At 36.5% G+C, this 144179-nt stretch overlaps 1 protein-coding gene across 2 annotated transcripts; it reads left to right on the top strand.

Moving 5' to 3' along the window:
- The first annotated feature begins 10141 nt into the window (after window positions 1-10141).
- GABRG2 (gamma-aminobutyric acid type A receptor subunit gamma2) lies at window positions 10142-72823 on the top strand. Of its 2 annotated transcripts, XM_051631458.1 has the most exons (10): window positions 10142-10985; window positions 34380-34528; window positions 35796-35863; window positions 36843-37063; window positions 39384-39466; window positions 40171-40308; window positions 65143-65295; window positions 67238-67443; window positions 69338-69361; window positions 70809-72823. In XM_051631458.1, the coding sequence occupies exons 1-10, from the start codon at window positions 10879-10881 to the stop codon at window positions 71082-71084; spliced, it is 1425 nt and encodes a 474-aa protein (XP_051487418.1). In that variant the 5' UTR covers window positions 10142-10878; the 3' UTR covers window positions 71085-72823. The 2 variants fall into 2 exon arrangements, with proteins under 2 accessions (XP_051487418.1, XP_051487419.1); XM_051631459.1 differs by lacking the exon at window positions 69338-69361 and having other exon boundaries at window positions 10865-10985.
- Window positions 72824-144179: the final 71356 nt, after the last annotated feature.

Consider the following 144179-nt stretch of genomic DNA (forward strand, 5'->3'; position numbering starts at 1 on the left):
TTTAGTCCTATTAAATGAACTAATGAACTTCACTTCATCTAGATAAACCTCTTTGTCTGTGCTTTATCTGAATTGTGGTGTCATCAGTGTTTGCCTATGCTTTTAAACAAATATTGCTGGCCTAAATGGAAGCAAATCCAGAAGAAATGCTTTTTATTTTTTCCTGGTATAGACAAAGCTTCATTTTGCAGAATAAAATAAGTTCTGCCTGAATTCAACTGGAAGTTTCTTGGCAATTTTACAAAATTTTGGGTAGTAATAAAGCTCCTAAATAGATACTAAAGAAATCAAGCATGCAGTGTGGTAGACAGCTTCAAGCCTAGAGACACTCCTCTTTCATTTGCAGGCACATTGTGGTGGAGTGTCTCTGATGGATAGTACTGTGCACGTCACCTGCAGATGAGTCGTACAGATCTGATAATGTAAAATAATAAGCATTTTCTTTCAAATAAATACAGGTCTTAAAAATGCCACAAAGATCAGATACTCATAATTATTGTAGGTATCCTTAAAATTCCAATTTAACTAATTAACCAGTTTCATGCTGAAATGGTGATTTTCAGTTTTCATATCCATACAAGGCAGAGAGAATAACTACCATTTATTAAGGCTGTTATTTACTTCATTGCTGTAGATTAGCTTGGATAAGAGATTATCAACAGAACATTTCTACTATTAAAATGGTTGCTATTTACCTTTTTAGTTTCCCTCCTACCACTTTATGTAATGTAATACCTAAAAATGCTAGCTTAGGCCATCTGTTCTTATTCCTATTTCCAGCACACTTTTTTTTTTTTTTTTTTTTGCTGTTTTGTTCCCTTAGTTTAACCCATTTTAGCAGTACTGGAGCTCATCCTGTGACATTTTTGCTACAGGGAAAATCCATGTTTATTTCTATACAATTGAATAGACCAAATCAAAAAACAAATATGCAAATTCTGGAAATAGCAAGACATGAAAAAAAGACCTGTAAAAAACACAACCTGTCTACTTCTAAATACAGAATCTAAATGTGATAGAGCAGCTGTAGTGAATGTTAAAAGGCAGAACAAGCATTATAATTAGCCTCTAGACACTACAAAAGACTATAAAACACACTACCCAGATCAACAAATAGAATAAAGAAAATAGTATTTAATTACACTAAAAAAATGAATGGGGACAGAACTAGAACTTTATGAAGTTTTACAGGTGAATAGTTTATTCACTGCCAAGAGAACAGAACCAGCGAGAAATATTTGCATGTGTCGATGGCATTTCAAGCAAAAAAATGAAGACTTTTCTATTTTGCTTGAAGTGGTATAAAACCTGGCCTAAGCTTGGCTGGCATTATCTCTGGGGACCTGGCGCCAAGAATTTCCCAGCTGCTTAAGCAAATTTCTCTCCATACTTTGAAGCAGTGTAAAAGAACCAGAGTTGGGAACATGTTCTGACAGAACACATCTGAAAATTCAGTTAAACCATCCATAAACAACATGGAAGGAACTAAGCAAATGCTGCAATGTATAAATAACTCTGGGTCCTTGTGCAGTCATCTGTCTGTTTAAAAGAGCCTAATTTATTTTTTTCCCCAGGATTTCCTTTCACAGATGCTGTGAAGATGTTTTTTTTCCCCCACTTTCTTTCTGCAGGATTGTGACTGCAATTTCCATTAGGGAGGATTATTTTGAGAAATAGTCTCCCCATCTGTTGTCTCTTTTAAACAGTGTTAAGTAGTAATTTTCCTCCGTAGAAAAACTGCCCACATATTCCATTACCACTGTGTAGCAGCAGCCTGGAATGAACACCTAGGAAATGAGACTAGGTGTTCATGAGAGGAGACTAGTCTCAGTCCATGATGTTGGTTTAACTCAAAGTAAGAATGGTCTTACATTCAGATGGAAAATTACACACATCAAAGCAAAGAGTGCATGTATTAATGCACTGTAACCTGTGGCTTCAATCCCTTAATGTCTCAACAACGCACTCAGCCTGCAAGAAATGCCACTTTTTTTTCTTCTCTCTAGTGAAGCCTTAATGGAGAAGAGTGGGAGCTGGCAGCACAGGGGCACAGCTGTGCTCTCTCCTACCCTTCAGGGAGAAACTGTCCAAGAAGTGCCAGGGCAGCTGTGTGTGTCCCTGCTTGGGTATTTCCAAGCCCAACTCTCAACAGTAGGGTGAGTTCATCTATTTCAAGAGCAGAGGGAGAAATTTCACACGTAAAGAACTATTTCAGGGCCAGTAGGACAATCAGCTTTAAAACAAGTCAAAATTTCTGATTTTCATTTCCCATATCTCCACAGAGCTCTGTGAAATTCCATTTTAAATCTAAACTTGAGAGTTTTGCCACATCTCTCTGTTTTTCCTTGAATCTGTTTCACAGACCCTGATCAATAATACATAAATAGGTAACTCTTTTTTTTGGTGGTGATGCAAACATACTTCCTCAGAGGCATAAAAAGTTGCTTCTTCAGTATTGCTCTGGAATGATAAAAAATTTAGTTAAGCATCATCTCTGAAAAAAGCAACTATTTTGTTTCCTTTTGAATTCTAGTTTAAATAATGATGCAAATACCTTCTGCTAATCATCCAGATATAAAAGCAGCAGGTTTGCCTTTATTCCTGGATTCACTCTGACATCACTGTTGTTGACATCATGATGAAAGTGTACAGCCCATTAGTTTCTTGGCTTGTTCTTTGGAAGAACTATGAAAAATTAAATCAATATTTGCTGAATGAAAAAGAGAAAAAGCTCCAGGAAAACAAATCTTGGTTTACAGCTTCTGATACACTATTTGAAAGAAGGAGGAGTATAACATTTAATCAATAGTTTGGAAGTACTGGAAAGTCTCCTTCTAATGGTTTCTTGCAGCATTCATTCACTAGTGGATTCACTACTGTGTCAGAGGACAGTATACTTAATTTTCAAGTGGATAAATTTTTATTGTCCGATTTTAATTTCTACCTGGCTCTATGAATCTGACAGTAACAGCAGATAAGTGATATTAAAAATCAAGCTTTCTCATAGTAGCTGGTTTAATTATTTTTTGTGTGTTTTGCTTTATTTTTTATCAATATATACATTAATATTCATTTTAGTTGAACCACCTTGTAATAATAGCATATCTCAAGAGCTTCAGATTTCAAACTAAGCAATGTTGCCTAATTATTATTATCACATGATCAATTTGTAATAACAGCACAATTGTTTAATAACTACTGTTGCTAACAAAAATAATCGGTATCCTAACCTGACTAGACATTATAGTGTTTTGTATGCTTAAATTTATTTGAACTTACATTTTTTTCAGTTATTTCTGCTTTAAAATGCAGTTTCATTTACTAAAGTTCTAACGGGATTGTACTGAAACATGAACTCATTAGTTGTTACAGCCCCTCTGACAATAAAGCCTTTACTCTAAGAGAACAAGGAAACTAAACTAGCTTCATTTGAAAAGAAATTTACACATCTAATTTTTTTTTTTTTACCATGAGAAGGTGCACAAAACACCTAGAATACACAGCAGGCAGAAATAAATAAATAAACAAATAGACCACTGGCAAGCTGTCAGTGATTGTATTGTACAAGTAATATTATTTTCTTAATTTAATCTTTTAAATGTAAAATAAATATTAACTATAGTTATTCTCAGTCTGGTTTAGCAAGTATTTTTATGTTTTACATTTTGCTGTTCATAAAATTCTGTATGAGAGGAGACTAGACACAGCACCACCAGGTTTGTGGGTGTCACAGAACTGAGGCTGCTGATGTGCTTGAGGGCAGGATGGCCATCCAGAGAGGCTTCAAGAGGCTGCAGGGACTGGAATGCCAAGCAGTGGCATGCCAACAGGAATACCAAGCAGTTCAGCAAAAACAGAGACAAAGTACTGCATTTGGGATGGACTAATCTCCCACCAAGCTAAGGGCTGGGGACCAACTGGAAGAGAACCACAGTGATTAAAATTGCGAAAACTGACATTCTGAGGTTGGGCTGTTTTCTGTCAAGTAGTGGCATTTTCTTGCACCACTAAAAAGAAAAGGCTGCACCTCCATGAGCAAAGTAAGACCTGGGCTTAGATAAACATTATATTATAGACAGCAGTTAAACATGTTCTTAATTCTTATCAAAGTTTGTGAGGCTTGTGCTTGGGCTTTATTCTAAACATGCCTTTCAAGCAGCTTCCTGTGGCCTCTTGTCAGGAATTTGCAGATTTTACTCTTCTGAAAAATAGATATTTGTGGAAAAACTGATAAAATACTTCTTTCATAAAGACGTAATCATTCTTAAGATAGGCAAGGTCTTTTTCTCATGCATTTGATGTTGATGTTTTTGTTGGATTATAGATGAGAGTACAGTAATAAATAAATGAACCATGTTTTCCTGGTCTATAAGAATATTAATTTTTCATCTGGGAAGAAAAAGAATATTGTAGATGTGCACAGTTTAAATGAACAGATTTAGCAACCTCAGGAGTGCTACTTTTTAATTTTTTTTTTTGTAAGAATAAGTAAGAAAATTTCTTAGATTTGAATTTCCCAAAACCATCAAAAAATCATGTTCTGTAAAGAAATGTAAAAGCTTGGACAACTAAAGAAAAATGCCAGGGTCTATTACTCACTTTATCACTCACCTAGACCTTAACATAAAATGCAGTGGTAGCAAATGCTTTTCATATAAAGGCAAACTGGCCATAAGCAGCATGAAATCACTGAGTGTTGGTAGCTCTCTGTTACATGTACAGTGCTTCAAAACATTGGCAGATCAATTACAGAACATAGTAATTGTGCTCATTGGGAGTATAAACAGATGAAAATATATTTGCAAGCATACTGGTCAACCAAATGTGCTGTTTCTTAGATGATTTAGGAATACCTGCTTGACGCTATTCCAATGCACATATATCCAAGTACCAGAACATAGTTATTGAAAAGTAGCCTTACAAAATTCTCATCAAATTTCTAATGTGTCTTTCCCTGCGGTGTTTAGTGCTGCTTCTTCCTCTCTCATTACTACGTAGAGAATCTGTGCAGTTACAAGTTTACTTATGCCATGCAGGAACTGAAAGATAACTTCTAAAACAAGTATGCAAATAGGTAGAACAACCTACTACATACCTGAAACAATTGAACTAAACCCATCCCGCTGAAGGTACATATTATGTGAATAGAGTTCCCTCATTCCTCCATGTAAAGATTCTGGTATCATCTCAGAAGTGACAAAAGCACTGCCTGCCTCTTTTCCCTCACTTTTTATGCTCAAGAGTGAGAGGAGGACAACTCCAGCATTCTACTTTCCCCTTCAGTTTGGTTCTTGACTACATGAAGCAGAGACTGCCTTCCTGGGTGGTTTCAAAAGCCATTGGTCTTGAACATAAAGATTTAGGACAAGGTGTGGGGAAAAGCTATAATCAGAACACAGGGGTTTGACCTAACCTCTTCATACAGTATAAACACAGCCCAATTACTGTGTGCACAAACTGCTAAAAATATTTATGTCAACTTATACATCAATATATGGCTCCTAAAACCATGCTCTTTTGAAACTCCAGAGGAGCAGAGACTTCTCTAAGGCATTAGTAAAATTGCTCTGAAAACAACCGTTATTGTGTTTCTCAGAAAGTTGCTTAGAATGGTAATTTCTTCACATAAGAATTTAGTGTAATGCTACTGGGACCTCTAGGTTATGTCACAGGATAAGAAAGCTTTCTCAGGTCAGTGGCAGGGAGATGGGGAATGCAGTGTCCTGAAAGAATTTTATGGTAAGGGAATCTTAGAAGTTTACAACACAAAATAGCATTTGTTAAGTCTGTTGCTGGCAGGAGATTGTAAATCTAAGCACAAAAACTTGTTTTGGCAATCTTAGCCAAAAACTTGTTTTCTTTACTGTTTTAGCACAAGATCAAAGCATATAAACAAACACAGTATTTTGAATCTGTGTTTGGTTGCATTTAGGCTACCAGCATTTGTTCTTGTAAGTCAGATACTCAGAAAGTAATTGCTTGGAATAGAAACCTGAAGAAACAGTTTAAATAAAAATATTTCTGAAGAAATGCTCACTTTGCATGAAAACCTGAAATGAAATATTTTAGGAAAGAACTCCCATTGTTATTGCTAAGCTCTGAAATAAGTCTTTAAAAAATTATTTCCCAGGTAGAACAAGATTTTGTTTTTTTAAAAAATGCAGTAAGTTGAATCCTCTAAGAAGCTGGCTTCAGTGCAATGGCCTTCTTGAGAGAATTTTTGACTTTTTAGTGTGGTTTTTTTTCTTTTATTCTGACAGCTCGAGTGAATCATCTTAATTCTAACAAATAGCGCTGAAACAATGTTTAAATTATACTTTTTCAGTTAATTAATAAAATCCATCTGGATTCCTACTCTGCCAATCTAGAATACCCATATTCTACACAATGATATGCAATGTATGACTCCTCCATCCAATACCAAGGTTCAATACCAAGAAATGACTAATGTTTTAGTTATATGACAATAAACAATTAAATTTAAATTGTTTGCCAAAACAGACATATTTGTATTTGGATACATGATACACTGTATTTTTTAGTTAATCTACTTAGTACTGAAGGGAATTCATAAATGTTTTTTTAGACTGGATTAAAATAACTCAACTCTTTAAAAGGCCAAGATTTCCTGTCCGTTAAGAAGTCAGTAATAATCTCTAAACTATGATTTTAGCCTAGCACTAAAGAGTGTGCTTTCTATTCAGTCCACTTCCATGCCACGCCTTCAGAAAGCATCTGTATCTTGTAGCACACAAATTAAAAGAGAACTACATGTCTAGGTCTTCTAAATGAAATGTCCACACTGTTCCTTGACTTGGCAGTTAGTAGTCAGCCCAGGCAGCTCCTGATCTCGTGGAGAATTTTCTTTATCAGTGAGATAATAAATCAAGAAGCTAATAGGAAAACATACATGCTTTTCCATACACAACCAAAAACCCATATGTACATTAACAAATGTACAAAAGCATGAGCTACCTTTCTTCTAGGAGTTTTGCATGATATATTTTTAGTTGTTTTCATGTTTAATATACCTGTTTAACATACATGTTTAATACATCCCTATTGATGAGCAGAAAATGAATGAGAAAATAAACCACGGGAAAAGTATCATATCCTAGAATTCTATCTAAGTAATGTTCTATGTTGGATGTTATTCTCCTCAGGAATTCAATGTTAATGTATTCCCCAGGGTTGGAATATGTGATGAAAATCTTGGAGAAAAACAAAACATTATCAATATTATTACTACTAGTATAAAATATAAATTTATATATAGCTTAAAACAAGGTATTTGTTTTTAAATATGTGGATTCATGAAGTTAAACAAGATTTTTTTTAATGGCTAGGATATTTCATTTCTGGATAAATATAATTTGAAACATTTAATGTATTTTTCTAATCATTAAAAAATTACTTGCTATGCAATTAGCAGTCTCCTAAATAATCACTAGACAATTAAGCTAACAAGATGATTCCTTCTTTTGTCTTTAAGAAACCATCCTTAACATGAATCATAAAACCAGTTACCTCTTATCCAAATCTTACGCAATTTGAGAGACATTGAAATTAGCATTTTCTTTTTGTGTTTTTTTAATTGTCTTTTTGTCTAAGCTACGTGAGGAATTACAAGCTGAAACAGAAAGAACTTGCAGATAGAAACACGATAAAAGAAAAAAAAGTAATCTTTCTTGTGAATAACTTGGCGATATATTGACATGGACAGTGTCCTTCTTTTTACTGTATCTTTTATGATACATTTATTTTTCCATTTGTGTTTTTAAATATATAATTTGTCTTCTTTTGTTAATGTATGATGAAATATTTGATATACAGGAAAAATACTTTTAGATTAAGGAATAGCCATGTTTCCTTTGTGCTTAAAGACAGACACCTAGGAAATCAATGGGACCTCCTAGTAAATGGACAAGCTGTCTGCCAAAGTACAGTAAGATACTCTGAAACAGAGTTCACATTTTTGGAACAATCATTTCTGTGTTTAATTATTTGTAAGACATTTTTCCTTTAAAAATGAAGTCATTTCTTGTCAAGATACCACTTTTGTACTCAGGGACAAATTACTCTTTGGGATTGATTAATCAAACAAAAGGTGTCAGGAAAACATTTCACACTAGGCAGTGTCCTCATGTTAATTTGGTCCTTTGTGATAATTTATTATCGTGGAATTCTAAAACATCACTGTCTGATCTGAGCTTGTGGGCAGAAAAAGCAGAACGCTGCACTTCAAAGACAACATGTATTCAAACAGAAAACAGACTATTAGAATTTTGGTTTCTGTAGCAGTTTTATCTGCTTCAGATAAACAAAGCTTTTCCCAACAAAGGTTATAATAATAAACAGAGATTGTAATGTTCAAATGCATTAAGCATAAAACCTATTTTTTCTTTCTCTTCCTTTAGGCCAAGGTTGCAAAGAAGTGCAAGGACAATTTTGCATTTGAACTGACTTACAGACAAAACTGCTACTGACTGCTTGATTATTGGTGGATAAGTTTTGTGTATTACAGTCACGTATTTTGATATCTAAATTATGTTAGCTCTGATATCTACTGTCAAGGAGCAATGACAAACCTGACTTGGCCTTTGTGTGGTCCACTGACAGTATCAGAGGCAGCAGACCCTCATAATTCCCACTAAATTGGTGCCTAAAAGTCAACTGCACGCATCTGAAAATAAAACTAGAGTAGGTGCATCTCAGATGAAAAATTGATCATAAAACGAAGATAAAAGTTTTAATTGGAAGAGCAATCTGCACAGTCTTCAGTGTATGCTTGTCCATCAAAACCCATTGATACCAGTTAACAATATGAAGTCAAGAAGTAAGTGAAACATTTTGCTATGGAGCAAATTTCAAAAAATAAAGTGCAGTGTAAAGCTGATATTCCCTGTTAGGATAGATATGGTTGCGGTAGCTAAGACAGTAACTATTTGCACAGTTCAAATTCTTAGTTATCAACAATTTTGATCCGCTTATCAAAATATACTCTTAACCTTCAAATGAAAGTTTTGATAACTGAGGAGAGAGATTACAGCAATAAAATGACAAAAGTATCATGTTCAGGTAAGGAAGTGGACCAGAAGCAAATGTTGGTACTTAAATATGCATATAAACATACACACACTCTGAGAGAATGAGATACAGGGAGAGCATTTGGAATACTTTATATATTTTTATTTCTGAAGTGGCTCTATTTCACAAGTTGGTGAAGTTAATTCGTTAAGAATAAGACTGTAAATACTAAGAACTAAGTTTATAACGTTACTTTGTTTGAAAATACTGATTATAAAATCCAGTGACAGTGTTAGACATGGGCTCAAATTATCACAGAACTATCCAGGGGCCAAGGCATATTTCATTCAACTAATAACATTGACTTATTGCTTATTGTTGTAGTTAAATATATTGTGATAGGACAAAAAAAAAAAAAAGAAAAAAAAAAAAAAGCAGGATCCAAGTGTCTAATTTGCTTCAGATTAGACAGTACAGAGGGAAATTTTGATACTTTTATTCTACTATAAGCATTTAGCTTTTTCCCCATTTAAGTATTCTTTAGAATAATTATTTATTTCTCCCATGGGTTTTAGAAAGATGGGCTTTGAACTGAGAAAGTGCCAAGTGTCATTTCCCAGTCCTGGTGATTTACACTTAAATCTCCCAGTTTATACAAAGCACTGGGGTGGCTTGATGCTGTCTGTATTTGCTTTAGTTTCAGGCAGAAATACTGGGGGGAGATGAAAAATTTGATATTGTATGTCATAGTCCAAGTACCTTTTTTAGACTGAGGTGCTCTTTGGGAAATCATGAGATTCCTTGCATAGTAGCTGCTAAATTGCATTTTTGGACAACACAACTTGGGATACCAGCTCTAAAATTTGGCAAGGTCCAGCTTTTATAGCTCACTAGTGTTTCCCCTCTGGCCAGGAAGCATTTCCTGTTTCTGTGTAGCCTGATTTTATTAGGGGGAGGGGAGATTAAAACCTTACATATTCCCCCTAATCCTATCACACATTAAATCACCTCATTCATACTGACTCCACCAATGCTGTTTTCCCCATTTCCTGAGTTACTTAGCAACAACCATCCCTCCCTTTTACACTCCCCCATCCGTCCTTTCATTTTCTTCCCCTTAGCAATCACAATTTCCAGGCTGTTTAGAAAAATGGGGATGCTCAGCAGCACAGGGCAAGCTTTTCCTTCCACCCTCCCTTTTTATGCCTGCCAAATCCTTCTCGCCTCCAAAATGAAAATCCAGGCTGTCTGCATCTGTGTAATCAAAGGTTAAAAAGCACCCTGGCTGACACCACGCATGTGTTAATCTGTGCTGCAGCAGAGTGCATCATTTCCACTTTGACCTCAGAGTTAATCTGCATTCAGGCAGAAGCTCCATTGCTTTATTCTTCCTTTTATTTTTTTTTTCTTTTTTCTTCTCTCATTTACTCTTTCTATTGTTTTATTGGATTTTGTTGCATGTGTGACAGTGGTTCTGTCAATGTGTACATACGTACACGTTTCTTCTTTCCTTGATTGTTTTTTCATTCCGAGTGTGTCTGTGGCTGGTTGGTGTTTTTTTTTTTCCGTTTTCTCCCAATTACATTATTCCCCCAGATTTGGAAGCTGCTGCCTGCTGCCTGAGCTGACGTTTTCTGATTATATCTGCAAAGGGCTTGTGCAGATCTAATTTCTGTCCCCCTGCATATTAATTCCGGCAGCTGGGCGCAATGTATCATCCCACTGACGGGACCTGGTAGGGAGGGGGGGAGAACCACTACCAAAAAAAATTAAAGAAGGGGACGGATCCATCTGCAACCAAGAGGAAAGGGGAAAAAAGAAAAAGGGGGGGGGGGGGGGGAAGAAAAAGAGATGATTCCTGCAAATCCAACAAGCCTGGGGAGCACTGCATTCGTGAATCCTGCATTTTCTCTCAAAATGATGGTGTGGGCACTTCTGTTCCTCTCTCTCATCCAGTGGTAAGATGTGCTTTCTGATTCTGTTGGGGGGGGGGGGGGGGGGGGAAGAGGGAAGGAAGGGGGTGAAGAATCCGTTTGCAAATTTGCAGAGCTGTGGTGAGAATGCCGGAGGTTTGGGTAGTGGCATTACATTCACCTATCTCCTAGTAGCTGAGATCTTACAGTGTTTTATTTCCCTTAGAATTGTGGCTGTGAAACGGACAGGGAGGGCGAGCGGCGGGTGTGGATGGTGGTGGTACATGCCGGGTGTCTCACAGAATTTGGTGCCATATTAACAAAGCCCTTTACCTCTGAATTATTGTTTCCTACAGTGCATGGAGTTACAATACAGCTGTGTTTTGTGGGCAGAATGTCAGTGCATTCATGCTTGTTTTCACCTAAGCAGCCACATCATGGCTGTGCCTGGGCTCTGGGCTCCCGAGCACCGTGTGCTTGTTCCATCCCTAAGGAGCCAGGGCAAGGATTTCGGACCAAGGACAGGGATGCAGGTCCCTGCAAAGCCCTCCCCAGGCAGGCAGTGCTGCGCTGCCGGCACTGACCACTTCCTGAACTGCTTTTAATGCCGGTGGAACAAGCAATAGGATGTAACAGTGTTTGCTGAAGATACGGGATGAATGTTTACGATAGCATTTACCCCACACACTGACACAAGGAGGTAACCTGTGTGTGCTGCATCTGTGCATCATAGACATACACGTAAAGAGGGGAAAGCCTTAACAGCAGAGGAAGAAGGAGTTTGTGGATGAGTAGAAAGTGGCGGGGGGCAGAGAGTGCTGCTGCAGTGCTAAGCATTACACTGAACCAGACACTCTTGCAAAAATTTGTGGACTGTGCATTTAACAGATTAGCCGAGGAAGTAGCACCGCATTGCAAAGTGCCTGCCCCTTCAAGTGGTAACAGCCTTCTGCTTTCAGCTGCATGAGCCTTCTTCTCATTGGTACTTTAGAAAAATTAGTGCCCACTTTCCTCTCTACTATTAATGCAGGCTTCTCATCCAAATTTACCGTCTTTCCTATCTCCTCCTTTTTTCCTTGACTCTCCCATACTAAAAAATGTTTATTATTCTAACAACTTTGGTTTTGTTTGTTTGCTTGCTTAAGAAAAAAATCAGACTTTGTAGCTGCACTGGTAGGATTTTAGTGGTAAGCCAAATAAATAAATGGCAAAAAATTATTGGCCAGAGAAATTAATAGTTGTTGAGATTTAGAGTAACTGTCCTCATGCAAAAAGGACAATGTTAGGAATTCCTGTGAAAAGAAATTTGAAATGGTTGAAAATGGAGTAGAAAGTGAAATAAAACTTAGTGATCCCACCATGAGGGATACTTTACTATTGGGAGTAAGACAAGTGTAAAGTATCTCTGATTCTTATGGAATTGTTTCTGATTACTATGTGCCTGCAGCAACAGAAAAAGAGCTCTTACAGGATTTAATGAACACAGGGTCTCAGATTATTCTGACATAAAACTTCCACTAAAATAATCTCAGATATTTATTCTAACATACTTTCTTAACTACACTCATCTTTCAGAATAACATAACCTGAGAGGAATTTTGCCAAAAAATATTTCATAAGCTTTGAAGCAAACTCTTTATAATGTAAATTTTATCTCAGCAAAAGGTTCTGTTATCTGTTCATAGCCACCTGACAGCCAGGATGGTTTCCTCTGACAGTTTCCTAACCTCATAATTTTGAGAAGTAAATAATTGAGAGAAACAATATTTAAAAGCTAAAAGTAAAGGGAAAGATTATCCTTCGTGTTTCCAAAAAATATTTTAAATGCAAATACAATTTGAATTATAATAGTCAGGACACTTTTCTCCCTCTGTTGTGGAAGAACTATTAGTTTTGCAAACTCATGGGCCAAGACAGAGTTTCAAACATTGAACTTTTATACAGTTTGTTTATAGCCAGGATGAGTTTTTCTTTGTCAAAAGCTCATCAAACACTTGAGAAGGAAGGGAATATAATTGTATTATGTGTCACTTGTCCTGGGCACTGAAATTCTTAAAAGCCAACGCAACTGAACACTAATATATGTGCTCCAGGTTATGCATGTGAAGAAATATCTTGATATAAATCAGAAAATATGCAAAAGTTTAAGTATTTGCAGGACCTGATCAAAGTAATTGAACATATAAAAACTAACTCCTGAAGTTAATGAATTGTGCCAAAGTTTTTCTCCCATCAATACAAAAATATACTTTATAAATAAATTAATTGTTGCACAACTTAGAAGATTAGAGAAAGAAGAACAAAGTTAAGGCATCATTCAGAAATTAATGGAAGCAGCTAAAATTCTGGCACTGGCTTCAGTAAATCATAATTTGAATGAATTCAGAAGAAACGTATTTTACCATTACAATAATCTTACATATTAGTTTTATTACACGAACAGAGAACATCCTTACAATTGAGCACACTAAAGTTTTAGGAAATGTTTTTTTCCAATTTGTTTCTTGATGCTCATAACTGTACTGCAAAGTTCTTGCATGAAGCTCCCCCATCATCTTATCCCTCGGACTAGTGCAACAGCATTGTGCTGTCCATCACATTGGCCAAAGCTGCCTTTCAGTGAAAATTAGTCAAACCAAACTCCAAATTTCTGAGAATCGCACATCTTGGGGTTTACAAATACTTTAAAAATGCAAGCAAAATAGTTCAAAGTATGCACACCTCAATATGGAGTTTAATTGGAACTTACTCGTTCATTACACTTATTGAATATGTAACAGGTTACTAACATGTTCCTTCTCACTCACCATCAAAGTTTCCACTGCTTACATACAGATTTTATTAGTTGTTTTTGCATAGTCCTTAGCATTAACACATTTTCAGCAAAAATCACATGAACACAGGACAAAGTAATGTCCAGATATGAAATACTGGACACTACTTACTCTTATATTTTCACTTGTTACTGCCCAAGTAGTGTCATGGCAATGCTTCTATACTGCAGCTAGATACATAAAATTAAAAACTGTCAAGACTGATCACATAAAAGCATAAATAAAGCAGTATTTTTAGCACCAAAATAGTACAAGTACTTTTATTAGTAAATTACTGAACATGGGAGTTAATAAAATTGTTTTGCTCTTGCAAAGCACTGGCAGTGTCAGTTTGGTTCTTGCACTGTGTGGTAAGTGATATAATAACAATGATTAAAAGGGGCGTGTAACCCTGAGATGAACAGTCATTTAGAATTACTGTAAAGGTTGCTAACATCAGTTTAGTATGAATCCTGCAGCTGTAGTTACTCATACACCAGCTCCAAATACTTTTGCACAGTGCATAGCACTAATATTATGTCAGAGATCCCACTGAAGTCACTTGGAGCATTATTGGAATAAGGTGTCTTTTAACAAGAGATGGTTTCTCAACCAGTAAGGAACGGTCTCTTTTAAAGAAGTGTCGTGACAGAAGATGTGAATCTAGGTGCGGTTAAATTATTAGTTTATCCTTGTCTATGATACGATAAAACTGAATCTTTAGTGCTGATTGGCCTAGGCACTACAGTGTTTGTGTGAGCAGAGCTGAGGCTGCATGGACACAAGACCTGCACTCTACTCGGACGTTTCAGGGGTAGCAAGGAGATGAGACTGCCTTTGAGTTTTTCATCACCACGCAGCATTCCTGGGTGCTACCAGCTATCATACTGGCATACAAACTTAGAATAATTATTATTGTAATAAAAAGATTACAAAAGACACTGATCTAAAGTAGATTTGAACAGTTAAGAAAAAATTCCACTATCTTATTATTAATAACTTGATGGGGTGAAAAATATTATGGATACTGTTCCCCTACTTGCAAGTAACTAATGATTTGAGATGTGGATTAACTTTTGCTTTAGTGACAATACTACCTAATCATAACCTGCATACCTGAATTCATGTGTTCCAAAAAACCTCCAATGCACACACGAAACGATGTTAAAAGTCTTTCAGAAAGTTTGAATCCTTGAAGATCCGAGAAGTGAAACTTGTTCATAAAAAGCTATAGAAACTAACTACAGTAAAAACAGTTTAGGAAATGGATCAACCTTTTAATGTACTACTACTTTTTCTATAATTCATATTATATGTCTTATTTGTGGCCATACAAAATGTGCTTTTGGGTCTTAAGCTTAAACTGTTCCTAATTGGAGCTGATCTGGAAAAAAATCTTGCTGATTTGGATTGGGGTCACATTGTTATGCTCTTTATTTACTCTGTTAGCATATGTTGAGAAATCCTGTAATGGGTGCACAAAAACTTGAAAGGGAAGAAGACTCTGATAGGAATGAACAGGTTAAGACAAATGTCTGATCAAAGGAAACTCATTCCAAGTCTCAGTCCCAGTACAGTTAAATTTTTATATACCTAAGTGATGACCATCCCTTTCTCCAACAAGGAACTGAATTGTGAATTGAAAGCATGAATTATTAAGGGATTAGAAAAAGCATCAGACACAGGTGAGCAATAACAGATGCAGATGCTTATAAGAACGCTGATTTTAATATTTTGCCTCTTATGCCTGCTTAGACATATCTGTACTGATCAGTACAGCATCTTGTAGAGATACAATCAAGTAAGTTACAAGGCAGAGGCAGCTTTCAGGTCAGTACTTCTGACTGGCACTATCCTGCCATGTGGAGATGCACTTGTTCAGTTGATTAGCTCAGTACCCTGTAGTCTTTCTCTTGTTACATTCAGCCACTCCAGCTATAAAAGTTCTGTATATTCCTAGATACAGAAAATCTATTAGGGTGATCACTTTTTTTTTTTTTTTTTTTTAATTTTTGATGTTCAACAGAATACCCAGAGTGCACTGTGCTTCTCTGCTTCATTAGTAAAATCTGAGACATTGCTTTTGCAAGCTATTGCATCTGCAGCCAAACAGTCTTGTACAGAGAAAGAGGTAGATTCTGTTAGGATGGCAATGAAGATCACAGTGCCAGGTGGGAGCCTGCTTAACATGAATTTGGGGTTAGAAAATATAAGCATTAAAAAATTACTGACATACAGATGTTAAAATTGAAGAGGTTTTGCTTTAAATTTTCATCCTTCATAACCTGTCTAGTGTTGGACTTTTAAAATGGACATTTATTGCCAAATAAACTCCCTCTAAGACAGATGGTAAGGTTTGATTGTCCGTTTTCCCAGTTTTGTCTACAAGGAAATCAATAGCCCATCCTATACCTAATGCTGAAAATCTCAGCAGTTGTAGGAGTCTCCTCACATGATGGGCCAAGTTTTATTCTCTGAAGCAATCCCTGACCCACTTGAAGTCAGCCTGCTGCAGAGGGAAAAGCCAGGACCTCTACAGTATAAACTCCTGCAGGTAGTTTTGTGTTCATAAGTAAGAACTGGGAACTAACCCAACGTTAAATTACAGCTCAGTAAGAATCTTCAATAAGTGTTTCTTACACTGCATAATGCTTTTACTTTTTGCAAAAGACTCTCAACCTACATTCCAGCTAACTGATTTACAATACCTCTAAACAGGTTTTTGTTTCTTAATTTCTTCTTTTTTATTCTGGATAGAAGATCAGCTTAAACTTCACACTCCATTTCAGCCCACAGATTATAACATAAACTGATATTACGTGGCACATAGGCCTTATCCTGGCCCTCTGGAAATAAGGGAATTTCTCCATTCAAGAACAGAGCTTGTTTTCTGTGAATGGAAGTTCTGAACAAGAACCAGGGTTCTTTGTGGCAGTAAAAGAGAAGAGACATGACAACTGATGATAGAAATAGACATCCAGACAACTTCATTGGAAGTAGAGGTATGCTTCTGGGCTCAAAAGTGGAGGATGTTTACTTTGTAGAAGATACTTCATTATATGATGAATAAAAAGAATGCGGAAAGTAACAGGAAAGAACTATAAATAACAGAAAAAAGAGTCCATTACCATATTCAGGTAACTATAATTAATATTAGCTAAGAAAAGGCCTATTTCATAGAAAGAGACTAAAACCAAACTTGAGCACTAATGAAATTATGGATTACAATCACCCCCAGCGCATGTATTCAAAGCCACAAAAATGGGTGAAGAGCTACTTAGTTGAAGGAGAGATGAGAAAGGAACAGCATAGAGTGTTCATTCTAAATTCACTGATTTTTTTTTTTTTTAGACTTTAAACTCAAAATACACTCATTACATGGGTTTGTTGGTTTTTTTTTATACAGGGTCATGGCCCAAATTGTCATGATGCTAATAAAAAGCACACCATGGGAGTCTGAATTCACCTAGTGTGTACATATATAGAAGCTTAATGTCTTTATTGGCATTTTATTTAGGTGAGCTCCTGGCTAAGAAAGGATCCAGTGCACTAAGTAGGAGCTTTGCTATTTGAAATGGGTCCAGTTTTCTCTTTGTGACGTCCAGAAGTAACCTGTTTGTTTTATTCTTCCAGTTAAGAACAAATTCAGCCTTGCTCTAAGCCAGAAAGTGGAGAAAATGGCATTTAATTTTATCTTTGGAAACAAGAAAATTACATTTCTTGCTTTTAAACTTGTCATATGAAGTGGTTAGAAATTCATTTCTATCAGAATGTGTAACCACCTCCTTCAATGTGAGAAATTTACAAAAAACTCTTTTTTTTTTTTCTTTTTTTTTTTTTTTCCAGCCATATAAAGAAAGAGTGGGAAGAGGGAGATAGTGGGTACATATTTTTACAAGTCCCAGCACCTGCCAACTGGCTGAGACAAATTGAGGTAAAAGAGGGGCGAAGGTGGTAGGTTGAAGGAAGCTATTGAGAGAACAGTGAGGACTGTATCTAATGGGATTCTATGGTACTTGTACATTTGTGACAGGAAATTAACATGCAAGTCATGTCGGACTGAATATTGTGTATTCAGTCTGACACACAGTGATATCTTCTTATTTATATAACTGAGTAATATTTTTAACACAACTCCTGTCAAAAAAAAGGAGGCTTTGGTGCCTCTGAAAACCACCAGTGACTGCATAAGCAGGAGAGAAATACAGCAAACACCTTCCTATGCAAGTGACTACCTCAGCTGCATAATGCTTTTTCATGTGATGTCCTAAACACCATGGAAAAAGTTGATTACTTGTTTTCTCTTACATAAAGGGCATAGAGCACCCAATGACATGATCACTGGCTGCCTGAAAACTTATGGTTTTCTGTCTAATCACTGAGGTAAAGCAGAGCCCAAGGATTTATAAAGATTCAAAAAGAACATACTGCAAAGTCCATAAAACTCAGTGGTAACATTTTGCTACAGGAAATCTCTAGCTGCATGCTTCTGGAAGCAGAGAGGTTTCACCCAGGAAGCATAGTTAAATCCTTGCCCTGATCTTTTGACCTTAGCTTTGGTTATTGGCATCTGCCAGATGCAAACCATATGGCACAACACACAGCTGATGTGACCCAGAGTAATCATTATGATTACTGCAAAGTGCTAACAGGCAACAGAACTTCAGTAATTTACACAAGAATCCCAGTTCAACAAATTATTATCATTAAGGAAGAAAATCACTACTGTGTAAGTCAGATTTTTGTATCTACAGGATCAGTTCTATTTTTTCAGGTTTAGTGGAAAGACATTTTCACACATACTCAGTTATGTACAACACAATGTGTGGGCCTAGCTGTGAAATCTGGCCATTGTATATGACATTAAATATTACTCTAACAAGATAAGAACTTTCTGTTCACACACAGATAGCAAGACATTAAAGTAGCAGCATTTAGATTAAACCTAAGCAAACATATACATTATGACCAGAAACAAAACATTAATATACAGGAAAAAAAAGTAAAAGAAACTAAAGATAATAATGAGGATTTGGAAGGAATGGAACAAGAAGATATCTGCTTTTTAAATGTTTGCATTAGATCTTTCCAAATCATGCAGCTAATCATGTCTGAAATTTTAGTTTTTACTGACTGTCATCTTGGTATTTCATGTGAACACTTGAGATGAAAGGCTAGCTTTTTTCTGAGCTATTTAGCATCTTAAGCTTTTTTAATGCTCCATTCTCTTTCAGAATGGATCTTCACATTGATGATAAACTTATCTTAAAGATGATCTCATGCATACCCAAAATAATCTTCTGACAGAATTCCCTGGAAAACAGTGGGTGATATGAGATATGTTTTCCTTCAATAATGATTCAATGTTAAATTGTGTAACACAAATAGCTTGTTCTGGTCATATGAAGCCTAGGTTAATCTGCTGCAAGGTATCTGCCAGCTGTGACAGACTGAAGATTATCTACTGAATTCCACTTTCAACTAATTCCCTTAGATTATTTTCCAAAAGAGAGAAAATAAGATAGAAGGGGAAAGAATGAGAAAGAGAACAATTAAGAACAATATTAATGAGATAATGCTAGAAAGCCTTACTAAAATAATCAATGTATTATTCGATATATTATTAATTGATAATGTACTTTAGAGATCTACTGATCCATACATATGTCTGATGAAGCTGGAGAATGTGTCAGCAAACCAGAACAAGTTATACTCATAATGGTCAAATAAAGAGATTAGGCATCTCTTGGCTATTTCATGTGCATCCTATGAAAGGGTAGTATAGGATGTATTCTGCTTTTCCTCTCTTAGTCCTGATGAAGACACAAAAGACTTCACACTGCAGATTAATTCTTAAAAGGCTTCAATCAGGTGTACAACAGATACTGATGCAGGTAAGGAAGAACAGTTCATCAAAGAGTATGCAACCTGCTTTCCCCTTTTGCTAGCCTGAACAATGTCTCTGGTTCCTAATTTTATAGACCTAAGAGACACTTCCAAAATTTAGGCATTCAAACTGCCACTGTGTGCAGAAAAGTAATCACCTGACCCCAAAAATCAACAATATAATTCTATATTCAGAAAACTAGCTCATGCTTATTTGTGGTAATGGCAAATATTTTCAAAACAATTGTGAAACAACTGCCCAAAAAGATACCACACCAAAGGCAAAGAAGCAGACAAATGTCAGTGAATGATGAATCCCACCAAATACGTTATATATAATTAAAATTACGGCCAACTTGACCTTCTACAGATGAATCACTGACAGCTCTTAAGAGTTATTTAACACAGAGAACTTCACCTATGAGCCCAGAAAGGCTGTACAGTTCCTGCGAATGGAAGGCAGAACTGAAGGTTATATAGAAGTGAATTATGAAACTTTTTTAACATAGCAACAAGAAGCTGGATATATTATTTCAAACAGAAAACCAATGCAAGGATTCAGAAAAATGAATTATTATGATTACATATGACAAAGATGGCAAACACAGGGCAGCCTTTTTCATGAAGTGAAGATAGCCTGTGTGCATGTTTTAGAAGTTAGAGGCTGGAGAAATGTCACTCTCAAATAAGAACACAAGTAAAAAAGCTGGTAGTAGCTCTCAGTTGTGCAGTAGAAGAAGAGAGATACAGAGAAAGTAACTCTTTTACTACAGTAAGTAACTTTGGCTTGAGAAGTGGTCACTCTGCTTGGAAAAGAAGGTGAGGCTTGTGAGCCATGTAATAATACCTACACTGCCAAGAACTGCCGTAGTGGCCGAACTTGAAGACTGAAAAGACAACTTTTGGCTTCTGTATACATAACTGAAATGATGTATATTGCTTCTACAGTCTGCAAGGGCTGTGAACCCAAATATGTTTGAGTATTACAATTTTGTTTTGTAAACTAGTAAAGGAATCACTATTTTCTTGGAAGGTAAGGGTTTGGAAGAGGGGAAGGCTACTAGTGGTAAAATACTTGGTGGATCTTAGAATGTAATCACAAATATTGATGTTTTTATTGGACCAAAATAATTAACTAGTACCAAAAACTGCACTGTATTGACTAAATATACCAGGTATTTATAAGCACTTTGGGGCAAGGACAAGCAACTTTACATTAATAATTACTTTTTTATTTTATTGCCCTGGTTTCTAAAGGAAATGCTAAGAAACCTAACTGATCTGGTTTAAAGACTTAAAGAATGCTTTTAAAATTACTTAAAACCTTTATAAAGTTCTAATGCAGCACATGAGATTAAAGTCACCACAAATCTTTAGGGCCAAGTTCTTAACTTCCAAGTCTAGCACAGCTAATGAGGCTATGAGCACCTTATTTAAGAGGCAGTGGTAAGTAACATGAAAATATTCTTCTCTGATGCTGGTTATTGTGCTACAGATCCACATTCCTGCCTCCTTGATGTCAAAAGGTTATAAAACTAAGATCCCTCTATTTTGCCCAGATGAGGACACGTTTCTTTTCTCACACAACCTGCCACCACTGCCTCCAAATGATTCCAAATTATTTGCCATTACTATCCAACCACTTTCAACCCCATTTATACCCTTTTAATACTCTTTAACCACATAATATAAAATTATTTTTACCCTGGGCATACTTCTTAGTAAGGTTTGTTTCTATAATGAGTTCCAGAATTTACCATTCAATCATCTAGGGATTATATGTGTGAAAATAAACTCTATATAGACTTGATTTTAAAAGGGAATAAGAATAATTTTAGCCTTAGAGATTTGAAAGAGGGGATTTTATTTTAAGCTTTGAAATAAATTAATCTTTGGCCAGAAACCAGGAAATTTTAGCTCACATGGTAACTTTGAAAAAGTTCTGAGTATGTGAAGACTTTTGGAGAGTATTAAAAGAGAAAATTGTTTGCAGCTTTAATTCTACAATTTGTTAAGCAAGGGAAAAAAAAAAAAAAAAGAGGAAACACTGTCTGTGAAACCAATTCTTCTCTTATGGTCCCTAAAGTGCTATATCTTATAATATCTCTATAGTAAATAAGTAGCAGAGGTGATAAATGCAATGCAATATATATTCAGATTAAAAAACGGGAAGCATTTGTTATGTGCAGTGTTCTGGGCACCTCAATAAAATAGTAAAGAAAGGATTTAATGAAAAAAACAGAAGTTCGATGGTGGGATTGTGTCCAGTCATAAGTAGTATGCATTTTAAATAGGTCTTCTCTGTTTAACTTTAAGAATTCCGAAGTCCTGTGAAGAATGTATCTCTCTGTCAGAGATGCCATATCTGTATTAACACTGGGAAACTGCCTGAGGCAGCTGAACTGGGGTTCAGTTCTGCAAGGCTTTAAGTATTCAAGCCTTCATCCAGGAAAGCACTTTCACTTATGTTTAAATGTTTACTAACATGGTTTTCTGTATCAGGATCCGAATACTGAGCAGTTGGCAGAATGAAAAACATAATCCTGGAAAATCTGACAGATACAAGCTAAATATGCCAACATAGCCAGCAAGTGTATTCCAGTTTTGTTCTCTCTTCTAAATTATTTCACTGGTAGTGTTTGCTGGAGTACTGTGGGGCTGGGAATAGCACCTGTTCTTTATTTAACAAATTATTTTAAGGTCTGTTTGCCAAATTCTCCAGGGATTTGGGAGGATAAATTACATAATAAGTTTTGCTTCCGTGGCTTCCAGTGGAATTTCTTCTCTGCCAGTTTTTTTGCATAAATCTGTAGCTCATAAAAAGCAACTGGAGTTGTAGCAAGGGAAACAGAAGATGAATTTATCCATGTGGGAGATATGCTGTGGTAAATAAAACCTCAGTATTCTCCCTTAGCTTCTGCTTATGTTCCATTAATTTCAGGGGTTTGCCAACTTCCCAAGTTTTCAGGTCTACATCCTCGCCTAATGGCCCCATCTGGTATCTGCTCCAGTCATGAGAAGACCCTTCTTCTTATAAAGGTTCCTGATGTTGCAGTTTGGATATGATATACAAGTGACCTGAAGCATCATAGTGTCTTCTCTGTATCTATCAAAAATGAAGTCTGAAACCATCTGCATTTTGCCAATTAGCTTATTCTTCATTGTCATGATGCTTTGTGTGGCTACCCTGAATATCTTCATGGATCTTGCCTGAGTACTCACAAGCACAGTCTCCATAATGACACCACATGGAGCTGGTACTCATGTCTCGTAAATGGAGCCCTCACAGTTGGGAATGGACTAGTTCAAGACAACCTAGCAATGTCAGATGGTAGCAGCTGTCTATTACTGCTTGGTCTTGTATCAATTCACCTTTAAAGCTTATTGTTGTCATGCCATAGTGGATGCTCCACAGAGCTCTGAGAAAGGGCCAAGGAAACCTGCTGGGGATCTGGACATTGTGGTCTGATTGTATGAACATTTTTGTTTTCTTTTGAAACAGTTTCTGCAGTACATTCAGTGGATCCTTTGATTTAGCCATAGTACAGAGTTGCAGTAAGACAAGAAGGAAAAAAAAATAGCTTTTTATATAATCTTTTGAACGGAAGGAAACATTTTCAGCTCTGTATGTCTTTCTGTACTTCCTATCATTGTCTGTAGTGTCCTTGGCACTCAGTCTTATTCCACTGCAAAACATATCTTGAAACCCTAGTTACATGAGTCTGCATCTCCTAGACCTTAATGTGGTTTCTCCCCTCCAGGAGTTTCAGAAATAAATCAGTAATAGTTGTACCTTACAAATTGGTTCCCAATGCAGTTTTTCAAAATAATGTTTTTGGAATATATTTACAGCTACATGGACTGTTGTTTCTGACCCTTGTAGCCAGGTCCACACATTAATGAAACCCACTATTAGCTTCTGCTTCTACTTAGCTATTGTTCTGCAGTCTTTCTGAGTCATGAGGCATCCATCTTTCTTTATCCTTGAATACTATCTACTTACAAAATATGTTTATAGTTGCTACATATTGAAAAGTTTCTTTCCTTCTGGAAAGATAAACTTAGCTTTATATAATCAGAACAATGACAATTTATAAAATAAAATTCTATTATAGTTATAAGATATAGTAAAAAAGAAAACATATGGCAAAATATTTCTGGAGGAAAAAGAAGTCTGGGAGATAAATGTTTGTATGTGTGTGAAGCAGAAATTCCTCCTATTTCATTAGTGTTTTGACTAGCCTTAATAGTTACATTTAATTATAAGGGTTGGGAAGATAGGCTTTACAGTGTTCATTATGTCTAGCCCACTCAAATGTCAAAAATTTCAGAGCTAGGGAGGATTTACATGTTATGTGCCTTACATTTGCCTTATTGGAGACTGATAGAAAGGTCAAAAAGAGAGAAATAAAACAGAGTGAACCCATACACAGTTTCTTGTCATTAAAATAAAGTGGCAGAGTCACTATATTATTAGTCAGCACCATTATAACAATTTACTGTTTTTCAGAAAAAATATTTTTAACTTCTTGCATAAAAAGCTGAATACACTTAATAGTGATATTTTCTTTCTATGAATAGATACTCAAAATATGTGTTTTACAACTTTTTCTGTACCCTGGTATTTCTTTTTGAAATTTGTGTTCCCAAATATTTCTCGTAGTAAGGTATAAGTAGAAAAGGAAGATATGGCAGTTTTATATCAATATTTACCTTGGAAGGACCACTAACAAATTGTAGCAGGTAGCCCTGCAATACAACATTGCCATTGCTAACAACAGGCCATAATCTGTGCATCGAGCTTGCAAGGACTCAGGACAGAGGTTGGTCAGGCCTGCTGGGTCAGAACCTTTCCTGACCTGCCCACAGGTTTGTTTTACTTGGTTCAGCTGCCACAGCAATTTCTCTAAATGACCAGGCATCTATGGCTAATTTGTTTACTTTTTGGATGGTACAAGCATAGTTTCATATAGACAATAGTAGCAAGCAGTGACTCCATGAAGAATTAGTTATTTAGCTAGTTATGTAATGCAGAGAAACACAAGCCTAGTATAACAGTACAGAAGTCAAGAGTGAACACAGGATGCAGCATGGAGGGATACAGACATGGGTGACACCGCTATTGAATAACCCTGCCTGGGTGCATATTACAGCAGAGGTACTTACAATCCTTATCCAGAAGCTAGCATGTTCATAAGCCCCACAGAACTAAGGAGACACTGACATGAAGCCATCCTGTTAGTACTAACCACCCCAGTAAGTCCATCAGACTACCACAACAAACCATAGGCTATTTAATTAAAGTAGATTAATTCCACTGGGGAAACTCAGGCACATTTGTTGACAATTTTCCTTCTCAGCTGACATAGAGACATTAGCTTGCCACTTACATTCTTAATGTATCACACATCTACCTTGTTATCAGAACTAAATTTCACATCCACCTCTGCACAGTCTGTTTTATGAGCATGAGTGCAAACAGTGTCTTGCATGATGTAACTTGGTTTATGTGGGAACACACAGGTTACTACTGGTTACCATGCATTAAAAATAAAGTTAAACCAGAATCGTTGTTTAGAAAAAAACAACACAAAAAACACAAAAAAGAAAAACCAACCCCCCCAAAAAAAACCCAAAGAAACAAACAACAAAAACAACAAAAACCTGTTTAACTTTCAACATTTGCTTACACTCATTTTGTGAATGAGTTAGCTTCATGATGATGTGTATCAAGCAACTATTTTCTGTTCCTTCAGCTCTTTCTTCAAGACTATTTTCTGTTCATTCAGCTCTTTCTTCAAGACACATTTCTATCTAATAAACATTCCAGTAATGATCACTCCATTATCTGAAAGAAGCAAGAATTTTCTAAGAATATAGCCATACTGGTTTTAAAATGATTTTTGACTGGCTCTCTGATCATTTAGGATTTATCTGCCTCACTTGGTTTATCAAAGATACGGGCTAGAACATTGCTGATAAGTGTGAGGGAAGTGTGATTCCCCGCAATGCAATGTCATTTCCTAAGGCATGGTTAATGTTTGTTTCTTCCTCCATGCTGGGAGAGTTTCCCATCATACCTAGGGCTTCAGCAAACACAAATAATAAGGCACAGTGCCTATTTATTTTGTAAAAACAGTTTATACTTATGTGAGGAGATGATATAACTTAGTTTATCATAGCAAGTAGAAGGACATTAATCCTTTAAGAGGGAAGTATTCATCGCTCCTGACTCCTGGCTCAACACTGGGAACACCGCATTTCAGTGTTCTGCTTGTGTATTGAGACACAGAAGATGAGAATGAAAACATTCCCTCACAGATTTAATTCTAGTGAGGATTTATATTCCATTTAACTTGAATTTTAAAGTTCACATCTGCAGAAAAAAAGAGGTATTCTAAATCTAAAAAAAAAAAAAAAAGCTCAGGAGGGTTCCTTTAAAAGCAAAATTGCTGACATTTCTAGCACCTCACATTTGGTTTTAAATATTGACAGTTTGCGATGTGAGGATAACTCCATCATGAATGATTGATTTGAGAAGTCACGTCCTTCTGAGTGAAATTACCATGCTGACAAAGTATGGAAAAAAGTTGTGCAAGTATTCTGAAAAGCCATGAATATGAGTAGCTTATAGGGTATTACAGATCAAGAATCTTTATTCTTTCATTTTTCAAATCTAATTGAGCAATGTGATTGGGGTTTGAGCTAATGCTGCTTAAATAGATGGCTGGAGGGCACTGATGTTTTCCTAATCTTACTCACTGGGAAGAGAACTAAGCTTTTTGTTCCTCTTGTTCATTTATAGTGAGATTTTAGAGCAAAGTTTTCCAAAAGCCATGTATGTTATTGGGGAAAAGAAATTACGTCTAACAGTAACAGATGACAATTACATACAATAAAACACAGCCAGAAAACATGAACTGAGCTCCACACTCAAAAAGAATAGCCAGATCACATTTCATAGTGGCCATTAACTTCACTCTTCCCTTTGAGCTCTCCCAGCTATAGCAGAAATCTGCAGGAGCTGAGTAATAGCAACAGGCAAAAATCATGCTCCAAGTACCTTAGATTTCACATACAAAGATGCATAGTTTTTAAAGAAATCAAGGAAGAGGAGAGAAGGGGATGCAAGGGGAGAGAAGTGGAGAGGAAGGTAAACCAAAAAATAAACATTCTGAAGTTCACGTAATTTCACGGTTACACCTTTTAAAATTGGATATAGTGAGATAATACCAAACAAAGTAGATCAACTCAAGCTAAACTTATGATGCAGAAGAATACCTGACCCTAATTCTCAATTTTCTGTTTGTTTCTGTCTAACGCTTTCCTTCACTTGCCTTTAAAATGAGTAGCCGTAGCCATAACCACACTAAAAATAGATACATGAGTAGATTATATTACCTCCAGCAAGCAAAATGTAAGAAAACATTAATACAAAATTCTAGCTCAAAAAAACCCTGAAATAATCATCTTAAGTTATAGAGGCTTATCTGAATCATCTGATCACATCTTAGACTCCTCCAGAGTTCTCATAAGTATAAATGCTGCACTTCAAGCTCAGGCTATTAAAAAAGAATGATGTGTGCTTGTGTCTATAATTATCTCTCTTGTTCCTTACTGGCTATTCAAGTTTGTCTCATCCCTCTCCATTTTGCTATCCTCTCTGGGGGTAGCATACTTCCTCTCCCTGCCCACAGTTTTTATATTGTGGTATAACTTAGTTTTGTTCAATTACACTGGTCTGTTCTGATAGATCTGAAGATAGAAATCTTTTATCCATTTATTTAACCAATACGCAGACTCAGCCTTCTGCTGGAGAAACTGATTCTAGACTGGGTGCTATGTTTCAGCTTTTGGTTCTTTGCCAGGATTGCTAACACTGGCCCTCTTTCTGGTCATTTTAGTGATAACTGGCCATGAGGGCATTTTGTTGGTGCTAGACATATCTTGAAAGGGACAATAATCCTCCTGCTCCCTTAAGACTTGAATCCAACCTGTTGTGCAATGCAAAAATTGCACTACAATTTTTCAGTGCAGCGAACTAGAAAACACAGAAAACCCAGAAGTTTTATTAGTAGCAACTCTCAATCAATGCACTCCAAAGATCTTTTTTAAGACAGATTTTCAAATTTACAGAAAGGAAACGAAACTTAAGCAAAATTAAGTTTTTCATTTTCAACGTTTCTGTGTAAGCATCTGCTGTAGCCATGTTTGGCTGAATGTGCTAATATGGAAAACAGATGCCTGAACTGTATCTACAAAAGGCTAACGTGTGATACAATAAGGTGAAGTAGCTAATGTGAGTGCACATCTCAGGGAAGATGTAGAATGTCTGTAAGATGAACCAGTCTGCTATGACCGAGCATTTTATACTGGCTAATACAAAAAGATCACAGCCATATTTTACACGTCTGTGAAGAGGGTGAAGAATTCAACTGCATTACTGAAAATGGCTGACAAGTACCAGTGAGGATACTGTGAGCTGCTGAATGACTGGAATAAGGCCTGTGAAAGACACAGCATGATACTTAAGTTGTGCATTGCCAGGTACCATCTCATTCAGAGGAAAACAGTATAAATGTTCACAGGAGTCTTGCTGACCTTTAAATCTCAATGTGGGTATAGTTCCCAGAAATGACTGTTGATTGCTGGCACTCTAAGACTTTTAAGAACTGTGGAGAAGACTGAAAAGTCATCTGCTGGGAGTACTCATCTGTGCTATTCTAGTGACTTCTGGGTCCTGAATACCCATTTTGAGACTTTTGTGCTCAGTACCTACTTAACTGCAGTGTTTCAGCTGTACCAATTTGCTTATGAGAATCGTGGTATTATTTTAATTATTTTTTTTTATCGTACACCTGAGTACCTCTGTGACTTAGGAATGACAGAGAAACTCAGCTTTGCCTATATTGCAAGCAGCGATCATTTCATGAAAAGTTTTTAAATAATCAATGGAATGATAGCTGTAACAGTAGCCTAGGAAATGAACTATCTTCTATAGGTGACCTGCCTAAAATACCAACAAACTCAAACCATTAAGTAGAGGGAGAAACTATTTTCTTCCTCCCTGTGAATGTCCTCAGTCTCCCTTTGCTACATGACTAAGCCAAGTGGCCAAAATACAGCTAGTAATTCTAGTAGGTATGACTGAAACAAATTTCTCTGGAAACACTGTGAATCTACTATTTCAGAATCTTCTGGAACAAAGAAGTGGACTTGGTAGTGATAGATTAACTGCTGGACTTGATCTTAAACATCTTTTCCAACCAAAATGATTCTATGATCCTAAAAGAAAACAAGACACTTTCTCTGTGATTTCTTAGCCCAAATCTCTCAAAACAGTCTTGATTTCCTTTCATGGAACTTCTGATAATTGACCGGATCTCCTTGTTCCCTCTTTAAGCAAAGTATTCTTTGATTCTGTGATTATTCTGGGTTTCTGTCCCCGATGAGACTAATCTTCACATTACATGATTTGCAAGCCTGAGAAAAGTGAAGGTTGGGTATTAAGATGAACACTTAGTAATAAAATAAAATACGTATCATTTTATGGTAAAGAAAGGAGCATGGTCCTGGGCACAGCCTTAAGATTTCAATACAAATGGAGAGAATAGAAACAGAAGCAGGGAGAGAGAATTCAGCATACAGTTTTGTAAAAACATTTTCAACTTCAATTCAGATAGCTTTACTTAAAATATGATTGGCAGTTAACAAGAGAGAAAACAGATATGGTTAGATTTCCACAGGCACTGTTATCTCCTGCAAATACTGTTCTCTACATACTCATATGTCACATCTGCATATGGCATCTCTGTATCCACACTGGGAACCTGGAATATGTCCTTCCCTCACTGTGACTGTATTATCATAATGAATAATGTATGACCTCTAGATTAGGGTAATTTTTTAGGTACATCAAAAGCTGAATTTATCTTGACTATTCATTAAATTAAAGAGCGCTGTTAGGTAAAATAGCAAGTCTTGTTTCAGTCCTTCACTGAGAAGTAGAAAACATTGGAGCTTTAAGTGGAAGGCTCATTGTAGATGTCAGTACTTTATTAAACCTTTGCTGTAGGCTTTGGGTCTTCTATAGTCTACTTGGTATAAAAGATTAAATTGGTCAGATTTTTTTGACAAAGAAATGTAAGTTTTTAGAGTTAAAATAACTATTTGTTGACCATTCCGTGTTGCTACAGTTCTTTTTCCTTGGGCACTTTGTGGCTACTCTGATGCTGCTCATATATAGCAACACAATGGCAGGCAGATTTAAGCAGCAATAACTGACTCCTGTGTGAAGTTTCTTAGTAGATTAATTGAAAATAGTTAACATTAATGTTCTATATTTAGAAAAGTTAAATGACTGAGCCACAGGATTTAAAACTTTGGCATATCTTATTTCTCTTCTACTACTCATAACAACTTGTGAAAATCATGTTCTTGTGGATTAGGAAATATTTACCTTCTTTCAAAGGGAAAACCTTTTTGAGTTACTGCTCACTAATGAAATAAGACAATCTATGCCAAATCTGTCCCTCAGTTTAGACTGAAAAATTATTGCTGCTGTCTGTGATTTAAGATACTGCATAGTGTACCTTTCCCAACATATGGCAGTGTGTTTGCAAGAAATGCTACGTATGATTCTTCTGGAATTTACATTAGAGTGTCTCTGATGTAGGGATATCATGGAACAGAAGAGATAATCTAAAGTTATAATGCTGGCTTTATATTAGCAATTAAATAAGCCACAGTAGTTTTGAAATTAATAATCCCACCCTTATTTCAAAATTTTAAGTAAAGAATTTAAGGCAAAGGGCTTGACAAAATAATAATGTAAGACAGCTAGATAACAATATAATTATTTGTTAAATTTTACTAAAGTGATGAGTATTTTTACATAGGGATCAATCATTACTTCCATGGAAATGAAAGCAGAAAAACAATCATACTGAACCTATAAAAAACAGGAATGGATTTCCATCTGTAATGTAGACTTCCATGTTTTTAGACTGCTAAGAATAGTTTATCAGCACATGAATGAAACCTTTGACTAACGGGTTTAAGCTGTATCTTCTGGACAAGATCCAGAAAAGAAGATGGAAAAAAAACTATCGTAGCAGTGATTTCTCAGTAGATATATCCTCTGGGACTGATTGAACTAATCTAATATTTCAACATATTTGCAGTACAAAAATAATGCCTTTAATGCTAGGGGGTCTGTAAAAGAGATTATGCCAATGAAACAGAACATCTTTTCATTAGTTCTCTATCTCGGGTTGGTGAACCCAGTTCTACCTGCAGTAGGTACCTCTGCCCAGAGATACGCTTATTCCATGAAGGATTAAATGTTGCCCAGATGGTACCGCAAAAAACTTACGGATTATGTGCATTAGCAAAGATCTGGAGAATCCAGTCCTGAACATTTAGTTTGTGTAATCTCAATTCGTGCTAAAGTTGCACCTCACCAAAGCGCACTCGAAAGAGTTACATAAATGTAATAAATCAAGTAACAACTTATTTAATGCCTAATTAGGATTACTATGTGTATTTTATAGTGAGGAAGAAAAGAAACATGAGTTAAAGCTCTTTTTAGCCCCTACCATAGTAAAAATTTCATTGGCAGAATGAGGTTTGTAGTTGTAGAGCAAGAGATCAGTTCACAGATCTTACCACATTTTATTAAAAAAATAATATATTTATTCAGCTTTGTGCTGTCATCTCTCACACAAATATTACTGTAGCCTAAAAGCACTTTCTGATCTAAATTAATAAATACTAATTAGTGAATTCTGCCTTGTATCTGCTTTGTGAAGGTATATTTTAAGTAATTTGACACATACAAAGAGTCTGGAAAAGTCTCTGAATGTGTCCACACTCGTGATTTTATATATATATGTGTGTGTATATATATATGTGTGTGTGTGTGTAAGTAATTCCAGTCATAGCTACCTCATGCAGACTTAGCTGGCAAACCAAGCAGGGAGTGGACCAGATGACCTCCAAAAGCACCTTCTAACTAAAATTGCTCTACACCTTGAAGCTTTAAGTTTGGGTTCTGACCCTCCTAAGCCATCTCTTTGCCAAAGAAGGAAACTGGATTTCTGTAGCAGTATTGCACACATCTTGAAATGGTATTAATATCAGAAGTGGGAATATCTCAAATGGTGAGATTTTATATCAGTGCCTGAAACATTAGCTTTCAAAACACTATACTGTAGTCTGCAAACTATTGCATACTACATGACCAAATCTGAAAACATCTAGCATTTATAAAAAATAAAACCAGATTTCAATACAGGTTTAATCTCAGCTTTACCGAATTTGTTCAGGACACTAAAGGCACTTGCAAAATTTAGGCTATATGATCAGAAGGGCTGATCTGAAAGTCTTAAGGAGATGAAAAGGGCTTTGTCATTGTAACTCTCATTAGTATTAATGGCATTGCACAGCTAAAGCACTGCTCATCTGGACAGAGATGCATCTCTGACTGTTCTGGCCATCATGCAGATTTACACAGACAGACGTTTAGATAATTGGGTACCCATGCTAACTTATGATCCACTTGGGATTCAAGATAAAAGCTGGAATTCAGTGGCCTTTATTTCCCAAGTTATCTTTGCTGAACTCCCTCTTTTCACACAAAAAACATTTGCTGTTTTTTGAGATTTGGAGTACCAAAAGGGCTTGAAATAAGCAAACAAATAGCCATTTCTTTCCTACAAGTAATTATTAAGAGAAAAATTGAAGTTTTAGAGACTGTGGACAGCTGCTGTTCTAGAGGTTGTTCTAGATTTGAGACAAGTCCTAGACAAACATACTTTTTAATCTTGCAGTACACCAGACTCTACTAACTAGCTGTTTGACTTTTGAAGCTTTCTCATCTTGCTTCAGTTGCTTTGAATTACAATTAGATCTTTGAACTCCAGACAGCTGAATAAACAAATTTCCCCCATCAATTTAATTATCCTGGCCTGTTTGTCAGTACCAGCAGAATACTCTGTAGCACATTGCCAATTAAAATTCTGCTTTTGATTGCCAGTAAAACACTACAGATTCAGCCCTGTGTAGCCAGAGGGAGGAGGTCGAGTTGCCTATTTTTTATCCGGGAAGCTGAAGCTTGCAGAAGCATATTGCTGGTGCAGGGTGGGTTCTGTAGTCCCTTGGAGGCTGCAGTCAGTGCTACTCAGCACATTTAATGAAGGCACAGATCAACTAACCTTGCTTCACTAGCAGCTTCCAAGCTCAATCCAATGCAGTGCAAGCCTGGCTCTCTCATGCATACTATGCTTCTCCAGTTGCTGCAGCCCTACCTGAAGTCTCAGGCTGTTTCAAATGTCACTGCTCCTTCAGCACCTCCTGGGAAGCAGTCTAATACAGAGAGGCATAAATAGCTCCTTCCTGTTAGGTTGTGCCCACGGGGAAGAAAGCACCTAAAGCCTCTTTTGTAGTTAAGATGTATTTGTGGTTTACAGCTCCCAAATGCTCAACACAGGAAAGCCTTCAGGTCATCCACTCTGGCCTCTGGGTAGACAGCAGCAGGATGCACAGGATAGCACTGGTGGACAAGACTTCAGTTGAGAGAAGACCTGTGTTAACAGAATGGCTCCCTGAGACTCTGAAAGCAGACACAGCTGACCATGGTCATGGTGCACTAATGAAGGGATGACTAGTTGCAATCTTCTGTGCCAAGAATGACTTCCAGCTCCATGAGAATCTACGTCTTTGTGCTGTTTCCCACTTATCTACAGATTCTGGCTCAAAGAGGAAAAGAATTGAATTTACTGCTTTTGACCCATTTGTATCCAAACTCCACCCACTGGATTCAGCCATTTGTAACATCATTAAGATTTTTCACATCCAGCAGTGTTCAAACTTTATCACAGAAGCAGGTCAGGAAAGAAGGCCACTGGCATATTATGCAAAAAAACTTACAGTTGCCTAGCACCATTCAGCTGATTACCACTAATATTCTGAAACAAAAACACCCACTGATGCCATATTCTAAAGTAGCTTCTGTGTTCTCTTCTAGAATTGGAGGCACAGATGTTAAGAAAACAAAACATCCATTAAGGCTAGTGTACACATTTCTGATTCCTAACTTGCCCTTTTTACTGTGCTAAGCAGGTTGGATTATACTTAATCTGCTACCATACAGCTCAGTAGCAGAAAAAATTGGTAGACAGACTTTTTCTTCTCTCTGGGTTCTCGTTAGCAAAAGTGAAAATGAAAACCATTGGAAAAAATTTGTGCTGAAGTTTCCAAATGTACAATAACCTCACATTCATCAGAGTGGAGAAAAGCTGTGCGACAGTTTGTTTGAATTAATCGAATTATTTGCCTTATCAGTAATGTGCTGCATCAAATCCTTCTCTCAAAGAGAAGTAATGAAACAGCACTGTGTACACCCTAGGTGATATTTTGGTGGAGAGCTGTGTAAGATAAGTGACAACTAGACTCATTTCATAACAGGTCCTACCTGAGTCAGTGAGAGAAAAAGTAGGCATGCCAAAGGTGATAAGCACTGATGTTCCTTCAAACAGACAGAATATGATCTCAACCCTACTAAAACCTCAACTGTTATGTGACATCTTTACTCTGAGTCTCCTTGTGCAAAACAGGCAATATTTCAATGTTTCATACAGAGCTGTTAAAATCTGAATTGTGTATTTTCTCCAAAGATGTTGCCTACAAATTAATATTTTTTCAAGGCTTTCCATGTCTTCATTTTTTATTTCTCTAACAGTTCCACCCAAAAGGGAGATGATGATTATGAAGATTACACTTCAAATAAGACTTGGGTTTTGACTCCCAAAGTCCACGAGAGTGATGTCACTCTTATTTTAAATGGCTTGCTGGAAGGATACGACAACAAGTTGAGACCTGACATAGGAGGTATGTTGGCTTTCTTATTAAACCACTTTTGATTAAGTGGTGAAGAGAACAAATTTCCAGACCATATTATGCTACACAGGAAGTAGAATCCTCTGCATTGACTGATGGCATGGGCCCTCGCTTGTGCAGCAGGACAAGAAGTGACTGGGGAGTGGGGCACAGAGGAATCAGTTCACAAAAGACCCCTGCAGTCAAGCAAGGCTGACCCCTCTAGATTTCCCCGACAGACAATATAAGTAGATAGACCCAAGCCTGGACTCACTGTAGAAGTCTTTTTTGACTGAATCACCTTTTGTGTGAATCTTCTTCTCCACTGATTACTGCGGGAGCTTGAAGAGATAAATCTCCCCGAGTTGCTGCAAATCAGTTGGCACAGAACAGGCAGATGACACCTCTGTAGAAGAGGATACAGCAGTAATAAGATTATAGAAAAATGCAAAGAAAATTCGTGGATGAGGCAGGCAGAGGAAAGCAGAGAGCAGCAAGGTTAATGAAGGAAGCTGTTTCTAAGAAGTTTATAGAGGCTTATAAACAGAAATTTTTCACAGTGAGGGATAACATGAGTATTTAAACTTAAATGTATGTATATAGTGTAAATTAGAAGAGGAATGTGTTTTATTCTCCCAGTCCAAGACTTTAGAAAACAGAAAGGAATTAAGCATTCATAAAAGCCTCTGGGGGAAAAAAAAAAAAAGTGTTAGATGTGTATAAGAATAACAAAGCTACAATATATATATAAAAATAACCTAACAACTGTTTTCCATTCCTGTTTTAGAGCCCTGAGTATTATTTTTGCCTTAGGTTCATGCAAGTGTTACTTGCCTACAGCCATCTCTATAGGCAACAGCAGTGGTGTTGCATTTGGCATGATATTGTCAGATGAGTGATGCAAGTCATCATAAGAAATAGCAGTTTGCTTTTGTCGATAGTGTTTTGTCGTGTTACTGTGACCTAACACAAAATATACACTCCCTCAGATATGACTCATTCTAAGGTAATAGCACTGGTTTCAGTATTTGTTCTCTTAGCTTAAGTGAATTTCTTCTGGTAGAAAAAATGTATTAATATTTGTCTCAAAGTTTATCCAACTAACTTCAAACTGGAGACATAGCTACATTTTTCTACTTATTGTATATGCACAGTTCAATTTGAGGCAACCATAGACATACAGGAGAGGTACTATAACAATCTTTTTCTTCTGTTTGACTTACATGTAGTTGATTTTGACCTTCACTCATGTTACTGCTCCTTATTGTTTCTCTTTCAGTTAAACCAACAGTAATTCACACTGATATGTACGTAAATAGCATTGGGCCTGTGAATGCTATCAATATGGTAAGTAAATTATTGCCAGTTTTCCTATAATGTTCACATTGTTACAAAGCCTCCATCATTTTTGACATTCCACAGCTTCCCTTAATTTCAATGTTGTGCTATGCCTTTATTATTTTTTAAATCTCATTATTATAATGAATGTGAGGACTATATGAGCTATGAATCTCTCCAAGACAGGGAAACTGAGTTATATATTGAAAAAAAAAGTAAGAATAACATTTTTAACATATCCCCACACTTTTACTTGCACTACTTTCAAGTCCTGTGTGACAGTTTAAATCCTCTAAAACTGAGCTTCCATATTGCTACAAAATAAGGAAAACTATTCACCAGTGATATTGCCACTCTTGCCACCCAGAGATAGAAAGAAAAAAAAAACAAACAAACTAGATCCCCTCTCCTCTCCTTTTTCCAAAGTTCCTACAGAAAAATTTAATTAAATCTTTATAGAAGTGAGGGAAAGTGGTCTAGCCTGAGTACAATGTCTACTGCATTCTTGTAGTTTTTACATGTAGAAAGAAAAATCAGATTGCTTATTCCCATTCTAGAATTCCCTTTGCAGCTTTTGGCTGCCCAATGGTGACAGCAAAAGTGAGACTTCACCACTTCTCATATTAACTGCAGGTGCAGGCAATTAAGGCAGCTAAGTCGGCTCACATTTTTCCTGTCCTAAATTTAATGGGATAAGTAATTGTCCTCTGACCTGATCAGGCATCAGTTGAGGTGTGGAGACACAGGATTAAGAAGGTGCATAGGCCACTCAACTGCATCTTAGTTTCACCAGTCAGAGGGAAAATAACACAATTAATTGGTTTTAAACAACAATCATTAGTAAAACAAAAAACTGATAAAAAATTGCTTTTATCAGTTCTAGTATCACCTTCCGTAGTTCACTTTTTTTTTCATAAGAAATTAAGGAAAGCATATCAGGAAATTCTGAGTGCTGTGTTTTCATCAGTATTTCTGGTTAACACAACAGGAATATACAATTGATATATTTTTCGCCCAAACGTGGTATGACAGACGTCTGAAGTTCAACAGCACTATAAAAGTGCTCAGATTAAACAGCAACATGGTTGGGAAGATCTGGATACCAGATACATTCTTCCGAAATTCCAAGAAAGCTGATGCTCACTGGATAACAACTCCTAATAGGATGCTCAGGATCTGGAATGATGGAAGAGTGTTGTACACATTAAGGTATTTATACCTGACTATTTCCAGTTTCTCTAGGAAAAGCCAAAGTGAAAGGTCCTGTGAATTCAGGTCATATGACATTACCCTGAATTACCCTATTTATTTATGCATGCAACCCTAAGGAAGGGAAATCTTTAGATTATTTTAGTTGCATGTGATTTATTTTGTGTTGGCACAGTAAAGAGTTTTATTTCTTCCGACAGGTTGCACTGTCTCTCTCCACAATAAGCATCTTCCTATAGGAAAATGAATATAAGGATTGTTACAGTAATTAATCTTCATTTTTGGGTGTGTTTTATTGTTTCCCATTGGTTTGGTCTATATTGCCTTTTATTTTTTTATGTTAAACTAGTGAATTTGAATGAAGTAGATGGTATAAAATACTACATACATCAAAGGCCTCTTATTCTGAATTAATTACAATTTAGCTAGATGAAGATCCACCCTGCAAAATAATTTCATTCCTCTAGTATCTTATGAAAGCAAGGATTATCACTTCAGCATTGGTGATTTACGGTTTAATACAAAGAGTACAGATATTCTCTGTTCATGAATCTGAACCTGATATGCTTATCTCCAGATTTCTCAGTCACATGTATAGCTTTTCTTTTGAGACAGATTACCTTTAAAAACTCTTTTCAATAGATAAGTTATGAGTATGCCTACATTTAAGTGTAGCACATGCCCTGTGTAGCAATTCAAACATCATATTCCCAAAGACCATGAGATACTTCCTAAATGTGAAAATCCTAAGTGTGGTTTTTTCACATGTGATATATTTGGTTCTATGAAAGATGTACAGATAGCATTTGTTCCAGAGAATTTATAAATTATAATTAAGGTACAGAATCAAAGATGTTAGACCATATGAGCATTAGACTGCATTTTTTCCATGTTTTTGTCTACTTTTGTTAGTGGGTGTGAAAATTAAGTTATTTAAAAATGTACATTCATTATAATTTTACTGAACAGAACTCAAGCTTTGGTGAAGACAAGCTTTTAATGTTGCAACTGTCTGAATTACAAACAGGAGTTTTATTTCATAATTATTTTACATTCATTGCACATTACATCGCCAGAAGACAGAAGAGAATGATCAGAATTGAAATCCAGTGCAAATCAAAGTCAGTCTGATAACAAAGATCCTAGGTCCACTTTTGAAATGTTAAATTTACACTTAGCTACACTACTGCCTCTTTGGATTTGATCACCTTTCTCTTCAAATTACATTTGTTTCTAAATACGTAATGTAGAAAAGTTTTCTCTTATATCATACTCAGTGGCCAGTAGTCACAGCATCCCTTTGCATCCCACAGCATGAGACTATTTGCACACAAAACCTACATGCAGGAGCACGGAGACAAGTCCAGCTCACAGGGTTGCTCATCTGGATACTCAGGAACCAGCAAAGACCAAAAATCTATGGTTTTTATAGAGACTTAGGGAACAAATAAACATCACTCTGCTCTTTCATTTTCTCCTCCTTTTCCCCTCTCTCACACCACCTACCTCCTCCGTTCCAAAGTCCAAGTATGATGCAGCTCATGGCAGGGCTGGGGCCGTGTACAGGCTAGCAAAAATGTTAGTTTTTAGCAAGTGCCACAGACGATACATCTCAGCTAATTTTGGATTTCTAATAGTACCTGTCTCTACCTGATCTATAGCACCTACACCACCTGAGATGTCGTGGAGACTCTCCTGTTATTCTGAGGACATAAACACCTTTTGGTACATTCCTCTAATTTAGTTTAAGTGTTTTATTTTGGAATGAAGTTAAGTATATCCTCAGAGCACCTTTCCACTAGCTATGAAAGTAGTCTAGATGGCTATCGGATGGAGATGACTAAATTTGGACTGCCATCCATCATTTCTGAAATACAGTTTTTGTCACTTAAAATACATTCCCCTAGAGCATTATGACATGTTGTGACACAGAGATTTGTCACTGCTCATGAGATGACCTGTATCTCTACTTATGGATTTGCCAGTCATGAATAATGCTGTCATTGCAGACGCACAGGAACAGAACTTTCATACAGATTCTATTCCACAGGCCAGGAAGTAGCTGATCAGGGCCTTTGTAACAAAAAAAGAAATACTGCCTACCAGTAACCACATGCTTTCCTACTCTTGGAAAATCCAAATTAGTACACACATATCAAGAGTTTGCTTTTGCTTTACCTCTATATATACACTAAAATATATTTGCATAGCTCATTGTCAGGTTCCATATAAGTAAGAATTCAATTTTGTTTGCCACTATGGAGTTTTCAGGACAAACTTCTCAAGTATGTTTTGTATATCCTGATCTCTTCCTCCTCAGGCTGACAATTGATGCTGAGTGTCAGCTACAGTTACACAACTTCCCAATGGATGTTCATTCCTGTCCCCTGGAATTTTCGAGCTGTAAGTAACATGCTTAGAAATATCCCTTTCCTGACCCACACTTATTATAAATTTACATTTACATACCTAGAGTCAGCAAGAGTTATGGTCTTTACTAGACATAGTTCAATGGTCTTCAGCTTTATTTTGACCTTGTTTTCAAGTACAGGAATCACATATGTTCCCAAATGTAATTAGGGAATGCTACAGAAAAAATTATATAGTTTCTGGCACCCATGTGATTAATTTGTGCTTATATCTTAGCCTAACAGCAGAAATCTTTAACAATGAAAGATCTCTAATGATGAAAGTCCTCATGGACAGATACTTTCTGTGTGTGCATGGGTGTTTTACTATCACAATAGTTGGAGTAAAGAGTTTGATATTTTGCAGTCAGGTCACGGTGCAAATTTGTGGACCAACTGCAGAATTTTGGCTATAACTGAAGGATGGGCAAAATTGCATCTTATTAGGTCCACAAAAAAGTCATTAAAAAGAAATAAATCTCCAGTGTTATTTTTATTCATAGTAAATAAATAAAATACGGAATTAAGTAAAAGGCACTACTAAGTAACTTGAGAAAAACATATCTATAATTTACTTGCAATATGCTTCTACAGTTTTTTTTCCAGAACTAAAAAAGTAGCATTTTTACTCCCCAAAGTACACTAAAACTCTAGCAATGACTATGAAACAAAGCATTCTGTATTTTCCATTGCAATAAGATGGCTACCCAAGAGAAGAGATCATTTACCAATGGAAGCGCAGCTCAGTGGAGGTGGGGGACACCAGGTCCTGGAGGCTTTACCAGTTCTCCTTTACAGGACTGAGAAATACAACTGAGGTGGTGAAGACTACTTCAGGTAAGACATCTGATCTGTTTACCTTCAGATTCATTTAAGACTTTATTAACAGAAAGAAAAAAATAAAAAAACCTCTGTTTGAGACTTAGCATTGGTACTTCACTGAACACTTACAGACTTTTAAATACCTACAGACCTATCTATGCTTTAGTATTTCTGAAGAAGAAATCAGAGGAAGACAATTTTTTTTTTTGTCTACTGGCTATTCTTGTCTTCCAAGAAATAACTAGAATTGTAAGGAGAAAGCTACTACCACAAGGGGTGGGTGGGCAAGGGAACTTCCTATCCTGCTGCAGTGTTAAAAAAAGCACAGCTGAGCCACAACATGATAATCTGATACTGATTTGAATATTTTACAATCCTCTTCCAACTTCCACAAGCAGAAAGTAGGCCCGCACAGAAATGAAATTCGAAGTCCCAACCTCTTTTACTACAGTAGCTCCAAGTTTTTTAATCCTTAAAATAGGGCACATTCAAGTCTCATTAAAGAAAGCAGCCTTACAAATCAGTCTAGATGATTTTCCTGCATATTTCTATCTCCTTGGAAACAAGTAATGGAACTCAAAATGATAAATGAGGAACTACTCAGAATTCAATAAAAATTGCAATTTTAACCCTACTAACTAAGCAGGAAAATAACATTATTCTAGATGTAGATATTGGTTTATTTCTCAGTGGAAAGAAAATCAGTGAATATGACAAAGGATATAAAGAGTAATAGCATATTAATATTCTTATATGTCCATGAAATCCCTTGTCTTTGATTTCTTACTTTGAAAAAGAACAGTTACATGAAAGCAGTTTTTCCTTTTGGGTTGCTTTTGATTTTTACCTTATTTTATTGTTCTGATGAATATATTGATTTAAATTCAGACCTCTGTGATAATTCAGAAACATCCCCAACCATTTTATTTCTAAAAGGTCAGCATTGCTGTTGCGTTCAAAAGGAGAGTGAGATATGCTGGAGCAGAGAGGAGCCTGCTGTGCATTACATTGGATTGCAAACAAAAAGGCTGAGAATTAATTCCACTTCCAACTGCTGAATCACTGGACATTAAGCACCAATGACATGTTTAGTCTTATGAGCAGGGCAAAAATGGAATGAAGCCTTCCAGCTGTAGCTACATTTGCCTTATGGCATCTTCTACCATTTTAGCTAAGGAAGATATTTAGTCAGCTATTCAAGAAAGCATTTGACCTTTTCCATTTTCCCAGGAAAATAAAAATAAAGGTACAAAAGAGGACAAGGGAGCAACATGTGTGTGAGCCATAGCTGCTAATAACCACTATTACACATGACATAGCACAATTGCTCTCAAAGCAAAAATATAAACAGCAATACATCTCATGTCAGACTGCCTCTGCAACAGCAGGCACAAAATACAGCAGAGTACCCAAGTGTGATCCAAGGTCTCATCCTACCCAGGTTGAAATCTAACTTTATTTCAGCCTTAATTTGCATTTCTTTTATTTGTTCCTTTCCTTTCCTTTCCTCATTATGTAGTAAACTTTCATTTGGCCAGACATAGAAAGTAATAAAATCTTAACTTGCTATCAGCTTCAGATCCACTGATCCAGCACATCTTGCACTAGTAAATCAAAAGCACTCTCTAATGTTCTGCTAAAGTGAAGAAAGTGCACACTGGGAAACAAACAGTAAAATGTAGAAAGCACAAAGATACTTTTCCAAGCAAAGAAAGCCTTTTCTTTTTTCAGGGGACAGCCATTCAAGCTTGTACTGCTCACCTGAAGTACTATCATAATGTTGCATCAGTAGTTTTTAACATCATGACACACATCAGAACATTTCATTTCCTTTAAAAAAAAAAAAGTAATTAGCAGCTAGAATGCAGTTCAAAGCAGTAGAGAGGCACTCTAGTGATCACTAAATGCCTAGGAAGAAATACTCATGAAAGCTACTCAGGCTGCAAAATAAAAAGTCAGAAAAACATTCTGTGTATACATTTTTTCTGCTGCAGCTACGGTATGTGGTTTTTTTTCTTGCTTCTATTGTTTTTTATGGGCACAGATGTGAGAAAATTAGATTTTATTTTGATCTAGATTTATTATCTAAATAATTAGAAAGTGGGAAAAATCCCAACAACTAAATACAGATTGTCACTAATTTAGTCTCCTACAAATATTTTACTAAAGCTGGCTGAGCCTAAAGAGTGTTCATTGCTTACCTAAGTGCCTTATTAGCATGCTGGGAATTCCATTAAGTTCAATATTCCTCAGCCAGACCCCATAAACTACCTATAATTACTCTCTTACATGCACAAATTTTCAATAGAGTTTCCCCAAAAGAAAAGTATTCCAAGATTATTAGCAATCTCTGTGCAGCCTGAGTACACCAGTCAAATGTCTGAATGTCCATATAGCCAGAATAAGTCTTGAGGATTTATGCAACTATTGCACTACTGTGTATCATAGAATTTAGGTACAAACAAATTACAGTACCACTGTCAATGATGTGGTGGGGATACTAGCTGAGGTAAGTGGAGGAGTCAATAGAAGAATTAATGAGATGGTGGAAAGAGGACTACAGTGTACTTCAAAGAACTCTTCCTCAAAATTTAATTTAGATGAAAACAGAAACCAGAGAAACCTGAACACAAGAAAGGGGAATCAGAGAATATGAGGTTGAAGAGTTACAGAACAGAAGGAGTCTGGGACTAGCACTAAGGCATTCAAACCTGGAGTAAACTGTCCATATTTTTACCCCACTTCAAAACAAACTCCTGTTTCCAGCTTCATGCCTCACAGTGGCTAACACATTCTAGTCCTTGAGGGCTATAATTGCTTGGGGTAGGGCTTTTTACACAGGCGTAGAGTGAGGGGATAAGGGGCAGTGGTTTGAAGCATGAAGAGGGGAGATTCAGGTTGGACATTAGGAAAAAGTTCTTTCCTGTGAGGGTGGCGAGATGCTGGGACAGGTTGTGGATGCCCCATCCCTGGAGGTCTTCAAGAACAGGTTGGATGGGGCCTTGAGCAACCTGATCTAGCAGGAGGTGTCCCTGCCCATGCAGGGGGTTTGGAACTAGATGACCTTTAAGGTCCCTTCCAACCCAAACCGTTCTATGATTCTATGAAATAAGCAAATGCACAAAGGTAAAAAGATCAGTAGGTTTGTAAAAAACTCTGGGGCCTGTAGTAGTCCACAAACACACAAGGATAGAGAATGTGATACCACTGCAAAAAACACCTTTTCTGGAATGCATTACTCAGAGTGTGGTGTGTAAACTTGGGAGAAATATTCACTGTTCTCCTCTGAAAATCTGATGCCAAATGGTTGCTGCATTCTGCACCATTGAAGTGCAAGTTCACTTTTAGGTGCAACATCTTAAGACAGAGGGTTGCAAGAGAGTGTAATAAGTGAAGGGTTTGGGAAATATGACCTATGGAAATATTTGAAATTATGGAACTAGTCTGGAAAAAAAATGGTGGTGAAGTAAAACAAACAAACAAAAAGTTTGGGAGATTATAGAACCCTTGAAATGAGACGTTTGAGGAAATCATAACTCAAATGAAGAGGAAAGGGCTAGTTTATATCTTTAAATTCTTTGCATCTGTAATTTTCTGTGAATTTTATAAACAAACTGCATTTTTACTTACTATTTCAGTGCTTTTGACTGTACAAAATACTGTACTGTGCAAACTAGTTTGTAAACATGTAGTTATTCAGGACAGATGAAGCTTTGGGTATTCCCAATTAATTTCTGTGACTGGGTAGTTCCTTTTTCACCTCAGATATTGTCTATTGCTTATTCACAGAGCCTGTTTTGAATTTTTAATTGGATACAAAGCTGCTGTAAGACTAATCAATAAACAGCAAATCAACAAGCTGCACAGGATCCACGAGACTCGGAGCTCAATATTTTCAAGTTCCTTTTCATTTTCTTCCCGTTCTGTGTTTTACAGAGCTAATCAGATTTGTGCAGCAGAGACAGTGTTTTGCTTGTAATTGATACACAGTGTAAAATGGGTAATTAAATATTTCTCTTGCAATATATCTCTTAAGCCACAAAAATAGATCTGGATCTGTTTCTGTTTTATCAGGAAAATGTGGTCTGGGCTTTTATTTTGCAACAGAGTATCTGCAGACATTTATACTTTATTTTAATGCTGCATCATAATGAATTGAACTGTTGGCAGCCATGCAGTCCCCAGAGGTTTCATAAAAAAACCCCAGGAGTCTTCTCCCGATGCATCTTTATTAAGTCAAAATATGATATGACAGGTGTTGGGAAATAGGCCTGACATTAAAAAATGGCCACAGGTGGATTGCCACTGTGCCTAGAAATCCCTGGCAGCCCCATAAACAGCTCTAGGCTCTAGTATGGATTGATTAATAATCCACTTTGCAGAGGACCAAATGATGGTATCAGCTTCAAGTCAGAAAACCTACCCTACTACCAAATAGTTTTGTGTATCTTTATGGTTTAGGAGGGTATTTGTCTCAATATCCTTGTTTTTTAAAAAGCTATAATAAATTATTACCTAAAGAATAGTGTCTTGGTAGGACAGTGAAACATTTGAAGCAGTAGGCAGGCACAATGGACTGAAAGGCTTGATGTTATGTTTCCTGCTTCCAAGGAAATCCTCAGCTCTAATATCCTTAAGATAACCCTAAAATATCTTAATAGCTATACCTTAAGATTTCACTGCTAATATAAAGCTCGTTGTTCAGAAAGAGAGCACCAGGCAGTATTTCTCCTTATAAATTTTTCTTTTTTTTCTTTTTCATTTAAACTCTCCCTTATTTTAACTCACACAAAGCATTGTTTAACATTACTGTACCCAAAATATCATTATTTGAAAGAAAATAGAGGAGGAGTTGAGTTATTGAACTTTTATATATCACCATTCTGAAAGGTTACATTCAATTCTGTGAGTCTGTAGAGGATTTTTGTCATGGTGGGAATTTAGAAGTCTGGTATTGCTGTCAGGTGATAAACCCAGTCTAAGGTAACTACTCCTGCTTTTTTTTTTTTTTTTGCCTTTTTTTTTTTTTTTTTTATAATAATGAATACCAACGTTTTCTCAAATAATCTAGATACTCTTCTCTGTTCAGTCATCCATCAAACCATAGTAATTAATGAACATTTGCTGAAGTTATAACTGTTGAAATGTTTGTTCATTGAAAATAATTAGTCTACATTTCAGGATCATGTTTCCAAAAAGAAAGATGTAGCATAATTCTCTCCCTCCCATACCAGTTGTATCCTCCACTTTTTCTCCTTCAGGTTCCTTAATTGTGTGGCAAGAGTCTGGCCCCATCCTCTTGACACCCACCGTTTAGGTATTTATAAGCATAGGATCCCCATTCAAGCTCACCTGATTCTAACTGATCATAAAAAGAGTTCCAAGGCTCTTTCATGATTATCTTTTACCCTTTGAGAGGGATTAAAAGACATTATTAAAATCACAGTGACAGAAGTTCAGCCCTTTTTTACCCCAGCAAAGTGAAATCATGACTGTCCTTGAAGAAAAGTTATTGGGGCCTGCAACCTCCTTCAGTCCACCCCAGTATGACCTCCCAATTGAACAAAGACTCTTAAAGGTCAAGTTTGTTTTTCTGAGTTTCTCTCTCTGAAAATTTGCCATATTTGAAAGCACAGCTTGCTACAATTTAAACTGAGCTTTGAAAGGTCAATTAAGGATAAAAAAGATTAATATACAAGTAACCAGAGAATAAGGGATAATGTGGAATCTTAAAGCATTTCCACTGAACCTAATGTAGTGTAATTGCAAAAGCACAGATGTTTTTTTAATAAATATAGTTTTGTGAATATAATCAGACAGTGGCTTAAAGAAACAGCATTTGTTCACTTAATACAATAACTAGATCTTTTTGGCTATTTAAAATATTTAAAAATAAAATCAATTTTTAATATTTTTACTTTTTATTATAAGATCAGCAAATTAACAGAGTGAGTAGGTACCTTCAAGTCTTTCCTGTAAATAACTGAGGAAAAATGTTGTGATGACTCTAATGCCCCTGTGAATATATTTTTATAAGTATATTTTATAAATATATTTTTATAATTACTGGCGACTCTCTGAGATGCAGACCTCCCAACTCCCTTTTTAAATTCCTGCTTGATAATGAAATCATCACACCTCATCCACTGCTCGACTTTCACAGAAACTGTTGCAATATCACAAGAGAAAATAACTGTAATTCCACTGTTTGCAACTGCAGCTAGACCTAATTATAATGAATTGTGATGAGAAAACTTTGTCTCAAAAGGATTAGACACACAGCTCAGTAGTTAAAGAACAATGTATATTCACAACTATTTTAGCATTAAAATAACTCTGAATATCAAGTATTTTTAGGAGATTTTTCTTCTTAGTGAATAAATATATTTGAATTATTTATTTAAATAATTTATTGGATTGTGCTGTTTAAATAAACTGCAAGCAATCCTGTGATAAATTGGAGGGTTCCTGAGCGTTATAGCCTTTCAGCTGCGCAGTCACAAGTTAATCACTGTAACCTGTAAACTGATCAGCATAACACTGATGGTCTGTTTCCTCACTGACGTTTCACTTCTAGACTCCTCGTGTGTTAAAAAAATGTTTGTAGTGCAATCATCATTTTTCTCCCTTTGTCTTACCTTACTCTTTATCTTCCTGCTCTTCTCAGTGGAGAAAAACACGTTTTGAGGATATTTGAAGGTGATGACAGCTTTATGTTGATGATGTTCATGCTATAGAGATAATTCACTTGAAATAGGTTTGGATTGGCCTGGGTTACATATATGTCCTAAATAATAAACAAATACACCTCTGTGGCTGCTCTTACACAGTTAAATCCCTTCAGTTCGCAAGTGCAATTTCTAGCTTCTCAAGCTTATGTTATTACACAGTATCTTTAGTAACCTACTTATCTGAGATGCTGTTTTGTTGGGGGATATTGTCACTGCATTTGAGTAGACACAATTGAAAAGCTGAGTGGAAGAAAGACATACAAGTCTGCATAACAACAGTGTCTGAGTCAGGTGGTGTTGAGGGGAGCTAAGAATACTCAAATCCAGCCAAATATCCCATGTACAAAGCAAATGAAAATAATCTAACACTAAGTTTGAAGAGACCTTCCCAGTGAGCTTTTTTTTTCAATTTTTTGTACCAAATATAGAAAAAAAAAAAAAAATGGAGTAGGGTGTTAAATGAAAATATGTACAGTATGTACAGATTTCTAAAACTCTGCAGTACCTTGTGATTACAAAATATCCTACTTATATTTTTAGATACATGTTATCTACAGTTTCATAAAATCATCCTGTAATGTTGACAGCACATTATCACAGAGGCATGTAGTAGCATAATGCTAAGCATGGTAGTAACATTCAAATATTTGTCATAATATTTTTACATTTCAGAAACTTTAACTTCCTCATTCTTATTGTTAAAACAAAATTTTAATTGTAAACAGGCTGTCTTAACGTTGTCTTCTTAAACAAGGCATAATTGTCCTCATTTTGACGTACATTATAGAAGCTATAAATATTCCACTTATCTCAAAAAGTGATACAGTCTATTAAGCGAGTTCTTTGCTACTCTCAAGAAGCCTGCATAATTAAGGCTAAAGAGCTGCAGGATAAAATTTATGTAATAATACTTTCTTGTATCATGCCCTACATAAGAGAATTTAAAAATATTTTTTCAAGATTTAATGCATCAAGTACCAAAACACCCTTTGTATGTCTTAGTGCTGGTGGCTAGAAATAATTATGAAACTACTCAGCAGATTTGTTATTTGTTCTTTCTCATATATAGTTCTAAAAACAGAGAACACCATCCAAAAATTTACTATTACAAACATCATATTCTTGTCGATTTCAGCTCAGTTTCTTCTATTTTTATCTCGCAAATACGAGTTAGAAGAGTCATATTGTTTAGGCAAGAATCAGCCACACATGGTTGCTTCTGTTCAGTGTATGTATAGGTTAAAAAACAAACAAACAAACAAACAAAAACCTCTCCTGACTTCTTCCCCTACAGAAAACCTAAAATGAGTTCACACCTTGTCCATTCAAACTACAGACAGCAATAACTGTTTGGCCTTTCTTAACATCTCTTCTTAATCATGAAAAATACAAAAACATACAATCAAGAAAGAACTGGTAGTGATTTCTGTTATCCAGCAATGCTTCTTTAAAAAGAAAACAAGTCTGAATACTTCCAGCCACCCTTGTTTTTCACCAAAATTTCATTTCTTATATCACTGTAGCACACTAGTGGTCTGGAACAGCTATTTGATTGCTCCAGTTGCAAAATCATAAAGCGAAAGAGCAACGTCTGGAAACTGCATACCTTAACTTTGGTTGTACAAGCGCAATAGCAGTAACCAGGGCAATTCAGGACAGCAGCCTCTGACTCTGGCTATACTTGCTGTAGTGGTAATGATTTGAGCTATGAAATAGGAGTTCTCTAATAACTTTCTTGTCATCCTGAAGAAAAGCAAGACTACCATCGAACGTGAAGAAAATACACTCAGATCTAGAAATACTGCAGAAGAAAATAAGTACACCGCCAAGTATAAGTATAGCAAACCATTACACCCTTCAGTTCTGAGAGACACACTGTACAACAAAAGCAAAGAATTTATTATTATTAGCAAAACTGCAAATATTAAAAACCCATTGCAGCTCTGGATGTCAAAGCAGAACAAAATTTAAGAAGATCAACCCCCTGAACACAGAAACACCACAATTTTCTCAATTCATGAACTGGCTCATTTTATGTGCCAAGAGCAAACCCCACCATTACCCTGGAGAGGAAAGGTACCACAGAATCCTCCCACAGAGGGTATGGCAATTTGGGTTAGAACAGAGTCCCAGCAGTCATAGTAACCTTATTTCAGGGTTTGGAATGACTAAGAATGTTGATGTTGAGCCAGCTGATCTAGGATAACCCAGCTGACCCATCATAAGATGCACTAGTGCCTGTTCTGTGCAGGAGGATGAATCACATTATACTTGCAATGGTTACCACAGGTCAGGTTACATTCTCAAACAAGTCCATTTAAAAGCAGATGTCCCCCTGCTGCATTTGCCAGCTTTGGTGCCCACCTCTTCCTCATTAGGAAGCTTTACAATTAACCATACCCCCTAAACATAATGCTGACATAATGCTGTGCTCATGAGGCTGTCCTGCCCCCCCATTTCCTAGTGCCACATCATTAAAAGTTAAAAATGGGGTTTTGTTTCCTGGTGTGATAAGAGGTTTTCTCTACGGAGAATTACGTAAGAAAAATAAAATAGTTCTGTGAACAGAAGGTCTGATTTCTTTCAGATCTGCACCTCATGGCAGAATTCCCTGCTGTCTACTGAATATGTAAACGCCAATTTAAGCTTTTTCAGCAGCTGATGCATTCCTCACAGGTGTTCTCTAAGTCAGTTCTCTAGAGTCTAACAAGAACCAAATTCATGCCTTAACCTCTCTTGGGAGAAGGAGTGTATGGAGTGACCAATGTTGTGGAAAGCAGTAGTGTAGCATTATATGACAATCCCTCCAGCTGTCTTTCTGACACTTTGCAACTTCTGTTGTAATAGTTAGAACTGATAAATATTTTCAGAATTATAACCAAGAAGGCCTAAGATAATACAACCTTGATTTCTCTTGGAGGAACAGGATAAAAAGTGATAATCTTCTCTACGTTTTAACAAAGCTTAAACTGTGCCAGTTTTTAAGGATTATTAAAAAAAGGGGTTTTCATTCTTTGTTTCATTTTTAATTACCTTTCACAAGCTACTGTAATTCTAGCCTTCAGATGGGACTCAAGCTCTATGAGCCAAAATACACCCCAATGAGAATATTGGGAATTCAACTGAAATTGGGAATCAACTGAATTGATCTGACAAGTGTTCAGTCTAGTATTTGTAGGTTGAAGAATGGCAATTATTTTATTCACATCAGATAAAGTTTGGATTTGGTGTGTGGAATTAGAGAGTAATTTTCTAATATATACTAGACTTCTGAAGATTCTCTAACAGTCCTGAGACCAACAATACCACATAGAAATGTTCTTAAAGCAGTCTTTTACTCTAGCACCACTGAAAATTAAGAAATTCAGCCCAAGTTAAAGTTCTTCATATACAGAACCTCTGCTTCAGACTAGGCTAGTTAAATGAGGGAGCTTTATTGCAGCTGTCCTAGCTAAGATCAAAGATAAATGTATGGTAATTGTTAATATGTTTATCTGAATGCAATGCCACAGGAAGTACTCACACACAAATCCTAAAATGCAATAGACAAATAAATTATAATTAATAAAAGACAATGAGGAAGATTATTTTTTTATATGGCTTATGTGGGGAAGAAAAGAAGAGTTTCCCACAATGGCAAAGCTGTAATTCTAAAATTTACTTATTGGGGAATGCAAACTTGGGGGATACAAACTCTTTTTCCTTCTAGATATAACTTCTGAGATAAGGGAATTTTAATCTAAGTTTAGGGTTGCTAGCTCATGGTAATACAACTAAATAAAAAATAAGTTGGTTTATGTTGAGAGGTGCTTGGAGAACTGTGTTTACACCTGAGTTCATGTTTTCAAGCATTCACTTTGTTTAAAAAGGTGTTCACATAGAGTTGTTCAGATCAAGAAAGAGGGAGGAAACTACATCAGTAAAACATGTATTTTTCAACAACTACCATCAGTCATCTTCTTTTGAACTTATTCTATTTCTAGAAATAATGAAATGTTTAAAATTCATCTGGCTGGGAACTGTTGGGATGTAATTTGACAACACTGCTGTCATTTCTAGGGAAAAATTGAAAGTCATGACAAAAGCCAAACCTCCAACTTCTCTTTTTCACTCTACTGAAGTATTTTAAATGCTCTCTTGGCCCTGGCTACTCTTTCTCTCCCACCGACCATATGTGCATATGAAAGCAAAGTGTCTGCTAGGGAATGGAACCAGCAGAGTTTTTTCCAGAAGTGAGGCTTGCTGCTGGGCACTGCACCATGGAGGAAGAGTGATGCATTTGCCTGGTGGGAAGTTGTTTTCTTAAAGTAAACTGGATGGCACTTCCATGTCCACATCCCTTCCAAGAAACTCCTGAACCCATGCAAAGCAAACACTGTTTTGTTGGGTGTAAGAAGTTACTGCTTCCATTTCATTGCTTTGCCTCTTAGGTTCTTAGCATCCTTCTCTTTTATGGCACCTCAGGTAACATCATAACTGATTTTGCCTCACAGAGAATGTACAAGGTGTAACAAGCTACGCCTGCAAGATATGAATGACCATTGCATCATTTCTGCATCCAACCTATCATCTCAACGCTTCAGTCTTTTATGGTAGCAACCTCCACAGAAAGATAAATGCAAAAAACATAGGATGACCCTTTTTTGAGCTTATTAACATTTTCTGGGGCCTAGCACTAGTTGCAGCCTTATCTCTATGTGGAGATACAAACACAGCAGGTGAACCTCTAAAAGACAATGTGGGAGACCTGACAGAGATTTAGCTTCCAGTGACTTGGTATTACATCATCCACGGGTAGAGCACACCAGCCTATGTGGTAAAGCTCAGTCCACAGTACCCTCACCACAGTCCCATGGGACTCCAAATGCATCCCTCTCTGTATGCCACACAATGTTTCAGACCCAAAATTGACATTTCACTTTTAATAGCTTTCCAGGACATAACATTTTTGAATGTTAAGAGAGGAAAAAATTAAAAAGACCCATGGGATTCACAGTGTTATAACCTCACTTATAGGAAAAGATTAAGAAGTTGCATTTCCTGGCCTGAAAACATACAGTGTGATGATGTTGACACTGTGTCATGGAATGGAGACTCCCCTGGGAAGCTTTTTGTAGTAGCTGTTAATGTTATCATGAATATGTCTATTTGAGAAATAAATAGTTCTTCAAAGGTCTCCTCTTGCAAAGGGCAAGCCATTGTAGGATTTGCACTACGGTGATTACATACACATAGAAACTCTACCTTTATTCCTGTGAAGCTGGTAACTGAAACTTCAAGATGGTATCTGTAGAATTTTTCTACATCCTAAGTTTGATCTGTTTGATTTCAAATAGCAATACTGGTTATAAATTATTTATGACTCATAGCTGTCTCTTCTGAGACATGATCTTTAAACTAAGCATCCTCTTCATCTCTATTCTTCCCCTCAGGCCTGTTGCATGCAGATCTGTGGCCTGTCTGACTCTTGGTCTTGGTATTAAGTATAATTTTAGAACATAATCTCATTGTTTACCGTTTTTTACAGTTTCTCTCTTTCACTATTTCTGACAACTACTTTTTAAGTCCACATTTATTTACTGTTTTACCCATCACTTAGTTTCTTCTGCTTCACTACCTTTATTTCTTCTTATCTGATTAAAAAAATAATTTTCTCTCCTTCTAATAGCTAAAGAGATTGTGGGATTGACAGCTTGTTTTTCTTTCCTCCAACAATTTAACTTTCCACCTGATATCAAGAATACCCTCCTAGAAAGCTCAAGAGGTTAAAGATATGCCCAAACACATTTGCCATCTCCCTTCTTAGCATACAAATAAGTGTCCTATTAGAGCTAGGGATTTTTTTCCATTTCACTTCCTCACCAATCACACCTTAGACTATTTTGCAACACCTACTTTTGCCAGCAGATATTTCTGCTGTTACATGCTAGCTGTGACTGTGAACAAGATTAATTTGCGCATTGCTGAAGGTTTGCACCTGCCTTCTGCAGGACAAAATGTTTAAGAAACCAGAAACAATTTGGATTCTGCACACAGAGCAGGTACTGTCCTCAGGCAAACCAACTGCAGAATGAGGATACTGTTCAACTCCCAAACATGAGCTGAAATGGCCTTTTCTAGAGGAATGTCTCAAATTGGAAAATAAATCCATCTGTGATATTTTATTTAAAATTGTTCTAAGTAGTTATAAAAACCCACAAGTATGATTCAGTATATCTTGCTTTTAATAGTAAAAGATGTGAACACTCTGGAGTACTTTGGCAATCTAACACCAGTATAATGAATGGATTTATCTACTTAAGAATCTGGAACAAAATGTCTCAGAAATTCTTCCACACTTTTCATTGGAAAAAAAAAAATTAGACGTAAATGGCTTACCTAGATGTTATACATTTAAAGTATGGTCCTAGGAAAATGTAAATGTTTACGAAATGCTGACAATAAAAAAGTTAGTCTCAAGCAAGTGAACTTAAATGCACACCCAGATTCTTTGCATTAAAATATTACCATGCTTTTGTGTGCAAGATTTATAATATTTTAAAATATATATAAAGCTTTTTGAAAGTTATGTATGTATATTACTTACATAACATACATAAGTCCATGCATTTTTCTTATTCTTCTCCAAAATTCTGTTTTCTGAATTTTCTTATCATCTATAGGTGTCATCTTGCTTCCAGGTTGCCTACATTTTTTTTTCAAAGCATACAGCCTGCTGCTTTTTTTTTTTTCTGAAAACCTATAAGCAAGTCAAGGTATGAATAAAACAAAACTGAATTAAGTTTGGCTTTTTTACTTTGTATTTTAAGGAAAAAAAGTGTTTGAAAAAAATGCAGAAAGTTTCTGCCCAATCCTTATGGCACTGATGAAGGGCTCTGATTTTAAACAGAAGTATTTGTGTTTATTTTATTTTGCTTCTTTGCATTTCCCTGCCTACATTGGTACTATTTAGTGTCACCAAGAACAGAAGAATAATGATAGAACATGTTTGAGTTTTCTTTTGTGTAGAGGCCAACGGAAAATTATTATATAAAGATAAATAATAAATATTACGTAATTACATTAAGCATTCTTTTTCTTTTGCAACCACTCTCATTAAATAGACCACATTAAACCACATAAGTTTAGAGCAGAATCTGCCAAATATTATTAAAGCACATAGCATACACATGTTCCAAAGAACCTCCATGGGCAGAAAGACCGTTTCATAGAAGAGAAATAGGTGTCCTACAGCTCTTACAGCTGTACAGTGAGAGAGCTGGGACTAGACCCAAGATATCTTGTCTGATGCTTCACTGTCCTAATCGATAAGCTGCACTGCTTCTTTGAGATATTTTTGGGCTATGTTGTTTTCCAAAATGCCAGTTTACTTTTTACTATGTATCTTCATTGGGTTCTTGTGCTCCAAGTCAACATCTTTTATCACTGGGCTGCCCTAGCTCTCTGATGCCCATGACATTTTGTAGCTGCTCACAGTGAGCTCTGAAGAAAGTTGGATTTGATCTGTACTACTTCTCCTTGATGTTTTGCCTTCCAGGATCTCCTACCCAGGCAAGTTTTAGTCTTTTCTCAGTTACTTCGATGGGATTCCTGGGGGTTTAAAACTGAATATTTGCTGCTGAAATCATCTAAAATATTTAAAAGAAGCCAAGTCCATTTAAAAAAAAAAAAAAGTGCTGGAAGTTGAGTAATAAAGCATGTTATATTCCTCCCAGCATCCCTCAGGCTCTTTGTTTATGTTACTGTCTTTCCAGTAATCTCCCTGTGCATTCACTGGAAGTGAGATGCTAGTGTTTGAGTGGTACTTTCTTGTATAAATATTTCTTCTGCTGGGGGGTTCAGACAATGAATCTGTGAAATCTGCAGCTCCCCTGCAGAACATTGCCTCCATGCAGTTGTGCCTTCTGCCCTCTGGAGAGGAAGTAGAAGAAAACATCAAGTTTTATTGTAGCCTCAGTATATAATACTGGCTCCTGACTCTGAAAGTAACTGGAAACATCAAGATCAGGGATTAAATGTACTGTATCCTCAGATTCCTCTTCTCTCAGATGAAAGGTTTTCAGAGGAACTCCAAAATGACCTTTGCCATGCAGGACAATTCAGAAAGGTGAAAAAGCAAATCTGAGAAGTGGTGTTTTATGAACTACATTAGTTCTGTGTAGTCATTTCAGGAACATGCACAAAGCTCATTAAGTAGTATTAATTTCAAGAGAGTTTTCTAACATCTCTAGGTCTGTTGTTATTTAGATCAAAAATATTAAATACTTTCTTTTCTTCTAGTGTGGTGTTCACCAAATAGGCTGATATCTACTTTATAATTACTTCTGAAATTTTAGAAAGCCTACAGTAGAGTACGTAGATGGCATGTGAATCTCATTCAGCCAGTATGAAAGCAGTTCTGTCCACAGGCTTATCCATTGCTACAGAGCCCTGATGTCTAATACCAGATTAGCTGAGATGACACTGAGAAGGAAATTGGCCGACTACTTAGTTTGGGAGTTGTCTCTCCCTTTTGACTGACCATTGGCTTTTAACTCTGTTAATTCAGGTATTTAACAGTTTTTACCCTAGACCTCGAAGTGCCACCTTTAACTTCATTCCTATTTTTACATCCTATATTTACCTTATTACCCCTGGAGTCACCCACATTCCCTTTCACAAAAATCCTTTGCAGAGTTCTCTAGGAAGTCCAAACAGGTAGATTAATTATACAGTATAAATGTTATGCTTTACCACCCCTGTGAAACAAGAACAGCCACCATTTCATGTTTTTGCTTTGATGCAAACTGCTGAAAAGTTCAACATGATAAAATTTACATAGCTTTGACAATTCTTATTTCATCCTGTTTCATAATCCTGATAGTGTGCTTGATCTAAAGCATCAGGGATGGGGTGTACTTCATGCTTTGAAGAATGCAAACAAACTAGTTATTTCCATTTCTCCCTGTATGCAAAAGCCGGGAGGTTGCCAGGAAGTGGGTATACCATCTGGATACCTTGAAATGAATGAAATATGATAAAACATGTTTCTTATTTGTTCTCATTGGCAATTCCACTGTATCTCAAAACCTTTATTATTGTTATGATGATGGTCAAATATTCAAAATTTATCAAGTCAATGCTTTAAGCATGCATGGAGCACTTAGCTATAGATGTATACCTAAGGTATTCAGACAGCAACTAGACATCCAAAAGATGCAAGGACACAGGATACCTGACTGTATCAGGCACAGCAAGATTTCTAACACACCACCACGCCAACTGGTGGTGTTGCCTGGAACTTGCGGCTCTCTGCTTTATCAGGTCACTTGAGATTTCTGTCATACTCACTTTTTCTTTTGTTCCGATTTTCTATTACAGTAAGTCAAACAGATTATTTAGAAATGTAACTGTTCAGAGATGAGACACTGAGGTTTCATCCTGGGTTGATGCTTCCTAGGCAGGAGGGAAGTTGGAAAGGGAGCAGAAGGTTCTATAATTTGCAGATTATTTACACGCTAGAGCATAATGGCTCACCCACAGCAGTTGCAACCTATTACATCGTGCTGCTGCCACATCTGAACACTAATCTTGCACACTCAAAATCCTCCTGTGTTGGCTAATGCCAGTGTAGTAGCTTAGCTGCCCTCAAAAACAAACAATAAAGATCTGTTGTTTGCAATTACGTCCCCAACTAGGGTAAAATCCTACGCAAACAGATAGAATCAGTAACATTGATTTTTCCCTTTGAAATTCTAGTATTCACAGATATAACCTTAGAAAGAAACATACCAAAATTTGCCTTCAATCTCTCAATGCATTTCTATCTACTGATATTTTTCAGCAACAGAAAATTCTTAGGGTGAATCTTGTCTCTATGAATTCAAAGGGAAGGTGGGAACAACAGTAATAGAATTTAATTACTGTCTAGTGTCATTACATTATTTCCTCCTATAATTAGAAACTAATGAGAAGTGGAACACATTCTGTCAAATGAACTGAGAAAACAGCACTTGAAGTGGAATGAGTGGCCAAGGACCAAGAAAAAATCAACAACTGTTAGGCAGAAAGTCATGTCATATATAAAGAAACTTCATTTGCTTGGATGAATACAATGATTCATCCCATTTTGCAGGAGTTTCATCAGCTAGGGTTCTCATTTCATACAAACAAACAAATTCCAGTTCTCATCTCCCCACTCCCATAGGGAATCAAGGTGTTTGATATCAGACACATTCACACACAGACATAGACATTACTCTTTAAAAACAAACAAACAAAATAAAATCTCCCATCCCCTGTTCTCCACTCTGCTGTGCAATGTAGTTGGGATTCATCCTTTGGAATGTAAATTGAAAACCAGGCTTGCAGCTCTCCGAATCCCAGAGATGATTTTATATAAATGGACTACAGTGCAAGCTTTGTCAAAGTCTTAAAATTGGTTTACCTCATTACATAATCAAGTTATAATCACATCTTAGAAATGGATTTTTAGAAGTGAAGTGAAATCACTTGGTACAGCTGCAGTATCAGCAATGACCGTGCATTGCCCCCTTCCTTATGTAATGCCTGGACAGAGTCAGGGCCAACAGTCAGGTAGATAATGGCACCACTTCCAAGCGTTTTAAATCTGTTGCAAGCAGATAGCTACAATGCCATGTCAGATTTTCTTTCTTTCTCTGCCCTAAAGGCTCAGCATTCACTGTATTTTATTTCACATCATGACTTCTCTATGACACAGTAGTGGTATTTTGCTGCTACATCGCAGAGGGAAAGAGATTGTCAAGCATTTTTGAAAAGGAAGAGACAATTATTTTTTGAAACTGTCTGGCCCTTATGCAGTCTAGAAATGACTGTGTAATGCAAGAACAAAAAACTGTGAAGAACAGAAACAATGAAAAGGGCATTTGGCAAAGAATGAAATAATGAGAAGTCAGATATCTAGGGGACAGTGTTCTTTCTGATTTTGCTTTTTCCCCAGGCTTTTAATTTCTGGCTGAGGAAACCAATACATCTCATAAATATCAGTTTAGACCAGCACTGTGGTCAAATTTCTGTCCTATCTTTATGATAGGCCAGAAATTCACTCATGTGCCCAGTGAGCAAATACATCAGCTGAAGTTATTTTCCTGTGTTGTATGTAAAAACGTATTGCACTGGAGGAGTTAATATCGTAACTTGATAAGTGACCAATTTTAGAATTACTCAACTAGACAGACTTAAGAACTTCCTGATTTGTTGGAAGAAGAAAAATGCATCAAAAATAGGTCACTTTAGGTTTTATAGAAGAGAATAATTTGAATAGGTTAAATCTGAATCCTCATAGAAAAATGTGTGTCTAGAAAAAATACTATGTTTTCCTCATACCACTGTAGCAGTGCAAGACATCTCACTGAATCACATTTTCAGGCTGACTCAGTACCCTCACCAAGACAGTAAATGCCAGCAGAATTCCAAATATAGACCCTGCCAAGGCAAGAAAAGAGATGAGGACAAAAGCCAAATGAAGATGCATCAGGACAAATGCATCAATCTTAAACTATTTACAGGACTTTTTCATCCTAGATTAGAGTTGCACTGCACAATGTAGTTCACAGTCTGACACTGGCCCGTTGTGGGAGAGAAGTCTGACTCTGGTCTCCCATGCTCCCCTTTTCCTGTCTTTCCTAGGGGCAACAATCTGTATCCAGGTACTATTGAGAGGAGCTTTGAGAAAAGGCTTTGTCCTCCTTTTACTAATTCTTTTATTTTGAATTTTATTTCTCCACTTGTAGCAGATTTTGGGTAACCCTGCTACTCAGTGTGCCAGAAGGGTTTAAGAGACACACAATGTCAAGAAATTGTTTGTTTTACAGGCAATAGTTATTATTACAAAACACCCATATAAAAAGGGCACCAAGCCTGACTCTTTTTTTAAAGAAGAAGGATGCATGTAGGATTCTTTTTATCCCATTTGTGATTATTTTTATAGCCAGTGTTGGTCCAGTAGGCTAGTATTTTAAGAGCTAGAGAGAATAAGGATTTCTTCAGGATTTGTTAGGATTTGGTTATGTAGCTCCAGCCCAGAAATGTAAGGCACTGAACTAACACACAGCAAGTTAGAATAATGCCAGATCTAGAAACATAACATGTTCTTCCCGTGTTTTAGAAATATTAATATTGCAGACTTAGTCAATAAACCTTTTGGGTATGAGATCTTTTGTTTTATGTGTGGGTACATAAGGAAAAAACCAGGCTAATTATTAAAGCCTTGCAGTTCTGTTAAGATGTTCTAGACATTATTTAAAACTTTTTCTTTTTTTTTAACTTATATATATATAAAGACACTCATGATTAATTCAGCGTGAGAGTTTACTTAGAATACTTACAGTAATGAAATTACAACAAAGCTCCTACCTTAAAAAAGGTAGTTATAGAAATCATGCTACTATCTTAATGGTATTTCCACATATGATGACTAAAACCAAGAAAATACATATTTTCCATTAAGCTTCTATTTACCTGTTCATTCATTTAAAAAACCCACACCCGGTGCTAGCTGTGATCGCTGCCTAACAGAAAATGAGACTGTTGGCCATGTTAACAGTAAAACGGAGAGAGAACAAGGATGTATCTATTATTTATGAGGAAAAGATAAATTCTGCTGCCACAGTTGTTCTTCATTAACAATTTATGCAATTTATAATCATTACTTGTAGCACAAAGGTGAAGCTGCTTTGGTAATATTTCTATCATACAAGAGTCATTTTGGTTCTTTCAAGCGTCCCTCTACTCACACAGCTAGAGAAGTCAGTTATGCCATCTGAGTGTTTGTATAAACACTCAATGGGGAGAACAATCAAATTTTTAACATTCAGTTTTCCACTGGCAGACTTGCAGTCGTTTCTCGTTTTTATTCTGAGGTGACAGTGCCCTCCTGTGGCACGATTTTTTAGTTTGCTTTATCCTATGCATAATCCATACAGAGAGATGAACTGGATAGGGTTTACCACCCAAAACCAATTTATTTATGTACTTGTTCATAAGAGTTAATTTTGAAAAAGGGTTCTGTTTCTAACTATATTTTCATATGGTTCTCTAAACAAATCTTTTAAAAGTTCTTGCTCTTTTCTTTATGGTTTCTGTGTAAAATTAGTAGAGAAAAACCCACTCGAAATCTGGACAGCTGGTGCATGTCTGGGTCTTTATGAACCATGCAGCTGCTTTTGGCTGTGTTAACAAAATTGTGACTCTTAGTCATGATATAAACAGTAACCTACATGAATCCTAGTTGCTAGGATCAGTCCTTAAAGCACAAATGATGGTGTGAATTTTTGGGAGAGTTTAGCTCATATATTGCTCTTCTGTCTTTTTCTCCTCCCGCCCCCCCCCCCCCCCCCGTGCTCTTTAGAATGATGTATAGCTTTGAAAGAAACAGAGATAGCACAGGGCTTATAAATTCTCACAAAACTTATGTCTATGGACACATTGGTTGTTTCCAAAACTTTCAGCTTAGCCATCAAATCACAGAATGGTTTGGATTGGAAGAGACCTTAGAGATTATCTAGTTCCAACCCTCCTACCACGGGCAGGGACACCTCCCTCTAGACCAGGTTGCTCAAAGCCCCTACCAGCCTGACCTTAACCACTTCCACGGATGGGGCATCCACAGCTTCTCTGGGCAACCAGTGCCAATGTCTCACTACATCTTCCTTCTTTCAGCTTGAAACCATTCCCCCTCCTCCTATCAACCCATGCCCTTGTAAAAAGTCCCTCCCCAGCTTTCCTGTAGGCCCCCTTCAGGTACTGGAAGGCTGTTAAAATGTCTCCATGGAGCCTTCTCCAGGCTGAACAGCCTCAACTCCCTCAGCCTGTCTTCACAGGAGAGGTGCTTCAGCTCCCTGATCATCTTCATGGCCCTCCTCTGGACTTGCTCCAAGTCCTTCTTATGTTAGGACACCCAGAACTGTAGTATTCCAGGTGGAGTCTCCTGAGAGTGGAGGAGAGTCCTGCTGGCCATACTTCTTTTGATGCAGCCCAGAAACTATTTTCACAGAAATGTCAGCATGTAAACAGGCCAGCCAAAGAAAAGCCCTTCACCCAACTGAATTTTGCTGTTCAAAACTGCACATACTTAACAGAAGTGAAACTGAATTTTCTCCACCCTAAAACTATCTATGAAAATTAACTGAAATTATACATACAAATAACTTGATCAGGTGGTCAACATATAATTTTTGAATCTCTTCTGCACTTCTTTTCTTTTAAACCTAATAGTGTTTTAAACAGATTCTTATAATAAGTGTAAGACAATCTTAGCTATAAGTGTTGCTACCCGATCTATAATTAAGACACTAGTTTCCTGGGATGTTAGAAAGCTGTTCTTTTATCTAGCATTTGTACTAGCTTCCAAATCACTTCTCAGTACAAATCAGAGGCTTGTTTCCCCAGTACGTTACACTTTGCACAGTTACTTAAACGTGCATAAAGAGAGTAGTAATGGGTGTAATTTCCCATTCACTTTGCACAGGTATAAATGGTTCCACAACCAGCAAGCAATGAAGGATCACACCCACTGTGCTGATTAAATCAGAGCAGTGCAGTGTGTATTCCCCATGGCTATGCTTCCTGGCATGACTAATTCCTTCTATTGAACTTTTGGGACTTAGGCCAGGAGGTACACAGAGATGGTTCCTCAAATCAGGAATTCACTTCCCCAACTGTCCAACAGAGCCTAAACCCTGGTATTCAAATTACCACATCACACGAGTGTACAGTAGGAGGATCATCCCAGTTTCCAAAGTTCGTCTAGACAGCTTTGAATCTCTATAAATTAGGTTGGCACAGATTTGTTAGAAACAAAACCTTTTGTAAGGACTTAACTAAGGTCATGATCACTAGGTACTGATGGTATGCATCTCCGTTTCAAAATATCTCCTACTGGAGAAGCAAATTAAGGCCCATGAACTTTCTCTGTGTACAGGAGGTATCATCACCACCAAGAGAAATCTTTGACTTTCCATTCAGAGTAGCAGTATAAAGATGCTGTTGCTCCAGTCAGAACCCTGCCCTACGTCTCATGATCTTCCTAACATAAATGGCAGGTTTAACTTTTTAGTCAAAAACATACAAGCATTTATACGTGAGAATAAATATTGTCTAGATAGCATTTTCTCAAGGGACTTCATTCTGGTGTAAATACATGTTATGGAATCATAGAATGGTTTGGGTTGGAAGGGACATAAAGATCATCTAGTTCCAACCCTCATACCACTTAAGAAACTGATTAACTGGTTATCATATTTTCAGATGAAAAAGATACTAGCTATCTATATATACAAACATAGATTAATACAGAGAAATAAAAAATGAAAGTTATCCAGACGTTATTTCCTAGACATATATAATAATTACAAATACCTTAGAATGGGTAGCAGGACTGGAAGGTCTCTGGTAAAAACACTAAGCAATACAAAAATCTTCTAATTAGGGTGACAAATGTTAAGAACTTAAGTATCTTGTCTTACAAAGATACTGCCAGGATGCATTTCTAGAAAAATCCCAAAGTATTTTAGCCCTCCAAGCCACAGTCTGGCAGTCTGAGAAGCTTTTTTGCTGTAGTGGACAATATTGGATAAACAAGAGCCAGAGCTCAGGAAAAGACTAATGAAGTAATAATGAAAAGATTATCAGTTTCCCCAGTGTGGTCTAATGAATGACACTGTGCTAAGGATCAAGTCTGGCCATTTTTTACTAAAATAATGTCTTCATTTGACAGCTTCATGCAAGCATCACACCAGGAGTGAAAAAATCACCTCAGGCACAGAGATAATCTGAAAATAATAGAGAGTATTTAAGCTGGTCCCAGGTGAAGAGCAGAGAAGTCCTTGAACAGAGTCAGAAAAAAAAAAAAAAAAAGTGGGTAAAAATGGCTGGGGCAACATTCCATCATCAAAGTTGTGATTAAAGCAAAATACTTTCAAGTCCATGTTCCACAGAGGACGTAATGCTTAATTTTAATCTTATGGACTTGATTTTACATTTGGATGTACATGTTATGACAACCAATACTGGGTTGTAAATGGCACATCTATGGTCTTGCATTATGCTCAGAGTACTTTTCTTACCCAAAATCTCAGAAGGCCTGCTCTTCTATCATTCCAACATCACTTATATAAACTAGGCAATACCAGCAAGTGTCTAAAGCACCCACCACTTAGTCTTATTTTCCAGAGAGAATTGTGTTCAATTAGAGATAAAACACTTCCATCTGGAATGCCTCCAGTTTGTGTAGCAAATAATCTGTGAAAGGCCACCAGTCTTGGTCTATGGAAATGGATTGTCCTCCAAAGCCCATCTTGGAGATGCAAGAGAGCTTCAAGTAATGTTACACTGCTGTTGAACGGACTGAGGCCTTTACAAGTTAGTAAGTTAGTTAATATTTTAAATTATAAAAGATTCTACAGGGCAAGAGTGCTAGAATTGTCAAAGAACAGGATTAAAAAAAGGTAAGGAAAAATAGTTACCTGGGATCTATCAGTTCAGCTACTCCAAAAGAATCTATAGCAGCTACAGCTTCAGAAAAATAAGCAATAGCAACAAGTAAATATTTGATTTTTAAACTTAGATTCTGAGCTAACCTTTTCTACCTTTTTGTGTTGTCATCTATCTTCAGGTTTAGATGTCACCTCTTTCTTCAGGTAGTTTTATGTTCCATTAAAATACTTGCCTAACACGAAAACAGGGTTCTGCTTAAAACAGTTTGCAAGAAGGAATACAGCTGCTGCTTAAAGAAATTTCTTCCATAGGATAGCAGGAAGAGAAAAAATAAAATTGGAAATACCAATGTTACTGAAAGCATATGCAAAGGTGAATAAAAAAGTTTATTCAAAAATTGACAAAATAATTACTTATCAGGAAGCTCATACATGATTCAGGGAAATGAAAAATGAGTCATACTGTCCTTTTATGGCTTCAGTTTTTACAGTGTTCCTGACCAGTTGTGGGTTTTTGGTTTTATGGGATTTCTTTTTTGGTACATGAAGGACATACACAGATAATGTAAATTTATCTGTGAATTAAGGGAATAATGCAGTTATTAAAATTGGTTGCTCATATTCTGTCATATCTCTCCTCATAAACCACACATATAGATTTTTTTTTAAAAGTTTTTGGTATAATTATAACATAATTAAATTAAAACCAGTTAATCTCCAAGATAAAGACATTCATATTGAAAGAAAACAATATATCAACAAAGCATCAGCTGAAAAATTATCTTTGAAGTTTTTCCTGTGCCCAGGTTCAAAGGGATTATTCTGGGGAAATTAAAATTTTAATTATGCCTGAAAACAGAGAACTCAGGATTAACTAAAGGTACTGATCTAAGCAGAATATACATTAGCCACAGAGTCTCTTTGATAATGCTGGTAAACCATCTCACTCTAAACTTGCAAATCCTATGCTGCTTCAGTTTGAGGCTTCTCTGGACTGCATTCCACTGAATTGCAATGAAGGCTTTTGTAGCCTGGGGTGGTGCACCTCTTTTGCAACCAAGATTTCCCAGGAGTGCTATAATCTGAAGAAAAGATGAGAACTAGATATTTTTTTTTTTTAATTTAGACCCCAAAAAAGAAAAATATCAAAAAACTGAAGCTTTGTTGTATTCCTGAATCCAGATAGAATTTACTTAATAGTTTGAGAGGGCAGAAAATCTGGAAAAAAAAAAAAAATCACAAAACTCTTGAATGGAAATGGTGTCTTATGCACACCAGAGTAACATATATCCTGACTTCCAACTGGAGGTTTGCTGGGCCACCACCTCTCCATTCCAATTCTGTAGGAGGACTGTACCAGGCATTTGCACGTCACAAGGAATGCCCTGGGTAGAAAGAAGCCTTTTATGGTATGCAAAAGAGATTACTTTGAAATCTGAAAGTACAAGTTACCTAAGTGAACCTGCAAGGCTGTTTACTTTCATAGTGTGGAAGATCCACCAGTTCAAATTATACTAGTGTTGAAGAAGTGGTATGCATGTATGTTGTCAGTGTACCTGGTGAATCAGATACTCCAGACATAAAACAGGAAAATCTGATTATATAGAAATTCTGTGTTGGTTTTTTAACATATTATTCTATCTCTGTATGTTTTTATTTTACAGGAGACTATGTAGTCATGTCTGTTTTCTTTAACCTGAGCAGGAGAATGGGTTATTTCACTATTCAAACCTATATTCCCTGCACACTTATTGTTGTGTTGTCCTGGGTCTCTTTCTGGATTAATAAAGATGCAGTTCCAGCCAGAACATCACTGGGTGAGTTGCTTTTTTATTCCTGCTTTTATTCAAGTATTATGCTGTTTGACACCTCTGCAGCTCACCAGTTTGCAAATATAAGAAGAGAGACAACTTCACAAGAGGTCTTTTCATTCAGAGGATGTAGTACTTTCCCAGGAATAACACAGCCCAAACCATATTTGCATCTCTTCCTTTCTGCTGTGTCAGATCCTAACTGTGAATATTGTAGATTGCCAACAATAAACATTTTTGCATCTTTTCTGACAACAGCAGTATTTTTTATAAACAATAAGGGAACATTGCTAGATTAGAAGCAGGAATGCATTAGTTTTATTTGCTCTACTTGCATGTCACGGTGTCTAGCAATACAAAGGAAAGAAACACCATGAAGGGACCAATCTATCCAGCTGAGTGCTGTCGTGGTAAAAAGGGGACAATCTAGTACCCTCACTTCTACTTTAGGGACAATCAAATATAGTCCTCAGACCACAAAATCAAGTTAATTTGGTGGTATCTAAAAACCTAAACATGAAAAAGTGACAGGCAGTTACTCTGAATTAGCAATTTCTACACATTTGGGAACTGTTCCACAAATAAACTAAAAAAATACACCAAATTAACCTTGCTTGTGCAAAGCAGCTGTAGCTATAAGAATTAGCAAAGTAGAAATATTCAACTAGAGAAAGTTAAACACATTTTTTACTTCTGCATGAAATGTACACAAATGAGATCAATTTTACTTTTTCCTTCTGCGTTTTAGTTTCTCCAGAGAACAACAGCACTGAGCACTGGAGTGCAAAATGAGGGACAACATTTTAATTCCAGAACACCCTAGAAAGAAAGACAGGAATAGAAGTGGCTCACATGACAGAAAGTTTGAAGTGTTTTATTGCCTTATTCATATCCTCTCTAAAAAGAGGTGATAAAATCTGCTTTAAAAAAGTATAATATTTATAAAGGCATTCAGGTCTTATTTAAAATTTCACTTGGATATACAAAATCAGATCAGTCACTCTGTTGAGAATAAGTTGAGGAAGTAAATTAGTGGTATGAAATTTGCCATATAAAATGTGATAGATTTTAACTGTTTTGATGCATTTTTAATGTCACGGTAGAGGGAATAAAGTTATAAAAGGAGAAAGAATGGGGAAACAACCTCACAGTACTTCTCAGTTATAGACTACAGCTACTTATGAAGGGCAGAGAAGATACTGCTCTGACAGGGTGAAATATGACCTCACAATTTAGTTATGAGGAGTCCTGAGAGACTCTCCCTTCCAGCCTTATATGCAAGAAATCGGTTAAATAACAAGCAGCAATTAGGAGGGGGGCGGCGGGGGGGAGGGTAGCATCTTTTGCATACAACTAGAGGGCATTTAGGCAAGAGAAAGGAAATGGGTTCATTTCTTTGTGTAGCACACATAGAAATGTAAACATTTTGTCCTGAGGTTCCTACTGTATCATATGCTCTCAAGAATTTGCATTAATTCCTAACTGATATGAGGGCTGCTAATGTGTCTCTTGCTGAGATGGCATCATTATACTGCAACTAAAAATAAGCAAAACTTATCCAAACAGCACAAAGTTTGAGAATGGCCTTGAAGTTACTTTGAAGAATGGGGTAATTTTTACTCTCCTCCATGATTCTCTCACTCTGATGCAATTCTCATCTCTAGCTGATTAAGGGTTTGAGCATAAATCACTCAGAATCAAAATCCTTTTACCAAAATACCCTGCAGAGCAGCCGTTGCTGTGACCACACAAAAATGTTTCATCCTCCGTGTTAATCCTTGAAGCTCTTATTGAATCCACATATCACTGCTGGGATGTGATGTTCAATACCTTTGCTGTATATGTTTGAACTCCAAGCATACTTCAAAACTAGTTAGAGAGCTAAGTGACAAAATCAGTTTGCTACTTGAAGTAATAATATTTCTGTTGTTTTCCACATATCTACCAGGTATTACAACTGTCCTGACAATGACCACCCTCAGTACAATTGCTCGTAAATCTCTTCCCAAAGTCTCCTATGTGACAGCAATGGATCTTTTTGTGTCAGTCTGCTTTATTTTTGTTTTCTCTGCACTGGTGGAATATGGAACTTTGCACTACTTTGTCAGCAACAGAAAGCCAAGCAAGGATAAAGACAAAAAGAAGAAAAATCCAGTATGTATCTTTTTCCCAGCAAGGTCTAAAATGAAATTAGTTTTTCTGAGAGAGAATAATAACCTCCCTTTATGCTTGTCCTTTCTTTTCAGACTTTGTTATTACATATATGCTCTTCTTTTCTATTAATAGGAATGCAAATATTCACCTTGAATATTAAGAGCATTTTCTGGATGCGAGAGAAAGTAGTTGCTTACAATAAGGATCCTTTTAACCAAGGTGTTGTGAAAACCACAACTATCACCAAAACCATTATTTATGTTCTAGACAGAGGTCTTGCTGTGACCTTCATGGAAGAACTGTCAGTTTCTCTGTCCTAGCTTTAGCAATATTCTCTGCCATTAACTAACGTCCATATGATTGATACGACAGTTTTTCTTATTATCAGGACAACAGTTAAACTTTTATATTCAAACTATGGAGTGTTTTTCTAATTCCCTAATTTTTCTAATTTCCCTTTAAGTATCCATTTCCTTTTCATTGTTTCCTTATCTTCTTCTTTCTTGTATTTCTTACCTCCTTTACCTACTTCTCTCCCTTAGAAAATGATTTGACTACTAGCAGCTTACAATGTCACTTATGGATGCATGCTACACAATGATTAAAAAAAGTATATAATAGCCACAATAAAAAAAAATCCTGGAAGTACCCTCAGTGGGTGTTTGGGGTTTTGCCTAGATAAGGAAAATTTGTTGCATATTTTGTCCTGGACTGATTTCTCCCTGCCTTTTGCAACTGAGCTGAAAAGTTTCTTGTCTAGAATCCCTGAGATGAAAAGAACTAGTGTAAAATCTTAGAGGAATAAGTAGCCTGTCTACAAAACACACCCAAATATGCTTGTGAAAAAAGTGGAAAACAAGCACTTTACATTAATAGAGAGTATTTTCAAATTAATTTCAGGCATCTGGGAAACAATAAAGTCACTTGGATTTGCTCTGCTAAAATCTACAAGGATTTCTGAAGATATTTAGTTATAACATACAGCACAAAAAAAGAACACAAAAAATACTACTTGATTTACCTTTTTACTACAGTTTATTGCTATAATTTCAACTTTAAAAGCTGTTGAGAAGTCAACTATAAAAAAAAACCACAACACCAAACAACAAATCAAACATGTACTCTGCAGCCGATAAACAGCCAGAAAAACATTTGTTAGATTTCGAGGAAGAATTCCCATCTAACTTTAGGTATGCTAAAGTTGGATTTATTATAGGTCTCTCTTTTGGACAAAAGAAAGAGGCACTTATGGAAGGTGATGTCTCCTGGCCTGTCTTAGGCAGAAATAAAAGGCTGTCTGTGCACGTGTGTCTATTCCAGTCAACACAGGAGCAAAGATAAACTACCTCAGCTGTACTTGCCTCACTTAAAAATGTCCATATAAGGGCAAATAACTTCCTCCTTATGTAACTTTTATGTGAGCATTTGGACATAAACAAAACTACAAATTATTGCGGGGACCTCAATCACAGCCTCTAAAAAACTTCAGAGTAGAGTGTTCAGGACCAGGTCGGCAAGTAAATTTTTTTTTAAAGAAGTGTTTTTAATATGCTGTGAATGGTCTTACAAACAGCTGTTTCAAAATATTGAAATCCCCTGGGAATATTAAAAGATGTAAATGGAATTTGATAACTTATGTCTTTGGCCCGGATGTAGTTACAAAACAGTGACAAGTAAAAATGTGGGGGGTTTATATTACAGATACTTGTTTAAATTGCTGTTATCCCAACCTTTCTATAAATTTAGCTCTTTTTGACTTACTAAGTTTTAGAAACATATTTTTAATTTATATTATTTTTGTCTCTTTCTTTCTTTCCATGTTGTTTTGTTTTTCTTTTTTTTTAAAATTTAAACCAAAACCCTCTGATTCTCTTTTCTGTCTACAAAATGAAAGCTTCTTCGGATGTTTTCCTTCAAGGTATAATGTTTTTTTGAATGAAAATTCACTGCATGCGACTGCTGAATTTAACTATTAGAGCTTATATGAAAGTGTGCTACCTTGGGTTGGGTTTGGGGTTTTGTTATTATTATTTTTTAATGAGACATCTAAGCATTCTACTCAAGGTAACTTCCTGATTAAGTAGAATGGTTACATATTCCTAAATAATTAGCAGAGTTGATTCAGCAGCCCAAACACTGATTCACTGGTTCTGAACTTACCAAAGTTATATAGTGACCAACATTATTGGATCCCAAGAACTAAGAGTTTAATGTTAAAATGTTTCTGCTCCTCTCTCTCATTTTGCCATAAGATTCAATAGCAACAGCTACATCAGAAACCTGCAATACACCCTTTTAGAACTCGACTTTGACCACATTTTTTGAATCTTTGTGATTCCCTCCAACATATAAAACTAAATCTATTCTGATGTTGACCTGAAAAAAATTCGATGTCATCACCAATTACTCAAATGCAAAATGTCAGAGTTTTTAAAGGGTTTAAGGTGTATATCTATTTTTAATGATGTCACTGGATCAACACACTTAGCAAATTAGCAAATACATTTAGCTATATATATATGTATATATATGTAGCAAATATACTCCACATGTAACCCTCATCTTCATTCAGAAATGCAGAGATTTCATTAAAAAACAAAAAAAATCAACACCAACAAACAAAACCAGAAAATATGAACCCTATAAATAAAAGCCAAGAAATGTACATACTTATGGAATGGAATTGTTTTACCTTAATAAATATCAGAGGAAAGGTTCAATGCCTGTCATCTTAGCGTACAGCTACTATATAAAATTTGGAACATGTAGAGCCTTCTAGTTGGTGAACATTAGTAGATGGGGAACTGCATATATTCAAACAGCTGGGGAGTCTTACAGAGATTATCCTAATCTTAATCAAAAGACTAGTTTTTGCGTTTTTCCTGTCAATATATTTGCTCCTGTCTCAACACAAACCAGCCCTACATTAAAATCCTGCATTTCTAATTGATGATTTCAGTTCCTTCCATGTGCAATACACAAATTGCTTTCAGATATCAAGCAGCTATATAAAATGTAAAATATAAAACAGAAAAGAAATTCAAAACACGGTCAGCTACATTCCTGACTCTTTTTTAAAACTCGAATGTTTATTTAGCTTGGCTTTAAAACTAATTGTCCACAGCTGTTAACTTGATACTGATTTGTGCTGCTTTCCTGTAAAATTGAAGTGTATGATGCAACTGATTTTAATAAGTTCAAGGTAACATGACCATTAGAAGTCCTCAGCAACTTCCCATGTGCCTCACACAGAACCATCATTCACATATTTACCATTAATCTCTATCTCCCCATTGGTCTGGTGATAATAACAGTCTCTCCCTCCTGCCATCTTTTTCTTTTTTTTTTTTGCCACTCCGTCTTAGGCACCTACAATTGACATCCGGCCTCGATCAGCTACTATTCAAATGAACAATGCTACACATCTCCAAGAAAGGGACGAAGAATACGGGTATGAGTGTCTTGATGGCAAGGACTGTGCCAGTTTTTTTTGCTGCTTTGAGGATTGTCGAACAGGAGCCTGGAGGCATGGAAGAATACACATCCGCATTGCCAAAATGGACTCCTATGCCCGCATCTTCTTCCCAACTGCCTTCTGTTTGTTCAACCTGGTGTATTGGGTATCGTATCTTTACCTTTAAAGGCAGAAGAAAATCAGTGATTGAAGCCTTACTCACTGAATTTCTTAAAGAGATGGTTTCCTAAATCCACTTGAAGTATTTACAATGCGCTTTTATAGTGGTCTGAATTCTTTAGTGCCATAACCCACTACATATCAATCATATCATTTGTCCAAAAATTGCCATCAGGTTATTGTGAATTAAATGTCCATTCAACATGCTGGAATAATTTGAAATAAAAATCATATAAACAGGTAATATACAGCTATACCTGCTGGAATAGAGAGAAACCGAGCAGAAAGGGCAAGGGGAGCATGGCAACATCACTTAATAGTTAGTACTGCTATTTCAAACAGGAGTGATAGAGAAGAATTCCCAGGTAAAGTGCTGTAAAGTTTGTTAACATTGGCTATAATTATGCTATAGCTTTATTCTCTGTGGGCTTTTCTTTTTGGAAGAGTCATCTCTCACTTTGAATAGGTATTATAAAGCTAGCAAAATAACTTCTACTCCCACCAAGACAAAAATAGACCTTTCCCTCTGCCATCCCTTTAAGAGCACATGTACAATGCTGTAAATATTTCAATACCTTGTAGTACATAAATTCTAGTGCATGCATCTTTTGGGGGCCAAAATAAATTAAACAAAGGTACCATAAAGTTTTGTCCTTTATTTTGTGTCTCTGGATGTGCTATTGTAATTGAAACGTGGACAACTTTTTCTTTCCTTTAAAAATTACCCCTTTCCCTCATGCATGGAAGATCCAAGCAGAGAGCACTTTCATGTAAGACATCAGAGAAGCCTGAAGGATTCAAATAAATGACATGTAGACAAATATGTATGGCCAATATAATAGCTCATGAAATATACTGTACGTGTATGCTGCAGTTGTAGCCTTCATTTTCCATTGATAACGTTTCTATACTTCAACTGAATTTACAGTGATTACACATTGCAAGATCAGCTTCCAAATTTAATTCATGTGCTTCTATCATTCTTTTCCCATGTTGAGCTCTACATTTTTCCTTACACAAGTGTTTGTGGGTGGTTTTGTTGTTGTTTTTTTTTAATTCTTTAATTCAGTCCAGGAAATACATTTATTCCAGATAATGTTTTCACATACAAGCTTCACGTTTGTGTTGAAACACTAAAATTTGCATCATATATGCACAAGCAAGTGTCTGCCCATTATTTATGTCTTTGGTCAGCAATAGTTGTTGTCAGTGCTGCTTTTCACTCAGTGAGTACCTTTACTAAAACAAACTTTTATCATGACTAGCACACAGTTTAGAGATAGCCTTGAAAATAAAAGGGAACAAAGGGTGTCCTGGCTACAAAATCACATGTATGCAGTTTATGTGTATTTAAAACCTTCAATCCACCTGGGTGAATCCTGAAAACCATTTACCCACTGGTTTTCAGAACCTGTATGATGCTCAATTATGCAACCTTAAGCACATGTAAATATGACTGACCTTTTTTTTAAAAAAAAATTGTCAAAGATGTAAAATGTCACCTCCAGGAAAGTGGACTTGCAGATACAAAAAGGAAATATGTAACTTCTCATTACAGAATTATTAATGTCTAAAATGGAGGAAAAGGAAAGTTTTCCAATGTTTATATAGTTTTGGAAATAAAAATGTACAAAAAAAGTAGTAACTCCTGATCATCAATTGCTCTTTGTCCAATGTATTTGAAAACATTTTAATAAAGGAATTGCACACACCTGTGGACTTTTTCAATAAAACTGCTGCACTTAATTCTAGTTTTCTTGTGATTATTTTGCTACAGACATTTTTAAATGCAAGTGTCATCTTTCAAACAAGATTTCAGTTGGTCTGCAAAGAGAATTTAATTGAAGCTTATGAAAAGTTTCACAGGTAAATAATTTTATTATACTCAGAGATCTATTGTTCCATGTATGAAAAACTAAAAGCCAGTGCACTTTCTTCCCTTATTTAGGAAGATTCTGTAGATAAAAAGATTTAGACTTCCTACTTCCACAGTACAGTTTTTAAAATCAAGATTTAGAATGAAAAACATACCTTTTCACTACATAAAAGGAAGTTCATGATCTTTAATTATCTTGAGCAACAGACACGAACTAAAAGCTTTGCTTAAAAGTCTGCATTTAAATAACTAATTCCAGAACATTGAATTAATAAAGAAAAGCATATTGAAAAAGGTTGCCTTTCTTGTAGGGAATAAGACCACAGTATGGTAAGACTGGTTAGGATTTGCTTATTTGAACTCTCATAAAATTTGTATTAATTAACAAAAGGTGAAAAAGAAACATAAGAAATTAAGAAAGATTAATAGAGTTTTAATTCAACCAGTATGGAAAATATTAAAAAGATTGATCTTTTCCCCAGACACGTTTTTTTGATAACTGGCATATTGAAATCTGTATCTGATGAGGTTTAATCAGCTGTCACTCTCTTTACAATTTTCAGGTCCATGCTATAAGCCTAACTACAGATTCAGACATTTTGCTGTGAGCAGCTTATCCTTAATTGACCCACAGGAACAAAAAGCCCTAACCAATTTCCCCAAAAAAAATTCCAAACCAAGACTTCTAATCTCATTCCTAAAATGAGACACATGCACATAAAGACATCTATCCAGGTAATACAACATGCCTGTTAAAACAGTAAACGAGGCTACAAACTGATTGAAAGTCAGATAGACCTGCTGCAGAGGATTTAGCATAGCTGGATACTATGATAAAAGGAGAAAAAAAACCCAAAAAACAACAACGAAACAACATGTAGATTTACAGTGTCTTGACTTAAAATTAAATGTCTGCATGTTTGTATTGACAAAACAATGAATATTCTAAGTTCTCAGAATTCATTTCAGTGTTTCCCTTAAGACTAGGAGTGAAAGACTACACCGACAATTTGTTTTTATCCCTTTATTTCTACAGACTCTCTTGCAAAAATACCACAGCAAAAACAAAATAAAATAAAACAAACTGCAAAGAATATCAAGTATACATCTAATTTTTATTTCTCAGAATATTTTGTTTGCTTTGAAATTTACTATAGAAACATCCTAAGTTAGATTTTGTTACAAAGATGAGTAAGCAATCGGGACTGTAACCACCTATTTGCTCTGGTCCCCTCTAGGTTCAATGGAGCAATTGGACAGGCAGGTCCAAACCAGCAAAAGAGATGACTTCCCTGAGAGAAAGCAATGTGGGGAATAACATTAGCTCAAACCACAAATCTATCCAAAATCTCTACTGTAGAAAGCAAAACTGGGTCAAAGAAACCATCTTGCAAAACTTCTAATACATATGGAGAGATTTGTTTCAAACTACTCGGTATGATCTGCCACAGTTGATGAGAACTTTCTCTATTTGAAGAGTCACCTTGTTCTAGTACATTAGACAGTGTTCAAATAAAATAACATTCTTAGGCATTGGAAGCCTTTTCTGTCCTTTGGAGCATTCCCTTTAAAGAAAAGGTAGGGCAGTTGCTCCTTCCAGCTGTTGTTGACCTCCTACACTATCACTTGTGTGCAAAAAAATGAAGGCAAGTCCAAATATATACGAGTAGGACAGAGCAGAACTCTCAAAAAATCTGTAAGATTCTTTTAACCAAAAAAATAGTTTTCTTCCAAAATCCTCCGAAGAGCCTTCTCACCTGCTTATCAAGGAATTTAGACAATAGAAAAACTTATTCTCATTAAGTGTGCTGCAGCTTCTGTAAGAAGCTCTGTGTTCCACCAGCATATCCCGAATTATTATTCAAGTGCTACTGGTGTGGAAAAAGTAAAGCCAATAGAATGGTACAGCATCACTGATAAACAGGAGATTTTATTAATGATTCAGTGTTGTTATGTAGCATTAGTTATTAGCAAACTGATGCTGGTTTCTATACAGAACTTTAAGAATCATAAAGTTTTGTTAATTACTATACACCCTGTTCGTTTAGTTTCCGTCTGCTCCCTTTAGTAATGGTATCAGCTGGGACCAAAAATTACCAAACTGTAAATGGTAGCATACCTCTTCTCTAGTTGCATATTTTAGAGCTATTGTGAAGTGAACAGAAATGCAGTATGGCCGCCCAGTAAAATCTAAGTGGTGAGCTCTGATCATCTCTGAAACTTGAGAATAATTTGTTCTACTTTTTATGTATGATTTTGTCCTTGACATTGAATTTAAGAACAAAACACTGATCTTTCTGAGAAAACCTGAAATGAGATACACTATGGTCAAAATTACTAGAGAATAACCTGGATACAAGCTCAGTATGTGAGCATATAATAATTTAGTCCCCAGAGTTTATTTTTCCTACCTGTACAAAGAAGAACAACCAATAATGCTGAGCAGTTAATGTAGACATACAGGTTTTGATTATGTAAACGAATTGAAGTTCAGATCTCATGCACGTTTGAGATAACTGCAATAAATAGTCTGAGGATTCTGCCAATTAAACACTAAGTATTCTGTTACTGCTCCTTCTGCCTCCCTTCCCCTTTCCTTGGCATCTTTGCACAGAAGGAGCAAGCCCTCAGTACACATGAGTTTGTATATGTGCAAAGGGAAGAGGAAGAAGGGGGAAGAACCTCCTTTTCAAAGAAGCCTTTAATTTACCCCACCTTTTAAGGGGGCGGGGGAAAGCATAGACTGAAGTGGTATTTTGGGAACATTTAAAATATGAAAACTTTACATTGACTCCACAGTGAACTTTTCTAGTTAAAGCATTGACAGTCTAGTTCCTAAAAAAATTTAGAAAATTACTAAGACCATCATGAACAATCCTATGAGAAGTACACCAGATCCCAACCTCATTTCAAGTACAAGTAAATAACTCCACCCTGTCTGAACTGTCGAAGTTCCAATAAATTGATTGACATTCTGAAATTGCCTAGAAACCTGTTCAACGAATATTTTGAAACAGAAAGGAAAAGTACCAGCTTTTCAATTTTAGTAACAAAAACCTTTTTAACTTTATAAGCTGATTAATTCATAGGCAGCAGGCAAAATATGAATCAAAATGCTAATCACAGATGTTCATGCTGTAGTAGAAGAGAATGCATTTTATTTTAAACAGCAACAGCCAGTTTCTAAAGGTACTCAGCCATTATCAGCTATGAGGAATAACACGCTTTTCAAAGAATTAAGATTCAATAGGAGTCCTCTAGTTACTAAGAAATAAATGACGATTATTACATGAAAAAATGAAAGTAAAAAGAAAGCAGGCAATGGAAGTATGGCAAGATAATGGAATCCATAAATTTAATAACTCGATACGTTTTTATGAGTTAACAGACCTGAAAAAGTTTACACTCCTCTCTTCCCTTAATTTGAAACATATCACTATTAAAAAACCAAAACAACTGGAAAGTTATGTCACAGATAGATATCAAATAATACATACCCACCTGAAGATAAGTTAACATCTCTACTTAGCTCTCTATAGCTATGTTTTTATTTAGTTTTATCTTGTTCAGAAAGAGAAACCAATCCTCTCTAAAGATCTCCTTGAACATAAATTTTTACTTCTTTTAAATTAATCTCATTTTAACTGTTCCTTAGCATGCTTGGACAACTAAATATTAAGGAGATAATTTAGAACAATGGAAAACTCATGTAACTCACAGAGTTATCACTTAGTCACCTAAGTGAACTTCAGAAGTCAGGTTTTCACATTTTCTCCAGAGTTTTTATAGAGAAAACACTAACATTTCATTGTCATATGATGGAAAACTGGGGATAAAATGCCCTTTAAACTAACAAATGACTTAATCAATTTCTGCTACATGCCCATTTTTGTAATTAGCCAAAGATGCCACACGCCCATCTATATGATGTTTGGTACCAATAGAGGTACCAAATAAATCCCTCCTGCGATCTACCACACAAGTACACAACCGCAGAAGAATAATAACCTGTGTTGGCAAAACCAGTCCCCAAAACCAGAGAACCATCTGTTTATTGTGACTTGTGTGTTTTGTCAGGAATGTTGCTGATTATACCCACGCACACAGAAATGTACTGATGACAATGGAAATATATAGATAAGCATAAAAAGAGTAATGCTGAAAACAGTTACAAGGTTCGTTACAGCTAATGAGTATTTTTTTCCTCTTATCAGATTGTTGGACAGATATACACAGAATTAAAAAAACTACCAGTTCAGCCATATATTCTCTCTTTCCCACATTTCCTTACATAAAGCTAGATGTTAAGGTGCATAAAAAACCCAATAATATTCATTAGTATGTGTCTCACTTACACCTTTCAACTATTTGTTCTACTACTTTACATTAAAAAATATTATCTCTGTATATCATCATCTTCAGTAATCTTCAGCTTTATCATACTACATATTTTGCAGCAAATATTGAAAACACAAAAGTGATCCACTTAGTGAGATTTTTAAACGTTACCTAAATATTCTTTGTGAAAAGTCATGCTACCTGCACATGCCTGAGAGTAGGTGAAGCACTCCTTTGCATTTTCAAGCTGTCTAGCAAACTGTCCAACCTCATTAAGGAGGAAAGCACTAGGAATGTCACGTGAAGACAGCAGCAACCCTACTTGTCTAAAGTGATTTTTGGTTGGGTTTTTTGTTGGTTTGGTTTGGTTCTGGTTTTGTTTGGGTTTTTTTTCCAGGTTGGGGGATGACTTATTAGATACACAGCATTGTTTTTTCTTCTTTGAATCTTAAAAGCCTCTTTACCTTAACATTAAGAAAACCTATAGTAATTTAAAGCCTAAATCCAGGCTTTTTCAGTTTATTATTCCTTTAAAATTAATTATTTTATTTTTTGGCTGGTAGCAGACAGGTATGATCTCCCACGTCAGAACAACTCACTCATGGACAATGAAAATTCCAGGGTTTTGTCTCTATGGATCCATAAAAACTCCCTAATTATTGACTACTACTGTTATATAAAACTAAGATTTTTCTGCTTCAAAAAACAATAGCCAACCCCAGAATCCTCCTCTAAGCAATCACACTCAGCTAAGAACAAAAATTGCACCTTGAATTAACTTGTACAAGCAATCTTCTAAGAAATTTCTTTTGGTACTATAGAAACCAAGGATGTGTACTCTACAGCTGATACGGAAATCTGTCTTCACATCCCCTGAGTTTACCGATTGTAAGACTGAAGGAGTGTTTGGAGGCAATGGCAAACAGGACATGTACTTCTGAAAGCTTTTTTTGAAGGAGAATAAAATATGAAATCGATGTAAACCCACTGGACAACAGGATGATGACTCAGTTCCTATACCTTCTAAGACAAAATGACCAAAAAATTGGGAATACAGAGCAACTGTAGGTTCTGGACACTTGCACAGAACTTTCTCCTATATTCCTATATAAAACCCATTATATGCAAGCAAAAAGTGAATAGATCAGTTCACACTGCCAAACAATTCCTCCTACCTAGAACTTTTCTGACAGTACTGCTCTTGGGGAAACTGGTAAATGCAATGCTAAGTATGCTCTTAGTCTGACTTTCCCAAGGGATTAGGCACCTGCACAACTGTATCCCTGAGCTGGAGATCCTGCACAGCCTTTACCAGGCCTAAATTTCAAATCATAGCAAAGTTAACAGTTCTGGTGCAAAAGCAAGCATTTTCAAGATGACAACATCTAAATGGGCAGGGGAATTCTATGATTACAGAGAAGAGAAAAAGAAAGAAAAGATAAAGGCAATGTGAAACCTAAAGTGACACCTGCACAAAGTTTGTATCAAAATATGTAAACTGCACTAGAATTCTTTGAGACCCAATCTATGCCTTAATCGCCAATCTGTCCTTTCTATGCCATAACATGAAAAATCTCTCTACCTGCCTGTCAGCCAGTGACAGCATTATAAGAGGATTAAAGATGAAAGGTTTTACAGAGGTTTGTAAAGTGCAGATCTTCCAGATTCTCTGCTTTCTCTCTCATGAAGATTTTATATTTGTTCTCACTTTGTATTTCAGTTTCCCTAATCTAAAATGAAAGTCATTGAGACTGAAAATATATTTTGCTCTTTATGCACAAAAAACACAGCAAAGAAAGCTGTCAGTGAAGATCAAACTGTGAAAAACAACAAACTGCTGAGAGAGCAAAGAGGAGGTGTGAAGAGGATTCTTGCATAAGAAATAAAAATAATTAAAAAGAGCAAAGAGAATGCACACAAGCAAACCGTCCTATTATGCAAACATGGAAGTTTTCAGTTTAATTAAAAATACGTGAAAAGTCCTGTTATCCCTCACAGAGGAGCAGTTACTATTTTCTGCAAATGCTTCTGAATAAATTAGTGCTTTTTAACATATTCTGCAGCCCAGGGACTAGACATGTAAAGAATTATACAGTGTGAGTTCTAAAATTATTCACAATGTTATCAGTTAGGCAGGGCAAGTTAATTTCCCTTTTCTTGGTATCTTGAAGTCCATGCAGAGCTCCAATAAACCTCGTGGGAAGCAGGGAGAGGGGTAAACAAAACCTCATTGTGGATACAAGCATGTTAGGGCATCCAGTATCTGACTAAGCAAATCTGGAGAGCAAGTGTCTTGTAGGCAGTGAGATACAGAGAGTTGTATCTCAACTAATGCACTTCAAAGTATGAGGATCTACCACACATTAGACCATAACAGTGGTCTGTCACAATGCATGGAAACCCAAGAGTCCCCACTTCCACCACAAGTCAGCTCTTACCAGAGCTGCTGACTGCGTACTTCAATCCTGCATGTGCCCTACATCAGAACTGAATCATATTAAGTCTCACTAATAGCAGAAAACAGATCAGGTTATAACATGTTCACCAACCAAAATGCCTGATCTGTTTCGCACTCAGAAGTACCTTGAAGCTTGGAAGCTGCAGTGGAACATGAGCAGTTGTGTACTGTGGCCATGCAGCACAAAAGGTGAGCTGTCCCAAGCCAACACTGTCCGTTTGCCTACAGTAATTTTAATTGTTTGGTTTCCATGTTGTTAAATCTTGTTGGTTTCTTCATCAGTTTACAGCCTGGGTGCTAAAAAACCTGAGGGGTGGTAAGGGATGGTAAAACCATCTCTTCTGAATCTTCTGGGTCCAATGTCCCTGTTCTCTTAACATACCATAGCTGATTCCTGAGATTGGCTGAAAAGTTTCCTCCTATTTCTTCTACTGGCATTTAGAAAAGATGTTGCTCTGTGGTGTTCATCAGTTTGGGGTGACAACTCTCTACAGCTGGTAGGAAACCTCACATGACCCACCACTGTCTCAAATATTGTTTCCTTTTTCAGAAATATGAAGCATCATTTTGACATTGATGGTCCCAAAGACCCCAAGATTATACTGTGGTTTTGGTTTACAACTTGCTTTATACTTCTGCAATTCTCTGAAGCTTTGACATCAGTTTCTAACATTGCAGACACACTTTTTTCCAGTTTTCTCTTGAACAAAATGTCAGCAGGTCATAACCATTGCTCCATTGCATTGTAATTTAACAGTGCTAAATACAGAACAGTCTGATTCTACATGCCTTTCTGTGCTGAGGTCTGTGGCTGAAGTAGTGTCCTGAATTGTCATCCTGCACACTGAGCACTCTTAAGACGTCTTAAGCTCATCATGGGCTAATTTGAATCCAACTAAAAGACAAATTACGTCTGAAAGTTCTTATCAGAGACAGCAATCTGATCCAGTATTAGGAATATAGAAACTTTCAAATCTTGTTATAACTACCCAGTTTGGAGGATTAGTGGATTGCTCTTTATCTGCTTCTCCTTTTTTTTTGACCCTCCAACTCTAGCAGCCATTACAAGTCTAAACTTTTGGGTCATTTGAATACAGAAGTTCCCAAGGAATAATATTACTAAAAATATAATTAACACATTTTTCAGATTGTAATGCATTATAAATACATTCCTTAGGATTCATGATGCAACTAAGTGGCATCATTTGCCACTGTAAATGTAAGTTAATAATTTCATAAATTAGCATTAATTATTCTTTTAACCACAAAAAAAATTGTTGGGTGTTTTAGCAGCAAACTCACACTAAAAAAGTCATATTGCTTATTCTGGCATCAGGAAACCATCTGCTAAATATTCAACTTCTCTAACTTTCTTGATTAACCTAAAAATCTGAGTGCTTAGTTGCTTGCTTTGAACTCTTATGTAAGTTAATTTAGCAAAATCATGACAGCCTGTTTTTCCTAGCTTCTCCAGTCTTGATGTAGGCAACCTTATCCAAAAATCACAACTGAAAACAATTCAAACCTTTTTCCTGAAATACACAGAAATAAACACATTTTGTGGTGACATAATGAATGGAACAGTCATACACAAACATTGTGATAAAAATTAATTTAATCAATTTACTCTTTTTGTCTCTCAAAACTATCCATATTTTATTGATTTATTACAAGTTGTGAATTTCAACCTCTGGAGAAATCTTAAAAGGTGTTCAGTCCTTGCACTGTGATCAAACTCAGATTAGAATGACTCTGTTTCTGATTGTGTGGTCTGACCTTTGTAAATTATTTCTAGTTGTTAAAATCAGGTTTTCTTAATACAACTCTTAGTACTACATCAAAATTTGCTTTTAATCAGCATTCACACAAACAAAATCACATTTGCAAGACAGATTATGAAGAAACAGTACATGACAGGCAAAGATGGTAGATACAGTATTCTAGTTTAAAGTAAAAATATGCAGAAATTGTTTCCCCACTACATATTAACTGTATTAATGAAGCTCCAAGATTCCCTTTTCTGAAAGGGAACTGCACACCATATAGTCCTATTATTTCACTACTCTGAGGCTACTGCCTCTTTCATAATAGCTATTATGCCAGAGAAAGGAACACAGTCACTTGGTATTTTACATCTCTCCCTGCCCTACAAAGAACTTAATACTTTTGCTAGAAACTTCTGAAAAACTGAAAAGTCACCTAGGCTGGAGAACAGCATATCCCAATATAAAAATATCATACTTATTAAAATCAGGATTAGGACTTCTTCAAACTGTAATTTAGCTATTGACCTTCCTAGTCCATCTATTGCAACAGCTGTCTGGAAACTTAAAAACAAGATCTGTGACTGCAAGGACTCTAAACAGTCTTGAAACACCACCCACCCCCCATTTTGAACATGCAATATGTAAAGAATAACAAAAAACCCCAAACGCCAAACCAAACATTTCATAAAAGCCAACAGAGAACACTTTACAACTTTTATAACAAAGCTGTTTGTCCAAATGCAAAAGATTAATCTTTTGTCTTGATTATTCAGGTAGAAAGTAGGCAAATTGTAACCAAATGTAACTGTTAGACAAATATTGTTTCTGATCAGTAAAATTTTTACAGGAGTTTCTTTTACATAACATGTAATCTTATAACTCTGGTATATGTGAGTTTTATACATTTTATAGAGATATTTATCTGTTTCAAAACACTAGTGAAAATAAACAGATTTAAAACTTAATTTCAATTGTCTTCAGAACAAAAATTTGTCTCATTTTGAAATGTTGATGTTTTTATATTTTCAAAATATTTTTAAATTCCTTAAGGCAGAATAATATGACATCTTTATTTTTCCTCTTGAAACAAAATTGTTATCCCAAATGTATTAATCAATTAATTTAGGAGAAGCATCTGATCTCATTCATAGGCTCGCTCTAGTCCATTCTGCTAATCTTCCATTAACTGGGAAAAAATCCAAATATCAGGGATTTATCTAGAAGTGAGAAGCACAAGACATGGATTTACCGAGAATTCATAATTCATACCCTCACAGTAGCAGATCTTACCTACACCAAGATCATAAGGTTACTCAAGGACTTCACTTGTCAGTGAAGAAAATTTTATCCTAGGAAATTCTCCTCTCTCTCTCTCTCTCTGCCTATCTGTGAAAATTTCTTTTTCCCCCTGCAGACTTTTCAGCTGCTTATGAAGTAACTGCTGAATCATCGCACCATAAAAAAGCACTGATGTAGACTATGCTAATGGCTGCATTGCAAACAGTGGCAATTCTTGCACAGTTTTCTTTACAAAATATTATCATATTATTTATGAACACAAACATACTATGCTTTTCTTCTCCATTTTCAAGCAAAAATTTTTACTCAAAAAGGTTTTCACCATATTCTCTCCTTAATTCCTACTATAGACAAAGCATTTTGTTGAAGTAAGAGATGCCTCTATACTATCTCTGCTGACCCAAAGTTGCCTCACACAAAGTATTTCAAACTTGAAGGTTATTTTTCAGTAGAAAATAGACTAAAATATGTCTAACTGAACTGCAGAGTCTGGCTCTCAGAATTCTGAAAGATAATGGAGATACATGGTTAAGTGCTGCTGCACACAAGCTGACTTTATTCAACTTGCAGTGAGACTAAATCAGGACTATCATTAGAAAAAGTAGGACTCAAAAGCATTGGACATTTAATTAACCTCTCATTTGAAAGGACTGATCCTCCATGTCAGGGGTCATGTAGTTTGATCCTATAGAAACTGGCACTTTAGCATCTGCTTTGTGGATGAACAGTAAACTTCACAGTGCTCACCTCTTGGGAGCAAAAAGTTCAAATACATACAGAAAAGTGGTTTTCATAGAGCTTTACACTCTCTGGCTATAGTCCAGGGAAATGGCCCTTTGTAATTAACTGTGTACAAATCCATTAGAGAGGGACTAAAAATCACAAGTTACTGGGCTGTCAGTGACCTAGAAAGGGCAAGAGAGTATTGACAGGTCTGTTAGTGCCTTGTCTGGAACTCACACTACAAAATGGACCATAGTCAGAAAGAAGAGTCACCGCAATGTTATTTGGAGACAAGACTGAAATTCTTTTTCCAGATGAAAGCCCAAAATCACTATGTTCAAGCTACCTAATTCTGTCTTCCTTTTTCCTCGCTTCTGAGCCCCACAGCTTCTACTGCCTTCAGATTTGAAACTCAGGTCACTAAAAGTGACCAAAAGTTTTGGGCCAAGTGCCCACTAGTAAGTAGTTAGGTATTAAAAAAATATTGCTGATGCAGGATAGAAGAAAGGGGCCTGCTGGAGAAATTATCATTATTAAGCACCGCCAAAAAAAAAAAAACAATCTGAAAGACTTCTGGAAAGTTGCCTAAAATACTTGCTTAATGGAATGGATATGAAAGAAAAGACTATTGGATGAAAAGACTAGGGTGTGATTGGGGGAGGAAGAGAAGCAATGAGAATATTTAAAGAAAATGTTTTTAATCATGTTGTCTTAACTGATTAAGTACAATGGCCTTACACATAAGCACAATCACACTAAAGATGATACATTGCTGACAAGAGAAGGGCTTGTAGATCTAAATCGAAGCTCAGCAGAATATACTGGATTAATAAAGACAATTTTCCTGTTCACTTATCTGCAGTCAGAACTACTGCAAATAACACAGAGTCAGTTTTCTAACTTGTTATTCAAGTTATTTTTCCATCCATTTTCCCAGAAATAGCACAAGCAAATGAAAGAGATTTAAAACCAAACCCGGTGGAGCAAATCTATTTTAAAATGTTTAATTTTGAGGACAGAGGCGTATTTAGATGTCTCCCTCATTGCACCACTATTATTAATTCAAGCATCACTTCCTTACTTCTTCTTCCACAAACTATGGCATGGCCCAAAAATGATGCTAAACTCAACTCCTTGACCAAAACTCTTATGATTTTACTAGAGTTACCTTCTCAAAAAGCATGGCTTGCTGCTCCTGGACTTCTTCCCACCAGTTTCCTTGCCCACTTATAACTGCTTTGTTTTTGAATTCTCCTAAGAAAACAACAAAGATAGCAGCTTCCCAACTCCAAGCCTTCACCCTTTATTACTTTTCCTGACATATGAAAAGATTTTATTCTCTTGAAAGTGACAAACTATACAAGTCAGTCTAATTCTCAAAAGGTACTTTCAAAGAGATTTATTAAAAACAGAAATAAATAGCAAGAAAGTGGCAGCTGTGTAGGAGGAACAGTTGACAGAAAATATCAATGCTGAAACCCCTCTAAGAGAAAGCATTCAGTGAAGCAGTAACTGAATTCTACGAAGAGGTGTCCATACTCATGTTTTTTTTGTTGTTGTTCTTTTTTTGTTTGCTTTTTTTTGGACATTATCTGTTAGGCTTCCATTCCCTTCCATGTTTGCCACATTCTTGTTCCTTTGTGTGCCCAGACCTATTTTTCAATACCCTTCTCAGGGATTTAGTTCCTTTGATGTGCCTGGCTTGTTTTCAGTGCAGACAACTCCACAGAAAGGCATTTTCTCAATTTCTCAAGCTGTTACACTTCATTATAATAAAAGAAAGCTTTATACTAGCCCACTCATACAGCTGCCCACATAGTGCCAAGATGACCATAGCTGGTACAGTATATGGAGAGAAAGATGTAGCTGCCAACTTCAGAGCAGTTATGTTCACACTAAAATTCAGTTGCTAGCAAGCAGACAAAGCAGGAAGAAAACCATTTCAGTGAAGCCACTGAGGCAAGGAACAGTGAAGCGAGGGATCGTGCTGGTGAACCCCTTCTGCAGCGGCTCCACCGCAAGGAAACCCTCAGCAAAACCGAGGAAGAGAAGGCGAGAGAGAGAGAAATGGAGAGAGTGGGAGGGAGTCAGTCATTTTTGTGATCTTAATCTTTAGGCTGAAAAAATTCCCTACTCTTTCACTTAGTCATTCCCAATTGAAAGGTTTATGCTTCTCTTTTATCCTTGTTTTCCTACTGAACAAACATGGTTAGGGAACATGTAGCTGGCAAATTCTTAATAATTTTCTTGAAAACTGTTATGAACTATCAAGACAGTCAGTTACTTTTTCCTGTTTTCATTCTCAAGCTGCCCAAGATTTCCTTTATCAATTGAAATGGTCAGTCCTGTTTCTTAGCAAACCATTCTGAGTCCAGAAATCTCATCTGGAGTAGTTATCACAAGCGCTTAATCTTCAAAATATATACGAGGTGCCAATAAACTAAGCAATGCAAAGTAATTTTTTAAATTTCTGATTAGGTGCTTCATATAAATAACCAATACTGCTCCAAGTGAGAGTGTTCTATTTGCTGCAAATGACATTTCAATTGCAAATGCATTTCTGTGGACTTTCAGCATTGCATTTAAATCTAATGAGTATACCCTTATCTTTTTCTTATCTTGAACATTAGAGAAAAGTTATCAGAAAAAAGAAACAGTAAGCAAGCATTAAAAATACAACATAGTATTTCTAGGTTTGCTTCTCTTTCAAGGCCAGTTGCCAGAAACAACAGCTAGGTGGTGAGGCAAGGTTCTGGGCATCCTCTGTTAACATAAAGTAACAATGAAACGAGGACTATTGTCGCAAATTCCCAGTTGTTAATAGCTGCAACATATAATCCTGATAATGGATTAGGATTTATTATCTGTAAGTAGATTTTGTCCAAATCTATGTAATATTCTACATTTGCATCGCATCAAGGCACCCTGGATATTCTGTGTGTGTGTGTTTACTTCTGAGTTGCTTTGCAATAATCTAGCCTGTATGACCTGAAAAACCACCATCCTACTGCACAAAATACCTTATTTTTCTTGTGTCATTTGGGAAAATAATGTTAGGAAAGTAGTTACCTTTTTTTTTTTTTAATTATTGTAGCCTATAAAACTTAGTTCCTAAGCACCATCACTTCTAGCTCACTATTTCTACCTCTCTCTGCTTTGCTGAACATGGGGAAGAGTGTTTACTGAATAGCAGGGAAAAGAACTGTTCTTTCAAAGGATATGTAAGTATATAATTATTACTTCTTTATGAGATAGTAGAAGTTGAACTCTACTTGTAGAAACGCTCTTCTGCTTTCCCTTTTTTTTTTCTCAACTTCATGACTGAGCTTCAGCTTTTACCCAAATGACAAATGATTGTTTCCTTCATAGCTGTAAGTAAGTCTGTTCCTAACCAGACCAGCAATTCAGATTTTAAAGCAAGTAGAAGCAAATTCTTCATATTACTAACTAGGAACAAACAAACAACTCTTCTGTCACAAAATGAAATGCTGTGTTTGGGAAAGACTTCAGTTAAACTTAAATGCCAAAATTCTCTTGCATTTTATGAATCACAAAACGTAAATAGGGCATTTTGTTGAATTCCCCATGGTGCCACTCTTTCATAAAATAAGGAAGGAAATATGCAAGAAAAAGCAGTGAGTTAAGAGAGATCTGCTACATGTTGGGCAGGAGCCAATGTCTATTTTTAAGAAAAACCATATCCTAAACCTGACATGGAGCTCCAGTTGTTCCAGTTTTCATTATTCTCTGTACATTTCCATATGGTTTGCATTTCAGCAAACTAAAGAAGTTCACAGAGATTTTTATTCCTGTGACTAAAGTGTCAGAAAGACACATGTAGTACGATCAAATTTTTACAAATTGTGACGTTTGCTGTGAAGCTGTATTCAGAAATATTCTAATTACCTAATTTCAAAAATGTCAAAACATTCCAATTTACAAGGATATTGAATAAAGCTACCCCAAGAGAGTTAGTGACTACTATTAAAACCCCCTCAGCCTTTGAGGCAGCAATCCCTCTTAAAGACTCTTTTTACAAACAAATATTCTAAGTCCTGGAAGATGTCTTTGCCCATTTTAGAAGTAGGCTATATAAAAAGCAGGAAATGAGCCAGAAAGGAGTGAAGTTTCATGAGGCAACAGCAAGCTTACTGATTCCAGGTGATGGCCTGATTCTCACCCTAGTAGACTATTTAGTTATGTGTCTTTCTGGACTACTGTGAAATGGCAGCTTCTCTGAGAGACTCCTTACGAGAATGTATGATTTGTTTAGATTTATGATGCTTACTCAACAAGGTTTATTTAATAAAACCTTTGGTCTGAATAACTAGCCAAGTATTTTGAGTTTTGGACAATTTTTCTAAATGCAAGGAATCTTTCTGTTGTTTAAAAATGCAACATGAATTCCAACAGCATTTATTACTTCCTTTTTTTAGATGGTGCATAACATAAAACAGTCCTGATGCCATCACAGAGTCATATTTGAGGGACTATTAAAGACTGTGTAATTGCTAGGCCGACCAGAGTTACACATGATGCGGTATATTTTAATATCTCCCTTATTTTTCCTGTTTGTAAAATAAATATTTAAGAAGTTACAGGAGGTCCAGGACTTTTTGTATATGACCTGATCTTAACCTTTATAATTTTCCCCAATAACAAAAAATTCCTTCTGTCTTTAAAGCTGTCATCTTATATGTTCCAAAGAGGAAAAAAAAGGTCATTGTGATCTATGCTTAACAGACTACTAGGTCACACCTGAGAAGTTTGGATTCTGTTTTCAGGTGCCTACATTAAGCACAGTGGGATTTGCTGGAAGTCTAAGCAGATCTCACTCCCAAAAGCTGCAGCATGGCTTGTGTGCTGTCAGGCTCTGAATGTCATCGTAACACCCTAATATTTGCCAGCAAAAGTTAATGTGATAGTTCTTATTTCCACCCAGTATCTCCAGAAAGACCTGCACAATGTAGCCATCTGTGAAATTATCATGGTTTAACCCCCGCCAGCAACAAATCACAAAGTAAATGCATCTTTACCCTCCTATTCTTCATGCTGTTTGTAAAGAGTATATTCTTGATCTGTATTTGGACAAATGAAGAAGGAAATTCTGGAATCAAAGCTCTTTGATACTGATCTTGTAATAATTTTACATCTCTATTAATTAATTAGAACAACTTAAGAGGTAATGTGCATTACAATCTGTGAGAAAATCTGTACACTACCATTTATAACCCATCTGGAAGTCAGAGCAACCTAGATAAGCACAATACATTTCAAATTAGAGAGAAAGTATTACAAAGTTTGCTGACCTTCACAGTCATAAATCCTGTTTGGTCTGGACGATGCCTATTTCATAATATATCTGTCACATGAAAACTCTACTGTGCAGTTTGAGGCCATTTAGATCCCATTATTTCTGCAAATAATTTTTAGAATTTTACTCTAAAACAGTATAAGAATCTTATTCTTAAAATAAAATGCAGTTGAAAATACAGTTCATCTTTGTAAAAGAGTAAGGATCTGTTTACATAAATATATATATATACACCACTTATAATTAACTCCCTAACAGAACAGCCATCCCTATCAAATATCTTTTCTTCCTCAGCTGCCTTATAAAGTGTTTGACATTACAAGCTTTGAGTCTTTTTTTTTTTTATCTGTGAACAAATAAAAGCTTCAGTCACTTTTCTATCACCTCACAGTAACACAACTTTAAAATATTGTTATATTACATTTTATAGTTTAGCTTATAAATCCATTATTTTAAGTTCTGTGATAGTACAGATGGAATAGTTGGTCCAAGTCTATGCCTTGTGTAGTGCCCATCACAAACTAGAAAGTAAACTCACTGTAAGTCTTGCTTGAAAGAACCATCTGTGTTAGAAGCAGGTTTCCTTATCAAATTAGACAAAAAAAAAAAGTTAAAAATTCTTCCTATTTAGGAAGAAAAGTAAAACAGAATCATCTAATTTGCAATAGGTAAAACTGCCTGAAGATACTTCATACTAGCACACAAGGAAACAACTTTAAAACTTGCTTCAACTTTCTTTTAAAGTCATTCACTACATCTGGGGGCCAGGACTAGTCAGCACATTTTTATTTGACCACAGAGCCAAGTTCTCGTTTTCTCAGTAATGGGGCTGAGCTTTGTCACTATAAAAATCTCTTAGTTATTTGCCTGCTTAAAGGGATGTTTCTTGTAGCAAAACTACGTCTAAGTTGATTGCTAAAGATGAAATGTTTTATAAACACACCCTTGCTGACCACATTTCACCTTGAACTAAAAAACCCAACAGTTTAAAACTGAAAGGTGCTTTAAACTACTTAGATGCATACATTATTTTTACTCCTTTATCAATACATAGCCCAATTATCTATAAAGCCTGTATAGACAAGGCCACATACTTCCACCTGTGAGACTTCTTAAAAGCTAAATTTATTTCATAACATATGTTGCTCATGGATTATGCTGTTCATAAGAGGACATTACAGTTTACGTTGGTATATTTTCTCATCTACACAGTTTTAATTTTCAAATGCACTTGCCGCTATCGAGGCTGTATCTCAGTATTTTACTATTTAGGTTGGTCATTAGTACTTCCAACCTGCCCTCCTACATTCTTTTCAGGAAAAGTTAATGTTATTCTCTGTCAAGAACTTCCAAATAAAAACATGTATCTACCATCAAATTACATACAAGTATGTACATTAAAAATAAATTTTATATCTTAATTAGGAATCCAGCATCACACAGACATGATGTCAGCATCCACATACTATTTACTAAGTTATAAATTCAACTTGATTCAGTTCTGGGCTGCTCTTTGTGTCAAGCGACTCACCTTACCACATCTAATAACCTACCATAAGATTAAAAAGCAAGTCAACAAACAAAAAACTGACAGAATTTGCTGTAGTGTCTCTCAAATCTAACAGCTATGAGATTTTTCATAGAATCATCAAATACCAGGTTGGAAAGGACCTCAAGGTCATCTAGTCCAAGCTTTCTGGGTACTACTATAGTTTATATGAGATGGCTCAGTACCCTGTCAAGCTGAGACATAAAACCATCCAATGTGGGGCAACCTACCACTCAAAGTCTCCACTTGGGAGACTTTCACTGTCCTCATGGTGCAAATTGGCATGTGAATCATAGTACACAGTATGCCTTAAAAATAAATAAATAAGCAAACCAACAAAAACCCCAGAAACACCAAACCAAGCCCCAAAACATTATGAAGAGAACACTGCAAACTGTGGGCCTGGGAAACAGCTATTTTTATAAAATGGCTTTCACAGTGGTGAAATAAATACACTGCTTCATCAGTTCTGCTCTGCTATTCATCATCATAAGTATGCTCTTAGCATACTTCTGGAGTTGTATTAAAAGCAAGACTGATTACTTCATCAGTGCATCCAGTAATGCCAACACCACCTTGATCAGTCCTCACACACAACCAGACACTGAGATTACAGCTAATTCTCCAAGCAGTAATGAACAGTGGGTTTTTCATGCCCACCTGGATTCTGTCTTTTTGTGAGTTTTGTGATATTTTAAGCAGGAAAAACATAACAAAAAACCATGGGCAACAATTGTTACCCCTTAAAAAATGGCAAAAATGGCAATTACACAAATCCTAAGGGTTACTTGAAATGAAAACTAACTCTGAGGATATACTGGAAACCAGGAACAGCATACTGCCTAGTGAAATGGAATTCTGGACACCTTATGTCTTTAATGCCCTTATTTTCCTTCGCCAGCTTATTCAAATACTGCAGGCAGATACAAGTACAGCTGGCACAGTGCACACTGGGAGTCAGTGAATGCCCATTTTGCTGTCATTGTTTCAGAAATATTTGCAAACAGGTACTGAAAATCAAATCAGTATTTTAACTTTTTAGCATCTTCCAAAAAGAAAATATATAATTATGACCCCTAACCCCAAACCCCCTCTCCTGCATAAGCTACTAAAGTTTTAAATGCATTGGTGGCTCTTCAAAGAGCCTCCAGTGATAAGAAGCTACAACTGTAGAGTTAAGCCTCTAGCACTCTGTCTGCCTCTGAACACTTGAATTTGTTTGGGAGCAAACACAGAGAAGGAAGTTGAAAGGTTTAGTTTTACATTTACTCAGTTGAGGGAAATTGTCACAGACTCAAAGTGCTTCCTTGAAAATAGAGGAGAAGGTATTTAGAAGGTTTTCATTCAATTTTACCTCGGTTGTGTGAGAAACTGTACAAAAAAATTCATGAACTATGAACATAGTGAGGTTGTTAATATCCTGAATTAAACAGCCAGTTGCAAAGGTCAAGTTTAGAGTGAAAGGAGAGAAACAAATATGCAGTGAAGGTTTGCTTCTTAGGAAAGAGGTTATGGCTTAGAAATAGTATCTACCCCTCCTCTGTTGCCCATTCTTATGACTTCAGCATTACCCAAGACATCAAACCATGCATTTTTCAAAGATGCAGTGCATAAATGAAGCCACTACTGATTCATGGATGCTTCAATGCATCTCAAGAGCACAAACTGAGCTGCCTGTGATTTAACTTTGCAATACAACCTATACTATTTCAAAAGAAAAAAAAATACAGACCATAGACATTTGATAAAAGAATATGCTGGAATACTATAGCAAGGGAAGAATTCTGAACAATTATGAAAGGCCTTTATTCTTGATTTCAAAGAGAAGAACATACCATTAATTACTTGGTAATATCTTACTTGTTAGCTTATTACTCAGTACACAATGCATTTAAATTTACCTAAGTGAATTTTCATGGCTGTATTTTCTCTTTATGAAAGACTAAGACATTTTCAGATATGGATTGTTTTGACTGATTGAAATATTACTAAAGACTGCAAATTTCAAAGTAGAATAAACCTCAGATTAGGAGGTGCTGACATGTGGTCTCAGATTGCCACTTAAACACTAATCAGAACATTTAGGAGGTGAATGCTTTCAAGAGGTGAGTTTTTTGCAATGAATAAAAGCTTTTCATAGACACTGATCTGTATTTGCCAGCTTTGGAGGCTGGAACCAGCAGGGCGTAAACAGAGCACCAGTACTTGCAGTGGTAACAAAATAAATACTGGAAGAAGCAGAAGCCATTCCGTAAGAGAAATCTGTCACAATCCTCAAAAATAGTTACTATGTTCCATGGGAATGCAGGGCTCGCTTCTCAAAGGCAACACCGGTATCCAAACTTTAACCAAATAACAAGTCCTGACAGTCATTCCATTGCATTACAAATCTGGCCTTGGGCTTTTGATTTTGAACACTTCAATCGAACTACCAGGACCCACAGTTCTCACTCTGTGTATGACCTTGCCTTTGTGTACATTTAGTACCCATGTCTGAAGCCTTATGTTTTGCCTTAAGGAAGCAAAAAAAAATTTCTACCCATATTGACTCTGCAGGGCAGTGTGTTTCAATAAGCATTGTTTATTCCTAACCCTTTATTCATTTCTACACTATAACTCTTTCCCTCAACTGTTTGCTATGAACTTAGGACATATTCAATGCATCAATTGCTGGGCTCAAAACCTGCTGAAGAGCACAGAAAAACAGAATGCTCTAGGGTACTTCGTAACTATTCTGTGCAGATAAAGGGTTGTTTTTTTCTGGTGGCCTAAAATTAAATTTGAATAACTGACCATCAGCTCTCTTGAAAAAGTCAATTATTATAACAAACCTTCCACATTCACAGAGGCTTCTGAACCTTTAGCCTGGTTTTAAGCAGATACAAAATGATAGCTAAAATTTCTGTGTTCTCACAATTGTAGAGCTTCAAAAAGGAGCCAGCTCTCCCTACCTTTCCCATGCTCTATGCTGGATACTGAAGTAAGAACCCTTGTGTGAGTTTAGTCAGACACCTTTACATCTCCTTTATAAGCACATTGGTTGTGTTGTTGGGTTTTTTTGGGTTATTTGGGGTTTTCAATTAAAAAACAAAAAATCAGCTTTTTGGTTTTAAAGGACTTTTTAACTAAGATATAGAAAACCTACTCTTATGACAAAACCCAGAAAGTTAATATGGGAAATATATCAGTAAAACCAACAGCTGTAACAAGCAAGATTTTCTTTAGTAAGAAAATGTATATGAACATGTACAATGAATTAGCTCTATATGACAGCTGCATTTTTTGTACACTAACACCAATTTTTCTTGAAGAGTTCAAAAGAGTAATTATGTCACTTAAAGGTAATGGTGAATCCTCAAATTTTACACGTTTTTGTCAAACTAAATAATATATTGAACTTTTTTATATTGAATTATTAAACAATTCCTGCATTATTCTCTATCTTGCCTCTTGCAAGCCTGAAAAGTTCTTTCAGGTTTACTTATGCTGCAAGAAGTCTACTTTCAGTTCTTCCCAGGGTTCCAGACAGCTGAGGGTTTTTTATCACAGCCTACACATAGACAGCTGAAGAAACAGGACCTAGATTTAGAATAGCTGCAAGTAGACAGCAACATAACTATAGAAAACACAAGTAAGTGATACTGTGCACTTTACTAATCAAATCTTGCTGGCAGAAAAGAATGAAGAGTTTTCAGCCATGCCTTGCTCCTCGTTCTGTTGCTAGAAGAAGCAGTGATCAGGGCCCATTGCTTCTAATGCCACACAGCCAGCTGCTGGGAAAACTACTCTCCAGCTCTGGGCAGTAGCTCTGGGTCTGGCTCGACCTTGTACCACCAGTAGCACCAGGACACAGACAGGAGCTGAACACTGGCTGTTTGGGCAGGTTATACTATTGGAAAAGTCAGATTCATTCTACTTAGATAAAAGTCAGGTGAAAAGCCACCATCCCCTCTGATAGACCACCACTCTCAATAGCCACTGCCTTTGTCTAACCCTTTTTTAAAATAAAAGCTTGTACTAGAAGCTGAGCTAACAGTGTACATTTTGATAGGTCAGAGAAATCAAGTTTGCAAAGGACTGTGCATTCTATTCTCATGATGAAAGCTGAAAGGGCCATGGGATTATATTGCATTCACTGAAATCTTTAGAAGCCATCATTCCCAGTAAATAAGACTCTCCAGCCTTACCACCACATAATTTATTAAATCAATATATTTACATGTATCGTATTATGTATTAATAATATTTAATATTGTTGTTAGAATTAGGCCACCTTTCTTCCCCTTTTACCTGAGATGACTGAGACCATTTTTTTCTAAATTCATAGCAGCTCTCAAAACAATGATATTCTGTCAAAGGAGTTAAATCGTACATTTTAATTTTTTTCCAGTTACTTTCAGTAAATTCTTGCTGTTCCAACATTGAATAAAATTTGGTATTAATAAATTCTGTCTATAGGTGCCAAATGCATTTGGTATCACAATTAAAAAGTGATAAGCAAACGTGTCTTCTTTAACCTGTCACCTTCTTTTTCTCCTAATCAACATATAAGTGCTTGTTTCATGATAAAACAACTATCTACAGCATCAACTGTTTATCAGCCCCTGGGGATACCATAGCTTTCCTTTATTCCAAATATTAAAACACAATTCCCCAGTCCCTCCAACCCCCCCCCCACCACCACCCCTGCCCCCCAAAAAGTAGCAATCTGACAGCCTCGTAACTCTCCTGGAAGACAGAATGCAAGATTTCAGAAGGCTCTTCAACTATATGCAGTCACAGGGAAAAAGAACAGCTGAAGAGCTTGCAATATAGCTGTCTCTTGGCAGGAATCATTTATTACAGCTGAACGCTAACAGCAATAATTTACTGTAACTGAATGCTAACAATCCTTTCTTCAGACAGTGCCATTATCCTTCTACCTATTGCCTGCAGCAAAGTCAATACAGTACTTCTAAAAATAATAACAATAATAATAAACCTTTCTTTAAAAAAAATAAAAACCACATGCTGTGAGCTAGTTTAAAGTTGTACAATTTGAGAGGCCGGGAAATTTAGTGTGAGAAGGGCTATGTGCTCTCACTCATATACTTCTGTTCTGCAAGATACTGAGCCCAAGTCAATAGCCGTGAATTCAGCTCAGTGGCCCGTGTCACTGACCAAACTCACAGCTTTACTACCTCACTGCTTGTTGTGAGTCTGCTTTTGCACCAAGGCCTGACTGTGCCGCTGCCTTTTACCACATACTCTGGTTATTGTAGGAAGATCTGCTCTTAAGGACACAGTTGCTATGAGCTGCACTCATCTCTATTGTTATAAATCTATCAGTCACCAGGAAAATTACTAACCAGGAAGATTCAAGTTAGTGTTGCACTTGAGAAAGAGTCAAATAGATCAAAGAAGAAAAAGTAAAGTGTTAATTTATACAATTTGTGAAGAGGCAGTTTTCCCAACCTCCAGTTTGAGTCACAGCTGCTGTAATATGGGTATACAACAAGAACACCACAGCCTGGTGCATTACAAGTGACCCATAACTGATCAACTCATTTACCAGGTGGAACCACAGTTTTCTGTCTGAAAACTGGCCACTGTGCTGTGCTCTGCCCCTGCCCAAACCTTAAGCAAATTTAGCTTGCATTGGCCACACCGATTAATCTATTTCTCCTAGTGCCAGCTATAGAAGTAATTTACATTCTGTAGTACATGAGAGAGAAATACATTGGTTCCTATGCCTTTCAAAAATACAGTATATTCCCCTCTAGGGTGGCAAAATAGCTCATTGCCTAGTTAACCATCCATGAACAGTGATATTTGTCAGCATCCCAGGCAGTCAGGCATGCCCGATTCAGGGCTCTTCAAAAATATTTGGGAGAGCATTAAACAAATAAATACAGGGCTTTATAAAACAGTGATTTTCACAAGCAACGGAAAACATTGTAACATAAAACATAACAGTGGGTTTAAAACACCCACAGAAAGAGATGCAATATTAGTTTTATTTGCAAAATAAATATGCTTTGGAGATTTATCTTACAACATTCAATAAAGTAAGAGGTTTGATAACTGGCCAAGTTGGGTCAGCCTTTTTTCAAGTTCTGTCTGACTGCGAGCCAGGGAAGGAATAGCCTGTCCCATGTATGACTGCTTACTTGCAGGGGTTTTCACTAGAAAGGTGAGTCACGGGTCACTAACAGGAATAAAAGTTTCATAGCAATGGATGAAGGTAAATAGGCTTGATGGCAGATTCTGATTTGATAAGAAATGATGGCATTTTCCCTTCCTTTTTGCTAGATAAAGTCAGGTAAAGAAGTAACTTTTGTTAAACTATAGCTTGATTAGCAATATGTGTCTAAAAACAATTTCTCAGGAAGGAAAAAAAATAAGATCAGTTAAAAAACCCCAGCTGTATCAGGTTACTGCAAACATCAGAAACACATTATTAGTAAGCATACTTTGTTTTATTTGTTGCTAACCAACCTTATATGATATGCAGAAGATAGGTCATTCCTTGTCAATTGACTTTCTTTTTTTAAATTAAACAGGCAATGGAGGAAAGATTTCAAATGGAGTAACTGAAAATCCCAAAATGAGCATGACTGATACAATCAACACTAATAATGCCCTTCAGCACCTAACATGACCTGGTGGAGCACACAAAAGGAAGGTTCTCTCAGATGGAAGAGGCAATACAGAAGCAAAAACTCCAAACCCAAAACCTGCACAGCTTCCACTGCTAGTTCATGACAAATTTCTCACTGTACCTCACTCACTGATGGTTAATACACATACTCAGTGATAAATCACTACAATAAAATTAACTGTGTTTCACGGGTTGCAGCATTTGCATCTAAAAGGGAGTTAAGTGTTTCTGAGTAAAGAGGATAAAGTTTTGACAAGGAGAGCTTGTCCCCACTTAATGTTTTTGGGTTGTAGAAAGGAGTCCTACACAATTTACATTTGAAGCAATAAGGAGAAATGCATCATCATTGTTAAATTCATGTATCATCTAATTATTTTGCTTTACTTTTCTGAGCAGAAGTTGTGCAAAGCTGCAAAAAACACACAACTTTAGGGAGTTAAGACTGAAGTAAAAATACAGTAAGAGCTCCACTAGAAGCTGGGTACTTTTCTCAAGAACAGGTGTTGATCCTCCTCTATGTCTAACAGAATTATCATCATGAAGTACTCCATGCCCTAGAATTGCATAATAACTTTATGAATTCAGGCACACCCTCCTCTATGCTCCTTATTATAAATTGTTAAAAGCCTTGAGTAATTTCCTCATCAATATTCATTTGTCAAGCATACTGTTCTATTTAATCCATTATATCTGGTAACTAAGGAGCTAAATGGTCAACAGGTAGGAAAGAGCTATGGTGGACTGGTAAACTAAGTCTTGTCCTGTTCGTGTCACCAGGCTGACAGGCTACATTTCATACACATGCTTCTTTTTTTAGGTCCTTATGTTTTTTTACCAGGAGGCTAATTCAGCATGCATCCAAATTAATAAGCATGATTTTGTCAAGTTCAGTAGGTTTCAGAGGGTGGCCTAAATGCTCAACTGCTTGTCATTGCTTTCCCTGTAAAAATCAGAGTTTAAATAGAAGCTCAGCATTTCAGGCACTTGAGTCATGACCAATTTTATTCCCCTCAAGGGTGGATCATCCACTTTTCCCATTGGGTAGCACTGACTCAATTCTGTACTTATGTCATTCCTGTTATTTTTCCTCCTTTAAAACATTAACTGAATGTGAATCTTTGTTTAGGCGCAGGTTCTTAACTACAGGAACACCCTCATGAAGATACACATTCCATTTTTATGTGGATTCATTGTTTTTTGGGTTTTTGTTTGTTTGTTTGTTTTGGGTTATTTATTATTACTTGCCTTTATGGTTTAAATTTAAGCTACTAATTGCTCCAAGCTTTTTCCTTCCTACAGGTCACTTCTACAGTAATATCTAATTTACCAGCTTCTCTAGTCACTAACAATTTATTTTTTTCTTAACAAAGAATTGGTCAAGTATTACTTGGCCATCTTATTTTTGTCGCAATTACTTGCAGTACCTTGTTCTCTGCTGTGTAAACACACTCCCCAGGGTCTAAATAATTTATATCAGTCATGGTAAGTTTTTTTATTCTTCACAGTAATTTCCCCATTGCTGAAAAATCTGTGTTTCACATTTTAAATTGCTTCATAACCCAAGTACCAGTTTCTCAGTGTTAAGTACTAAAGTTCAGTACAAGTACTGAGTTCAGTACAAAGCATTTCTAGCTTAGGTTTATTTGATTTGTTACCCAGTTGATATCTAAGTAATATAATTCCTTTCAAATGCTCTATGGTATCTTGCAGTATGAATTACTTTTACAGGTAGTGCAAGGTTATTCATTCTCATTTTGTTTTTCACTTCTGGGATCTCAGGCAAGATATTGTTAGTGTCATTTAATTTCCAATTCTGTGAACATGGATATAAAAATTCAAATATTTCAGTGGCATAGTGTATTAGTCTTTTTTTTTTTTTTAAATAACTCTGATTAGAATTTATCTGAGAGGGTAAATTGGAAATCAATTTTTGAGAAAAAAAGGTGTTGGGATTTTTTGTTTGGGGGGGTTGTTGTGGTTTTTTTAAACAATTTGGTGAAAGAAAAACAAAGGAAAACCAAACAAAAAGGGTGACAAATCATCAACCAGTGTAGTACACAATCTTTATGAGCAGTCAGGGGCCAAGAGTTTAACCAGAAGAATTAAAGAGATGGAGAACAGTTTATTCAACCCCATAGAAGAGAAAGGTTCCCAACAATCATGTCAACTTGAACACAAAACTCCTCATGCAGTAGCTATTGTACAATAAAGAACTCTTCACTGAAGGGCTTCTGTAGGTTTACTTAATTGGAAGAGCTTAAAAATAATTATGTGCAAATTAGAAACCTATGATATTTTTTTCCATAGAAATAAAGGACATATGGGAAGAAATTAAGAAATCCTGTTGAAGAGCATAAATCTGTAAAATGCATACCACATGCCAGCTACCAGAAAGCAGCATAGATCCATGGAAAACAGGTCAACTACATTCACAATAGTGTTTCACTACATTCATGTGTCATTGGACTCAATGATCTTGAAGGTCTTTTCCAACCAGAACAGTTGTGTAATTCTCTGAAAATCTGCACTAAAATAATTTTTAAAGGTTGCACTGAAAATAAAGGAAAAAAAATCCCAGCTAACGACTATTATTTTTTCAAAATAAATCTGTTTTTCCTCATTTCTCCAACTTAGTACAAAGAGTTGGCTGAATACACCTCATAAGACAATTAATAGTATCCCCTCTGAATGTATGGTAGCATGCAGGCAAGAGAACTCACATTCTTTGTGCAAAGAGTGCTAACTCATAAGGAATTTTCTAACCCACATCACCACCCCCCAAAAAAAACCCAAACAAAACCTGGAAAAATATGCTTTCAACTGCTTGCAAGACAAAAAAATTACTGTAGCTCTTGGGAAAAACTGTTCTCAAAAAATCTTAAATGGAGAAAATGGACATCTAAGCTTTGTAAAACTTAATTCCATTTTCTACAGCAGTAACTTCTCTCTGATGTCCTATTTTCTTTCTGATTCTACTCACAAGTCCCCCTGGAATTAATAAATGTTACCTACAAAAGGTGTGTCTTAATTTGACTCCAGCTATTCTGAGTGAGGATATGGTATTGCAAATTTTAATAAATTGTTTATCAGACCAAATCTGCATCCAAAAAACCTTGGAAAATATGATGCTACTCTCCTGCTTTTGGAAAGTCTCAGTAGGTTCTGTAGCATGCCTGTTTTTTTCTTTTTATCACCCACATATTTTAGTTCATGGAATTTTAGGTCAAAACATTTTACAGATATTTATTAGAATCTTTCTTTCTGGGCCTCTCACTAAATCTCTACTTCCTGAATTAAAAAATTATCTTAGCATTTGTCTGTGTCCTCTCAGATTTCCTGCAATTTTCCAACCTGAGAGGTAGACAGGTGTCAAAAACCAGTGACATCCCACTGGTGATGTTTAGCCTCCCACTTTATGACTGACTGCCTCTGTAGTATTTGCTCCTTTTCAAAACAGAAAGCTTTCCTTCTTGCTCATCTACTGCTGATAGCTTCTATTTGGGGCATTGTTCCAATGAAGAGGGCAATTGCCTAATATTATTCAGGCAGTAGAAATCCAAAATGTGGAACCCACAGCAACATAGTAAGTTACTGCTGGAGTATGGGGAAAAGAGCAGATACCTTGAGGACAGCAACACAAAGTGGAAGACAACAGTCACTTGTAAAAACAATGAGATATGCAGTCTAAAAAAAATAAATAAATGTCAAAGACAAAGTTACAGTCGCCTAAACTTACAATGATATGTTCTTGAAATAGGTAAAGCCAGAAGGCATACGCTAAGAGTGCAGTGAAAATCACACGCTAAGGCTAGAATGCGTCACTGCTATCAAAGAGTATTAACTGCTTCGACTTGTAAGTCTGTAGTCCTACAAGCACTGGAACAAAAAATGCTTTTCAAAAATAATTTTTACCTTGTGACTCTGTTTTCAAAATTGTATCTAATGCAGTAGTTGGAGCCCACTCTTGATGACACATCAAAGAGCCCATGCATTGTGAAAATCACAGTCATGGCAGGTATGACCACTGTTCATGTCAAGGTTTATCAGTCAGCATTTCTCATGCTTCATCATTTTACCTACCAAAGGTGTTTATAAAAAAAAATAAAAATAATTTTAAAAATCATTCTTTAAGACCTCATAAAGTCATAAAAGTCAGCGATCATACCCATTTTTGTGAGATCATATTCCCACTTACAGAAGTAAGTTTGGTGCCTGACGCCATCACTCCAATTCTGCCCATATTGACAGGAAAAGAAAGTACCAGAAATGAAGTCTGAAGTTTTCTAACTTAAAGTTACCCCACTCTTCAAATACTCATATTTATCTCCAAAAATCTGTAATTTTTCTGAAAGGTGTTAAAATGGATTCTGCTCCTGCCATGTTTATCACAACATGGCAGATTCCAGAGGAAGAATTTTTAATAGCTATAAAGAGATCACTGCTCGATTCATAGTCAATGCGTATTTTCATTTATGGCTGACCAGTTGAACTGAAAAAAGGCTACAGAAAAGAACTGCCATCTCCTCTCCTCCTGTCCAGTGTGAGAGCAAATATGCAAGTCTAATTCACCACAGTATAATGAAATAAAGATCTTATAATGGACACAGGGGTTTCCTATTTACAACACCCATACTATATATAATTTTTTTTTTTTACTGTTCAAAATATTAAAATTAATCCTTTTTTAAAAAAACAGAAAAGTGGATTATTTTCCTCAGCAACTTAAAACAATCACTGGCTACAATATGACAAAGTCTCAAACTTCTAATTTTTGAAGGATGAAGTAATCTACAATAGTAAAAATTGCATATTTGTAAAGAAGACCAAAAAAAGTGGTGGTGCCCAAATTATAAGCATACAAAAATGTGGACCTGCAAACACAGACCATTGTTTAAGTGTTTGGCTCAATCCTTTCAGGTCAATCAATAGCAGATTCATTAAAAACTAAAAGACTTGTCTCTAATGGAGCCAGACTTCATTCTAAAGAAATCATTGTAGTGCCATTTAAAAATAAAAGGCGTTTAGCAGAATTGCTCTGGATTGCCTTCGGTATTTAAAATTATTCCACTTCTATAGCCAAGTGATTTATAGCTTTTCTTACAGGTGGATAGAGGCCACAAATCTAAGTGCTAGTAAACTTTTCCTTCTTCCTCCTTGATATTTTCTGGTTAGAGCTTCCTTACTTTAGCAAAAAAAAAAAGTAGATACTTTTTTTTGCAAAAATATTGTCAAACTATTTACATTAACAAATAGACTGTTTTCTTCTTAATTTCTTTATTTGCCCTATAAATATAATGGAACTTTGCACACATAATACGTGTGTACTATTTATTGCTTTGATTGTTTCTGAGATGATGACACTTTGATTAAGTTCACAATTAGTACAGTATGTTATAAAGGCTTGTGAGCTACTGCATTTTGTTTCATCCTCTGCACTTTCTCTGATTGTTCGATTTGCTTCTCAAGCCTTTTGGTGTTTTTCATGCTTTTATTCCTGCTTTCATGACCTCTACTGGTATTTGTCTTGAATTGCACTACTTTACTGAATCACCTGATACGGCACAAGACCAGGCAAACACTTATTAGATTTCTGTTAGTGAGATTCTTTGTTAAAGGCTCCCCACCCCACACATCCCTTTCACACAAACTTTCACTCATGATTATGCAAAACTGATGGCATTAATCTGTTCTTTTAAATGATTATGCATGACCTATCCCTCACCTTAACATATTTTAACCATATAAGCACTACATATTAATAAAAGTTAATCCTTCCATTCACATCATCCTCACTCTTTACACTGGTGTAATGCAAAATTCCTATTTCTGGCTTTCTAGCAGGTTTCTGAGAAACTACTGATTATGTTCTGATGTTTGTACTGCTCAGACTACGTAAGCAAACATTAATGCTTCATGTCCAGTGAAAACACACAACACTGCTGTACTTGGAAGTAGGCAACCCTTGATGGTGTTTCATCAGTGGTGAAGCAAGCCACTGGTAAAAGAGAGCAAAAAAAGGCACATTTATACAATAGACTAAGAATAGAAGAGACAGAGACACTGCATGACCTTGAAGAAAAAAATTAGATACATAGATTCTAGGACCTTGCCAGAAAAAAAGCTTTAAATAAGAAAAAGTAACTTGTGTTGGCTCTATGGTTCCAGGTTTTATGTCAGCAACAACCCAACTGTCTATATGCCAGATCAATCATTTATTGCTCAGGCTTAAATATTGCCACTTACGCAAAAAGTTTTTTCAATGTGACAAAACATGAACCTGGGGGTGTGCAGGGAGATAGATGGCAGATACAGAAATAAAAATAATTGCTAGGTTAGGACAAGGGGGAAGAGATCCATTGCAGAAAGGTAAGATAACAGGATAGTAGCAGGAGCATGCATAGAAGGCACAATATTCCCAAAACCAACTCAGGTGGCCTAACTCTGTCTTCCTAAAGGCACAGGAAATTCTTGCAACACAATCACAGAACTGTAGTAAAACCTAGTTACACATAGTAAAAAAACACCTAATCAAAAGGCTACTGCATAAGGTTTCAAGAACACCAGGTTCTGTTCTGTTACTCATGTGCTTTAGATAAGCCATTTCCTTTCTTGGTGCTGTTATTTACCCTGTTTAAAACCTGCTCTTGTAATTTTTTGGTTGCCTGTTTTTCACCTAATTTGAAAGATTTAGGGGAACTGCATCTTCCATGGGGCTGTACCTCACTCTGAATCACATCATAATTTTTCAAGAGCAAAATTAGGGGGAGCTAAAATACTGATTTTTTAAAAATCAAAATGAAGTTTTGTTGGAAGCCTACCAATTAGCTCAATCCACAAACTATAATTATGTATCCACAAGCAATTTCCTTTTTGCTCACTAATTTTCTATGAGATCTCAAAATTCACTTCATGCAGACTGCATAAAAAATGGATGACAGTCATATTGCCTTATATTATTTAAACTTGAGCTTGGTGTCAGATCTGCCTTTCCACTAGGTGGACTCTTCAGTACCTTGTAGAGTTGAATTTGGCAGCATTTGAGGTGATATGAAATATTAATAATAGTCAGCTGACTGGGAATTAAGTACATCAAGTTTAAAGGAAGATACTAAGAATAATTTACTACAGCAAGAAAAACAGAAGCTCATTTGAAGGAATGGCTAACAATATTGAAAGAGTATTATGTAAAGAAAAAGCACTGTTTTAGTACTTTAGTCCTTAGGTTACAAAGCAAATTTTGCTTTCTTAATATAGGTGACAGGCACACCTGGAAAAACTGCTGTATGACACAACAGGCTTTGACATATGAGCTTCCTGTCAGTGGAAATGAAAAAAGAAATCTCAGTTATCACGTAACTAGGTAACACTAGAAGTCACACAAACAGAATTAACAGTAAGAAAACTACAGTAAAAATAAAAACATTTTTAAGCATTCAGAAAGCTTCTTGAAAACAAATTGAAGTGGCTATTCTTGGCTCCTGGCTTAGATTAGCCTTTTTTCTTTCTTGAATTGCAACTGTAGAATTTTCTACCCTGTTCTGCCACACACAGGCACACACACACATCTGCTGTGAGTCCACTAACATATGGTGTTCTGCTAATTAATTGCTAGCTATCAAGCAGGCTCCTACTGCTCTTATCAAATGTGAGCACTCTCCAGAATGTTTCACAATAATGATCATTTCACATATTCACTGCAGTAGCCACTGTACAGTCAGAAGGCAGTTTTCCATGAGAGAAATGCAATTAAGTGTGTAATCATTTAAAATTTGGGTCTGTTGTTTTAATATTGCAGATTCACAGTTACATAACAGGAAAACATCAGTGCTTAAGTGCATGCTAATAAATATCTGCAAATGGAAAAGCTGGAGTAGTTCAGCAGCGTGGTGCCTCTGGTGAAAGCAAAAGTACGGACAACATGGGGACAAATCAAGTCAAATAAACTTCCAAGACAGCTTTTAAAAAAGGACATGGCTTAGCGCTTGTGTTTTCTTTCCTCCTAGTAAATATGCTACTGAAATGCCCATTATTTATTTATCATTACACGTAAGTTAATTCTGCACAAGCTTTTAGGTATTGTACAATGTTAAGTAGCTCTCTCAGTCCTCAATGTGAAGTAGACTTGGTGATGACAGGGTCTAACTCCCTTCAGCTGTTGGTCACCTTCTACCAGTGGGTTCATCTCACCGAGCAGCAGTTCCAGAGTTACTTGTGATGTGACGTGGCTGGGAACTCATGTGACAGAGCACAAATACCATATCCCAGTCACATGTGATTTCAGTGTACTGGAGGAAGCATGGCCCTCTTTAAACCTTCCACAAGACACGTTTTTCAAACCAAGGCATAGGTACAATAGTAACAAACTGAAACACTATGGAAGGGAAGAAGCAGTTACAGACCCCATTCACTGAAATAAAAAGTGAAAGTTCTGCTTCCTGACTTTTTTTTGACAACATCTCATATGTGACTCTTGCGTATGTATACAGGTGTTCATGGCACTTGAGAGCAATTTAAGTTCTTCTGAATAGAATTGATAGGTGATACTATACTAGTGGCCTAATAAAAGGTCCATGCACAGGCTCAGGGATCTCCATGTGGCCAGCTATGTCATTATATTCAGGTTTGCTTCAACATGAGACATCAAGTAAATCTACAGCTTCATCAATATTGAATTTAACTTGGCATGTAAGAATGTGCAGCTTTGACTAATGTATAAAAGGATCTATTTGGAACTGGGCAGGCAGTACAATATTAATCTTCTTATAAGCAAAAATGTCAGATTTTACAAATTGTAAGACTGTGTGTTGGTGTAAACCAACTCAAAAAGATCGTCTGCAGATGCTGACACTGGTATTATATGATGTAAAAAACCATGGACTTTGGGGCCCAGAACTGCATGAAACTTGCCAGTCACAGGGTGAAAACAGACTTTCCAAAGGTGAGAATGAATTCCAAGATTACATCTCTAAAATTTAAGGATTTTTTCCCTAGGGAAATAGCATACTTCTCATGAGAAAAACTATTCAGTCTTTCAGCATCTCACTGACATGGTTATAGGATAAAATTTAATCATTAAAGAGACCCGGTATTATTTTTTAATATGAAATACTGTCATTGTGCAAAATGGTCTGTCTATATCTCATTATGACACATTATGGCAAAATATAAACTTTACCTACTTGTAATGTCAATGCTTCTATTAATGAGACATTCTTGAATTGTAGTACCAAGGTTACAATTATGAATATTTTATGACTAAACAGTTTTCAGAGGGATAATAAGATAATCAAAACTATCATTTAACGAAAAGCTGTGAATTACTGACAAGTAGGAGAACTGCCTTTAGAACACAATTACTGAATATGATTAATAAGTCACAATAGCCTCAAGGAAGCTTTGCGATTTGTATTGTTTTCCCTTAAATGATGTAATTCCTTTGGCAGCTAAGTAACAGAATACACAGATAAGAAACGTGACAAAGGACTGTCACCTTATGAAAGGGCTTAAGAATTGCATGGAGCTGCTGCTTAGACTGCAGGAAGGCGAGTATGTTATTTTCCAAAGATCACATTTACTTTGAGTCCAACTGCTTTAAAAAACAGTACTCTAGGGAGGTAGAAGAAGAAAAAAATAAGTACCAGTGTCTGAACTAAGGCAAATTCACTGTGGTAAAACAACAGGTGATTATGTAAGAAATGAACAATAATGTCCACAATCAGAAGGAACAAGTTCAGGCAAGATAGCAAGTGCCAGTGAACTGAAATTCTGCTAATACCTGCCAACTAAGGCTGGCATTTGGCTTGGGGTCATACAGTTCAACACTAACTCCCACTGTAACCTCTTTAACCTCAACCTCTTTAAGGCCAATCATGAATCTCACTGGTCTTCACATTTTGACACTGATATCCTGAGTACTCTAGCTCTTTGATGTTAGTCTGAGTTTGAGGATTAACACTCACATCCATATTCCACAACTGTTCAATATTTTAGGATTTACTAATACTACAGGACTAAATGTTAATTCAATCACATCAGTTACAGAAAGAAACTTCTCAAACACTGTGTATGAAGTTGGTCTCTTAGGACTCCAAGAGAGTCATATCTAAAAAAAGCAACATTGATTTTGAAAACTTCACATTTGTTCCTGTTTACTAGCTCCACCTATTGACAATCCATCAAAAAGTTCTATCTGAAGTCGTTTCTAGCCTTTGACAAAGGGGAATGCTGCCTTTTATGGTATAGCTTAGGTAGCTGATCTGAAGCAGATTAGAGACAATAAGAGATGAAAATAGATTTGCACTCTATTTCTGTGACTGACATATTACCCCTTGATAAGGCAACCGTGATAATACAGAAAAACATACATGCATCATTGGTAAAAAGCACTGCTATACACACAAATAACCATTCCAGGACACAATCTTATTCTCAAAGAGGGAATTACAGCAGAAAAACAGGGTTGTTCTGTAGTTTGTTTTTTTAAATTATTCATGCACTTAGTCTGACAGATATCCAGGTCCATTGTTACTGAGGGAATTCCATGGAACGACAGATGTCATATTAAAGATAAACTGCTATAAACGTGTTTGCTTTATTTTAATTTTTGAGCAGTATTAAAAAACAAACAAACAAAACAAAACAGCAGACTAAATTGTTCAACCAGGGGACAGTCAGCTCCAAGGAAAAAGGAAAACACTATCATAACTCTTTTGCTAAATAGGCTGATTTTGGAGAAATGAAATACAAGTTGCTTTTGTAGCAGCAGAAGCACACTTTCTAACTTCATCTTTAAAGAAGGATATCAATCCCGCCTAAAAAAAAAAACATCAAGAAAAAAGGTGCTTTTCTCTATTTCAAGTCACCAGTTTCAGTGGAGACAGTGAACAGTAAGTGAACAAAGCCACGGTTCAAGGTCAGGCTTGATGGGGCTCCAAGCAATCTGTTCTAATGTGAGATGTCCCTGCTTATTGTAGGGGGGTTGGACTAGATGACCTTTAGAGGTCCCTTCCAGCCCAAGAAATTCTATGATTCTAGATTACTTCCCTTGCTGAATATCAGAGGTTAAACAAAGGCAATAATCTGCAGCATTAATCACTTGAGTTGATAACAAACACACAGGTACAGTATGACACTGTTGTACTATCAAGAGAGTTTTACTCCATTTGTCCACTTTTGTCTTTAGACTGTGTGCAGGGGAAGCCTATATATTTTTTGTGATGCCATTTGCAAAGTAACAATTCATGGAGGAACAATAATTCAGCCTAAAAGCTCCTCTTCACTTACCACTATTGTAGAGATGCATCTTAAATTCTCTTAAAAAAGCTTATCAAACTGATGGCTTTGGCATATAAGCAGTTACCAAATAATAATGTTTCAGAAAAGGTAGGAAAGAGTTTCAAAGTCCCATTGACTTTGTAAGAAGAACTACCTTTCCAACCCATCTAGGCACCACCCAAGTGATTCAACTATATAAGCTCATCCAACTGAAATGTGGCAAAGAACATGGCATAAGAAGAAAGACTGAAGTGAACCCAGAACTGGTGCTGAATTCTTAAAAAACATGAAATTGGGTGAGAAATATATGTCCCTATAGTCGTTCAGAAAGATCCAACTCATGTAGCTGCACTTTGCTAGGAGTACAGAATGAAGAGGAGGCTAAAGCCTCACTAACTTTATAACCTAACCCTATATATTCACCTCAGCAAAATTACAGCACTTGTACTGTAGCCCCACAAATTGTCCTGCTAAAACATAAGCAGTACACTTTGCCATTTCTGGCTTTGAGAACCTTCAAAGTGGAAGACTATCAGATTTATTTGTACAAGATCAGCAATATGACTGTGCTACAAGTCCATAGGTAGACAGATCAAGCCTAATACATGCGTCCCATATTTAAGGCTAAAAGGTGGTATTTATGACCACTCCCTACAGGCTGTGGTGCTCCCAGTTTAAGCAGAGGCTCACGAACTGCAGTCCAACTGTGTCCATGCTCAAAATAAAGTGTAGAAGGGACTTCCCCAAACGGAAGGGATAATCTTATTCCCTATATAGACAAAATTGAGAATATCAACTAAGAAAGATTTGATTATTTCCTTCACAGGAAATGAGACAAAGCTCTGTAAGTCAGAAGACCGTCTTTGCAAGCAGTCCTTGTCTGTCCTTGGGAAAAAACAAACATCTTCATGGTATTTCAGTTTCCAAGTACATAAACTAAGAAAATCACAATTCTATCACAAGTATGGATTATGAACTCTATGACACCCAGTTGGAATTTTTTCCATTCAATATAATGCAGGGTATTAATTTAATAGTTTCTTCCAGCTTCATATAAATTCCTTGCATATTAAAGCAAGTGCTCTAGCTTATTTTCCAAAACTAGATGGGTTTGTAGCAAAATATTACATTCATAAGTTCCTGGAAGGAATTATCCCTGCAAAACAAGATAATTTACATGCAGCTTTCTGAAAAATTATTATTATTATTTAGCTACTTAAAAAGAGGGGGAAGTCAGAGACCAGGATAAATAAAACTCTTTTGTTATAAACTCTATTACTTTCAGACTCTATTATGTTAATTTAGAAATATAATGACCACAATTAACAAGGCCTCTTCTCACTTGTTTAGACTGCTTTAACTCTCCACCAGATAATATTATCAATCTGTTGCTATGTTCAAGGGTTTGGGTTTGCGGTTGTTTGTTTCTTTTTTAATAGAAGGCCGTTTCCTCCAAAGAATCAATCATAATTTATCAGTATTTCAAAAAACAAACTCCTACAAAATACCTGAACACAGGAAGTTGTGTTCAAGATGTTACAAATGCCTACAGCAATCATATTGTGGTCTACTGAGAAAACATTATGGAACCCATTAAAACAGCAATCTGTACTTTTAGTGCAGCTGACTAGTTAGGTGAGCCAATTCACCAGTTAAGAACAAAAGCATATAATTAGTAATGATTATGAAGCAGCAAAAAGATCTGGTAATAGCTGTAATATTCATGTGTATATGCCACTTCTAACACCGCCTATATCCTATTCACCCAAACTAACTCAATTAGAATGCAGACAAGGACACACATGAATTAAAAATGTTCACTAAATCACAAGAATACAGATCTCCCTAAAACACTTTGGCCCATAACATCACAAAGCCAAAAAAAAAAAGCCAATATGTTTAGAGTACAGCTCTGATGTGATATCATGGCTTCCCTTTAAAAGAGCAAGGTTTGGGTTTCTTTGTCAAAAATTACTAACTCTTTCTAGAAATTAAAATACTAATCAAGGATTCCAGCTTAGGTAATAAAACATGGAAATAGCACGGATTTTGCTCAGACTACAAGCATGTCTGGCAGTTGTTCATTATTCTCACCATTGCTATTTTGCATTCATTAGCTACATCCTAAGTTTTCTTCCACTAGATTTTAGCTTAAAGCTCAAGAGCAGATTTATTTCAGCAGATCACAGAACTTCATGAGGACTTCTGCAGGTCTTCAGGATCAAACATAAATTACTTCTATCCTTCTACCCATACGAGGAGCCACCTTCCTTAGTATCATGGATTTCAGTAACTCTCAGCATATTTACATATGCAAATCAGTAAGCATAAAGGCAACATTTTGACATATCTCAATCAGGATGTTCTCTAGCGATTTCCTCCGATAAAAAACCTGAAAATACCTGGCCTCTAAGACTCCTGATTTTGTTCAGAAACTTCTTCTTTCTTATCCTAGCAATAAACTACCTCAGTCTTGTGTTTTCAGAGGTTTTCAGCTAGGGACGGAGTTCTTTCTCTGCTTGATTTTATATGCGGCCTTTGCTGTTTCAGAAAGTCAAATTTCTACATGTTTCATAGGCAGCACTGAGACTGTAATGCTAGTTATGCTGAGTATTTGTACGTAAAGTACACAGTTCTGAAGTTTAAGAAATAAATGTCATACTGTCCTTGTGACCTAAAGACTAAGGCAATTCCTAAACAACAAAGAGCCACTCTTTTGTTATCTTCCGAATACAACATTTTTCTCTTTATTATGCTACTTGCCATCCATTCTGCATTAAAATATTTATTTTCATAGTACTGGCATACCATAAGCAAAAAATGACAAGAACAAATGTTTTAATTACAGATCAGCCTAGTGCTGCAATGCACTTGTGGCAGTCAGAACTTTCAGTTTGTTGTAAAACATTTCCAGAGCTCCCCCATAAGTCATCAAGGAGAGGGGCTTCAGATCTGAAAAAGCTCCTTGTCCAGAAGCCCATCAGTGTTTCCTGCAAGCAGCAAAGGAAGCTTTGTTGGATTTGCTGCAGTCAAACAGAACTTGCAGAAAATGAAAGCTGGAGTGAAACGCGATGATTAACTTCTTTGTAACTCAGCCTTTCCTTGCAGTTACATCATCTTACTCTTAACGCTTCCAATTTGAGCAGGAATGCACATCATGTCAATGGGAGGTAACAGATTTTTATCTGACATTTCACAGCTGCTGAAGGGACACTGAACATCAGAAATTACACAGCAGTAGGAAGAGAGCTCAGAAGACTCAAGTTGCACAGCAAAAAGGCTAAAAAGTGTGAATGCAACATATGACAATTCAGAAAATGAGAGGCAGAAAGAAAAAAATTTGAAAGGAATACAAAAGACAGAAAAGAAAAATTAAGACACTGCTCATATGAAGCTTCATGATGCACCTTGCTGAAGACAGAAAACCCTGAGAAGCAAACAGTGCTAAAACCACACTGCCTGGCTATATTACAAGGCAACTCAATTCATACTTTAACACAAGCAAAAGGGAGGTATTGTGGGTATGTTTCCAGCAATCTCTCAATTTTGTTTTTCTTGTTCCTGGGTTTGTACTGATCTCAGGAATTGGGTTCATAATGAGATCCAGTAAAAAAAAAAAAAATCCATATTGGAACATACTTATATATTTCTAATCATAACTGCCAAGTAAGACCCAGTAAGTGGATTTTCTCCATGTTTAACAAAGTTGTGGCTTCTAGATTTAAGCATATTGGGATATAGGTTCCATGCTCAAAGGAAAGAAAAATACCATTTATCTTACTAACCTAATGTGCAGCCTGCATTTTGTACCATTTCAGTGAGCCTGCTGGGGAAGTGCAATAGCACAGCTCACAAACAGTAGATATTTGTGAACAGCGCAGAACAGAGGCAGAGGCTGTAAGTACCCAAGAGCAGCTGAGACACTTGGCAGAGGAGAAGATGATCAAACATACTCATGGGGAAGAGCTAAAAGCACAGACCACTCTTGAATTTGTAATCTGAAAGCAGGTCCACTTTGAAACTACAGTAGGCAAAGTCAGACAATTAAAAAAGAGATGGAAGAATGCAACTCAGAAATATTATCTGTTATACTATCTTACATAGATCAAATGCTTAAAACAAGATCAATTTTCTACTTGAAGATTAAAGTGAAACATATTAATGAAGCTAAAATGTCTTGCTATGATTTTTTTTTTTGCAAGAAGGTGGTTCCATTTTCTTTCAAAAGGACTCCTGTAATAACATTTGCCCAAAACATGACTACATTTTTTTACCCTTCCTTCATGTGTTTGAATTTTACTTCCATATCTAGAGAAATAAGGAAAGATGCACTCCATTTGTCTGAAAAACAACCAGCAAGCATGTGATGCATTTGTCATATCAAATTATGTAGATTAATTTGACTTCTATTCCCAGCTTGATTTGGAGTATTAAAACTTCATTACTCTCTTCTAAGGACAGGGATTAATATCTCCTTCTAAGACAATATTAATTTCAAACAAAAGTAGAATGTTACTGTGCACAGAAAAGAGCCCAATACTCAACTCACTTTTTAATGTTACTGTAGCTCCAACACAAAGAATGTGATTGTTGTCTCCGTATATAGATTCAAATATCTAATGTCTCAATCAAAATTAACAAAATTACTAGATAAGACAACAGTTCAAGATGTGAGGGATTTGGTATCATTAGTCACTTTATCAGCAAGATCCTTTTTCCATAGTGTACTAGTACCTAAAAACATTCAGTTTTTGCTAAAAGGTTTCTCCCAATATTTTTACATCGGACTCTAGCTCCTGCTTTTAATAGTCATATGGGGAACAATGAATGAGAGAAGACCTTAGGCTGAACTTTTGAAAGTGCTGATGCCTTCTGCAAGGCAGAAAGTGGCAGAACTGGGTCAAAAGTTTTAGTTTTTCTCAATGAATGAAAAATCATTCTGAACTGCAAAAGAGTAAAGTGGTTCAAAATAATCATATACCAAAAAATTAAATGAGAGGAAAGTTTGAGTTAGCAAATGTTATTAAATTTGTGTTCTGACCCAAATTCATGTGGAAGAAAAGTGACAGGAATTATTGCTAAGTGTTGTCTACAGCCTACGATTCTCCCTTAAAAATGAGACAAACAATATCCTATGAAATATCTTTTTTTTTTTTCCTTATCTAAGTTTTATGTGGTGAAAAATCCTTAACTTCCCAGCCTTTTCAAAAATCTGAGCCAAACCTATAGCTTCATTGGAGGCTTGAACTACTGTTTTTTCTACATAATGTCCCTCCATCTCCCAAGCTCATCTTCTCTTCAAAAGACCAAGGCTCACGCTTTCCATCCACCAACCATCACGTAATTAGTGATTCCTCTCCCTCCCTGCACTCGGTGTCTCTGAGAAAAGAAAGACAACGAAGCCTGCAAAGTAAAGGAAACAATATATCAAGCAGATTCAGGAAGACCCGTGTTCATTCTTCATTTCCAGGCTACCTTGCTTTCCCATTCACCTCACCTTCGCATGCTTAACTTTGATACACTAGTTTTAGAAAGAACTTACTATTTGCTCACTGACACTGTAGAAGCTACATCTGTGTATGACTCAAAGCCACCCTGCAGAAATTACTGCATTTCTACTCGTATGTGTGGGTTCCATTGATGAGAGCCAAATTTTACAACTTGTATTTGCTCTCTTCATTCTCATGGTTTTATCTTAGTAAACAGAAACGGAGTTACCAATAAATCACCTAAGGAACTGGAACAAGTGTTTTGGAACTGGGGACTGTGGTATGTTTGGAATAGTATCAAAAAAGAGTTTCCCATCAAGGAAAAAGATGCAACATTTGTTTGCAACAAAAAACACAATGAACACTGCCAGAAAGTTGTCTTACATGAGCCTAAACTGAATTTATTCAATTAATCATCTAACCATAACACCAGAGTAGTGTACAATGGAGTTTGCATACCTGAATACATCTGGGTTTGTTGTTGTTTGTTTTAAAGGGGGAATTTTACATTTCCAGTGGCAGTGTGCTATGGAACCTAGATCATAATATACATGTAGTGGCAACTTTTCTCTACAAAGCCCAATCTCTGCAAAGCAGTTTGGGACAGAAGAGAGGATATTAGCATTGCATATAAAATTATTATTGAGTCTTTGAGAACTAGGTCACTTCTAAGTGAACCACATGTAATATTACAAGCTAGCACATTTTTTTTTTAAATTAAACTGCTGTCACCTTATCTCAATAAGCATAAATTAAAGAAGACAAGCTGGCAGAGGGTGCCACTTTAATCATATTTTTTAGCTACTGTCCATTGCCAACAAAAACTCACAGTTGAAATCAAACTTTTAAAAGTTAAGCTTACAGCTGCTGTGTCACTAAAGTGACCTGAATATGCCATCATTATCTTTTCTCAACCCAGGAGACCAATAAATGTTATACCAAAACATGGAAGGAGACTGTCTTTTTTTACACTGGTTTCCCATAATTAACCTCAGTGAACCAAATGACACCAAAGGCTTGAATTAAGCTTCCACAGCAGCAGCAAGGGTCAAGAGTTCTTGGCTAGAAGCTCTACTTGAAGACTAGAGCAGAGTTAAAGGAAAACATGCCAGTGAACGAGCTTTACGTGTCTTCTAACCAAACTACAAGAGACATTAAACACACAAAGTGCTGTTTGGAATTACAAGTTTATCTACTGTCACAGTTATGCTTCTGGTTCCAGTAGTTTGGTCATTCTATGCAATTCATTCTGTTCTATTAACAGGGTTAAATCTGAAGATACGTCCTAAACATAGAACATATAATGCTGGATTAACATCTTACATGATGTTAACTCTGAGGGGGTAAAAAATGTTTGCAGAAAGAGTAAACACAGTGGAGAAGCTGGTTCTCATAACTGACTCTAATATGATTCTGCAATTGAAAGCAAAGATTATAGAAGTAGTTCTTTGTATACTTAAGAATAAATATTTAGAAAGATTTGGCCGAGGCACATACCACTGCCTAAGTAGCTTATTTTTTCCCCCCAGAAGAAGAGGGCTTTATTACTATATGTTCCTCAGTTGTCTAAGTAAGTGAGAGAACATCACCTGGTTATATTCTTTCTCTCTCACATTCACAATCTAGGGAAATACCCCACCAGCATCCTTACACTTTCTCATGTCAGAAGCTGTGATTCTACCTACCCTGTAACTGCAGATGTTTCTTTTTTCCCTTCTGCCTCTTTACCTGTGTCATCATTTTAAATTCAGTGTGAAATCTAGCTGCTACTGCCAGTCCCTGTCAGGTCAATTATTTACTCTCCACTGGATATGAGATCCTGTAATACCGTATTTAGTCTTCAAGTATCATTTTCCCTCAACAACTATCAAAACTTAAGACTCAAAGTTTGTACTTACATGCAGATTCTGGCAAAAAGAAGGGAAAACTCTCCTGTCTTTTCCACGTTTTCCACCAAGTAACATGTTCTGTACAACAAAACCTGGAGTAAACCCCTTTCAAAACAGTGTTATTTTGGCATGAACCAGAATGATAGGAATTCTAAGTGTTTGGGGGAACCTGTTACATAATCCAATACCAAATTCGGTTGAATTCATGTTAAGCTCCACATTGTCTGTTTTAAGTCACAAACTCAGTAAATAGCATCCCAAACCACTCAAAAGACTCAAGGTCAACCTCTGGTAGAACTAGAGCAAGGCAATAAAAATGATCATGTATTTTTCAGGTGACAGTCTGAAAAAAATTATTTATTCATATGGCCTTGGCATCTATTAGATTTATGAGCACCAACACTACTTTTTAATAAAATATTTGCTTCATTTGCCTTTAAGAAGCTATTGCTAAAGACTGATCAATAAAACACCATGCACTCAGTGTGACCCAAGTGCCATGCCTAACAGTGGATTGAGTCCAATATGAAGTCTCAGAAAAGGCAAAAGGCTGCATTATGGTAGTACATACTCACTTTTAAAGCAGCTTAATTGTGTCCCACACCTGTTTGGGGCATAAATAGCAAATAATGTGCTGTTTGGCAAGAAGGGCTTTTTGGGGACTTCAAAGAGAAAGTTTTGAGCAACATTAAATCTCAAGTACAGGGTGCCAGCTTCTCAGTAGTATAGCACAGAGTGAAGCCTACCTGGGAAAGAATGCTTCTCTATAGAGCAGAATTGATCTTTTTGCTAATATCACACAGAGATCTGACAGCTGCTTCAGGAACAGTTTCTTTCCTCTCTGGCAATTACCTGACTGATAACTGGTTAGCTACATACTGTCACAAGAAGTGTTTATATTGTCTCAAAAAAGGCCCTCATTTCTTTTATAAATACAGTCTATTATGGTGTAAAGTACTTAAAGATGTCTGAAATAGTGGCTCCTTTTCCTTAAAACTGCAAATAAATTCCCTCCCTTGCAGTTCCACAGTGGCATGGGCCATGATGACATTTGGGAAAAGTACAGTCTCTCATCGGCATAAACAAGTTCAGTGAGATCATTAGAGTCAAGTTTAAAGCTGCATTTAATATGCAGATTAGATTTACTTAGCTTTATGAAAACATCTAGAGTACACTGTTTGTGCCACAATTGTCTGAGGGACATTTCTTGATTACTTTGGCACAGAACTGTTGATGAGTGTGGGATTTTTATTTTTTTTTCTGTAAGGGGAAAAGGGAGATATTTTATATAATCTGTGGCTAGCCTACTTTCTAAGATTGCAAATCTTACTGAACATATTCTTCACTGTTACCAGAACATAGGGTTATCAATCACTAGGTACTTAAAAAAATGGTGTTTGCCATTTAACTGAAGGTTTTGAAACTAGGCCTGGTTGAATGCTATTCTGTGTTAGTAGGCTGCAGTGACCCAGACAGGGTCACCTAGTTTTATGTCCTTAACTGCATTCCTGCAAAAAATACTCTAAAGATAAATTTATTATCTAGTAATTTTAAAGGATCCACCATTTCAGTATTAAGACTAAAAGCGGTAAAAGAGCTTGTTGACTCTTTCATGTGGTTCCAAGGTTACCTTTAATAAATTTGCCAGAATACCTGGAAACCTTTTTTCCTCCCTGCCTATTCATCAACTTCTGAATCTCTAGACATGCTACAAAAACAAAAACACTACTTGCTTATAGAGGTGAGAGAATAATATTTTTTAGTGATCAATTATAAGCATTAGAGTATCTGTCTAAAGGATAATCATAATAAACAAAGACCCAGCAAGGAGCAGACCAATAGTGATACACGAACATAACCAAGCAGCCTAACCAGCAAAGGCAGAAAACACTAAACAGGGAGTCCTACACCCTCAGAAAAGAGTTATACTACCCTCAGGGCACACATCCACTAAGAGAACTGTGAAGGGCATTCTCCCTTGCAAAATCATGCAACCCAAGAGACTTTATCACCTTAAGGGCTACTGGAGGTGAAAAGGGGCTTAAAGGTGTATGAGTGGAAAATAAGCATGTGAAAATACAGGAAAAAGGGAAGAAAAGCAGCTGACATATTTAAGCAAGCTGCTGTTTAGTAGACCAGTCTGAACAAGCCCTACTTGAACACTGCAACCTCATTTCTATTAAATCCTCTAACTAGCTTCTGTCTGAGCATGTTCTCTATTCTGAGCCTGTGTGTGCAGACACTGCTGAACCACAAGGTTGAGAAGCCAACAAGTAGCACAAGAGACTTGAGTTGAGCAACTGTGGTTCTGAAGAGCAAATGACTAGGGTCCAGCAACTGGATGTGATGGTAAAATGTTCTCCCCAAACCTGCTCTTTTCATGTTTACCTTTGTAAAATGGGCAGGTTTTACCCCACAGTGACTATTTGTGCTACTCACTGGACAAAAACTACAGCTACATCAACCTCATGTCACTAGAGCAGAAAGTAAAGATCTTTCCCAACTTATACTGACAGGACTTCAGTTGTAAAAACTGCTCTATACACTAATTTATTTACCGATGCCACTTTCTGGAACTACTGGATCTCTCTCAGACACAACTGCATCCTCTTTAGACCCTGTGTTCTACTTTATCCACCATTCTCACATTACTGCTTCTTCACCCACTCAAATTACTAATGCATAGAAGCTCAACCCACTTATTTTAGTGAAATACTTATTCTGAAAAAAGCCTAGAAAATTATTAAAGTTTCTATATTCAGAGGAATGTTTCTCATGTGATGAATAGAGTAGGAGATCATATTAGTCTGTTCATCAAAAGAATGCAAGACATTCAAACTTTTTCCAGACATGCAAAAAATACTTAAAGACAAAGGTTTTGCCCTTATTTCCACTGCTGTCCCTCAAGTGGTCATAAATCACTAGAATTAAGCTCATTATAGACTGTCAGGATTACATTATACTTTTTTAGAAGCAGCATAGCTTCTGACACTTCAGCACACTTTAGCGGAGTAAACCAAAATACGCTGGGGAGTGGTAAACTTGTTTTAAGCAAAACCTTAAGGCTTATGAGGAAAAGAATATACCAGAAAAATCAAAAACAGAAGAGGAAAAAGAAGGCTATGTCATGAAACAAAACAGAATTGATATCTCTCATAGCTTAGAAACATTTAAAAATCCCATTTTACATTAGAGGTTAAAATTTAGCGAATAGTTTCAGGTTACCTAATAATAGTATTATTGATATTAACTAACCCTTAACGTGACTCTTCAGAATAGCCATGATACATGTCAATACAAAGAGCAGCAAAACCACTGGGATGACCCCTATGAGGTGTACATCACACAGGAATAACAGCTTGGGTAAGCAGGCTAAAAGCATTGTCTACTTTCGAGGCCTACACAAGATTCCTTTTCCAAAGCTAAGGCATAAATAGTTTTGAAATGTAAGAATAAATAATAAATATGTCTATGTATTTTGATATTCACACTCAAATGTAGGCAAGTATGGCATGTACACTAGTAAACTTCACTTCCTACACATTATACAGGCTCCTTGGTATGTACTGAGTGCTATTTCTTTTTTTCAGCAAGCACTTGCTTAATTAAGAGTCCTTACAAAGGAACTTCCATTTAATTAAATTACCATTAATTTACAAATCATATTGCCTTAAAGCCCTCACCTACCCAAAGCATTAGACATCTCATTCCCTTTCTAGTATAATAACTAAGCTATCTCCAGTAACTTGGTTGTAAAGGACTAGCCCCCACACTCATATTTATAATTTGTCACAAATGGGATAAGCCACTGAGCCTGGACTATAGCAAATAGTGTTTCATGCTTAGCGTCTAGTGACTATTAAAGATAATCAAACCTCTATAACAATCTGACATCTTTACATTTTTCAATGAGCTATTGCCTTTCTCGGAACTGATGTGCTGTACTGGTACTAGTAATAACATGTTATAATATTGCTCAACAGGGTATTAATTTTTTAATGTTTATCTTTGCTTGACCAAGTATTTAATTTTGAGTTTCTGCAGGGGGATAGTTTTTTCAGCTGCTGTATTATGTTCAATAAAGTTTTTCATCTCAAAAAAATATTGCATACCCACGACTGACATTTATTCAAATTAACTACTGTGATTTCATCTTGAATCAATTGCTTTTATCCCAGTCTTGAAATGGAAATTACTTTTTGCTAGGGCCAAAATTCTTTCATCTGAGAGTTTTGTTAGACAGGACAGATACCTGAATGTTGTAGGCAAGACTGTATTATTGATTCAAGTACAAGAAATTTCAGTTTATGCAGACAGCGAGCTTCAGAAATTACAGATGAAAATTCTCTGAAAATGATAAAACATTTGATGTGCCAGATCCTGATTCTATCAGTTTACACAAGAAACAATCCACATACCCCTCCCATGTTTAAATTATTGTAAAAAGCAGAATTGTACCCAAGATTAGCAGATCTGCTTTTGTTAACTATCTCTCATGGACATCAGAGATTATAAATCAAAAACCCTGATAGAGGTAATAGAAACATTAAAAGACTTGTCAACATGTAAATTTTAACACTGCAATGAATGAGTGCTGATTGGTAAAGGTCAACCAAGGTATACATGAAAACATCATGCTATTACAGAATCACTGAATCTTAGGGGTCGGAAGGGATCTCAAAAGATCATGTAGTCCAACCCCCCTGCCAGAGCAGAATCACCTAGAGCACATGACACAGGAACTTGTCCAGGCAGCTTTTGCATGTCTCCAGTGAAAGAGACTCCACAACCTCTCTGGGCAGCCTGTTCCAGTGCTCTATAAACCAAGTAACTTCTAGAGGCCCTCACATCTGAATGCTAAAAGGGCTATGGTGATCTACAGCCATACTATAACAAGAGATACCTCTCCAGACAAACTTTGAAGGAACATTAGTCTGGATATAACATTAGTTCTCTTTTGACCATGTGGCTGAACAAATGGCAGGAAGTTTCCCAGTTACCGCTTGGGTGAACATTACTGTGAAACACCAGGCATGAGGAAGACCAAGTCAGCTCAATTCTACTCCCTAAATGAAGAGAAACTGAACAAGCCTCTCTGCGATCCAAACCATTATATTTGTTCATCAATCCTTTAAGATTAAGTTAGCTATGCAAGGTACAGTAAAACAGAAAGTTATATAGTACAGGCAATGAACCTTCAGTTAAGATCTTTACATGGCCCACTTTACAGTTCCATCTTCATTCTACCAAAGGTTAAATATGCAATTAGACATTAATCCAGCTCTTTGTTAGTTCAGACCTAGGAAGAAAAGTCAGATTGATACAACTGAACAGAATATTCCGTGTTCAAGTCTATGCTGAATAGACTGTGCTTTGCTAGTAAAATTGACCAATCATTGCCATAGGATGAGAAGACAAGTACAGATGCTGGTTGAACCCTCCAAAATTCATCAAATCCAAAATATTATTTGCTCAGTATTCCTGTGAAACCATTTGGACATCCTGTCACAAGCATACATTTTGATTAAAAATATTTTGGATTCCCTACCTCTCACAAAACAACATATTCCAGCTTGTCATCCCCATGCTTTGACGCACAAATGAAATTTAGTACAATTGCCAAGAGCCACAGAAATAACATCCACATTTCCTGTATACACAAGTATGGAGCTAGAGGTTGAAAGAAAGAAGTATTTTCTCTAACTTTGTGGTTATGTTTATATGTTCTGAATTTTAACAGCCCTAAAGACCTTTCTTTCCTCTTTCCTCACATCAAATATGATGCTTTAAATAAAAGCCTAGCAAACAAGAACAAAATGAAATGTCAGAGGTCTGGTAACACTGAAATATTGCATTGATGTTTTGTATTACAGCTGTAACTCAATGAAGCTTCTCTGAAGAGAAAAGGCCTTTGGAGGCTGCAAGCAAACTTAGCCTTAGAGAGTTGGCAGAAAGATCACTTCTAATTTAAGAGAAGGTGCCTTACACATATTTAAATGAAATATTTGCTTTGAAAAATTAACAAAAAGTAAGACCTATCAGGACAGATCCTTCTTAAGAAAAATGTGTTTGTGACTAATAAAAAACCAAACACCACATATCTATTAACTTCCTTGCTTCCTATCCTGAAGGTATTACACATTCACATTTTATACATCTTTCAACATTGAAATAAAGAATTTTCTAGTTTGTTAACTGTGATGTTATTCTAGTGAAAGGATGCCTATGGTCCTGTCACTTGTGACCTTTAACAACTATCAGATGGTAATGACTTCTGTCTGCTAAATTCACTTTCAGTCCCATAATAGGTAGTCAGAACTACAATAATCCTTCATTATGCCACACAGTATGTGCAATGTTAAGCTGTGCAAAACAGAAACTGATTTTAATAAATGGAATTTGCCAAGAGAAATAACAAAAACTTAAAAGTCAACAGAAAGCAGAAAAGGGCACTTGTTTTTTGGTAGGAGGGTAGAATATGACCTTTTCATTTATCCACATTTGAATTCACTCTTCCCTTTTTTATTTTAATGGCATAAATGTAAAAATATTCTAAGAAAAATAACAGTGGTATTTTCTCAAAAGTTTCCTTACTGTTAGCATGATTCCACAGTCTGGTCTGTATTAAGGCTGTATATAAATCTGAGGTTGCAAAATCCTTCTAAGAAATGGACAGGCAAAACCAATAGTTTCAACCACAGCAGCCACCTCATTTTGATTATTTATTGCACATCATAAGATTTGCCTGATGAATTCATGTTTCCACATATCAAAGATATATCTAGATCTTACAAGAGGCAGATTCTTTTCTGAAAGCTTCCAGAATTAGTATGAATACTTTGAAAAACATCTGATTTTTTGTTGTTGTTGTTAAGAATATCTAAGTACAATGTAGTATTTTCTCCTAGCTTCTTTGAGAACTAAGTCAAATTAATTTATTTTTTTTTTTGAGGGGGGAAGAGAAAGATTTTAAGTTTTGTTAATGATTCTGGTCTAATTTATAGATTCTAGTTATCTACTTTAGTAACAAATATTATTAGATATATAACAGAACAAACAAAACCTCTGTGCAGTATCTGATCCTAGGGAAATTCGTAAGAACTCATCTACTAAATGTGTCCAAAAGTACCCAGTATGTTAATTAAAACTAGCCTTATCTCAATTTTTTTTTTTTTTTTTTTCCTATCTGCTGGGCACCTATTTTGAAGTTTGCTATACTGGAACGTTCAGTTTCTTCCATGAGAGCAATTTTATAGCTGGTAGTATGAGAGTTGCCAGAAAGCTAACAATGACAGATGACATCCTTTAAAGATATATTACTTTGTTATAACAATAGATGTTATACCTTCTAAATAGAAATTGACTTTCTCATGAATACATAATTTAACCTTAATAACCTCCTAGATATCACCATGACTTGAAGAAAAGAAATAGGAACGGTCAGAGGTAATGGGCACTCATAAGCAGGGTATGAGTAAGACCATAACAGAAATAATGAAAGAGGTTAATATTTAGCAATGGCTTTATGACCTAGGTAATGACTCCTGGTGTAATAAATGCAGTAAAATAGTGTATCAGCACAGTCTTTTTTTGAGATCATGCATCTAGATTCTCTTCTGCTTTCAAAACATGTCTTTATATAATACGCACAAAGAGAGGGAAAATTTACATCAGTTGGCTGATGCTGTGATGTTTCTAACTCTGAAAAACTTAAGAGTTCAAATAATAAATCTGCAATAGTGATTCTGTGATCAGTTTGCTCCATTTAGCCATATTGGATCACTCTATTTTTTTTTTTTTTTCACTGCATCTTACTATGCCTCATATGCCAGTCAAACAGTTTTCCAAGCTCCAAAATCACTAGTGCAAAGTGGAAGATGGAACATATTAGTATTCCGTGTGGACAACTTTCTGGTACAAAAGATATGCCAGAAATCAATCCCTTCCTGTTTTAGCTGTTAATAAAGTGTTCTGTGACATGAAACTCAATTTGTTAAAAATACCAGGCTTCCCAATGAAAAGAAGGTATTCAAGATGTCTCAGATTTAAGTTGACTTTCTTAGCCAACGCAGCCAAACTGGCCAGTTGTTTCAAAACCATTAGCACCTTCTGTGTTTTTTTAACTGTGCTTAATAGTGGAAAGCAGAATACATGCCTTTAAATCTCTTTGCAACTTCCATCAAACATGCCCACGTTTACAAACATTAATTATTAGTTACAATAAACATGCGAGAAATCTCCATTTTTTATCACTCATTTCACATATAAGGAACATCTTTTTCTTTAGTAATAAAACTATCAAAAAATATGCAAGAGAAACTTCTTACCCTAGCCCCAGTAAGTAATGTAATTAATACAGTGATATCCTCAAATTAGCTAGTCTGTTAATGTAACTAGAACCTGTGAACATCTTGAAATGATCTGCACACAATGTGCTCAGTTACATCTACTTATAATGAAAGAGCTTTAAAATAAAACTTTTCCTAAATTACCTATGTATGTAAAGGGCCCCACACCCAGATGTGATTCAAATGCTACCCAAGTCAACTTTTCCAAGCAAAGGCATATTTTCATTGTGTAAGCAGTTTTCTCTATAGACTAAATCAGATATTACACCAAGTCCTCTTGCCTTGGTGAGGAATCCCAATGGGATATATATGTGACAGCAAGAAAACTGTACCAGACAGAACTCAAACTTAACATGCAGGAGACAAATTCAGGGAGCATTGAATTAGTTACAATGAGCAGAGACATAAGAATAAGTTTGTACTAGACAGAAACACAGCTAAGGAATGTAAAAGGGAGTATTTCATCTCAACCTAGTATTTATTTTTGAGATAACAAGCCTTAGAATGGAGCTTCAGAAATACACAGACTGCCAACCCAGAAAAGCTGTGTGAAATATCTTTATAGTGAGTTTCATTAGATAATAAGGTAATAGAAAGGAACTGAGGAAACATCTTCAAGTAAAAACTACAATTTGCCACAAAGCTGTAGGTATTCGTTTATTCCTCTACATCACTGTGTCTAAACGTAACTGCTTTAGTTATTTTTGCACTGGAGTAAAATAAATTCATTTTTGCTTTTACTATTAAGGCAGCCTTGAGTTAAATGTTATTCACAGCTGCTAAAATGTAGTCATCCGTGTCCTCTAGAGAGCAATCCTAAACAGAGGTATCATCTCATCTTCATGGGGTACCAAACACTGACAAAACCAAGGATCTTGTGAGACCAGACAGCCTCACATAAAATTACTTTGACTCTTAGGAATTGCTAATAAAGTGGATGGGTTTGAAACACTCATTACTCCCTGGGCAGGTTGCAGGTTTTTGGTCTATAGCAGATTGAGCAACTTGTTCCTCAACCTCTGGAGCCCCCTCAAAACTTGCCTTCGAATTATTCCATTGTGAGATCATTTAACTGCCTCATTCTACACAGCTACTGGCTAACACACCAACTGTGCTTGACATGGCACAGATAAATAGCTTTCTAGACGGTTCTACCATCAGCCTGTAACAGTGGAGAGACAGGAAAAAGCTTCATGTACATTGCAGATAGAGGCAAAACTAAGAATACAGAACTTGGGTGTCCAGTGGGAATGCATCTGTTAGAACATGCTTCCTTTCTAACATCTGGCTTATAATTTTGCTCCATGAATACTCCAATGCTTTTTAAGAGGTCATTAATATCTTAGTCTGAATGATGGTTTTAGTATAGTTTGTTCCCAAGAATTTCAGTTCATTTTACTATTCTATCCAGTTAGACTATTTTCTAAGCAAGGAGTGTTCTTTTTTATGTATTAAAATCTCCAGTGAAACAGAAGGGTGGCTTTTCATGCAGATGCTTTAAGTCCTTTAACTTGACTGGTTGGTGTGAAAAACCCTTTGCAATAATTTAACACACCACTAGGCACATTTCCATTTCTCATTGGAGTAAATTTAAATACAGAAGAGAAGCACACAAATGAGAATTATTTGTATTCTATTTGCTTCAGTAAAATTTCTGTGCATTTTACACCTGAGTTCTTCCCTAATCTCTATCAAACTGTACACAGAACAAATAGCAGACAGTAACATGCCTTTGGCATATCATAAAATACATGGAGACTGAAATCTTTTTGGTCAATCAAGAAGCAAAGTTACAAAAAGCCACTCTAGAAGGAAAGCAGTCAATGTGAACAAAAGGCATTTCTTGACTTATGAAGGATATTATACTCATTTAGTCTAACCTCATTATAAAACAGGCCATCGATTTTTCCTGAAGCATTTTTTATGTAAGCTAGAGGGACTTGTACATGAAAATGAAATCCTTATGTGAATATGTTCAACAATGAAGAATCCACTATAACAATTTACAAAATTTTTCTTTGGCAAGCTTCATTTACTGTTAAAAATAAGCCTCTTTCTAGACTGAGTTTCACAGGATCAGGTTAGAAGAGACCTCAGGAGACATCTAGTCCAACCACCTGCTCAAAGCAGAGGCAGCTCTTATGTCAGACTATTTTGCTCAGAGCTTTGTCCATTCTTGCAAGGATGGAAAGCGTAAAACGTTGCCTCAGGCAAAGATGGAGAGTGCAAAAACCTCTCAATGCAATCTGCTCTGTTAATTGACTACCCTCATAAAGTAAATGCTTCTCCTCATACCCAGTCAGAACTTTATTTTACACACAGATAGGGAAATCCCATTGATGAGATGCAGATTCACCAAAAGACACCACCTTCACCTCACCCACCCTGAAATGACCACTGCTTTAAAACCGCTTTTTGGACCTCCACCAGACTAAGTACCTTGCTCTGCGGATAAGATACTCTTGAGTGTTTCGGATTCAGAAAAGCCTCAGTGGACAGCAAATCAAACTACTAGTGTGGAAGAACTACTCATCTACAAACTAGGTATCTTGAAATCTTGGCACGTTCCCATAAAGAAGGATGACTGCATGCTATGAGACATACAATGCTTTCAATGCATTTTATGCCCTTTCAGTACACATATTAATTTCTTGAGTCTTAAATGTCTCTTCTACATTTGACCCAGCCTTCCAGATCAAAACTGGCTTCCCCAACACTCAACATTCTCTGTTCACCCCAGATAAACAAAACCCTTGATTCAATCTTCTCCTTTTCTCATGTTAATATTCTTGATCCAGGAGTAAGCTAGTTTCTGATTGGGAACATGACTGTGAACTCTCCCCTACCAGTTTCTCAGGAACATCACAAGTTCCAGAAGCAGTCTAGTTGCTTAAAAGTGCACATTAAGCAACATAAAGAAGCATTTGTTTGCATTTAGCAAATGGTACTTAATGACTTTCACTTGACAGGCTGAATTGTTCAAGGAGGTTGCACAGGAGTAAACTAAACTAGGTGGCCACTAATTGGAAGCCATCAACAATGAAATTAATGGATGTCCCAGGTACAAAGCCAAGATATTATGAATTTAAGCACTTATTTTCCTAAGTTTTTACTTTTTTTTAGAATTCAGAACGAGTGTTTTTTTCACACTATAACCTCACAACTTATCTGTTAATTTTTCTATGACATATCCATGAACAGCATTCTTTTGCCTTTCATCAGATTCTTTACTTTTTAGAACTAAAGAAAATCTTGAAATATAATGCTGTCTAAACTGAAATTTTTGTTACTAAAATTGTACCTAATGCATTTTACATAACTCCCATGAGTCCATGCCTACAAGGTGTTTTGAGGTTGATTTATTTTCTTGGTTAGTTGGATAGTTTGTTTTTAAATCAAGGAAACATAAATATAGAAGGGATTTCAAATTCCTGATGTAGACATTAAAAATTACTTCCTGAAGTACGTGAAATAGGTGGGGTATTTTTATTCTTAAAGTTGAATCAGATATATATTTTCCTACCTTGTCAAATTAATTTCCACACTTAATGAAAGCTTTTCCATTCCTTTTCACAGACTAATTAGCTTCACACATCAGGACCAACTGTATATAATTTTCCAGTTTATTTTAGGGCAGAGAAAAGGATAATTTCACACCTTAGAGAATACAGCCATGGATCTTACCAGACTGCTAATCAGCTATTATTTTTTCCATAACTTCTCAAGTTTCCACATTAGAACTTTTTCTAAATTCACACAGTACAATTTACTAGTTGCTTGATTCACTGGGAAGACTTGTCAATTTTTTTAAGAGGCAATGTACATAGAAAATATTCAAAGCTTCAACACTGTTGCTCCAAACATTTTTAAATTGCTCAGGTCACTATTGTGTAAAATTTGACATTTCAAATTAGTGGCTGTTTATTCACATACTTGAAAAAACCTAGAACTTGCGGGTACTCATGTAACCTGATTTTCAGCTGAAATTTCGGATTATAATCAGGTATTCAAACTGAAGTGTGGAGAAAAGAGCTGTTTTTTTCTAAGCTTCATCACCAACATAGCTTCTTCATAAAAAGATAAAATACCATAAATCACCCCTATTGAGCTGGACAGAAGCTTAAGGAATGTTTTTCTGGTTTTTAACTGCTTGTATGCTGCTACTTGTTTTTCCTGTTAAACAAACCGGATCTAAGAAATTTTAGTCTTCCGAGTGTTTAATACAACCTTGAACTTTACAAGCAACTTGTAAAGCTTTGCCTTTCTTCAGGCACTCAGTACATGCTGATGTCTCTACAAAATACTTTTTGTTCACCTTCTGGGTGTGGGGAACACAGCAACAATGTATTTTTTTGTCCATCTTAATTTACACTTGCTTCGATTTTTCCAGGTATCTGTGTATCACGCTATTGTTTGTCACAAACTTTTCAAAAACCTTTTAACAGATTTGATTACAGAGAAAAACCCTGAAGAAGAGAAATATTACACTAATATAAAGTAAAAGTAACCATAAATAAAACACTTCAGATAGAATATATGGATCAACCTTCACTCTGTTCCACTGTGTAATATTAAAAAAAAAGAAAAAGTAACAAAGACAGGTAGGGCAGTTCAGCTGAAAGAACAAGACCACAACTTCTGAACTGTTATCAAAATTTTAGTTCAGTTTATATGAACTCCAAAAGGAGTACATCCCAGATTTACATATTTTAGCAGTGCCTAATAATAAAGCTCTGATATAAACTTAAAATTGTTGCTACTTCCAGCTGAACATAAATAATCCACAGCCATTTTAAGCAAAAGGTCACAATGGAAAGAACAAGGTTAGGATAAGGTGTCTTCGCCATTACTCACTGTAAGGCAGATATTCATATCCTGGTGTAACTACTCAATCCTTTCATTCAAGTATGACATGCAGTAGGGATCCTGCAGTAAAAGCCAGTGTAGGTTTTACCACAATCTGATTCTTGCAGATTAAGTGTTTGTTGGTGGTTCTGATTGTAGCCCTGTTTACAGCTCTTTAAAATCTGTGCTTTTAAATACATATTTAACATACTGACATGAGTATGTAACTTTAATACTACAGACTACTGATAGAAGTAACAAAAAAAATAAGGCTCCAATTGTATTTCCAGACCAGCTCTTAGAACCAATTTGTAATGAGAGGTTCTTGCAAAGCACCCATATATTGAGGAAGCCCTTCACAAAATGACCTCTTTTCTTGCTCCATCTCTTTTTGTTTGCTCCATCATGAGAGAGTTTCAGACTTAGAAGAAAAAGCTGATAATTCAGGAAAAGCTGACCTCACCAGCCTTGCTAAAACTTTATGCTGGAGATTAAGCAATGACAATCAGAATGCTGAGAAACAATATCACAACTATTGCTGAGTCATGGGATAATAATATAGTTAAGGAGGGTGGGTTTCTTTGTACAATGGCAAAGGAAAAAATGTCTGCTCTCTAACATGCATGGAAAAGATAATCTGCAGAAGAGAAAATCCTTTCTAAAATTTTAGCATGAAAGTCTGCTTTGACCCCTCATTTATATGCTAGAGGGTTTCATATTTGCTTGGTAAACTAAAAGAGATTTGATAGGTTTCAAACACAAATAAAAAACAAGGAAATAAGGCAGAAAGCAAGCTAGCATCTGAATTTGTCTTTAAGAATTTTTCTCTGCTGCTTCATGTACCTCTCCTACACACTGCAGAAGGGCCCCAGCAGGACTCAATTGTGGTGCTGATGTGCATGTTAATAAAACTGCATTGCTCACTGCAATTATCTTGGTCAAGCAGCCTGCGTTAAACAGGGTTCAGAGGGACAAGGCTAGTAGCAGAGGAATAACGAAGCAAAGAGGTGATTACTTTTGATACGCTTGTGTGTGTCAGAAACTTAATGGTTGCACTTGTAAATCGGTAGTTCATCATGTTACTTTAAAGCAGGAGCTTGGAAGAGTCAAGTCTTGAGTACTCAATACTCATTTTTAATGGTGGTGAAGACAACAGGAATTACAATTTGGCAGCATGGCTAGTTACCTTGCCTGGAGCACATTATAAATATTAATCCTGATACATATAGAGGCATTGCACAGTTAAGTAACAACCCATGTATTGAGAACAAAGGATAGCGTGTTTAAAACCAAAGAGAAAAGGACTGGGCCATTGAGGTGGAACTTCAAATGCGTCCGAAACATTGACTGGCTGGAATGTGAGCAGCTTCGTATCCCACAAGAATTTCATTGTAAATCATTGTAAAGCCTTATTGTTTGGCCTCAATCCATGACTGAATAATCAGAGTCTTTACTGTAGGGGTAGCTAAAGTTACAATAGTTTGTAACATGCCCCATAGCAGATATAATAACTGATATGGTTTAATTTCCCCTGCCTATACTAATTTTTATTTTTTTTAATCCATGGTTTATCTTCAGTTAAACCACATTATTTGTCAAGTAAGATTGACAGAAAACATCCCCCCCTACCCCTCCAGATTCTCAGCCATGAGGTTTTTTGTACTAGTTACAACAATACAGAGAAGTCTTAAAAGTTAAAGTTTACGATCCCATTTTTAATCTGAGTCTTTAGATGATAATGAATGCTTGGAAGCTCACTACCACAAGCATGTTTCTTCTGGTGGCACTGGGCATCCCAACAGGCCTATTTCTACAAGACTGACCTAGCCAAGGCACACACTGAGGGGTACTATTTTTGGCATGTCCTACCACTGCCTACTTGCCCTTCCAGTGCCATGTGGCCAAGTGTCTGCTGTAAATGGATTTTTTCGCCTAGCTCAATTTGAAAACCAACGAGTGACGGTCAGCGCGGGCATTAATCTACTTGACTCTTTCAAAGTCTGCTGCTAGTCCTGGAAAAATTCACAAAACAACACCCTCATGTCCAACACAAAGGGCTGTTTCTAGCTGTGGCCCTTTCACCTGCTGTTTCAGCTCCTTCACCTGCTGTTTTGGCTGTTAAGGAGCCTGTTTCAGTGAGAAGGAGCAATCATGGCAGTGCTACTGCAGATCCACCAGGACAAAGGAGCAACCAGTACTAAAAGCACAAAGAACTGCATTTCCCCGTAGTGCCATGGCACGAACCCTGAGACTCTCTCTGTATCTCGGGTTGGCCCTGGCAGCCCCCCTGCCGGCTCCCCTGGGATGGGAGGACACCCTGGGTACATCTCTGCTTCACAAGCCCAGCGCACATCTGACATCCAGCGCCTGTGTTCGTGCCACGGGTGTCAGGGCCCCGGACACAGCCGCCACGCGGCAGGGCCGGTAACCCCAGCCCGGGCTGCAGAGCTGCAGGATCTTCTGAGCCAGCAGCGGGAAGCGGGGCAGCCGTGCTTCCCTCCACCCCTGCCCTGCACGGAGCCCAGGACAGGAAGCCCGAGGCCAGGCACCAGGGTCTCCGTACCCTTACTGGCTGGACCCAACATGAGCATTTTTTAGGAAACACTCCAGCTGAAATGTTTCAACAACTCCAGCCTTGTCTGCCTCAGCTTCCTCAGCTATAAAACTGGCAGCTCTTGTCTCCGCTGCCTTGCATCTTTTGGAAAAAGTAAAAATAGATGAATATTAAATGTCAAGACCGTTCCAAGGCAAGAGCATAAATAAGAGTTCATTAATGGTGTCTCACAGAGGGAGGGTGAGATAGGAAGGTATCTGAAGACCCAACTCAGACCTTAGTTATGCTGACATTGTCATAGAAGTGCATCTTCCTTGCTGGAGGCAAAAAACCCACCACAACTAAATTGCCCCTTCCTGTTATTCTAGAAAACTCATTTGCTAGTTAGAAAGAAACAAAATGGAGATTAGAGTCCGAGCAGATACAGTAGAAATGCCCATTACTTGTTCAGCAGTAGGACACAGTAATAATATGCACCAACTCCTCCGGCTGAACAGAGACAAATTAAGAGAGATGGTGCTTAGGAAGCTGCAAGGCTGGACACAGTGATCAAAAGCTCCTCGGAAGTGGTAGGCTTATCTCCTGCTGGTAAGCACAATGCAGCCCTGCAGGAGCATCTCCCCAAAAGCCTTGTGCAGTTTCACTAAATTAATAACCAGCCACTGCTGCCAGACATGCATTTTTCTGCAGTTGGAGATGTATTTGTCAGTAGTTCTAAACTCCAGAAAGATAAGGTTAATATTTAGTTTTTTATGCCACCTGGAAGAAAGGAAACTTATAAAAAGCAAATCTACCCTGTTAAATGCAGAAAACACTAATAATGTAAGCATATTTAAATGCCATCACACCTCCCTACCACTTCTATCCTAACACCAACACCTCTGTATACTAATTCCTTAGTCACAGCATTTTACAATAAATCAGTATAACCATTCAATCTTTCAGGGAATAATAAATGCACCTACACATTCCCTTGAGAAGGATGTGCTTATTAGGAAGCACAAGTAAGCAAGTTTACTGTTGTGGTAATCATTGCAGAATATTTAGCAGCAGCATTAACTAGTGTGAATGTTACTTACTGCAGTGACATCTTTTCCTCCCCTCAAGGAAATTTGCCTGTACCACTTAGTGTAGATGATCTTAGTTTGGAACATCGAGAGAGAGTTTAACTTATTTGTTAAGAGCCAGACAAAAGTTGACAGGAAAAAAAATAATCTTTTTCAGTCCTAAAGAGCTGCTGTTTTGTTAGATTTACACACTTGACACAAATTTGCCAGAATTTTAGCTGTAATAACACATCAAATTGGTGTGTTCCAGATGAGCTGCTCTTGTATCTGAGATCAGAAGCAAACATGGATATTTATATGTAATCTTTGGGGGAAATACCTGTATGCATAAAATACCACAGGCTGAAATAGATATTTCCTTTTCTGTGCAAGTTCAACTTGCTGGTTTTTAGTTTTCAGTTTAGCCGGCTCAAAATATTTTCCATCTCAAATACATCTTTGTTTATAGATGACTGTACATATTAGACCAGAGACAGAACAAGGAAAGTCTATGCAAAATGGCTAGAAGAACCAATTCAAATTTACTAACGTCCTCATCAGTTTTAGTTCTTTGTGGTGGTGCACAACTCCATTTCTTTCATTCTCACTATTTGCCACATTATACTGAAGTATGTAGCAGTTCTGAAAAATTGTGCAGCACAAACGTTACTAAAATCATCTGCATTCTCTTTGATTTCATGATACAAGTTCCACTAGCTTAGCTGTGCAAAAGTTCAACTGAAAAGCACATACAAAATAGTTTGGAGTTTGTTCTACATTTTTTAACATGCAAAGCACTTGAGAAAGTTGTATAAAAATGCCACTTCTGCACAAAAGCCATTGCTGGCTCAAACAGCCACACACATAAAAGCTACTGACCTACAGTGGCTTGCAAAATTAAAAGCTTTACAACAAAAAGGCACATGAGGAGAGATAACAGAAAGTTTTTCCATCATAGAAAAGTTAGCTGATGCATGAAGTTTATGTGGAAGGCATCAGAAAACACCAGATAGGAGATTTACAAAATCTGTTTGTTAAATTTGGAGATGCTTTGTCACATTTACATACAATTTTTTTCCTTTTCTATAAGACCAGATATGTTAACTAATAAGCAGCTTTTAGCCCAGAATTCAGCCAAGGGCTATGAAAAGATGCTCAAATAAAAAGCAAAAGACCTGAGCAACTACAGAGTGACACCTTGCCTGGCATACCCTCCCACCTCCTGTAAACCAGTTGTTTAAGGACATCAAGCCAGGAGTTGCATTTTTCTTGCCACATTTAATAGCTTTTGAGAAAGATATATTCTTTATGACCTTGGAATAGCCTTTTCTAGCACATCTCAGACACGCCCTTCCCCTCCCCCCCATATCCTCTAGCAAGGAATTGTACTTTGTGTGACATTATATCTTCTTATTAATGCAAGTCTGATGCTTGTTATTTTTATTGTGTCCTTTAGCTTTAATCCTAAGCAGCAGTGATAATAATTCTGCTGTCTACATGATTTGTATTTTCTCAGAACTTCAGCATTTCTCTTTCAGTTGTCTTATCTTCAGAGGAAAAAAAAAGCTAATATAATGTTATTTTTTTAAGCTGTTAAATAGCTGCAAATATACTATGTCAACTTTCTCTGTGCCTTTTCCAGTTCTATTAGATCTTTTTTTTAATTAGGGGAATTGCAGAGAAGACAATGTTAACTGTATGGAGAAATCAGGATGTTCACTGAGTTTACCAGTGGCATAAATAATATTTCTTATTTCTAAATACCTACCTGGTAATTTCTAACATGCTTGGATTTTTCAGTATTGGTCTAACATACTATACCTTGTCTCACAAGGACCTTTGTTCTGACTAGAAGTTTACAGGCCGTCTTGATGCTTACTTAAGGATTTCTCTGTTTTGTCACCCAACTACTGTTGACTAAAGCTTACTGCTTAGTGTCTCAAAAGTCTCTCCAAAACTTTTTGCAGCATGTTTTCATTTTAACTATGCTGAACACTTGAGTAAAATATGTGACTTGATTGTTCACTCTGTGTCCAAATTATTCAAGGATCTAGTAAAACAGCACAAACTTTGCAGGGCTTCAGAATTTTACTCTCCCTCAAAAATTGACCATTCCTGTTTTTGTTTTTTATTACTTTTAACTATCTATGAATCCCTCTTCCCCTTATGTAGATCTTCATTCTAAGAAACACTAGCTGGCACATGTAGCTGTAACATATCTCCAGCAGCTGGAGACAAAAAAATGGATAAAAGCAAACATTGATGGAATGTTGTCAAAAGAACAAGTAATTTTAGACTAATGGCCAAAGGGAAAAGAATGCACTGCAAACCTTGTGCACATAAAGATTGGAATGAACACTAGATTATGACTACTTGTTTCATAAAGCCCAGCACACATACTACAGCTCTCCACATCTCACTGTGAGAAGGAGCTTTACCTTTGGAGTAGATACTGGAAATAAAGCAGAGTGGTCTACAACACAAAAAAGCTGAGCATGGTATCCCTGCATAGTCTTGTGTGATATTAGGCAAATGAAGTAATTTAGTCACAGGTCTCTACACATAAAATGAGATTTTGAGATCCTCCCTGATTTAAGAGACAAAAAATAAAGGATGAGGCAGCCAGACACACAACAAAAATCTTTGATTATGTAGCACATCAAGACTGTAGTCTTTCCCACCACACCTGCAATTACTCTGCATCTATAGCATGCAGTGCAATGGCTTGAACAAGAATTCAGAATGTGACTATGAAAATAATTTCTGTTACTCTACTAGTGTATATTAAATTAGTGCAACAAATGAGAAAGGGTTCATTTCAGACTCATAATTGTCAGGTACATGTTCATCACCTTACCACAACAACAGTAATTATTGGTATAGACTTATGCATGCAAAGAAAAGGAGTGTGGAAAATAATGATAGCAATCTTCAATATATACAGTCATTAAATATTACAACTAGACTAAGATTTGTGAAAAAAAAATATAAGTGAGCAGGACAGAAATCTCCTTATTACTAATGAGACACTGCATTCTTTATAGTGCTTTTGCTTCAAAGAAAATCTCTAGTTTGGTTTTAATTAGTCTCAAAAGGAGATTTTCACTTAATAGAAAATTCTGAAACAACTACAGAAAATAGAGGATTCAGCATAAGTGAACTAGAACCAGAGGAAGACAAGCTGAGCGTCTGCTGGACAACTTTGCCGATATCCTAGCAATTTAATGCCACTTACAGCAGAAGCATGCAGCAAGTATCTTATCACATTAAGGCATCTGCTACCTCGGATAAAGTTGCTGAGGTTGGGTTTGTGTGTGAAGCAACAAAGTTTGAGCAATTGCTGAAGGGTTTTTTGTTTGCTTTGTTTTTTTAAGAGAACAAACTAGGACTCACATCACCACAGGTAAAGTGAAAAAATACTGCATTTCATTAATCAAAGAGTGGGACCCAGAGCAGCAGCAGCTCCTTGGGTTTTAGTCATTTTTAAGGAAGTAGTGGGTGAAAGATAGTTGTAGAGAGAAACAACTTTAATTAACTAGGGTGGTTCTATCCCTTACAAATAAAATTCATGGCTCACTCTAAAACAAATACATAGTCAACTAACAGTACAAGAAAAAAGCCAAAGATAAACCTTCCATTTTGAGGTCCTTCTGTAGCTTTGCTGTTTCTGTGGTAACATGAGAATTCCTAATAATTCACAGAATCATAAATTGAAGTGGACACACCACCATAGCCCATTTTGCATCAGTTTCAGCACATTAGCTACTGATTAAGGTCCTCATAACCCAGGTTTCAGATCATCTAGACACAAAGGTGTTGGGTGAAAAGAAAGAGGTTCTAGCAGTTATTGTAATTCTGAAGTATGAAGCCTATAGGTTCCAAACCGTTCAGAGAACCCAATACAGCTAATATGCTGTATACAGTGCTGCTTGATATCACATCTAGTTACACCTCTGACAGACACATGCAAAGATATTATTATCAGCAAATAATCCCCATTTCCAAAGAGGAACAGAGATACAGAGGTGATTTTAGCAACAAGCTTTGCTAGCTATCCAGCTTAAACAACAAGTTTTAAAACTCTTGAAAACTTTTTTCTTAGAAGATCCAACTCTTCTTTGACTCAGCACAAGTACTTTAGTTGTTTATATCCTGATGCATCAAAGTTGACAAAAATGGATATATCACATCTCATAATAGTGGACTGGGAGAACTAATACAAGGCACTCTGTGAAAGGCTTCCCATTTTGGAATTCCCTCCCCGTGGTGTCCAGACAGAGCTCACCATTGTCAGCATTCCAGTTACACCTCAAATGTTAATTACCTTTCTTTCCTGCTTTTAAGAACAACTGGAATGTATGGAAGACTCATTTCTATGTGTGTGTCAACAATATGTATTTTTGGATAAGCACTAACCATACCTATGTTAGATGGATTTTAGCAAATTATCGTAACAAATGCATTATCAAAATAAATTTTAATGGCATTGAAAGGCATATCCTATTATTTGTTTATATCAGAAGGAATGTTTTCAATTTACTCTGAATTCTGGAATAGAAATTGGTAGTAATGCTAACGAATAATAACAACTGATAAAACAAATCTTGTTTAAACATTAATCTATTTTGTCAGATTTTGAATGAACTAGGAACTTATGTATAAAAGAGATTAGACTAGAAAAAATACATACTGTCAAAAACTTAGAGCAAGAGATTAACAAGAACAGGATAGAGGATGTTTGCATGTTTATGGATTTTTCAGTCTTTTGCCCTGCTAGTAAGACCAGCTGAGCTGTCAAGTTTATTTCCACAAAGAAATTAATGTCTCGGAATCAAACAACTAGCTATCATAGAAGTATTATTTGACACTGTCTTGCAGGGCTCTTTGTAACAATCAGTGAAGCAATCTTTGCAATCTTCATTTTCAGGAAATTCAGCCCTTCTTAAAAAGCTCAAGGTCTTAATGCTGCTAAGGATAGCACAGCTCTCATTTTGCTTTACAACAAGCTTAACTTACTTGTCTTAAAAATTTATTCTGCTTTTCCTTTTGGAATACCATGAGGAAGGTTTTGTGCAGTAAAAAGACTTTGGAAAATATCTGAAGAACCAATACACAGTATGCAAACGCAGGATGCCAGGAATCAATACCTAGACCTCAAAGAAGCAATGGTAAACTGTCCCCAGTCAAACAGTTGTCCCTAACAATACTCAAGACCAAAATTTTAATATCCTTTATATGAGTGCTTAGACATCTTGCTATACAGCAATATAAGCCAGTTCAATTTCCTAACTCAATGATCAAAAAACATTTTTTCAGTCATTAACTATGAGAAAAGTGTGCACCAGTTGTTTTCACTATTTTGTTCTTTAGATGAAAACCATTTGCATTACTTACAACCTGTACAATATATTAGAAAGAACAGTGCTTTCTAAGACACACAGTACATTTTCAGAAGAAAGCATCCAGAAAAGAATAAGGTAACATGGGGATTTGAGATGAGGTATCAACTGGTTTTATCCTTTTGTTTCCAACAACAAGAGGGAACACCCTGTAATCCAACAACAATGCTTGCAGACAGATACCCATTATTGGCAATGTGTGTGTATGTTTGTGTTTTCCTTGCCCATTTCCTTTTACTTCCCAGAAACACAAAGGGCAATGTGGTATATTCAGTTAGGTGATCCTGGAGAGTTTGCTGCATTTAGTTGATATCTGATATGCTCTTATAAATTGGGTTCGGTTATTGACACAAAGCAAACTTTTGTACCCATTACAAATGAGAAAGTTAACATCAGTTTCTTGTTTCAGTCAAGAAACTACTCACAACCTAGAAACACTCTTAGCATTTGAACACTGCAAGGCATTCTGGAGCAGGCAAGATTTGTGACATGTAATTTTTCATAACCAGTGTAAATCTTAACACATGCAAATCCATATTTGCTTTGCCAACATTCAAACCTCTAAGCTTAGAAAACTAGTATTCTTATAAACACTCATATGAGTTACAGAAATAACTCAGATGATCTAGTGGATAGTCTTTTCAAATAAACTTGTTACAGATAGATAGATGATACCCATATGCAGCTTTTTACAACCTAAAGTATTAAAAAGTCTGTTTGGGTTTTTTTTGTAAGTAACATCTATTCTGGCTTTAAACATCCATATTGGACTTCTCTTATTGATTGTACAATTTGGTAGTTAAACTGCTGTTTTGCTATGGTACATAGGTCACTTGCATTTACTTTGAAGTACTTTATAAACACAGTAGCTAGTTGAAGCTTTTATAAGTCTTATTATTTTTATGGTATTACAGTCTATTTAAGGGGCCTTACAGCCAATGTGCTTATAACATTTAAATTTTAAAAGTATGCAGTTTGATTTAGACTGATAAAATACGAATATTAGGCCACCATACCTTATAAAGTTCCAGAAGCTCAAGACAGTGTGGTTGCCAAGCTGTATCCACCTATGAGACATTAAAAATAAAAGACAGAATGGATACTATTTGAAATTACTCTATTAATCAAACCTACTGGGGAAAACCCCCAGTGTCAACATAGTCTAGCTCAAAAGTAAACATTTAATTCACAAGTAAAGCAATTTTCATTTGTCTATTGATTCTATGATTGCCAATCAAAAAAAAACAAAAAAATGTGTTATTTTGACACTAAAAATAATAACAGCACTCTTTTATTATCTCACATTAAACACAGCAGCTTTCAGCAAAATTCAGCAGCAGTATTCAGAATGCAAAATCCCTTGGATCCTTCCCCAACATATTTCTTATTAGAAGCAACCTCTGAATCTTAAAAATCATGACTCCATAGCTCTGAGAGCAGACTACAGTGTAAAGGGCCTCTATTCTCTATTGATAAACAGGCTTAATTTTTCTCCTTAATCATCAGAGGAAAACTGAAAAAGTCTACTGTTGGACCCTAGAGATTATGGCCCATTAGCCTTGGTATCATATGCTGAAGCAAAGCAAAAAAACAAAACCACACACATCATTAAACCAGACGCAACAGAAACCACTAGTTCCATTTGGATTTGCTAAACAAAGGGATAAAACTCTCCTACCAATTGCACAGCATTCGCAAATAGCATTTCTTTCTTTCTTTTTTTAAACTTGGCATTTTGAAACCTATCAATTTGGCAACATCCTCTGTATTTCAGAGAACAGTTTCTAACTTGTTTTCTCCTTACTAAGGAATGTATAAAGTAGAAGAACTTTTTTGCTTGAAAACAGATGAAATAGCTGGAAAGAAAAAACTGAAATAACAATGACTAACTAGATCTTTTTTAGGTTGTTTCCTACCTAACTATAAAGAAAAAGCCCTTACCTGATAAATTCCTGTCCTCCTGCAAACTACCTCATACTCGACTTCCAAACTTCTTCCACAAAAGAAACACCTTCTCAATCATTTCTTTTTGCATAAATTAAAACAGCTGCTGACCCAACTGCAGTTTGAACACAATTTGTTTTAATTTATCTGTCCCACCTTCAGCTGTGTCACTGACCAAACCCAGAGCCTTCTACTTAGCTAAATTGCCGTCTTCTCACTGGCCCCTACTATAACAGAGAGAGGAAGCAGCCTGTATCTTAGAAACAGGATTTAAGAAAGGACTGCAGCAAAATTTGGGCACCAAGTCCAACACTGCAAGTCAAAAGGGCCCACACAACTGCTTCTCAACCCTGGAACTGCTACTCTTCCTTTTATGACGTTAAAGTTTCTTATGAGCCTTGTACTGCACCTTGTGCAGACTATGGTCACTGCTGCCACACTGCAGCAGTCTGCAGACACGTTGCAGGTGTTTGGCATCTAGCTCATGTGCCAGACTGAAGCAGAAGAGACTCACTTTTGGCAATTCTCTTCCACCTCAGGTGTTTGCAGTTGCATTCAGTAGACTGTGCTAACCTAAATGCTACATGTCAGTGCTGAATAATGCCCCAAATATAATGCAAACTTTTTCCATAATATAGAATCATAGAATCATTAAAGTTGGAAGGGACCTTGAAGATCATCAAGTTCCAACCCCCCTGCCATAAGCAGGGAACCCTACCACTAGACCAGGTTGCACAAAACCTCATCCAATCTGGCCTTAAAAACCTCCAGGGATGGGGCATCAACAACCTCCCTGGGCAACCCATTCCAGTTCCTCACCACCCTTGTGCTGAAGAATTTCTTCCTAATATCTAACCTAAATCTCCCCTCTCTCAATTTAAAACCATTACCCCTTGTCCTATCACTGTCTTCTCTGATGAAAAGCCCCCCCCCAGCTTTCCTGTAGCCCCTTCAGGCACTGGAAGGTGCTCTAAGTTCTCCCTGGAGCCTTCTCTTCTCTAGGCTGAACAGCCCCAACTCCCTCAGCCTGTCTTCATAGCAGAGCTGCTCCAGCCCTTTGATCATCTTCGTGGCCCTTCCCTGGACCCTCTCCAACAGGTCTATATCTTTCCTGTGCTGAGGGCACCAGAGCTGTACACAGCACTCCAGGTGGGGTCTGACCAGAGCAGGGTAAAGGGGCAGAATCCCTCCCCGGCCCTGCTGGCCACACTTCTTGTGATGCAACCCAGGATGCAGTTGCTCTCTGGGCTCCAGCACACACTGGTGGCTCGTTGTTGGCTGTCACCAATCACCTCTTTATTTTCCATGTGCCTTAGCAGACTTTCCAGGAGGATCTGCTCCATGACCTTGCCAGGCACAGAGGTGAGACTGACCAGTCTTTAGTTCCCTGGGTCTTCCTTTTTCCCCTTTTTAAAAATAGGGGCTATGTTCCCTTTTTCCAATCAGTGGGAACCTCACCAGACTGCCATGACCTCTCAAATATGATAGACAGAGGCTTAGCAATTGCATCCACTAGCTCCCTCAGGACCCGTGGGTGAATCCCATCAGGTCCCATAGATTTATGCACCTCCAGGTTCTTGAGAAACGTCACTGAGATTGAGTCTAACCTTCAGACCAGGCCTGAGGGCATAAATTTCCCTGCCATGTTGCTGAGTTACCATAGCATTAGAGGAAGAACATGGCAGAAAAGACTAGGAATTAACAGCCTCTGAAATGTTTTGTTTCCATTTGATAAGAAAACTAACTAACAACTGAAGATCACTTTCACTGAAATATCATGTAGCAGCTAATATGATAATCTTCCATATTCACAATTTAACACTGTAACAGTGGTTGGTCACAGAGGTCCACAGCAAAGTTCATTCAATATAAATGACTGAACATCTTAGGGTCAGGAAGGAAAACAAGGAGAAAGATTTTTAGAAGTATCCAGCGTGAATTAATTCTTTAATGAGAAAGCAGTGAAGGTCTTCCTTCACCCTTCAGACACAACGAGATTCCTACAATGGTGACAAAGGGAGTTTAAATAGCCTTAGCTTTTACAATGTGAGTGAAACCTACTATAAAGCAAGACACAGGATTTCAAAACCATGCTTGTGTTTTGACTTTGTAATTGTCACATAATTATACGAATTAGACTGACTTGATAAATCGCATTGGATAACAACGGCTTACCTGAGACTTTGATTCCTCTCTCCTTCTGATACAGGCAGCATTGTCGTATCGCCATTTTTTATCTTGGCAACATAATTCCTGTCAGTATGTCTTCGAGTCTCGTCCAGGTGTTGTCAGTGAGTGCCACAGGCGGCGGTGCGAGGAGAGGGCAGGGCTGCCCTGTGCCGGACGCAGTCGGCTCCAGCCGCTTCCCGCCCTTCCCGAGGGCGCCAATCAGCCAGGCTGGGGCCGTGCTGTGAAACCTCTTCAGGAAGAGCAAAATGCTGCGTGGCTGTGAGGAGTGAGGGAAGAAGTGTGAGAAACAGCCCTGGGAGCCCCGAGGTGAGAGAAGGAGGGGGGGAGGTGCTGCAGGCGCTATGGTGGAGATTCCTCGTGGTGTGTGGAGAGACCCAGGAGCGGGTGTGTGCGCCCTGAAGGGGCTGTGGCCTGTGGAGACACCCCTGGGGAGCAGGGAGAAGTGAGGGGGGAGCAGCAGAGAGGAGCTGCTACAAACTGACTGCAGCCCCCCATTCTCCATTCCCTATCCCTATATCTGCTGGGAATGACGGTCAGGAGGGATTGGAGCTGAGAATGTAGAAGCTGAGCCAAGGAAAAAGTTTATGGAAAGCCATGGTTTTATTTTTGTCTTCGTTTCTTGCCATCCAACTCTATTATAAATGAAACTAATTTTCCCCAAATCAAGTCTGGTTTTCTGTGATGGTAACTGGTAATTGATCTCCTCATCTTTGTCTCAACCCACAACATTTTTCGTCTTACTTTCTCGCTTCATCATGTTGAAGAGGTGGAGTGAAAGAGTGGCTGGGTGAGCAAGTGGCAGCTGGACATGCTCACCCCACTGCCATTATTTATTTGGCACACAGTATGTGGAAAACCCACAATCCTGAAATTAATAAGAGTTTTATGCTCTACAACTGAGCTAGCTAGCTATTCTCAGGGTGGTATGGCCATAGGCCAAGCTTAAGTAACCCCACAATAAAAGCATAAGTTGTACTGAACCTCTTGTTTTACTAGTAGGGGGAAAAAAAATGTGTATATATATTTTTTTAATGAGGGTCCATTTGACTGAGTTCTGGCCTTTTACAAAGTGGTTACTGGAGATGTGTGATGTTGTATATATCTAGTACAGAACACGGAGAAAAAAAGGACAAAAAAAGGAACTTAAGCATTTGCATGTCTTTATTAAATGTTATTAAATGAAAACAACTTATTTATAAGATGTTTAGTATCGATAGCATCACATTAAAAAAAAAATCAGCCACCACTGTAAATAGTGGTATTAATCTAAGCTGGTACATATATGCAATAGAAATTTGAGCAGAAGATTTGACAAAATTTTATTACTCTCTTGGCAGCCAATGTGTAGGAGTAATATTATGAAAGAAAAATTGGTCATTTCTTGCATAGTAATCACACTAATATAGTGTACTGCAGGTAAGATGGGCTTGCTTCTCTTGTGCTTGGCTTAATTACAAAACTAAATAAAAATAAAAGTTCCAGTTAGGTGTACACAGATAAAAACACTTCATGTCCTCTTCTTCCATTCAGTGCTGCTCTGTGTTGCGAAGATATACGGTTCCAAGTATTCATGTGGAGACTACATCCTGCTAAGTTGCTCACTTGTTAAGATTTCTGTATGTGCACAGACACCTGCTCCTTGTGGAGTTGGATGAGGCTGCAAAAGTTTTTCTGTGGGGAAAAAGTTTAGAGAACAGGGCCAAGAAAATAAGTGCATTTGCTTTGTAACCTCTGAAATCTTCAGGGGTTTTTTTTTCTGATCAAACATAATCTGAAGTTCTTATCTCAGTCCCATCATCTTCTCAGACTTTTGGCATGGAAAATCTTTCTGAGTGATGAGGAGTACTGCAACCAAGATACAACTTCTACATATGCTGCATCTGCAAAATGAAAAAAGTAAAATAATAATTTGCCTGGTTTCCCCACAGATCTTGCTGTATTTTGGTTAAAATGTTCTAGAGTTATTAATGATCTTTGTGTATAGCTTACATTGCATCTTTCTTAAAATTTTTACCTCAGCTCTAACTTGGGTCAATTACAGTCAGCTGCATCCATGACAGTGAATGTAGAACACTTATGTGTTGTTGTTTTGGTTTTTTGTTTTGTTTTTTTTACTTGGAAATGGCAGTATTTAAATGTGGTTACTCAGTAACCATTGTGT

The sequence above is a fragment of the Apus apus genome, chromosome 13, assembly GCF_020740795.1.
Source record: "Apus apus isolate bApuApu2 chromosome 13, bApuApu2.pri.cur, whole genome shotgun sequence".
NCBI lineage: Eukaryota > Metazoa > Chordata > Aves > Apodiformes > Apodidae > Apus > Apus apus.

Bases quoted from the DNA above. Each gene is read 5' to 3' on its own strand.
- GABRG2 (XM_051631458.1), top strand. From the start codon at position 10,879: ATGATTCCTGCAAATCCAACAAGCCTGGGGAGCACTGCATTCGTGAAT. The intron at 10,986-34,379 runs GTAAGATGTGCT...TTTCTCTAACAG, and splicing joins TTCCTCTCTCTCATCCAGTG to TTCCACCCAAAAGGGAGATG. The intron at 37,064-39,383 runs GTATTTATACCT...CTTCCTCCTCAG, and splicing joins AGAGTGTTGTACACATTAAG to GCTGACAATTGATGCTGAGT.